At 39.5% G+C, this 119501-nt stretch overlaps 7 protein-coding genes across 7 annotated transcripts; 4 read left to right on the top strand and 3 right to left on the bottom strand.

Moving 5' to 3' along the window:
• Positions 1-3957: 3957 nt before the first annotated feature.
• On the bottom strand, positions 3958-22438 carry prss12 (serine protease 12). Its single transcript, XM_085355940.1, has 13 exons — positions 22105-22438; positions 20853-20991; positions 19592-19764; positions 19290-19440; positions 18450-18628; positions 17334-17475; positions 17003-17220; positions 13677-13818; positions 11562-11767; positions 10893-10971; positions 10200-10322; positions 6726-7021; positions 3958-4280 (listed from the first exon to the last, which is right to left on the bottom strand). Exons 1-13 carry the CDS (start codon positions 22436-22438, stop codon positions 3958-3960), a joined length of 2505 nt encoding a protein of 834 aa, XP_085212066.1.
• A 1269-nt stretch (positions 22439-23707) lies between these two features.
• mettl14 (methyltransferase 14, N6-adenosine-methyltransferase non-catalytic subunit) lies at positions 23708-38353 on the top strand. Its single transcript, XM_085355939.1, has 11 exons — positions 23708-23889; positions 24290-24378; positions 24717-24804; positions 26103-26180; positions 31249-31336; positions 31412-31502; positions 32516-32657; positions 33120-33212; positions 37437-37553; positions 37682-37892; positions 38046-38353. Exons 1-11 carry the CDS (start codon positions 23824-23826, stop codon positions 38351-38353), a joined length of 1371 nt encoding a protein of 456 aa, XP_085212065.1. The 5' UTR covers positions 23708-23823.
• A 16956-nt stretch (positions 38354-55309) lies between these two features.
• Positions 55310-63396, top strand: LOC146630557 (uncharacterized). Its single transcript, XM_085356578.1, has 15 exons — positions 55310-55343; positions 55569-55607; positions 56575-56898; positions 57147-57433; positions 57728-57792; positions 58212-58360; positions 58506-58574; positions 60771-61045; positions 61324-61388; positions 61480-61619; positions 61728-62062; positions 62341-62405; positions 62497-62636; positions 62745-63049; positions 63328-63396. The coding sequence occupies exons 1-15, from the start codon at positions 55310-55312 to the stop codon at positions 63394-63396; spliced, it is 2361 nt and encodes a 786-aa protein (XP_085212704.1).
• A 109-nt stretch (positions 63397-63505) lies between these two features.
• Positions 63506-70966, top strand: LOC146630556 (uncharacterized). Its single transcript, XM_085356577.1, has 9 exons — positions 63506-63623; positions 63732-64486; positions 69396-69460; positions 69552-69691; positions 69800-69877; positions 70025-70254; positions 70421-70482; positions 70578-70711; positions 70878-70966. The coding sequence occupies exons 1-9, from the start codon at positions 63506-63508 to the stop codon at positions 70964-70966; spliced, it is 1671 nt and encodes a 556-aa protein (XP_085212703.1).
• A 14360-nt stretch (positions 70967-85326) lies between these two features.
• LOC146630555 (5-hydroxytryptamine receptor 4) lies at positions 85327-86403 on the top strand. Its single transcript, XM_085355938.1, has one exon. It carries the CDS (start codon positions 85327-85329, stop codon positions 86401-86403), a length of 1077 nt encoding a protein of 358 aa, XP_085212064.1.
• Positions 86404-97470: 11067 nt separating this feature from the next.
• Positions 97471-105095, bottom strand: LOC146630554 (serine/threonine-protein kinase pim-2-like). Its single transcript, XM_085355937.1, has 10 exons — positions 105035-105095; positions 104158-104400; positions 102177-102419; positions 98916-99050; positions 98704-98798; positions 98515-98562; positions 98193-98411; positions 97909-98089; positions 97652-97822; positions 97471-97562 (listed from the first exon to the last, which is right to left on the bottom strand). Exons 1-10 carry the CDS (start codon positions 105093-105095, stop codon positions 97471-97473), a joined length of 1488 nt encoding a protein of 495 aa, XP_085212063.1.
• A 7038-nt stretch (positions 105096-112133) lies between these two features.
• adra1d (adrenoceptor alpha 1D) lies at positions 112134-119363 on the bottom strand. Its single transcript, XM_085355935.1, has 2 exons — positions 118409-119363; positions 112134-112684 (listed from the first exon to the last, which is right to left on the bottom strand). Exons 1-2 carry the CDS (start codon positions 119361-119363, stop codon positions 112134-112136), a joined length of 1506 nt encoding a protein of 501 aa, XP_085212061.1.
• Between the last annotated feature and the right edge of the window lie 138 nt (positions 119364-119501).

The raw sequence follows: 119501 nt of genomic DNA, 5'->3' as shown, positions 1-119501 counted from the left end.
ACTATGTTCTGCTCTATGTATCTCCAATACAAAAACACATGCTTTGAGGTCTCTTTTTACCTTTTTTTTTTTTTTTTTTTAAGTTTTCTGTTTTAATGAAAGAAAGAAAACAAGGAGGACACATGCATAGACTCAGGGTGAGAGAAAAACTGTTACTTTCCATGCTAGGTTCTCATTTTTTGTGATTTTTCTTTCTTTTTTTAAGTACAGCTAGTTTTTGGTAGATCTGGTAGCTTTGTTAACCCGTAGAGATGTCACTTGTGGCTTTAGTGGGAAAGTTTGGACTGTACATGAGTCACTGAAGCAAAAAGAATTGCCTGCTCATTATTTTACTGTGACAAGACATCCAGGGGAACATTGTGTCCATTAAGCAAAGAATGAGTGCTGATGATTTTAGCTCTGAGGAGATACAAGTTTGTGGGTGGAAGTCAGCCTAGTGGCTATGACAGTTAAAGTAGCTATGCTAACTGCAGGCAGTTTTTGTTTTGTCGGTGTCTCAGTTAAGTCTCAACTTGACTTTTTCTTCCCCTTTTTAAAAGCAGTGGCCTCTGTTCTTTAGCTTCAGTTTGAATGCAAAATCCCTAAATGTCAAACACAAAAACCAAAATTAAAGAAATGGATATGACTGACAGCTGATATTTTTTAACGAGTATTATATTATTGTATTACCTAAATGCGGGATCATACCTGAAGCCACATTTGTGAACTTACACTATGCTGTTTCTACTCTTCTAAGGTAAGTGAAAATGACATGATGAAAGTATGCAGTGCATCTGGTATTGTATCAGAGAACATTTAATCAATACAACAATACTTTGCATACTGGCTAACACTTTTTATTTTTTTATTGTTATGAGATCAGTATTTTACTTTTGATGTTACTGATTTTATTTTATTATTTTGTTTTTTGCAAATATTAATATACAACATATACAGGCTATAACAGATGAATGAAAATTAAAGGAGAGACCTGAATCCTTAATCTTTAGTCCACTTGGAAGGAAGTTTTGAGTCAGTGACTTTTAGTTGTGACATAGTATCTTGGTGGAATATAAATATAAATGAAATAGCAAAGGGGGGGTTAGGGCTTGAATATCATCCAAGCCCATAACATCCAAGCCACGAAACCATAAATGTTGTTGAATGACATTTTGAGAGCTGTTTAAACCTTTGATTCTTACAATGTGTGTGTGTTTACACTCATTATCCACTGTATAAGGGACCAGTGTTTAGCTGCTCCTTTAAACAAACATCAGAGCCGCCAATCACATGGCAATATGGCATGCATTCTTGCACGGAAACAAGTCAAGACAACCTGCTGAAGTTTCACTCAAGCATCACAATTGGGGAGGGGGGATTTAAGTGACTTTGAACATGGTATGGTTGATGGTGCCAGATCAGGCTCGTCAAAGTATTTCAGAAACTGCTGATTAGCATGGATTTTCCCAGTAAACATTTCTAAGGTTTACAGAGAATATTTCAGAAAATATGAAGTAATAGTTGATGCTCGAGGTCATTACTGAGTAGCAGCTCAAATAACAACATTTTTACAAGTAAGGCACGCAGAAGAGCATCAACATGTTGAACCTTGAAACGATGGCAGAAGACCACACCACTCTTGCTAGATAAAAACAGAAAAGTGAGGCTACAGTTCATATGGGTTCACTTGGATAACAGAAAATTGGAAAAAGGATCTAACGAGTCTTGGTATCTGCTGCAACATTCAACGTTAGGGTCAGAATTTGGAGCAGACAAGAAAGTATAAATTCATCCTACCTTCTATTGGTGGTGCAGCATGGTGATATGGGGGTATGACCACAGTGTATACATCTACTGATTGCTGCTTCCAGCAGGATAACCAACAATGCCACAAAGCTCAGATGATCTTAAACTGGTTTGTTGAACATGCCAATGAGTTCACTGTACTCAAATGGTCTTGATAGTCACATTTGGGATGTGGTGGAACATTAGATACTTATCATGAATGTGCAGCCAACAAATCTGCAGCAACTCTGTGATGCATGACCATGTCAATATGGACCAAAACATTGAGGAATGTTTTTCAGCATCTTGACATGAAGAATTAAAGCATTTCCAAATTCAACACAAGACTAGTTTTATAACTTTGCAATGTCAAATAATGACCACAAGAGGGGGCTGTCAGACTTAGAGCTCTGAAAACTGCACCTCTTTCCCTGCTGATCAACAGGTGACAGCAAATTTAAAATAATGTTAACGTTTAATCCCAATCTTTTGGGATAAATTAAGTATATTTTACCATTTCTTGCAATGTGCCTTTAGGCACAGAAGTGAGCATGAACTTACAGGAGTGTAGTATTCTTTGTTTGTAGATCTTAAAAATTTGCCAAAACTTTGCCAAATTTTTTTTTATTTTAAAATACGAGTGTTCTTGTTGTATGTTGAAAGTAGGAATCTGTCGAGATACTAATTCGTGAGGGAGGCGTATACTTCTGGATACATGAGAAAGTAGGATTAGATACAAAAACCAAAACCCCACCACTACAGTTTGATAGTGTATACTGTCTCATGTGAAAGCAAAGTTGCATTTACTCATGCTGAAAAAGTATGATGAGATACTTGAGTAACCTCAAGTAACCTTTTAATACATTTGGAGAACATAAAGAAACACGAAATGCTGGTTTTGCATTCACAGCAACTTGTACACCTTTTCTCATAAATCAGGAGTACAGTTCCCGCAAACACTTTGCGACATACCAGTGGCATTGTTTTCCATTGGGTGTGCATACACATCATCTGACAAGGGGATGCTTGCTTTGACACTTTGCAGTAAAAACAAAACAACCCTGAAAGAGCTCTGTTGTTCCAGCAGCTGTGACGTATGAGATGTGGTGGAAAGACAGGACATGTCGTATAAAATGTAAAAGTGAATGCGTTGGGGGTTTTTTTTACTTCAAAAATAAAATATGAACACTGCACATATGTTGGCATCTAAATTAAAAACACAAACTCAGATTTTTTTTTTAATATAAATTTTATCAAAATTTGTGCTTACCCAGAAATGTTGAGACAAAAAACATGGTCATTTATCATTTAACAATAAGGAGGCAGTGGGTGTTTTTTTCTTTTTTCAAGTGTAACAGATTGTCTCCTTTCACTGTTGTTAGAAGCATGACAACCCTCAATTATCTGACCAAGACCTTTGAGTCACTGTGATAGATCAACACTTCAAAAATGCTTGTGCTTTAAATCAGAAGGACTTACGCCCCTTCCTTTTTCTGCATACATCACATAGTGCTAAGTCAAGGACAAATACTGACTGGATAGCAATTGCAAAAGCCTGAGAATTACCAAGACCTGAAATCACACAAAAACGTTACATAAACAAGAATGAAATGAGGTTAAAAATCATATTTCACTTTGACAATATGACTAAAATACTTAACACAGAAGCACTAGATGTCATGCATTAAGTACCAAAAAGGATTTCGTAGTGCAAGTATGCAATATTGTGCTATTACATACTGTTTCAGCATGAGTACATGCACATTTACAGTATGCTTGTTCTAACACAGTGGTCCCTTTTCAACGTTTTAATAGCATATTTCATGACATAAGTTACAAGATATAACTTCATAACGAAAGTGAGCACAGAAAACAGTTTAAAAAACAATAATCAAGGGCTGCATGTGATGCTACATAAACAAAGAGATGCTTAGCTTACAGGATATACCATTTGAAATGAAAACCTCATAAAAATGTTAAATTAGTCAAATAAGTGCTAAAGAATAATTTCCCTTGACAAAAAACAAAATACAATAAAGTCCAACATTGTCTTTATGTCACTAAAGGTCAGATTGTGATATACCTCACAGGATTATTAAGAATGACATTAAGTATTCATAACTGAAATATCCTTTTATGCAAGTAGCTGGCTGAAAATGAATCCTCTTGATTTAGACCGTTGTTTTCAGTTTATTACTTCTTTTTTTCATCGCGTCCAATTACTTTGCGTATCCAGGAGCTAAATGCGGAGACTTTGGTGTAGACACCAGGGGACTGCTGTGTCCTGCAGGCCTGACCCCAGGATGTGACCCCGTAAACAACCCAACCCCCTCCTGGGCGCTCACACACCAATGGACCTCCACTGTCTCCACGGCAACTGTCCACACGCCTTTCTGAGTGGATGCTGCCGGCACAGAGCATGCGGCTTGTGAAGGCTGTGTGAAAATGCTCCTGGCAATGGCGGCGTGGAAACAGAGACAGAGGAGCCTGCTGCAAGGTCTTGGAGTATGAACGGCCTGGAAAAGGAGAGAGCAGAGAACAGCAGGTTTCAAAGGTGCGCCTGAATTTATGCTCCAAAGAAAGAGAACAAGGTTTCAATGGGCAGCAGGAGGAAAAACTGCACTTTCTTCTGCATCTTCGGCAACATCAGCATCTCATGGCTCTCAGACACAGATCCAGCATTTAACTCTGACTGACAGCAGCTGCTACATGCTGTATGATGTGTGGGTTGTGAGATTAAATTTGGGTAGATTGTGTGTGCGATCATGATTGGATTTCAAGGAAAGTGAGGCAAACATACAAAAACGATGTGTTTATGACAATTATTCACAGTGAATTCTCATTTAGTGCCATCATCAAGAATTTCTGTTTATCCCTCAACTTAGATACAAAACATGACCTAGAACACATGACTGCATGTGGTTAGTGCAAAACGTAAATATAAAGTTAGCATGGCTCAACATGATGTTGAGCTGTTAAATGTTTACTCCGTTGAGTAATATTATCACATGGTAGCATGCTGATTTTAAACATTTAGCTCACAGTGCCAGACAGCCTTTAATCCTTGTGGTTATGAAGCAGTGTTTCACACGAGTATCACTTTTGCCAGTCAAGTTTAAATTTCTGAAACTTGACTGGCCAGTATGAAGGGGAACTGGGAGACAAGTCAGTTTCGAGCTTTGTGGCTTTCTTTATTCCACATGGTTCCCACGCTGCGTCTCTTTTTAAAAAAAAAAACCCAGCCTTTTTACACCTATTACAGCATACATAGCCTCCTAAAGGCCAAACAACAAGCAGCAACCCATTTTTGCATTGAAGCAAAAAGAACTGCGACCACAGCAACCCGTGGATTTCTACAATTGTGTCGCTGGGACAAACAACCAAACTAATGGACTGGTTCTTATATACCGCTTTTCTATTCTTCTGAGCACTCAAAGCGCTTCACCCATCCACACCCATTCGCACAAGCACATTTTTCCTAGGTGCTTTCTAACTGACATTCACACACATTCATACTCCGATGAACCTGCTCTACCACCTGAGCTACAGCCACCCCGAGCTCTGCAGCTCAGAGCTCTGGAGTTGTGAGTGGTTTCTTTCTCTGATGCTCTCCAATGCCACATAGTACTGCCAACTATCCAAGGCAGCTTAGGATGGCAGACGTGTAAAATTTGCTTGCGTGTGTGATATCAGAGGGGCACTAACAGCTGTAATAGCCTGCATTGCCTCACTTAAATAAGCTAATAAAAACGCTCTTTTCCACAAACATCAATGTTCTATCACATGTACAGTCCACTACTTAGAATCCATGAGTGAAACACGCTCGGATCTTAGGGAGTGTGTGTTCTAGCTTGACCGTGTCCTGTGTTCTTTTGACTCACTGTGATTAATGACATCAGCGTGTAATTTAAAAATCACTAACAGATGTGCATGTGCGCATATGGTCAGGTGTATGGACAGAGACAGAAAATGAAGTCAAACAAGTACAATTTACAGCACTGATGACGGACTCGTCTTTACTTCATCTGGCTTTGCAGGTGACCTTTAAAAACACATTCAATTGAGAATAGAATTTTTCTGCTCTTTGGAGAATCACCCTTAGCTGAATACAGAAACAACCCTTTGGGTGCACTTGTTTCCCTTTATCGCCTTACTGCTGAGTTTTTTTTTTTTTTAACACTGAGGGGCATCTGGAGGTCTCTGTTAGTTTTTAAATACGTTTTTTTGACAGCAGAAGTAATTGTGACAAACTATTTTCAGTTAACAATTAACATGGAACTGAAAACGTGCAAATGTGAGATTCTTGTGAAATCTATGTTGGCCTTGAGAGGTGAAAAGCACTGCAATGTAAGAAAACACAAGCAAATAGAATAAATATTTGCTTGGTTTTTGTTGTGTTTTATAGAAATAAATAACAAAACCATAAAACAAAATGGAGAGGGAGACAATAACGTGATGGACCAGCTCAAAAAGTGGCAAGCTAACAGCAAACACATATCTACAATATGAAATGAAGCATGTGATTAAAACACACATTGCCTCCATCTTTTTCCTCCCTCATATCTCCCACAGATGAATCCTCCGCTTTTTTGAGTGTTTCAAACTTGGTCTGAAAATCTCATCATTTGGTTTTTGTCACTTCCGCAGCTGGTCCATCATGATATCGCCTCCCCAGAAAAACCCTGTTGTGGTTTAAGAGATTTTTTTTCTACTATTGTGATTTATTCAACTTCTGTTGTGTTTTGTGTGCTGTTGCAGCGTTTTTGTATTTGCTGGTGTTATTTTAAGTTGCAGTGCATTTGACCTCTTGGAATCACTACAATACTGTGGCCCTGTGGCGTTAAAGATTTATGAATGAAGATTAAAGGGTATTTTGCATAACGTTGCATAATGTTTTGTGACTTCAGGTTATGCACCCCAGGTTATCCACTCAACACTCAAATACACATACACACCCTCACCTGTGTCGCCCCAGCCGGTAATGTGACAGTTGCTGGCTTGTTTGAGCACTCGCTCTTTCCTCATGGGCAGGCAGGCGGGAAGGACATGACGGCTGAATGACACACACTCTCCCGGCATCTTGTCCACTGCCCCCTGTGACAGATGAACCAGGGCCAGGTCGTAATCATTGCTATGGGTGTGGTAGCTTGGATGGAGCACAATTTGATCGACACCATACTCCTCTTCATATTCCTCAGGGACGAGGGAGTGGTAATCTCCCACTCTAACTTTATACTGCTTGGTGCTGTTTCCATACCTGCAGAGAATTGTAGATATATATGTATATATACATATTATGTATGTATATGTATATCTACCTATCTATCTACACACACACACACACACACATATATATATATATATATATATATATATATATATATATATATATATATATATATATATATATATATATATATATATATATATATATATATATATCATCTATCTATATATATATATCATCTATCTATCTATCTATCTATATATATATATATATATATATATATATATATATATATATATATATATATATATATATATATATATATATATATATATATATCATATATATATATCTATATATAGACACAGTAGTTTTATGAGTTATGGTAGAAAGAGCGTAAAATGCATGCATGCACAAAGCTCACAAAGCTGTACAATCCTCTAAAGTGACTGGCTCTGACTTTCAGGTTTCAGTACAAATACACAATGCTATTCTCTCAGCAACATTCACAAAACATCTGAAAAGTATGTTTAAATGTTGGGAGGAACAATCCAGCACAAAATATTCACGCAAAAATCTCATCTATCTCATAATCACAGCTTTGCACAGATGGAGTGACAGATTTGCTGTCACTCTTGTCTTTAGTCATACTCTGTTTGTTTAGACCAGGGGCAGGCAACTCCAAGCCTCGAGTGCCGGTGTCCTGGAGGTTTTAGATGTGTCCATGATCCATCACAGCTGATTTAAAGGGCTAAATGACTCTCCAGCATTTCTTGAAGTTTTCCAGAGGCCTGGTAATGAACTAATCATTTGATTCAGGTGTGTTAACCCAGGGTGCGATCTAAAACCTGCAGGACACCAGCACTCGAGACCTGGAGTTGCCTACCCCTGGTCTAAACAAACAGAGTATGACTAAAGACAAGAGTGACAGCAAATCTGTCACTCCATCTGTGCAAAGCTGTGATTATCTGACTCATAGCATGACATACCAGCGTTTTTCACACGTTCAATTAATTCTTTGGTGTCTGGTGTCTTTGAAATGGAAAGGGAGGGACATAGAAAGGTGCACCAGAGTGCAAAGAAACGGGTAAATGAAGAAGAGTTAAAGAAGGAGCCAAGTCTCCGTGTCTCGTTACATATGGTGCAGTCTTTCCGGAAAGATCGCCTGACCTGGGAATGTTACCGGGTCCCTGGCAGAGCAGAGACACTGCTGACGAGCCTTTTGACTACGTAAATCTTCACAAGCACACAGTCACAAATACAGCTCACATTGACTATTTACATTAAAAAAGTAAATGAAGTGGCACGAGCAACCAGGCTTCCTGCGCTTAAGGCAAAATCTCCAGATTATGATGGATTTTTCACATATTGCTGCTGCTGCTGAAATCTGTGTGTAATATTATTGTTGGCACACCTGCAGCTGTACAGCTACAAGAAAATAATCGGTTTATGTGTTGGCTGCAATAAGATGAGACCATTTTTCATAAACATACTAAGAGAATCAAACAACATGGTCATGCTACTAAAGGTTGAACAGCTGCACTTATTTCATATTTAAGCCATCTGTACTTGTAGGCAAAATCGAGCGAACATAAGTGAATACACCAAGTTGCTCATCTAATTTCTCTGACCTAAAGGGCCGCATAGTATTACGTTGCTTGTTGCTGTGTGTAACTTTGTGCTTGTTTATGTATCACTCTATTTTGGAGTATACTGGATGAAAGGCGACACCGTGAAGTCGGAAGTCTTCACAGGTCTATGTCCTCTGGCTCGCATACAGCAAATTTCTTTTCATAGCTGTCATAACCGAGGCCAACAGCTTGAGGCATTGAAAACCGATATCAGGGAATTAAGCTGATTGACTATCACTATTGAAGTCCTAAATAGCAGAACTGGGTGGCAGTGGCACCGGTGAGACCTGCAGGGCATTTATGGCCTGTAGGTCACACCATAAATGCACAAAGACTCGCAAAGGTTAAACAGCGAGCGCAACACAAAACAGCACAAAAGACTTTCACACCTGTGATGACTTTCACAATGAAAAGTGCCTTCAGGTGACTGCAGTTTAGACTTCATGAAATACAGATAAGCCTTAAAATTGCAGTGAAAACACGTCAAGAAGCTGTACTGTTCAAGGAATAGGCTAATAATGAGATGCTAATATTAGATAAACTTGGCTCTCATTCATCAGTCTTCCATGTTAGCCCCACCTCACAAGTTAAAAGGTGAGTTCCTTTAGGCTGTTTCTTAAGTAGCTCTGGCCCTCTGAATCAATAAAACGGCAGCCACACGAAAACTATGAGAAACGTTCTCTTGCAGCGCAAGAACAATTAAAGCATTATGTTTGAGGATAACTGTCGAAGGTTCCACAAGGCTTACAATGCAGCTTTTGAGCAAGTATAACAGTCGTCAGTTTAATCTTACCCTGGTGATTAACTAATCACCAAGTAATCACTACTACCTAAATCTACCTCCTGTAAGAAAGTATAGTTAATTTGGAGCACTTCCTGTGTATCGTTTCGAAGTAGCTGAAAGTAGCACTTTCACAGAGGAGAGGAGTTCTTGCATATACAGCCTCTGACAGCTAAAGTGGTCTGGAAATGGCTCAGGAAACGGCACTGGGAAAGATTTAGTGAAAGACTTCTTCCTCTCTGAAATGTGGAAACACTTGGATTTATAGTCATGGACCTTCTGGGGTCTTTACGGGGCTGTGGTTCTCCCACCAAACCCCACCACTGGAACTAAAACCCAGTAACAACCAAAATATATTATCAGTAAAATAAAGCCTGACAATCCAACATGTACTGTGTAAACATTTAATGTGGACTATTTGTTTTTCCACTGCCTTCTCTACTGTATGCGTTAGGTGATAGATGTTCGGTTTGTGGCATCATGTGGAGGCCTCTAGTCCAGATGAAGTTGAGTTGAAGCAATTGCCTTTCTTCCTGCCACCTGCACCATAACCACAGCCAAACCAGCACTGAATAATGCTCAAATGTTCAGTTCTCAGCCCTTCATCAGTCTTGTGCATGCGCACACATTGTCGAGCTGCTTTGGGATGAATTCAAATATCCTACTTTATGCAAAACACTTTTAAGACTTAGCAAAATATGTGTAAGCACAATCCACATTTCCACTTCAAAAGTCTAATATGTGCGATATGAAAAAAGCCAGTGTATTTGTGTAATAGCGGATGTGTGTTTTTGACCTTTTGAAGCAGTGTGCCGAAGTGAGGACCCAACAGGTGTCAATGAGAGTTGCTCCACAAACCAACCTCCCATCTACTCGAGATCCTCGCAAACGGATAGCAGCCTGCCATGGCCAGCCACCCCTACAAAGAAAACAGCCAAAGAACTTTAAATTGTATCTTTAGGCACTTTCTTACTAGCAGCTTGTGACAGAAACATCAAATAAACACACACTTTGTATAACTTAAAGGTAAAATTGTATTTTTACAAAAAACAAAGAACTATTGGCTGAAAACGTGGCACATCTTGGCACGGTGTGTGCTCTTAAACAAATTAAGAATACTAGACAAGTGCAGGAAGTTCACCATTAATGAAGGGTGGGATCATCTTAATAGATTATAGAACCAAAAGGCAGCTGACATCCAAAAAAGAGAGGTAGATTTCCCATTTTCTTAGTTAAATAAAATGAAATAAGGGGTGGCTCAATACTGTTTCACAGTGTTGTGTATGGACCTGCTTTGTTTTAAAACATGCGTCCCCACACAATGTATCTTGATGTTTGTCTGCACACACAGTTTTCTTTGCCTATAGCCCTCAGATCAGCTGTTTTCTATCTAAGGTTTGCTTGAAAATGTGGCCATTATTCTTTATTCTAGATCTCTGACAGGATTTTTCCATGCTGGTATTAATCCCTGCTCTCCCTGCCAACTTACCTCAGAGAGTTTTCTCCTCCTATGATTCTCCTCTGGCGAGTGTGTATGAGCCGCAGACCGCAAATTGAGTCCACAGGATCTGACAGAGACAAAAGAGGGACCAGTGGTTGTGTATATTTGAGAGCCTGTGGGAGGGTGATGATTGCTAAACCATACATCTCAGCTCCAGTGTTGGTTTTATTAAATGTTTAGTCTGGTCAGAAGCATAATTCTTCTTTTCCTACTATAATATGAACCTGAATTCAATTAATAAATAAATAAAGTGATTCCTTTCACTGTTTGTCTATGTGATGTCCAAAACTACATGCAAAACGAGACAAAATACAGTCCTGCATTGGTTATGTGAGAAATGGTAGCATCAGAACATGTGCAGGTAATGGAGAGCATTTTGTGCGTCTGCCCTGACGTGTCACTGACAGGATGAAGCAATAATACTGTAAAACTCTCCATTTTACCATCTGGATACACACAGTCATCGAAGTCCCACACTTTCTGCTTAAACTCTTACGCTGGTCCTTTCTTCAGCCATTTATATCTTTTGAGTTTTCGGGTGTGTATAACATTTTGGACGTGTTTGCTAAACACAGTATAGTTTCCAGATGAATAATAGAAGCTCTATTTGTTTTCAGAGTTATAAAGTGAAAACCAGGTCCTGACTAACTGACTGACCTTTCACCACTTTGTAGCTGGGCTGCGGAGCTCCGTAGTCGCATATGACCCCAGCGTCCTCGCTGTGGCGGCAGTTGTGTGTTCCTGGAACCTCTTTGATACAATCAGCTAAAGAAAGCTCTTCACCAGTGCACTTCACATTGTCCACGTGGATGGGCCCCGTCCCTTCACCGAAGTATGCCATCACGCGGGCCTTTGCCACGCCACTTGAGAGGACAGACGTATACGCATTTCACTACATCGCTTTCTCAGTTATAGAAAACAAACACAAGAACAGGCAGAACTGTCCAAAAAGTAACACATTCTGAGAAACACACGTTCTTTATGATCAGAGGGGAAAAAAAGATCTGTGGCACAAATTAAGTAAAAAAGTAAGTCTTAGTAAAAATATTTAGATAACGTGGGAGATCTGATGGTAGTTCCGAAGAAGAGTTAGTGCCCACCATCAGTGGACCTGACAGATATAAAGTTCTATTATGGCCACAGCAATTTAAAATATATTGATGTAAAATAAAAGAATTATACTAAATATGGAACTGCACTGGAGCTCTGCACTTGTTTTTGCACAAGCAGCAACAATGGAAAACTCTGACAATGACCTTCTGTTGGTATTTCACATGGAGCAAAGTCTGTTGTGTAACATTCTAAGGAAAATTTGAATGTGCGGCGCATGCAGAACAGACGTCTTTTGTTTATCTTTCAGCTGTAACAAGTCAGACAAACTGACTGACGTGAGTGATGAGGCGTTTTTCAAAATTCCATTTACAAATGTCTTTAAATAAGAGTTGAACATTATTTGTTATTACATAGACCTGTTTAGGTGCGTAAGTGAAGGCGGTGACAACAAATTGGTTTAGATGTTAACATTTGACCTTCTCAGAATGTGACGCAAACTAGGTTGACAAAGGATAGCAAAACTTTGCACCATTATCTCACCCCTGACTTAAATTAGCAAAGAACTAACACACACTGGCCTGTAGGATGAACTTGTGTAGGTACAGACTGTAACTGTGAATTTAATTAAGACTGATAGATAACAGAAAGAGAAGGTCTTATGTTGCATCCCTGGAGTATGTTGGGTGACAGGTCTCGTTATCCACTGGGAACCTTGTGTCTCTTACTTACTCATCTAATGTTGTATCTGTGTGTTCAATAGCTCCCTAGACAATGTATGTAGAAAGTGACCCTCCGAGTTGCTTGGAGCAACGCCTAAAGACTGACATCATGCTGGCTTGGTGTATCTCCGAGGCAACCCGCGGTTAACGTACAACAACAGTTAAAAAAAAGAGCTGCTTTGGCTATAAACCACTCAAGTTGGAAAGGAGGGCCAAGTGTTTTCTCATGAATATCTTTGCTGAGGAGTGATGAGAAAGGAAATAAGACAGTTTGTTATAGTAAAGTTTTCCCTTGTCATCTCATTGTCATTGTTCTTGAAAACAAAAAGGCGTCTCAGAAGAAAATGAAAAGGAGGCCTCTGGACAAGTGCCAGGAAACATATCCGATACTTGAAATGTGACTTTTGCATCATTAGCCTGTGTTTTAAATCGAAAATTTATTTTTGTAAAGGTAACAGAAAGGTCACCATGAAAAGCTCATACCAAAACATCTTAACAACTACAATCAAAGAAAGAAAATTAATAAATAATGAAACGCAGTCATTTTTTATGATTTATAATCCACTGTAGCTTTTTTTTTTAAAAACTGTAAATAAACTTGAGCATTTCAGACGTGTGATGAAGGCAACATGGAAGCAGGTAAGGATTGTGAGATGAAGAAATGGGGTGATGGATTTTGCAAACCGAGTAGATTCAGTCTGGATTCACTTAAGTGAGTATAATGTACGAGGAGATCACATTGCATTTCTACAACTTTCAGCTAAGCTTTTCTCAAACACTTCACAGTACCTCTGTTTCAGTGATGCTGATCCTGTCCATAAGTGCTTGCACTTTTTTCTTTTTAACCAGTTTTATTATTTTCTGACATACTGTCAATCAAAGGATTGGTTGGGACATAATGAGCTAGTGAATCAATGCTGTGTGTGTGTGTGTGTGTGTGTGTGTGTGTGTGTGTGTGTGTGTGTGTGTGTGTGAAATTAGCCGATTCCAACTTAAATACCTATATCCCAACTGCCTGCAGACAACCTCAGCATCATGATCAGTCCATCCATCATCACAGACAGTCCCCCACTGACCGGACAGATAGAGCTCGACACGCCCTTCTCTAGGGCTCTCTCCTCCTACTAGTCTCACTGGCACACCTGAAGAACACATACACACACAACAGTTTAGGCTGACAGTGCATGAAGATCACATGCTGGCTCAGTTGATTGAAGATGTCTAACACCCAGAGTCTTGAAATGTTCAAAGAAGCAAACATTCCTCTAACAAACCTGATCTGTCTAGTGAATAGAAGCATGTGTGTACATGCCCTCTACAAATAAAGTAGCTGGAACACCTGTCTATGTTCTTGCACGAAAACACAGTCTGTGTGTGTGTAGTTGTGTGTGTGTGGTTGTTTATCTTTATCTTTATTGGCTCTCATCTCATTTTTTCACACGCACACACTTTCTCTTGTTCTTTCTTTCAAGTGTTCGCTCACACTGTTAATCAAATCAGTATAAGCTCTACATTGATCTAATAGTTGTGAGCATACAGATGCCCCAAAATGCACACACAAACGCACACACTCACACCAAACACATTTAAGTGTATACTAATGTCTTTCCCGTCTGTAGACATTTTCAGGATCAGTTTACATTCTTTCTAAGTTTCAGCTAAATCTGATTTTTTTTGTTTTGCCACTGAATCAACATACCTAGATCGAAAGAAGAAAGATTTTCTCATGGAATTTTCTTTCTTTGCGTCCTTCTTTGTTTCTTTAAGAGATCATTTCAGAGATATCATTTTTTTGTGCTTCGTAGTCTAAACATTCCTAAGCAGGGAACCTCAGTATAAAATGATTCTGGCTCTATTACAGTAAATGAAATACCAAAATTTTCTTAATGACTGTGCTTTTGGGACATAGGACATTTAGAAGGGTGAGATTTAGGGGAGGGAGAATTAATTGTGGGAATGTTTACATCTTAGTTGGTGTTGGCAATTAAGGAAATGTTTGTCCATCCTTAGAAACACAAACAGTTCTTCCTGTCTTAACACACACACACACACACAAACACACACAGAATTGTGTTTAATCAACTAGTGAACATTACCTATATAATTTTCTTCAGATTACCCCAGTTTTAATCATAACCTGTATCAAGTGCCAACATTAACATAAAAGGCTTTAGTGTAGATTTTAATGATTTACATCAGTGAGCTCTGTTCAGGAGGGAAGGTCTTTTCAATGTGACTATGTGGAGCCATATTTATATCCCCTCAGCATGAGTAATAAAAGTAAAGATATGCACACACGCTACATTACTGCTCTGACACGGCCTTAATGTGATGATCTATCACAACAGAGAGTTAAAGTGAAAGGCTGAGTGCCTGGTTTATCCTGCCTGGCTAGTTACTTTTTTCCCTTTTCCAAAAACAACACAGCCTGATCTGTCTTTGGCATGCCGAGGGATGAAGTGGGGTTTTGCTCACACATGTAAACACTCAAACGCAAACACGTAATCAGACGCGCATACAAATGCTCCACAGTAATAACAGAATTCTTGAGTTGCATTTTTGTGGGGTAAGAGCGTCCCTGAGGCTATTGCCAAACAATGTAAGCCATCTAAACCCACCAAATTAAGCAGCCATTTCATTTTGTATGCGCTCTCTCTACACAAACTTCAAACCTGCCCTCACTCAGGATGTAAAAAACACAGTGTTTTCTGTGTCATGGGCTAGACTTATTAGACTTGTGCACGCGACATTTGCAGAATGATCTGAAACCTGAGACATCTGAGCCATACAGAGATGTATGAAACTTTACCCGCCAGCATCTCTTACCCTTGCAGAACTTTATTGCTGTCTGGAAGCTATAGACATAGATCTTGTGTTATGCGATAGGTTGGCCATACTAGTGCACTGGTGCCTGGCAGATGTGATTGTACCATCAGGACTTATAGGTAAAGGGTCTGTAGTGGAGTCATTTGATCATGATGACTTTACCATGATGCCAAGTTATTAAGGCTGGAAAAACCAACTGACAGCTGTGCTTACTAGAGTTAGCATGGCTTATATCATCCTCTCCCTGTGTCTCTTGAAAAAGGCTGACTTTGTTTTTCTACACACGATGAGGTTTAATTGCCTGCAGGTTGCGGCAGACATGTCAGGAACAGATTTCAGATCAGCTTGCCCTTCCATTATCTGTTTTTATGAAAGGAAAGGCAAATTACAAAGACGTTTTAATCATTTGGCTAAACCCACCAAATTAAACAGCCATTTCTCCCTGATTATAAAGTTGGCCTACAAGTGGAAAGCCAGGATACAAGAGTCCTTCATAATTTGTATTTTTGTTACTAAGAGTAATAATTTTGTGTATTTATTAGTCTCCCTTGTTACATTTGCTTAGCCCACTAATCCTAAAAGGATCTATCAGAATATCTCATGCAGATTATATCTGCCAGGCCCACTGATGGTGGCATCAGTGGGCCTGGCAGATATAAAGTAATATTGTTGTAACAGCAATTTAAAATACATTTATGTAAAATGAAAGAATTATACTAAATATAGTTCCATATTTAGTATAATTCTTTATGTGTGTTTTCTGCACTTTGTTTTTCTGTAAACAGCAACAATGGAAAACTGGCAATGACCTTCTGTTCAGTATTTGAAACGAAGCAAAGCCTGTTGTGTAATTCTAAGGAAATTTTGAATGCGTGGTGCATGCCCAACAGACCAGATTTATTATCTTTGATGTTGATCTTTCAGCTGTAATAGGTCCGAACACCTGACTGACACACAAGTGACATTCTGCTGATGAATGGAAACTAAATTCATTTCTTGGAAAGTACAACAGTTTGATTGACTCCTGGGGAATCCCATTTATGCAATGAGGCGATCTCTACTGGGCCAAGGCCAACCAAACATGAGAGGGGGAAAAACAAAATCCACTGATCAGCAATACTGAAAGTCTTAATATAGACTAAAATCAGTAAAACTGGAGAGCATTAAAATATCATAAGGGGATGTAAAAATACACTTCTTTCTTATGATGAACTACGAGCCCTGAATTATATTTCTGAAAAAAAAGTATGAATGTAAATGTGTGCATAACAACCTCTTTTCCTAAAACATTATCCAGAAAGATTTAGAGATTATGCATGCCTGCACGCCCAATATATGTCCTATGTTGTTATAATAATCCAGCCTAAAGCTTCAACTAGCACTATGCTTCAAAAAAAAACTGTGCCATATATATATAGTCACATACAAGTTGCAGTATACATAACCACATACAAAACCATGCATCTCTCCCATATATAACCTTTTAATGTATTCTCTTACTGATTGGAAGACCCTCTCCATTGTGCTCAGGGTTGCATGCAATGTTAACATCTTCCTGGTGTGTACAGTCGTGGTGCAGCCACTCCCTCCTGTTGCACAGCAATAAACTAGGTTCTTTCCCCGTGCAGCTCACATCATCCAACAGAATAGGACCTAAGCCCACCCCAAAGCGTGGAACTGGAGTATCTGGCACTCCAGGAGAGAGAGTCTCTCCGAACCTGCACATGCAGACACACATCCGCAATCAAACAAACATGTTTAAGTTATTTATGAGCAATGATTTGGAATAAATACAAAGGTGTGTGAACGGGTGGGAAATACTTTACATTACCTGTAGCCAAGCTGTCGGCACACCACTTGCGTGTTTGAGTTTGTCCAGCCGTCGTCACACACCGTTCCCCACTGACCACGGTAGAAGATTTCTAGACGTCCCTCGTGGCTGCCGGCACCCCCAACCAACCTAATAGTACCATCTGGAGAGAAAGTGAGAGAGTGATTGGGGATAAACGGGTCGAGAGAAAGAGAAATCTCCTTTTGAATGTGAATAAATTTCTTCTAGATTTCTTCCAAAAGTCACATATTTTACTTTTATCGTTTTTTTAAGTTTTGCAGGAAATAACGGAGCACAGCAAAGCTATTAACTGCACTGTAAACGTTCAGAGTGTAATTACTGATGTTGTAATGAACAAAAAAGCTCTGGTCAATCCTGTCTGAACCAAATGCACCAAGATGTAATTTACCAAAGGTCAGCCTAAGGATTTATTGGTAAGAATTTAAAGTATCATGTCACATTTGACCTTTGACCACTCCTTCAAGGTCAAAAGACTGACTAGATATGAAGGTCAAAGAGTTAATAATGCTATATAGCACTTTTTAAAACTGTTTCTTACTGCCGCTGTAATGACAAAATATACACATATAGCGAATGATATAGTAAGATTACAAAAATCACAATATTTTATTATGACTTTCTCATGTAACTGACAGTAACAGGTTATAATTCTTTAAATACATAACAATTGGAATACATATACAATGGATCTGAAAAAGTTTCTTTTTATGGGGGGGGGGAACAAAAATCAAAATTATGTCAAGGATATTAAAATGAGTTTCCACAGGGCACTAAAACAGGCCAATTGTTTTTACTACAGACCTCTTCTACTCCCGTAAAGGTAAATACAATCCAGAGGCTGAGCTGCCTTGGTGAAGGTTTGCGCTCTCAGAGTGCTTCTTGTTGTTAATGTTATCAGTTACACCTGTGCTTGATACGTCAAAAATGTGGGAAGAGAGAGCAACAAAAGCAAAAAGCAAAATCTTTAAGGGTCATGGGAACTTCCTGATGTTTCCGGTATAAGGTGAGAAGCTTTGATTTCTATATATATAAACATGTCTGTGTGTATCCCACTTTGATGTCTTTGCTCCTAACAATGATTATTTGGTGATCTACCTGTAAGAGGATTGCAGGAGACCCCTGCATCTTCAGAGTGCAGACAGTTGTGTTCTCCCCATGCACTTTTTGGACATTGCTCCAGAGTGAGCTCATTGCCTGTGCAACGCACCTCGTCCAACCACAAGCGGCCTGAACCCTTGCCAAAATGTGCCTGGCCCCATGCCCTTGCAACGCCACTACAAAGAAAAGGAAAGATGCAGAATTCTAAGACATTTTGGCTCTAGTAATACTAATGCAAAACACATGTGCTCATTGGACATGACGTACAAAATGCAGCGCATACAATACCGTATCCTTTTCTCCTTTAATTTAGAGGATTTACAGAGTGAGCACATTATATGTCATTTTTAATATCGGGACACTGCTTGTCACGCACATCCCTGCAAATGTAAACATTGCGATGTATTTGCTCCCTGTATAGCGCTGCTAAATATGCATATCTCTGTGGTGCTAGAATTCTAGCAGGAACAATGAGCCTGATTCACTGTCTGACCCCCAGATGTTCTTTACTGCTTGCTCCTCTTCCTCTGTGTCTGAATAGAAAGAATACTTGTCATACTTTTGGAGACAGAGGGAGAGAAAGACGGAGGGATACCCGCACAAACTCATCTCCAGCTGCCTTCTGTATCTTTCTGCCACACATTTTTTTCTCACTTCTGTCACACCGGCAGTGTATTTCCTTTATGCTAATTTGAATATGAACATTTGTATCATTGTGTGTGTGTGTGTGTGTGTGTGTGTGTGTGTGTGTGTGTGTGTGTGTGTGTGTGTTTGTGTGTGTGTGTGTGTGTGTGTGTGTGTGTGTGTGTGTGTGTGTGTGTGTCAATACGACTTAACCTCAGCCCCAGCTGTCGACACACCACCTCTGCGTCACTGTCATCCCATTGGTCATCGCAGATGGAACCCCACTCCCCGGCATGGAGGACCTCAACCCTGCCCTCTGACTTTGACCGGCCTCCCACCAGCCTTATGGGAAGGGACACACCTGCTGAAGTGTGAGCAAGCAAAAAGCACACAGTATGCTGCTTTTTTATTTGTATATTTTTAAAGTATATATTTATTGAAATTTGTAGTTTGTAAGATCATTTGATTTCTTTCAACTTATTCTCACAAACCTCCCATGGCAGATCTATAATTACCTGGCTGCTGGTTGCAGGTAACAGCTGCAACCAGAGAACACTCCTCGCCATTCCAGGTTGCCTTGGGACACTGGAGCAGGTCTGGCTCTTTGCCTTGGCAATGGACTGCCGTCCAGTGGAGCTTGGCTGTGCCTGGACGGAACAGAGGAACTGCTCGAGCGCGACCTGAAAATCTGGAAGAACATCAAAAGGGAAACATGTTAGTTATAGTAATTTGAAAAGCTTTTTAATATTCCAGCTGACACTAACCCATCCACCCCTCCATCCGTTTTCATAATTATGGTCACGGGTTGACTGGAGACTATTCCGACTCACACTTGGCCAGAAACAGTCCATAACAGGGCTACTACACTCTCACATCCTCTCTGCGGCCAATTTAGAAGGAGTCATTAACCTAACATGTCTTTTGAATGTTAAAGGAAACCAGATAACCTGGAAGTAGGTACAGGGAAAACATGCAAGCTCCACACAGCACCATCATGCCACCTGACACTGATCCAAATCTCATTTAATAACAAGAGTTACAAATTACAAGCAGGCAGCTTTATTAACCTGCTAGCAGTAAGCTTGAGCTGTCTGCACATGCATAATCTGTTGCTCTGGGCCAATGCCGTTAGTAGTCCTTACACCCAACAGCTTTCAATAATTAAGCATGTGAAAGTCATCACCAAGCACTCCAAATGACATATGCCTGACATTTGCCCTTCTTCCTTTCTGCTGTGGACTTTCATTGACTCCTGTGTGAGTACAAACACACGCGGGCAAGTGTTCGTATCAGAACGTGTGCCAGCGCTGGTGTTAGTGACAGCATGTGCAATAAGTCAAAGAGTTTCTCTGTTCTCCAGGGAGAGCAGGACAGTTTCTCAACTGACTATGGACTGTGCTGTTATATACAATCTGACTACAGGCTCCCTTGAGAAGCATGACAACATCTCATAATCAAGTCCACGAGACACAGTAAGAGGCACATGTGAAAAACAGAAACAGAGAACGGACGAGTATGCGAGAAACAACGTCAACGGCACGACACTCGAGGTATTTAAGTGCCTCTGGGGAATAGAGGGCTGGAATGTAAGAGTCAAACAAGAAGCGTCGAGCAGAAAAGAGGAGCGTGCCTGAATGAAGCTCTGTTAGCAGTTATGAATTTAACGGCAGATGGTGACAGAACCTGCACCTCTGTCTAAAGACGTATGTGAGAGGGAGGGATAAAATAAATACCGCACATTTAAGCATATGTGTACGTGTTTGTGCTCTCTCTCACCCCTTGCCCAGCTGTCTGCAGACCACTGTAGCATCTTCGTCTCCCCAGTCGTTGCTACAAATGGACCCCCACGTTCCCCCAAGGTACACTTCCACCCTGCCATCTAGCTTGGAGCGGCCACCTTGCAGACGGACAGAGCCTGAGATGGAAAGACGGTTGGAGAAAAGTAGATGTAAAACTGTATGTAATGTGCAAAAGAATCTTTTTGGGGAACACCTGAGTTTAAAGTGGGGGGGGGGGGGGGCTAAAACTGGCACAAAGTCAGGAGAGAAAAAGAGACACTATGCGAGCTCTAAAACACACATAGATCACCGGCCATGTTTTCATGTTTTCATGTGTGTTTCACCACATCACACAAAAAAATAAGACAGTAATGTCAAAAAGTGAAATATTAAAGAATGCAAACGATATGTCTGATTGTTTATTTTAAATGTCACACCTTTTGATATTATCTATCTGCACAGCCAGTTCCTTCAAAAGTGGAGAGACGTGTTCTTCCTGTGCTGCCCCACAATGCAATTCATGACCTAAATATTTATAACCCATAAGATCAATATGATATAAGAAGAATAAGATAAATATAAGATGATTACAAAATGTGTTTTTCAGATTTGTTATTTGCAGGTATAGTCGTTCAGTGTGTGAGCATGCATCAGGGTAACCTGATTGCTTTACATTGTAAAGTAAGAAGCTTACAGCGAATGCCTGGGTGCACATCCATGCCAACGCACACTCACACAAATTCATGCCCCTAAATATTCATAGGTGCCTGAGCACCCTGTGGCTGTCTTCCATGTGCAATTGTAAACACACTGAATCTGAACACCTGACTTACCGGCATGTAATTGTTAAAACGTTCAATAACTGACACCAAAACTGTAATGTAATACAGCTGCATATGGATTTTTAAAAAAGGAAGAGCTGAAAACACAAATATTTTCATATGAACAATTACATTCACACCCTGGTAAACCAAAGGTATGGTAGGCTTTAATGATTCCATGGGTGGATGCTCTATGACTCAGCTGCACAGTACTGTAAAAACACATGTATCAACAGCTTCTCAGCCCCTATAAAAATGTTCATTCCATTCATGTTGGCCTTTTATCTGCTGTAGCATGTCTTGAATCCTGCTCATCTGGGGATTTCACCTTCTTCTAGGTGTAATATTTGTAGCCACGTTGTACAATTTCGAGGCTGTTAATGCCTATAAAACACAATAAAGCTGCTGCTACTAGGCCTGCGTGTTTACCTTGTTTACAGTCGCAGTACCCCCAGTCTACTCTGCCTCTGTGGTTCCTAAAAAAGCACCAGGGTCGGATTCGGCCGTCCGGGTTGCGACAGTGGTTGTGCTCGCCTATGCCTTTGCCCGGGTACCGTTCGTCGAAGCCGGAGACTTCGGTCCAGTTCATACACCGGGTGCCGGACTCAGTGACGTCTATCGCTCCCCGGTAGAAGCCGTCTTTCCCACGACTCCCGGCACAGTCGGTGAACGGCAGGATGAATGAAGGGACGCTGCTGGCATAACAGCGAGTGCTGATCGCAGCCAAAAGAGCGGCTTTTAAAACAAAAAATGGCACATTCATGTTAGGGCTATGACGGATCCTATCATCAGCTAAGGGTTTCCACGCGTCCAGTCAGCCTCTCGCCCAGCCGTGGGACGAGAGTGAGAACGCTGCGGATCGATGAAACCCCTTTTTCTTTTTTGTATAGGCAAGGCAGTCCTCCAACGAAAATTCAATAACATGGGCTACATGATGGAAGTAATTTTCCTCAGATGACTGATTTGACCAACTGTAGTGTACCTATATTTTCAAATAGGAATGTTTTTTTAGATCTTTTATTTTGGCATTGTGTTATATGTTTCAGTACCCTTTACTACTCATTACCCACTCGACCAAGTAGTTTAGAAATATTCTATAAAATACAATCTACAACTCCTCCTGACGCACAGCATTCAAATGCTCTCAAACATGAGGGCATTTGCTCCAATAACATAAAACATGAAAATGCATGGTATAGACCGTGGTGTTGTTATTTTTATTGCTCGAATTATAAGTATTCAGTCATTTGGAGCCGATTTGTAAGGACTTAATTTGAGGTGCGTTCTTGCAGTTGAGCTATCTGAAGCACTTGCTTTTATCATTTTGCACAATCTTCTCCTTTAAAAATGAATACGCTCCATTGTCTATCGCAACTTGAATCCTTTGTGACTGCAAGAGTTTAAAAACACGAGTTAAAAGATTGTGAAATATAACAAATGCTAAGAATTACTTATCAGTGAACCAGTGCATGAAAACGTATCACCAATAAAGTCAGCGACGAAATCATCGCAGTGAGGTGAGCTGGAATTGCTAAAACATTACATGTCAGTGGTTGGTACGTCTTGAGGTAACGTGAGCGCTCTCTGTTGTGATTGGTGTTTAAATTATTAGTCGGGAACACTCGTGGGATCTGTACGCTGCTGCTTGAAGAGCGAGAAGAACTAACCGTCTCTGATTGGAAGACGACTCATGAGACGTCAGCGATTGTGACATCATCACGCTGCGTCCGTTCAATCACAAAGGCATTCACTCTTTATTTAATACCGGCGTACACCGGCAATGGCCGAGACAGGTGGTAAATCGCTCTATTCTTAAGACCCAAATATTGTTCATACTTTGATGATTTAACCAATACAGTTAGGCATAACTGTATACGAGCTATAACAAAATTCAAATACACATGTGCCTTTGACTCTCATTTTGAACAAACTCCACCGGCGGAAGGGCAATAAATTGAGCCTGAGCGTGCGGGTGTAGAAATCAATTGCATCTATCGACTTTTCCTTTTTTTTTTTTAGCGGTTAACCTGCATTAGCCGGTTGCTAGCTGTTGTTACAGATAGCTATAAGTGTTATATGAAAATATTTTATTTACGCCAGCGGCCAAGGGGACTTAATAGTTTGTCAGAACACAGTATATGAGACGCAATGAACAGTCGTCTTCAAGAGATACGCGAGAGACAAAAACTTAGGCGGCAGCTGTTAGCTCAACAGGCAAGTACACAACGAGCCCCCAAGCTGCCTCTCAATGTATCTACAAACCTAACGGATTTGTATTAATAACGTGGAGCTAAGCGTGTTATATGCAAAGTGGGTTTTCATATAGTTTCCGTCCAACACATCGATGCATGGGTGCCGATAACTTGCCTATCCCTTTCAAACATTCACAGTGGTCGCCCTCGAGAGGAGCAGACTCAATGTACGTGTAAATAAAAGATTTGAGCGCATTGAGGACCCATTACAATTATCCATAACGATATGGAGTCATGTACCAGCAGTACAAAACACCAAGGGGTGTTTTATTAAGAAAATGTTTCCTCATAGTCGGCACTGTATGGTTGGCACAACACAAGCAGGAGGGCCTTTACATTTACTTGTTCTGTCGTTACCACAGCTGGGAGCTGAAAGCGCAGACAGCATCGGAGCAGTCCTACACAGTAAAGACGAACTAAAAGAGATCGAGGAGACTAGAGAAACATGCAGGTAAGCTGTAGTGTTGGTACTGTTGATGGTGGCTGTGGCTCAGGCGGTAGAGAGGAGCATCCACCCATCAGAAGGTCGGCGGATCATTCCTCAACGCCACATGTTGAAGCATCATTAAGCAACATACTGAACCCCCAAGTTGCCCTGAACCATTACGAGTCCCAGTCCGTTTACTAAACTGCAGAAATGCTCAGAAGCATTTTTCTCTTTGGGTTTACTGCATGCACATTCTTTTTTTTTTCCATCTTGTGCGCTCTGTGTTGTCATTTGTTCAGTACCAAATGCTTCCTTTGGGACTTAGGAAATGTTGAAATATTGAGGTGTATTTGTTGTTGCAGGGCTTCATATGACAGCACAGCCCCTTCTTCTAAAAGGAAAGCACAGACTGAAGGAGAGGACACAGAAGAGGATGTGGAAGAGCAAAAGGTGAGTGTAACCACATAAATGTTGAGTTTATGAGATTTGGTATTATATAAATAAAACATAATTAAAAAGCCTGAATGTGTTAGGAGGAGTTAAGTATTGTAACATTGTGCCATAGGCAGTAGTAAGTAATGTGTGATAAAGTGGTGTAGCCTACAGCAAAGCTATGTTCAAAAGTGTCTATCTTACAATATAGTTAAAGTTATCACTGACATCATTAGTGTTGACATAAAGGCTCTTATTCTACAAGCGTCTATACATGAGTGCCTTGAAATGTGGTGTGACTTGGACACAAAGGCTTGTAAAGGTCTGGATTGGAGGACAAAACTAATCTACTAAAATCTTGTCTGGTAAATGTTGTCTTTGAGCCAGAGTTTGACTTTGCTCTTTTGCGTGACTATAATGACGTAAATACAAATGACTTATGAAAAAGGTGGAAGTATTAGTTCATTTTTCCATTTAATACTTTCAAGTATTATTAAAACTACAACCCATTAAAGGTTTTAACAGATTATAACTGAAGTTAATGAATTGTAAGGTGAAGTATAGATTTACAATCACAATTTCAGAGAAGTTTGCATGTTGTGCGTGTTAATTAATCAAATCAATAGAACCGAATAGAATACAGAAAACATGTAAAATATTTAAATTGAGACATTTTGCTATTTTATTTAAACAAAATGGTCGGCCCAGCAATGAGCCGTCGAAATATGATAGCTGGGATAGGCTCCAGCCCCAAAGTCTGTAAACATGGCCTTGTTCCAGCGGTTTTGGGAAGTGTTATTGCCATCAAATTCATAATGAGCAATTTTTTTTTTTCTTAAAATGGTACATTTCATTTTCTCAGTTTCTGCAGTAAATAAAACATGGGTTATAAGATTTGCAAATCATTGCATTCTGCTTTTATTTACATTTCCCAAAGTGCCCCAACTTTTTTGGAATTAGGGTTGTATTTTATTATAGTGCGAAATGCATCGATTCAGATGTATTAGAACAAATATATGAAAATGTGGACAGATTTAGCAGGCTGACAATGTCCCATCTCACTCTTTGATTAACATCTAACTGATTTAATGTTTTTTGTACGTTTGTGTCTTAGTTTTTTTCTTCATATTAAACAGTGGTGGTATTTGTTATAGTTGACGATATAGTTAACCGTTCTCTTGCTTTATTTTGCAATTACATTCAGCTGCATTCGTCTGCTAAACATAGTCATAATCTATGTCTTAGTCATAGTCATAATTGTAAACCTGATTGGTCATTTGTACACACATGCATATGTGGGCCTGTTTGTGTTTTAGGATGAGCTGGAAGTGCAGCAACCAGATGAAACCAACCCATATGAAGAGGTGTACAAGGACTCAAGTACTTTTCTTAAGGTTGGGAAATTCTTTCTTCGCATTCACAGTCACTTTTGTATGGACTTGCAAAACCTGTTTCCACACAAAGTATCCAGCAACTTTAAGCAAAAGAAAATTTTTGAATGGACTATAATGTGACTTTCCTAGAGATACAGATTACTCAGCAGATGTGAAAACACAGCAGGATGTCTCAGTCACTGCTCTCTGTCTACATTTGTCTTTTTTGGGGCATTTTACACACACACACACACACACACACACACACACACACACACACACACACACACACACATATCCTGAGCAGAGCCATCACAGAGGTGATTAAATGTATCAGTGTGGCATCTTATTAATTTTGACAGCAAATTTTGGATTTGGTTTTGGTCTAGTTGTAGTTGACCAAATATCACAAAATTCTAGTAGACTGAATTGAAAGTTGATTCAGTTGACTAAAATATAAAGTGTTAAAGTTTGTTGTGTTTTTACCAGTGAGAGTTGTTCCACATGGTTTACAAAGTGTATTATTTTCCTTGACATCAAATGCCAAACTTGCCCGTATGTCTGTTTTTTTTTCTTCCTTCCAAGCAATGACATTTTGTCGCATTTTCACAAGAAAAAAGGGTGTACCTTTTTCCAGGGAGTGCATCTGACCTTATTGCACAATAGGGCTGCCACGATTAGTCGACAAGTCACGATTATGACGGCTAGCAAAATCGTCGACGACTAATTTAATAGTCGACACATCATTTGAAGCTTTGTAAGATCCCAAAAGACACAGGAATAAGTAATAGGATTTAAGAGTGTAATAACGGACTGAAACAGAAGATGGCAGCACTGCATGTACAAGGATGCCAGCTGCCGTTAAACCCCGAAGAAGAAGAAGAAGAAGAAGAAGCAGTGTCTGGTATCATAGCTGTGTCCAAATTCAGAGGCTGCATCCTTTGGAGGCCGCATTTGTAGGCCAGTTACGTTACAGCAATGCGACGAAGGCTGTCCAAATTCGATGACTTCTGCAACTGCGGCCGATAAATGTGTCCTTCATTTCCCCAGATTTGAAGGATGGGTTGGGTGTATCCTTCGTGGCCCAGCCTATCCCAGGATTCATAGCGCAGCCCAGCCAATTCCATCAATGGCAGCAGCTAATTAGTTTTAATATTACTATTATTACTCTTTCTGTGTCACAAAATAAACTTTTAACTTATTTTCAGGCAAGAATGTAGCTGTGCAAACTTCAAATATCTGCTTGGTTTATCAAGACATCACATATTTGCAAAAGCGCTCTGACGTTTTTGGAGACGTCTGTTATCCACCAGCTCGATAGCTAGCTGGGGTTCAAAGCTCACTAGAGCCGACGAGAACAGCAAACTCCCGGCAAATCGTTTTCAACCCCCCGCTGTCTTTTGCTACTCAGGTTAAACATCATATATAAGTCACTTAGATAACTTAAAAATTTTATTGTTCGTTTTTTTCAGTGTTTTATTTATTCCTGAGTAAATCGGTTTAGCTGAGATTAAAGTTATAGTTTTTACTAGGGCTGCACGATTTTGTATAAAATGAGAATCACAATTTTTTTTGCTTAGAATTGAGATCACGATTCTCTCACGATTTTCTTTTCCAATATAAATATTTATTGCACTTATTAACTGCACATCATCTTCGTAACAGTTGAGACTGAACATAAAAACAATAAATGTAATAATCTAGAAAACTAATTGAAATGACTGTCAAGCTGCCACTGCCATGCTTCTAACAGGAAACTTCACTGTGCTGTAACAGGGCTTGCAAAATTTCAAAATCCCTGGTAGCCCTTCAGTCAGGGACTCTTCAGTTTTTGGTACCCCAAAATAAATTTAAGCAGTCCGAATAAAAAAGAGAGCAATTTTTTTGATTGATGTTTTGTTTCCTGTTTTGTGTCCTTTACAATATTATACTTTAATGTATAATATTGTAAAGGAAACAAAACATTAATCAAAAAATTGTTGAAACACAAATTACAACATTGTATAAAAATTACAATCATCAACCCAAATACTTGGTTCTAATTGAACAGAAATTTCTATGAACTTGTAAGAACTGTGTAGGACATGAATCAGTCTGTGTCAGATCCTGAATTTGAAATTTCCACTGAAGTCACGAGTAAGAGACAAGTGGAACCAAGATCTAGGACATTTGCTTTTTGAAGTTTGCAAAGACTGCTAAATTGTGCCAGTGGTAGTTCACTCTTTGCAACATAGTACGCTGTTCTAAACTGATTTTTCAGGTTTATTTTTAGTATATTATTTGCAATTGGTGTTTGTTCTGGGAAAGATATTGCAGACTGAGCAATAATGCATTTCTTGCATTTCTCATGGGTTCTAATGGGGGCCTTTCTTAAAATGACTGGTCCCAGTAACAAAGGCGCTTGTCGACTCAGAAATCGAGAGAAAACCAACAACACACCCGGCACAACATTATGTTATTTACACGGGTGCACATAAGTGGTCCGCATGTGCGCATTCGCTGTCAAAATAAAAGACGCGCACCAGATAAGAAGTTGCAACGCGTGTTTGCGTCCATATAAAAAGCACTGTTTTTGTCCGCTAGAGTGGGATTTTCATGGCACATTCCGCACCACATCTCTGTGCGTTCATCATTTGTTTGAAGCCAGCTCACCTCCTGCAACCACTTTTCCGAGAATACGCGCTTCTTTTGTGGTTCGGACTCCTTCTGACATTTCTTTGGAGGTGGAGGAAAACCAAAGTAATTGCTTAAAGGAGCTTCTTCGACATCTTTAAGAGTTCTAAACAAATGTCTGTCCACCTCCAGAAAATCTTATGTATGCAAACGCGCGTTGCAACTTCTTATCTTGTGCGCGTTTTTTATTTTGACAGCGAATACGCACCTGCAGACCACTTATGTGCAGCCCCGGTTATATAGCTCGTCATATTGCAGCCACAGAAATTCTTTTGTCCATGAAACTATAAAGCTGCAATTTCTTTTTGCCTCGTAGTCTTGATTTGTCATAACTTTTCCGTTTTGTGGTAAGCTTTTCTTTGGCTGTCACTTCTTCACCCTGACCTGTCTTATTTGGCTCAGCAGAACTAAAATATACAGAACTATAAAATATATACCCAACTAAAATTTACTCAGCTACATTTCCGAAAGAATGCAAAAGCATTGACATATATTTTTCCTTCCTACGATAGCCCAACGGGCGGGGCAGAGATAGATTTTTGCTAGCCCGACTGGAAAAATCGCTAGTCCCGGGATGTCGGGCTAGCCATTTTGTGAGCCCTGTGTAACATGATATGTAAAAGATTTTTAAATTTAAAGGCACTGATTTTTTTTTCATTTCAAATTGCTTTGGTGATGCTAACCTAGATTTTACCCAGAAGATTTAGTGCAACCAATGTGACAACGGGTTAACTTGAAAGAGAAGGGAAAAAAACAAGTAGTGAAGGAAGAATTATAACGCTATCATTTTTAGTTGCTTCTTAAGTAATCAGCAGCCAAGCATATGTAAGATAAACAAGTTTTATTCTGGCAGGTGTTGCCAAACCAGAAGTGTCAGTTTTGTTTGCCAGCATGAGCATTTGACTTGGACTGAGGATAGTCTGTGGAATGTTTTCTAACTAATTAAATTATTCATTCAGTGCCAGTTTCTATTGTAACACTATACTACTTGCACTGTAAACATTTATGCTGTTTAAGTACTCTTATATTTAAATTAGGGCTGCCACAATTAGTCGACTAGTCATGATTACGTCGACTATCACAAAAGACGCAGGAATAAGTAGTAGGATTTAAGAGTGTAATAAAATCAGTGAGTAGTCTCACTGTTACAAACAAAAATCAGCTCTGGCAAGCAAGGGATATATGAACAGGATTATTCATGTTTTCACAGTTTGTTCCTAATATGTGTTGGAATTAAATAATTTGCAGTGCCTCAATACTGCTATGCTTTTTTTATTAATAAGTGTTATAAAGTTATATAGTGTAGTATTAAGTGGACACAGCCCTGAAAAATAAAGGCATTAGACCATGTGTCCTTGGGGAGTGGAAAGCTGCAGACTCCCGCTCATGCTTGCCTGGGAAAATGCAGATAAGAGAGCACCATCTCTAGTGGAAAGTTACTGAGACACTGTTGTTTAGACTAGAATGAGAGAGCTTCTGTAATAAAACTGTTAGGAGCACACCGCCATTTTGAGATCCGCGGCAGCGTGTCATGCAGGACGCATCTCCCTTCTAGAAGTAATAAAGTGTTAAATGGTCTACTGAGCAGTGTTTTGTCTTCCATTGGATGACTCTGAGGAATCAAAAGAACTCGGTGAAGTGTTGATATTTACATATGATTCCACATTTTATCACATTCCATAAATTTTATATTTTTGTAATACAGTGGTCCCTCGTTTATCACGGGAGTTACATTCTAAAAATAACCCACAATAAGTGAAATCCGCAAAGTAGTCAGCTTTATTATTTACAATTATTATTTACAATTATTATAGATGTTTTAAGGCTTTATACACTTTTCTCAGACAGGCGTGAACTTTTCACACTTTTCTCTCTTGTTTAAACACTCTCAAAGTTCAAACCTTCATAGAAAAATAAGTCCAGTATTATAGAATGAAACCAAAGATCAAACCCTGTTTTCAGGGGTTCATGTTCAGGGTCCAGAACATGGGAATAGAGCAGCTGCGAGAGAAGTCAGCATTAATGAATCAATGGTACGGAAGTAGAGGAAGCAAGAAGAATGAGTTGAGTAAAGTTTGACTTATCTGACTGTTTTGTTTTGCTTAATGTATCTTATAATCCGGTGTGCCTTGTGGTCCGAAAAATACGGTAATTTCTGCCTTCCTTCAGCATGTCCAGAAGTCCAACTTTTTGTGCAATGGTTAGCATCATCCTCTGCCTTTTGATTGCTACCTCAGGGGCCTTTGACAGTGCAAAACGCACAAGATTGTCAATGATCTACATCCAATCAGGATGAAGAAAAATATGTGCTATAAAAAAAATATTAAATATTTTAAAATGGCACATATTAAAGGTATGATAAAACACAGGTTCACATGTGGTTTGTCTTTATATGGCAATTTTCTTTCATTCTCAGGGTACCCAGTCATTGAATCCTCACAATGACTACTGCCAGCATTTTGTGGACACTGGGCATAGGCCACAGAACTTCATCAGAGATGTTGGTAAGTGTGTGCTTGCTATTTGATTGTTTCATATTCATGTATGTGAGTCTGACCTCTGTGTCGCCTGTTGTAAAGGCTTGGCCGACCGATTTGAAGAATACCCTAAACTTCGAGAGTTGATCAGACTGAAGGACGAACTCATCGCCACTACCAACACCCCTCCCATGTATGCTAAATGAATACTAATGTTTATCTGATTATGAGTGCAATTAATTTATGCTTGAATTACAGTCCATCTGGAATGTGTTCACAGCACTTTACTTATTCCGCCTTTTGTCATGTTACAGCCTTATTTTAAAAGGGATAAAATTAATTTTTCACCCCAAAATCCCTTAATTTGATTTGATTTTTTAAAAGTTTTTCTTATGTATATAGTAAAATAAAATACAACAAAAATATAACATCTACAGAAGTATTTACAGCCTTTGCTAACACATTCAAATTTGAGCTCCGGTGCATCTTCTTTTCACTGATTATCTTACAAATGTTTCTACAACAAGGTTGGAGTCCACTTTTTCTAAATTCAGTTGATGGAACATGCTTTGGAAAGGCACACCTGTCTATATAAGGTCCCATAGTTGATAGGTCATGTCAGAGCACAAACCAAGCCATGAAGTCCAAGAAATTGTCTGTAGACATCTGAGACAGGATCTGGTGAAGGGTACATAAACATTTCTGCAGGGTTGAAGATCACGATGAGCACAATGGCCTCCATCGAAGTTTGGAACCACTAGGACGTTTCATAGGTTGGTCGCACGTCAACCTGAGAGAAGTTCTATGAAAGCAAATGGGAGAAATTGCCCAAAAAGAGATGTACCAAGCTTGTAGCTTCATACATAAAATAAAACCTACTTGGAGGCTGTAAATGCTGCCAAGCGGGTTTTAACAAAGTATTAAGTGAAGGCTGTATATACTTATATGCATGTTATATTTTTGTTTGTTTGTTTTACATTTTTATTAACTTTGCAAGAGTTTCAAATAAATTTTTTTTTCTTTACTTTGACACTGGCTTATTGTTTGTTGAATTTGAGGTAAAAATAAATGTAATCAATTTTGGAAAAAGCTGTAAAAAGTGTGTAATAAGATATGGAACAAGCGAAGCACCGTGAATACGATCCAGATGCACTGTAAAGTAGTCACTGACCATTTCAAGTTCGGTACGTTTGTCTGTGTGTTTAGGTACCTCCAGGCAGACCCAGAGCACTTTGACCTGAAGGATTTGAAGTGCAAATTCGATGTGATTTTGCTTGAACCTCCTCTAGAGGAATACTACAGAGAATCAGGCATAAGCCACACTGAACGCTTCTGGACCTGGGATGATGTATGTATACTATTTCTGACTGGTTTGCATTTACTGGTTTAGACTAGCATGTAATTAAATACTGAAAACTCTTACTGTTTTTAAAAAACACTACAAAACTAAAATAAATGAGCTACAGAAGTTATTATCTTATGTGTGAAGGTGAGGTAGGGGTTGGTTTGAAACATGACTCCAAGGACAGCAAACAGTTTGGACCTGTAAAACAGCCAGCATCCCAAATGGCACTGTTTATCTGCTGATGTGAAAGTCTGTTAAAATGTGTCATAATTCTGATTGCAAAAGCTGCCAGACAGGACTGAAAAAAAGGAATGGCTTTATCTCCTGCAGGTTTTTTTTTAATGCAAAGGTAGCCTATGAGCTAGAAAAGAAGAGTTAAGTAAGTAGTAGTTACTTACTCAGCATGGAGTGTTCTTCTCATTTACGCTTATTCCTCTTTCCATTCCCTTCACTCTCCTATTATAGCTCATGAGACTGGAGATAGAAGAGATATCTGCTCTACGTTCCTTTGTCTTTCTCTGGTGTGGCTCTGGTGAAGGACTGGACCTGGGCAGGATGGTAACGCAATTTTTTATTCATTAAAAAAAGCATTCAGTCCTGGAGTGAGCCAAAATTTCTCATTGTAACAGGTTGATCAATTTTAGACACTTTACCTGTTAGTGGTTTTAATGTTATGGCTAAACAACAAAAAAAAAATACACACCCTACTACCAAAAAAATCCACAATTGTCCAGAATTTAGTAGATAATAATTTGATTTACTGGTTCCCAGTTTGCCATATTAAGGATTGACATATTTTCAGTTGCTCAGAACCTAATTCAGCATGCTTCTTATCCCCGAGTTAGACATCAGGAAAGTGAATTTTAATTAATTAGGTTATGTAATAATTTTATAGAGATACATTAATCTAAGTCTGACTTATGAGTTTTAGGGGAGAATATATCTACTTTTGCTTTGAACTTAAAAATGTTTATGTCGATGTTATTTTTCTTGGACAGTTGGAGAAATGAAAATTTATTGATATCATGACCCTGTTCTAGAAAGCAGGTTTAGGGAAAATCTGAGTTAATCAAGAGATGAGGGGAGGTCTGTTGGTTTTCCCATCTAGAAGGATAGGTACAGGAAGAAAGAGAGAAGGAATTTAATTTAATTCAATTCAATTCAATTGTATATGTACAGCACCAAATCATAACAACAGTTGCCTCAAGGTGCTTTATAATGGTATGTTGTATTTGGAAAAAAGAAAACAAGCTTATCCTGTGGTTTTATTAATCTGTATGACTCAGTTTCGTTTCCTCATTCATTGAGTTGATAACAGAACGCTTCCTAGAATTCTTTAATCTGTAGAAATGTCCATCTTGGCGAACAGTTAAATTGCAATCCAGCTGTTCTCTATCTAAGGAACAGTTCCCTGTCATCAGTGTAAAGACCGAGAAAGTTATCGCTGGACATCGTAGATTGCCAATAAACTCAGAATAAATTATATAACACATACCAACATAAATCTTGTGACATAAATGTGCTTTACAGTTTTTAAATACAGATTACTTACAGTCTGATCTGTCCTGACCTTAGAAAAATATGTTCACACGTTGACATAAGCATAAAATGATTTGGAATGAATGTTTGAACCTCAACATTTGCACTTTCTAAAAAAATAAAATTGCCACAGAATAGTATCAAAGTTAAGAGGAAATTCCTCTTAGGCTACGTTCACACTGCAGGCGAAAGCGCATCAAATCCGACTTTTTTGACCCTATGCGACCCATATCCGATCATGGTATGACAGTGTGAACGGCACAAATCCGATCTGGGTCACTTTCGTATGTGGTACTGAGTCCGATACATATCTGATGTTTTAGAAAGCGACTGCTGTTTGAATGGTCATGTCGCATTAAATCCGTCTTTTACGTCACTGACACAAGACAGACGCCAATTATCAGCTCCCAAGAAGACATCGCAAACGCTTGCTGGCCATCCAGTGAAACTGTTTGGAAGACAACGTTGGAGAAACATGAACATTTTATTTGTACTGTATAATCTGCAGATTCTGACAGAAATCTGCAACTATCCTCTGAAGCAGCGCTCCTCTAAAACAGCAATAAGGATAATTATTATGTGTAAATAACAAAATAACAAAATAACTTAAAGCAAAATTGGGAAACGTAAAGTCCGAAACAAGTCTTCATATTAACGGCCATCAGTCAAACAATACTGTTTGATCTGGGTCTAAACAGAGCTCGTTGTGTGTGACGTCTTCTTTTGTGCATGCGGGACACTTTGAGCGTTCACACTCAGGGCTCGCAAAATCACTAGCCCCGGGACGTCGGGCTAGTGATTTTTCCAGTCGGGCTAGCAAAATCTCTCTCTGCCCTGCCCGTCGGGCTATCGTAGGAAGGAAAAATATATGTCAATGCTTTTGCATTCTTTCGGAAATGTAGCTGGGTAATTATGTCATTGGCATCGGTGAGCCACTGTCAATATGTGACATATTGAAATCGCGTTTGAATTTGCGCTTGTTTTTTGCTTTCACTTTGCAATCGCGCGAACTGTGTATAGAGAGCGACAGCACTGATTGGTGAGTGACGATCATTTGCGCACCAATTTCTCTGACATCGTCTAATCAATCGTTAGCTTACTATGCAGACATGACAAGTGAAATCTCCGGCAGCTTAAACATGTGAGAGGTTGATCACGCAGAGAATCGCTGAGCTTATGTGAGTGCGTGTGTAAAAGCAGCAGGATATATATTTTAGTTCTGCTGAGCCAAATAAGACAGGTCAGGGTGAAGAAGTGACAGCCAAAGAAAAGCTTACCACAAAACGGAAAAGTTATGACAAATCAGACTATAAGGCAAAAAGAAAGTGCAGCTTTATGGTTTCATGGACAAAAGAATTTCTGTGGCTGCAATATGACGAGCTATATAACCGGGGCTGCACATAAGTGGTGTGCAGGTGCGCATTCGCTGTCAAAATAAAAAACACGCACAAGATAAGAAGTTGCAACGCGCGTTTGCGTACATAAGATTTTCTGGAGGTGGACAGACATTTGTTTAGAACTCTTAAAGATGTTGAAGAAGCTCCTTTAAGCAATTACTTTGGTTTTCCTCCACCTCCAAAGAAATGTCAGAAGGAGTCCGAACCACAAAAGAAGCGCGTATTCTCGGAAAAGTGGTTGCAGGAGGTGAGCTGGCTTCAAACAAATGATGAACGCACAGAGATGTGGTGCAGAATGTGCCGTGAAAATCCCACTCTAGCGGACAAAAACAGTGCTTTTTATATGGACGCAAACGCGCGTTGCAACTTCTTATCTGGTGCGCGTCTTTTATTTTGACAGCGAATGCGCACATGCGGACCACTTATGTGCACCCGTGTAAATAACATGATGTTCTGCCGGGTGTGTTGTTGGTTTTTTCTCGATTTCTGAGTCGACAAGCGCCTTTGTTACTGGGACCAGTCATTTTAAGAAAGGCCCCCATTAGAACCCATGAGAAATGCAAGAAATGCATTATTGCTCAGTCTGCAATATCTTTCCCAGAACAAACACCAATTGCAAATAATATACTAAAAATAAACCTGAAAAACCTGTTTAGAACAGCGTACTATGTTGCAAAGAGTGAACTACCACTGGCACAATTTAGCAGTCTTTGCAAACTTCAAAAAGCAAATGTCCTAGAGCTTGGTTCCACTTGTCTCTTACTCGTGACTTCAGTGGAAATTTCAAATTCAGGATCTGACACAGACTGATTCATGTCCTACACAGTTCTTACAAGTTCATAGAAATTTCTGTTCAATTAGAACCAAGTATTTGGGTTGATGATTGTAATTTTTATACAATGTTGTAATTTGTGTTTCAACAATTTTTTGATTAATGTTTTTTTTCCGTTACAATATTATACTTTAATGTATAATATTGTAAAGGAAACAAAACATCAATCAAAAAAATTGCTCTCTTTTTTATTCGGACTACTTAAATTTATTTTGGGCTACAAAAAACTGAAGAGTCCCTGACTGAAGGGCTACCAGGGATTTTGAAATTTTGCGAGCCCTGACACTAGAGCGCGTTCGCTGTCACATTTTATTTGTAGTGTGAACAAGCAGTCAAAAAAATCAGATTCGATCAAAAAATCGGAATTGAGCATTAAGACCTGCAGTGTGAACGTAGCCGAAGTTTCATCCTCACTGGTTAAATAGTGATCACATGCTCTCTTTTCTTTCAGTTTCCTTTTTTTGTCTTTTTCGTGTGACTGCTAGTTTGTGGTAACTTTGGTAGGGGCGATCATGGCTCAAGAGTTGGCAGTTTGTCTTGTAATCGCAAGGTTGGCGGTTCGAGCTCCGGCTTGGACAGTCTTGGTCGTTGTGTCCTTGGGCAAGACACTTCACCTACCGCCTACTGGTGTTGGCCAGAGGGGCCGATGGCGCGATATGGCAGCCTCGCTTCTGTCAGTCTGCCCCAGGGCAGCTGTGGCTACAACTGTGGTTTGCCTCCACCAGTCTGTGAATGAATAGTGGAATTGTAAAGTGCTTTGAGGGTCTTGAAAAGCGCTATATAAATGCAATCCATTATTATTAACTGAGCCTAACTTTAGGAAGTCCAGAAATATGCTTTCTTATATAGATAACGATTTGCAGTTGAAGTTACATTATATACGAGTTACCCATTGACCTAGCCTACAGTAAAGGTTATTTATTTTCAGTTAAACAGCTTTAAATGCAATGCTTGTTCAGTCTGTACAATACATTGGGATGTCATAATACCTACCGTTTATTTCTTCTTTTTCAGTGTTTGAGGAAGTGGGGCTTTAGGAGGTGTGAGGATATCTGCTGGATTAAGACCAACAAGAATAACCCAGGAAAAACCAAGGCACTGGATCCAAAAGCAGTATTCCAAAGGACCAAGGTATTTTGTACACACACACACGCACACGCACACACACACACACACACACATTTGGTATATTATTGATGTAAATTGTGGGATTAATTGTATAGTATGATGCATGATGACAAACAACACAATCCTTCCAGGAACATTGCCTAATGGGAATCAAAGGAACAGTGCGTAGGAGTTCTGATGGAGACTTCATCCATGCCAATGTAGACATTGACTTGATCATCACTGAAGAGCCTGAGATGGGAAATGTAGAGAAGCCTGTGGAGATCTTCCACATCATTGAGCACTTCTGTTTGGGCCGCAGAAGGTTGCACCTGTTTGGAAGAGACTCTACCATCAGACCAGGTACGATGGATATGTGCTTTTCTTTGGAAAATATGTTGACTTAAAATTAGTTGACAACAACATTTTATTTACTTATTTTCAATTCAATTTCTCTGTCTTTCGTTCTTGTTTGTCATTACACATATTGTTTCGTTTTTTCCACTCTCATTCTAGGCTGGCTGACAGTGGGTCCTACTTTGACAAACACCAACTTTAACCCAGAAACCTACGCTGCACATTTTGGTTTACCTAACTGCCATCTGTCTGGCTGCACTGAAGAAATAGAGAGGCTCCGGCCCAAGTCTCCCCCTGTTAAACTTAAGTCGGACCGTGGTGGCGGACCACCCAGAGGGGGGCGTGGTGGGCCAAATGCTGGAAGAGGGGGAGACAGAGGTCGAGAAAGAAACCGACCAAATTTCCGTGGAGACAGGGGAGGGTTCAGGGGTAGGGGAGGGCCACATAGAGGCTTTCCACCTCGGTAGAGTAAAGAACTAATGCCATCCACACTATAGTGGGAACTTCCATTTGTTTTGTCTGAAGATTTATCCGTAACTCATTTTTGTATGTAAATGATTTAGATGGAAAAAGTTGAGAAGTTTGCCAGTGTGGTTACTTTTTTAATCATTTTGATTTCTTTATATTTTTCATGGATATACGTTAGATTGAATAGGAGTTTCCTGAATAAAATAGATTTTCACCACTTCTGTTTGCATATTGATTTTTGTATTTGGAGATGAATGTATATGTACTCATACAGATGATCAGGGTTTCATATTTAGACAGGTTATTGAAAGTAAGTGGGAATTAAAACAAACAGTAGTTATTGTTGATGAAAGATAGGATAACAGTAAACTTCCTTATTATTATTATTATTATTATTATCATCATTATTATTATTATATGGGCCACGATAATCCAATTGTACACTTCTCAAAAAAATGTAAGACTCGGTCACAGTATATGAACTTCAAAGTCAAACTTCACAGATATCTATCTGTCACTTCCATTTTCATCAAAGCAGGTGAGAGTGAATAACAGCAGCTTATGCTTTGTAACTGGACTGATTCAGCTGATATCAGTTTAAATGACCCTGTTATATTGAGACGGTCGAGTTTTCCCTCAATTCTTTCAGCAGTATACTAAAAAAAAAAGCTGCTGCCTCACTGCAGCACTACAGTATACATTTTGTATGCTAATTTTAAATAATGGCTGCTACCAAACGGCTCTTTCATACAGTGAAAATTAGATCCGTGTCTCTATCAGGCTTCACAAGTACTTTATTTTTGGTTTAGCACAGCATGCATGTCCTGAGCACTTTAACTGATTTGCTTATCTGTTGCATTCACACTTCTACTGCTGTCGAGTATGTGGAAAGAATGTCAGCAAAGGAGTTCTAAGGAATTTGTTGCAACATGAGGAACATAATACACATTGTGAAACTTCACACTCAGTTGACCAATCCGGTTTGTGAGCACCGTTATAGGCAAGGCAAGGCAAGGCAAGTTTATTTGTATAGCACAATTCAACAACAAGGTGATTCAAAGTGCTTTACAGAGACATTAGAAACAACATTTATAGGGTAAATGTGTTTTGTAATTAGTTTTTAATCTGAGATATTTTAGTGCACTTTAACTACAGCTAGTTTCAACCATGAGTTTGTCCATTTCAGTTTAGTTTTCATTAGTTTCAGTGTCAGTTACAATCTTTTTAATTATTATTATATGTGGGTTATTTACCAGGGTCAAGATTTATGAAGCAAAGACTGCATTACAGAACAATCACAACACTGTATTTAGGCGGCGTACTCACAGTCATGTAGACAACTCACCAAGCAGGCTGTGTTCACAAATGTAACCAAACTGACAAAGACTAAAATTATAGACTTTTATTTTTTTGCATTTTTGTTTCCAGTTTTTCTTTACTTAACTTTAGCAACTTTACTCTGGAGTTGATCAACAAATAGTTTAAAGTGATGTAATACTTTACTAATGACCACATCAGACAGGTGTCCCCCTGCCCCAAGCCCTAAAATTGTCGTAGCTCAATCCACCATTTGTGAAATGACAATAAATTATGTTACATTCAAATCCTTTTCAGAATGAATGAATTAGCTAATGTACGCACATAAAGCTAAAGTAAGACGGAAAACGAAACAAAAACCATCACAGAGTATCTGCTAAACCAGGGGTGGGCAACTCCAGGCCTCGAGGTCCGGTGTCCTGCAGGTTTTAGATGTCACCCTGGGTCAACGCGCCTGAATCAAATGACTAGTTCATTACCAGACCTCTGGAGAACTACAAAACATGTTGAGGAGGTAATTTAGCAATTTGAATCAGCTTTGTTGGATCAAGGACACATCTAAAACCCGCAGGACACTGGCCCTCGAGGCCTGGAGTTGCCATGAGCCAAACACTGGTCTGTTTGTGTGCACATTAGCAGGATTTATTTAACATCAACTTTCAAGCATGACTGTGATTGGGTAATCAGACAGAGCCAGCTGCTGAAGTGTCCAATCTTTATGGCTGTGAAAGGGGCAAGATTTCTTGTGTTTTCATTATATTTTCCTGTAAGAAGTATTGTGTTCCAAGTTGTTAAGAATGAACCACATGATTTATTTATTTATTTATTTAGGACAGTGCATGTTAATGAACATAAATGTAAAAAAATTACATGAATGTAAACATACCAGATTATAGCCAAGGGCTAATTTCACTCCATTATGAGAGTGATCTACCAAACTCTGCAGTTTATTTTAGCCACCGATCTTGGTCTTTACCAGTTTTGCTTCCTTCTTGCAAACAGAGACATTAGCAATAGCCTCACACACCAATGTGAAATGCTTAAGTTACTTTGTGCAACTGGAAAAGCAAATAAATATTTATGAATAATTTGAAATACTTTTGAAAACCTCAAGGTCAGATGTCATGTTTTCTGGAAATTTTGTGAATGTGATAACTCAAGAAGGAAGTCATCGAGGATTTTCAAATTACTAGGAGGCTGAGGGATTGCAGTGGCGGTCACCAGTGTTTTTTTGTTTTTGTGTTCACATGCAGACTACGTAAGGGTTAAACCACTCACCAGAGACAGACTTTTTTCTTATCAGACAAGCAAGTGTGTTATATTCTTTCCTAAATGGTTATCTATTGGGTGTGTGTTGTGACCTTCACTTGAGCTTGCCAGTAGAACTGAGTCATGATCTTGTCCTTTGTGTCAGAGTCTAATTATTGCTTCATAGCCTTTTTTTATTTTAAATTCATTATATATAAAATTAAACATGCTAAGGCTCTTTTTGAAATTATTATTTTGATGGTTATGGCGTATAACTGATGAAAGCCAGAAATCCAGTTTGTCAGAGTATATCTTTAAATCAATCAAAAAAAGGTTTACTATATAGAAATAATTATGAAGGTGTGGTCAGTTATATTCTCAGTGATTGGTTGTCACAATTTACTGCATCAGTAGAAAGTAGCATGGATGTGATCAGCTTGTGGCACTGCTCAAATGTTACCAAAGCCTTGGTTGCTTTTATAGCAGCCTTGAATTTACCTGTATTGTTGGGTCCGACATTTCTCCTCTTCCTCTTGACAGCAGCTCAAAGATTTCCTGTGGGGCTCAGCCAAGGACTGGTTGGTTGGTCAATCAAGCTCATAAACATCATAGACAACAAACTATTTGATATTAATGTCGGTGTGTTGGGCTAGTTCTAATTCCTGCTGGAAAAGGGAATTGCCATCCCAATAAGTTTTATTATATCCTGACAGGCAAGTGTCTTCTTAAATGGTAATAGCAATTTATTACCAATTAATTACCAAAGTAAGAGCCAAGCAATCATCTTGTATCAACAGTGGTTATAACTGAGTTATATGGTAGTCAAATTCATAAACTGGGTAACAATGTGGGTGAGGATATTTAATACTATTATTGTCAACAAAGTGTTTTGTTTAAGCAAATTGTCAGAGACTCATAGTGAAGATCATTTTTAGCATGTTGACTCTTTCTGTTTGTGGTTGCAAATGCAAGTGCACTATTTGGCCCTAATACCAGCACTGTCACCTTGCTGTTTTGTTTTCAATACCACTATCTTAATATTTGGGGCCTGCTACATTTCATTTTATGTGGAATGCTGAAGCTACAAATAGATTAATGAAAAGAAAAAAAAAACACATTTTCAGGAAACAAGTTTTGCTTCAGCCAAGTCACAGATGAACTTGATGAGTGTATTTGATGGAAACATAGCTGTTGTCCTGTTGACTTGCTAGTATTTTTAACTTGCCCAAGGCCATTTGGCCAGAGGTTATGATAAACCCTGCAAAAGATGTCTAATGGGCATCTAATGAGTTTTGCTGATGTAAACAATATAAATGCAGAACATTAGCTTTCATGTGAAAATAACTCCCTAATATATAGGAACTTAGAAAAAACAATTTATAAGGAAGCTTATGTATAAGTTCAATAAGGGTGATCTGTACACACATCTGTCTGCTTCCCAGGTGTTCGGAAGTTTTACATTTTGTGTGTATAATTTTTTACAGTTTTTAGCAGTTAACAAACATCGAAACCTGCAGGTGTAATGTTGGAAAGTCCCTGAGGATTTAAACTTGTCTTGCTAGAATGTTGGAAAACCTGATTTAGTGGGATTACCCGTAAGTCGTAGTATACAGTATAATATTGTACGGTATGCATAGAAACAGGAAGTCTATATTGCATTTAAGATGTAATCAATCGTTAGCTGTGTTGTTTCCCTGAAATGATGCAGACAGAAATGTTACAAAAATCCTTGTTTAGTCTTTATTTGAATGAGTTTAATATTTACTTAACATTAACTCCTTCCTAAATCTCCCAAACATTTTCTTGCTTGATCTATCTCACTTTCAAAAAGGACATTCCTCTGCACAACATCTGATGTCTTGTTACCCCTTCGTCTTCACTCTTTTGCAGGAGAAAGCAAAGACTCAATCATAAAAGGTCAATATTATGAAAAGTAATGTCATTCAAAACAATAGCTTTGCTGTCTATTGACCGTACGTGGAGACTTTTTAAATGAGAATAAGAAAGAAAAGTATTTCTTTGTGCCCCCCTTTCCCTGTTAATGCCCTACCTGGTCCCCTGGCAAAGCTTTGCTAGAGCCGCCCCTGCATAGTTACCAGCTTTCAGCTAAATAGAAAAGGATCCTGGTGTTATTTGTCTCTCAGAAACAGTTCATAACTTCCCTTCAACTCATTCATGTCACCTCAAAGGTAAACCTGTTTTTCCATCACCTGTTCAGCTCTGATCATTCAGTAAGGACATCTCCTGGTTTCATCTTCATGTTTCCCTCTCATCACATATCCAAATCAATATCATGACCAGCAGCTTTTACAGCTGTGGCTCCAGAAAACATCAGCTGATACTAGAAAGTAATATTAAATAAGTTCTAACAACAGCTGACCAAGCTTAAACGTGCTGCTGTTGTTTAGCAAGGCATCTGCTGGTTTCCTGTTTCTTGCGCAAAGTGGGAGATAAACAAAACAAGAGAGACAGGACTTGTGACAGAAAAGCCGATCAGCTGATCATTGATCAGTTTCATGATTGAAGTAGCAACAGAAGAGGGAGGGGGAGAGAATGAGAGAAGAAGAGGCAGCTGTGCAGCGTAAAGACACAGAATAACTCCAGCTTTGTGTCTTTTTCCATTCTAGCTGAAGCACGGGACAAACTGTTCCTTTTCACCTCAATACAAAATGCGTAATAACTTCTCTGAATACGGGACGATTCCGTTTTTTACGGACAGTTGGCAACTCTACTAACTAACTTTATGAATAAAGTTCAACATCAGTAACATCATAGCACCCACCCAGCTGTAGAAACTCCATCATGCTAGCTAGTACGCAGTACGAGTTATTGTAACTGACTGTAAAAAGTCAGCATAACGAAAATAAACTACACCTAAACTTGGTTTATATCTGACCCAGATAGACTGCAGGTCATAACTTCTTACCTGAAGTTCAGTTCACCTGACACTTGGACAGGTGGCCGCCTCGGGTCTCTCCTCCTCCTGCCTCCCCTTTCTTTCATCCATTTGCTGGCCTCTGTGGAAGCTCCGCCACAACCACCACCAAACAACTGAGTTATTTTTACACATTGGCCAGCATCTGGCCAATCCACCACCTTTCATTGTTTATACCGTTACCAAAAAAATAAAACATCGGCCCATAAAAACGAAAAATCACCATCAGCCCATATACGGTCGGTACGAGGTAAATTTCTTTCCTCTGAAAGATGGACTTGCACTTTGGGATCTTTTAAACATCATTAGGCGCGTTGCTGCGCGCTGCCTGTCCTGTCTGTGAGTGCAGAACAAGCGCTCACAAAGCAGCAGTTTGGGGATGACGTCACACACATGGGTCCTCTGTCAGAATATAGGTCTTTGGAGCGTGATGTCACGGGGGTGGGCGTGGAAAGGATTTTGGCCTGATGCGCCATTTTCTGGGTCCAACCAAAGTGCAAGCGAAAAAGGAGCGAAGGCACACACAACAGCCATGGTTCGTTCTTGCTGTGCGGTCCGCTGCAATGTTCGATCGCACGACCGGCAAGAGAATAAGCTTAAAAAGGGTTTGTCTTTTCATTCTTTCCCCACCTGGAAGCAACATGAGGGAGCTCATGTATCGGATGTTACCAAACGAAGGCGTCTAGCCTGGATAGCAGCTGTGAGACGAGCTGATATCCAGTTCTCTTCCATCTCCAAATATCTTTTGGTGTGCTCCAGACATTTTTAGTACAGTAAATGCAAATTATTTACATGGCAGTGCACTTCAGGCATAAATCTAGATAAAACATTATGGGTCATTCCCACAACCCACAGCTTTACTGTGTTCCAGCAAAGTATCCAATAGTGGTGCCAACTCCTCCACAGTAGTAGGTGGGATTTTTCTTTTTTGAGGACGGCTCCTTTTACCTTTCAGTACGGATGGTCTGTTTATGTTTTGATTGAGAGCCTTTTTTGGGGGGCAGCTGAAGAGGAGAAGTCTATCTTATGGCCAACCTCTGGCTGTATCTTGGTCATATTGCCAGGCAAAACCCAGTATGCAGGTTCATCTGTAACAGTCCTTGTGCCACGATCAACACTGTTGCTTCTACATTAAACAGAAGAGCAGTGACATGGCTGCAGGTCTCTGCGACTCCGGCCTTACAGGTGCAGTGGGCGGCTTCAACCTTTCCTGTGATGCTCACAGTGACCCATGGCTGCAATGCTGGGCTGGTTCATTCAGTCTTTGAGAGTGCAGTACCTGAAACACACACAGACAAGCATAAAGGGACAATTATGAATCACTTAATATGATAAGGAGATTCTGCAATGTATAAAATTAAAATAAAATGTATTTTTAGTGACACAGGATACAAACGTGGAAGCAAGATGTATAATTAGAATTATTTATAATAAATATGAATAAATTTCTTTAACCATAGAGAATGACTAAATCCTTCAGGACAATGTCACATCAATGCACTGAACTCACTATGTTATCCCTCTTACAGAGCCTCCACATGTTCTCACTGTAATTTCCCCCTCATGAATGAATTTATGCTGCACTAATTTGAATGTTCGGAGGGAAATCAAACGCATTTTACTCGCAGTACTTGAGCTGACTTACCTTTGTTTGATTGACGACTTGTACGCGCTGACTCCACAGACAAGGTACGAAAATACAGGGTGGGCCATTTATATGGATACACTGTAATAACATGGGAATGGTTGGTGATATTAAAGTCCTGTTTGTGGCACATTAGTATATGTGAGGGGGCAAACTCCTCAAGATGGGTGGTGACCGTGGTGGCCATTTAGAAGTCGGCCATCTTGGATACAACTTTTGTTTTTTCAATAGGAAGAGGGCCATGTGACACATCAAACTTATTGGTAATGTCACAAGAAAAACAATGGTGTGCTTGGTTTCAACATAACTTTATTCTTACGGTGTATCCATATAAATGGCCCACCCTGTATATCAGGCTACGTCAATAGCGGTTGGTCTTCAGGGTTTCTACTCCACGGCCGTATTTCATACAGGTCCACATTTCCAATGCACGCAATTTTCTGCAAGTGCCGCCGCTTCGCCTCTGGACGCAATCGGTCTCTATACCGTCCGTTTTCTTTTCAGCTGCTTTTAAGCATGTTTCTTGTTGTCGTCGTTCCAACACAGTGTGTTTGTTTTGATTTGTGGACCCGGAAAATGGCGCCGCGCTCCCACAACACATTGCGGCGTGACGTCAACTCCAAAGCCCTATAGGAAAACCTGGACATTTTTATCAATCTCGAAAATCCCCCCAGACGCCCCAGACAGACCGTGAAAAGAGGACATGTCTGGGGAAAAGAAGACGGTTGGTCGCCCTAGTTATTATCCTTTTCTGCATTGCATTTTGTTTTCTCTGCCTAGTCTGTGCAGTTTTTATAATTACTCTGCCGGAACAGTCAGAAATGTTCTTTTGTTTTTCTTTTTGCCTTTGCCAGTAACTGGGATTACAGTGTAATGTAGTCAAACTTGCTCTTAGTGTTAACACACACACCCAAAGTACCGACAACACATTCTAGAAAAATACCAAGACTAAATATTCCAGTAGAAATACTGTCAACATCCTGCTTCTAAGGTGTAAACTTGGCAATCAAAACTAGGACTGCAGTAAAAATCTTATCCAGCAGTTCTTATGCCTTTAAAAACCACATACTGTATTGTACATCTCAAGGAAAGACACTCAATTAACTAAAGAATACAAAATAGGGTTAACTGAGTATACATAATACACATGAAAGAGACAAACACTAAGATATAGACAAAAGTTACCAGATAATTAATTGTTAGTGTATAGAGAACTAAAAGCAGTTCAGCCAGCTAAGTACAAATGTGCAGTGAAAGCCAGGCATCAGAACAACTGATATGACTCCGCACCAGACCAGCATAAAATGTATGCAAATAGGAAGGTTCCAAATGAGAACCTTATGAGAGACTTACTCAAATAAAAGGCAGTGATGAGTACTAAAATAATGGCCAATAATAAAGGGCAGAGGGCAGAATGGTAGACAAGATCCAAATGTTTACATATGGAGGCTTTACACTTTTATTTTAATTTATTTCACACACCTGAAATACACAGACCTAGGTGCGAGGCTTATGATGGATTCATAATTTATTTAGTTTTAAGATTTCAGATGAATCCGTGTGATCACACTTTCTGCATTTCAACTTTTTGTGTATGACTGATAAAACAAGGTCCAAGTGTGTATTAAGCTTCATTGTAAATGTAATCAAAATATCTCAAAATATAGACTTAAAATGTTCACTGTTACACATCTCTGAATTCAGACACCACAAAATATAACGGCAGTGCATTATTCCTAAGCTGTAACAAAAACAATAAACAGATGAAAAAAAGAAATTCACACTGTTAAGCAACCAGTTATATTTGCAAATACTTGTGTTTGTACCAATGATTGCAGAAAAGTTCTTTTCTACAATCATTGGTTTATACAGTGAATAATAATTTGGTTTATTGTAGATATCGGAAATTGCATATTGTTTGTAAGCTCAAAGAATGAAAGAAAGTAGTCTTTTTGACAGGTTTTTTTTTTATTTTAACACAAATTTTATAAGTAAGATAGAAAAATAAAAGATAAAAGCTACTAAGTGTCATTGCTCAGAGAGAATACTAAAAGCACTAGTTTCACTGATCAGACTTTTTCTGAAAGTGACTTTAGGTTTTGCTGATATTTTATGTAAATGACACAGATTGAACTTTTAAAAAAAAATTTGACAGGTTGTTTAACCATAGTTTGTTTAAAGACAACTCAAACCCAGAGCAGTGTTTATTGCAAGTACTAATGATACAATTTAATCAGTAGTCCTTGCAGCACTACTCATGACAAGATTTTGAAATGTATGAAAGTGTGAAACTGAAAGAATGGGCTCGGCATTGTGATTGCACCTTAAGACTTTCAACATTCTCTTTGCTTAGAAAATGATGAACAAAACAAGTCCAGCTAGTTACGTCACACTTTGAAAAAGCAAGAATTTCTTGCTTCACTTACAAATAACCAAAGGCACAAGTCTTCAGTTACTTATTTGGACTCCAGCTGGTAAGGAGTCTGTTGCCTAGTTAGCCTACCATTCAGGGTGCGGTTAATACTGACTAAAAGAATACTGCTGCACAGTTAGACTCCCAAGAGGTAAGAGAAATTTTTATTTTTTTTTATTTTTTAAATTCCGATATTAACACAAGTAAATATTTAAAATTATAATTAATAAGGAATTAATTTACACCACCAACATCTAATTTCTTGTCAAGGTGTCATCATTCTGCACTGACAGCTCTGTATAACAAATACGAGAAAATGTTTTTGTACTTTTGCGTGTGTTTAATCCTTGTTTAAACAAAAACATATTTAACAAACACACATTTATATTTATTAAAGACTTAAATGATCATAATATGATCAAACCAATAATATACAAAACATTTAGACATTGCATGATATTATTATTAATAAATCAGATTAAGTCATTTTTTATGTTCTAGAGTAGCAGACAGCGTCTTAATAATAAAGTACGTGGTCAAAGGAGCTTGCAAAGAAAAGCGTCTGGACTTCTTTAAGTTGCTTGAAGACGTTTCACCTCTCATCCGAGAAGCTTCTTCAGTTCTAAGGTCAAATGGTGGAGAGTCCCAGAAGGATGCCAATGTTCACATTTTGGACAGAGAGGACAGATGGTTTGAAAGAGGAGTGAAAGAAGCCATCTATGTCCACTGTGAGCGACCATCTTTGAACAGAGGCGGGGGTTTACGACACCAACTCTCTGCCATCTATAATCCAGTTTTGAGATCCCTTCCCAGACGCCTTAATGCCCACTCACATCCTGGGCCATCTGACCTCAGGAATTCGCATGATAAGGTGGGGCCAGGTTTCACAATGAGCTCACCCAAAACTCTGGCTGATTGGGACCCACACCCAGCTTCACACCTTGGCTCAGGCGATTAGAGGATCATCAGGGGGTCCTTTTGTCCCTCTGTGGGGGGTTACTCCCACTAGGTTTATATCTGGGACTCTCCACCATTTGACCTTAGAACTGAAGAAGCTTCTCGGATGAGAGGTGAAACGTCTTCAAGCAACTTAAAGAAGTCCAGACGCTTTTCTTTGCAAGCTCCTTTGACTACGATGACCTGGATGACTGAGAACCTTCACAGACAATAAAGTACAACAAGCGCTCACAAAGCAGCAGTTTGGGGATGACGTCACACACATGGGTCCTCTGTCAGAATATAGGTCTTTGGAGCGTGATGTCACGGGGGTGGGCGTGGAAAGGATTTTGGCCTGATGCGCCATTTTCTGGGTCCAACCAAAGTGCAAGCGAAAAAGGAGCGAAGGCACACACAACAGCCATGGTTCGTTCTTGCTGTGCGGTCCGCTGCAATGTTCGATCGCACGACCGGCAAGAGAATAAGCTTAAAAAGGGTTTGTCTTTTCATTCTTTCCCCACCTGGAAGCAACATGAGGGAGCTCATGTATCGGATGTTACCAAACGAAGGCGTCTAGCCTGGATAGCAGCTGTGAGACGAGCTGATATCCAGTTCTCTTCCATCTCCAAATATCTTTTGGTGTGCTCCAGACATTTTTAGTACAGTAAATGCAAATTATTTACATGGCAGTGCACTTCAGGCATAAATCTAGATAAAACATTATGGGTCATTCCCACAACCCACAGCTTTACTGTGTTCCAGCAAAGTATCCAATAGTGGTGCCAACTCCTCCACAGTAGTAGGTGGGATTTTTCTTTTTTGAGGACGGCTCCTTTTACCTTTCAGTACGGATGGTCTGTTTATGTTTTGATTGAGAGCCTTTTTTGGGGGGCAGCTGAAGAGGAGAAGTCTATCTTATGGCCAACCTCTGGCTGTATCTTGGTCATATTGCCAGGCAAAACCCAGTATGCAGGTTCATCTGTAACAGTCCTTGTGCCACGATCAACACTGTTGCTTCTACATTAAACAGAAGAGCAGTGACATGGCTGCAGGTCTCTGCGACTCCGGCCTTACAGGTGCAGTGGGCGGCTTCAACCTTTCCTGTGATGCTCACAGTGACCCATGGCTGCAATGCTGGGCTGGTTCATTCAGTCTTTGAGAGTGCAGTACCTGAAACACACACAGACAAGCATAAAGGGACAATTATGAATCACTTAATATGATAAGGAGATTCTGCAATGTATAAAATTAAAATAAAATGTATTTTTAGTGACACAGGATACAAACGTGGAAGCAAGATGTATAATTAGAATTATTTATAATAAATATGAATAAATTTCTTTAACCATAGAGAATGACTAAATCCTTCAGGACAATGTCACATCAATGCACTGAACTCACTATGTTATCCCTCTTACAGAGCCTCCACATGTTCTCACTGTAATTTCCCCCTCATGAATGAATTTATGCTGCACTAATTTGAATGTTCGGAGGGAAATCAAACGCATTTTACTCGCAGTACTTGAGCTGACTTACCTTTGTTTGATTGACGACTTGTACGCGCTGACTCCACAGACAAGGTACGAAAATACAGGGTGGGCCATTTATATGGATACACTGTAATAACATGGGAATGGTTGGTGATATTAAAGTCCTGTTTGTGGCACATTAGTATATGTGAGGGGGCAAACTCCTCAAGATGGGTGGTGACCGTGGTGGCCATTTAGAAGTCGGCCATCTTGGATACAACTTTTGTTTTTTCAATAGGAAGAGGGCCATGTGACACATCAAACTTATTGGTAATGTCACAAGAAAAACAATGGTGTGCTTGGTTTCAACATAACTTTATTCTTACGGTGTATCCATATAAATGGCCCACCCTGTATATCAGGCTACGTCAATAGCGGTTGGTCTTCAGGGTTTCTACTCCACGGCCGTATTTCATACAGGTCCACATTTCCAATGCACGCAATTTTCTGCAAGTGCCGCCGCTTCGCCTCTGGACGCAATCGGTCTCTATACCGTCCGTTTTCTTTTCAGCTGCTTTTAAGCATGTTTCTTGTTGTCGTCGTTCCAACACAGTGTGTTTGTTTTGATTTGTGGACCCGGAAAATGGCGCCGCGCTCCCACAACACATTGCGGCGTGACGTCAACTCCAAAGCCCTATAGGAAAACCTGGACATTTTTATCAATCTCGAAAATCCCCCCAGACGCCCCAGACAGACCGTGAAAAGAGGACATGTCTGGGGAAAAGAAGACGGTTGGTCGCCCTAGTTATTATCCTTTTCTGCATTGCATTTTGTTTTCTCTGCCTAGTCTGTGCAGTTTTTATAATTACTCTGCCGGAACAGTCAGAAATGTTCTTTTGTTTTTCTTTTTGCCTTTGCCAGTAACTGGGATTACAGTGTAATGTAGTCAAACTTGCTCTTAGTGTTAACACACACACCCAAAGTACCGACAACACATTCTAGAAAAATACCAAGACTAATTATTCCAGTAGAAATACTGTCAACATCCTGCTTCTAAGGTGTAAACTTGGCAATCAAAACTAGGACTGCAGTAAAAATCTTATCCAGCAGTTCTTATGCCTTTAAAAACCACATACTGTATTGTACATCTCAAGGAAAGACACTCAATTAACTAAAGAATACAAAATAGGGTTAACTGAGTATACATAATACACATGAAAGAGACAAACACTAAGATATAGACAAAAGTTACCAGATAATTAATTGTTAGTGTATAGAGAACTAAAAGCAGTTCAGCCAGCTAAGTACAAATGTGCAGTGAAAGCCAGGCATCAGAACAACTGATATGACTCCGCACCAGACCAGCATAAAATGTATGCAAATAGGAAGGTTCCAAATGAGAACCTTATGAGAGACTTACTCAAATAAAAGGCAGTGATGAGTACTAAAATAATGGCCAATAATAAAGGGCAGAGGGCAGAATGGTAGACAAGATCCAAATGTTTACACATGGAGGCTTTACACTTTTATTTTAATTTATTTCACACACCTGAAATACACAGACCTAGGTGCGAGGCTTATGATGGATTCATAATTTATTTAGTTTTAAGATTTCAGATGAATCCGTGTGATCACACTTTCTGCATTTCAACTTTTTGTGTATGACTGATAAAACAAGGTCCAAGTGTGTATTAAGCTTCATTGTAAATGTAATCAAAATATCTCAAAATATAGACTTAAAATGTTCACTGTTACACATCTCTGAATTCAGACACCACAAAATATAACGGCAGTGCATTATTCCTAAGCTGTAACAAAAACAATAAACAGATGAAAAAAAGAAATTCACACTGTTAAGCAACCAGTTATATTTGCAAATACTTGTGTTTGTACCAATGATTGCAGAAAAGTTCTTTTCTACAATCATTGGTTTATACAGTGAATAATAATTTGGTTTATTGTAGATATCGGAAATTGCATATTGTTTGTAAGCTCAAAGAATGAAAGAAAGTAGTCTTTTTGACAGTTTTTTTTTTATTTTAACACAAATTTTATAAGTAAGATAGAAAAATAAAAGATAAAAGCTACTAAGTGTCATTGCTCAGAGAGAATACTAAAAGCACTAGTTTCACTGATCAGACTTTTTCTGAAAGTGACTTTAGGTTTTGCTGATATTTTATGTAAATGACACAGATTGAACTTTAAAAAAAAAATTTGACAGGTTGTTTAACCATAGTTTGTTTAAAGACAACTCAAACCCAGAGCAGTGTTTATTGCAAGTACTAATGATACAATTTAATCAGTAGTCCTTGCAGCACTACTCATGACAAGATTTTGAAATGTATGAAAGTGTGAAACTGAAAGAATGGGCTCGGCATTGTGATTGCACCTTAAGACTTTCAACATTCTCTTTGCTTAGAAAATGATGAACAAAACAAGTCCAGCTAGTTACGTCACACTTTGAAAAAGCAAGAATTTCTTGCTTCACTTACAAATAACCAAAGGCACAAGTCTTCAGTTACTTATTTGGACTCCAGCTGGTAAGGAGTCTGTTGCCTAGTTAGCCTACCATTCAGGGTGCGGTTAATACTGACTAAAAGAATACTGCTGCACAGTTAGACTCCCAAGAGGTAAGAGAAATTTTTATTTTTTTTTATTTTTTAAATTCCGATATTAACACAAGTAAATATTTAAAATTATAATTAATAAGGAATTAATTTACACCACCAACATCTAATTTCTTGTCAAGGTGTCATCATTCTGCACTGACAGCTCTGTATAACAAATACGAGAAAATGTTTTTGTACTTTTGCGTGTGTTTAATCCTTGTTTAAACAAAAACATATTTAACAAACACACATTTATATTTATTAAAGACTTAAATGATCATAATATGATCAAACCAATAATATACAAAACATTTAGACATTGCATGATATTATTATTAATAAATCAGATTAAGTCATTTTTTATGTTCTAGAGTAGCAGACAGCGTCTTAATAATAAAGTACGTGGTCAAAGGAGCTTGCAAAGAAAAGCGTCTGGACTTCTTTAAGTTGCTTGAAGACGTTTCACCTCTCATCTGAGAAGTTTCTTCAGTTCTAAGGTCAAATGGTGGAGAGTCCCAGAAGGATGCCAATGTTCACATTTTGGACAGAGAGGACAGATGGTTTGAAAGAGGAGTGAAAGAAGCCATCTATGTCCACTGTGAGCGACCATCTTTGAACAGAGGCGGGGGTTTACGACACCAACTCTCTGCCATCTATAATCCAGTTTTGAGATCCCTTCCCAGACGCCTTAATGCCCACTCACATCCTGGGCCATCTGACCTCAGGAATTCGCATGATAAGGTGGGGCCAGGTTTCACAATGAGCTCACCCAAAACTCTGGCTGATTGGGACCCACACCCAGCTTCACACCTTGGCTCAGGCGATTAGAGGATCATCAGGGGGTCCTTTTGTCCCTCTGTGGGGGGTTACTCCCACTAGGTTTATATCTGGGACTCTCCACCATTTGACCTTAGAACTGAAGAAGCTTCTCGGATGAGAGGTGAAACGTCTTCAAGCAACTTAAAGAAGTCCAGACGCTTTTCTTTGCAAGCTCCTTTGACTACGATGACCTGGATGACTGAGAACCTTCACAGACAATAAAGTACGTGAGAGAAGGCTTTTATTATATATGTATGTTTATTATTCATGATGTCACTAACACTGTGTTGAGTGTAAAAGCTGTAACATAGGGCTGAGACCAGACTTCTTACTGGTTATAAATATATTTTTCATATGACAGTCATTTGAATTAGATTCAGAAAGAATAAATTTTTTTTTATCACTAACTAAAATGCTGCTGCACAGTCAATTCTGATACACAAATACATGTTAAAAATACAATGAATGCATAATTAGTTTACACCAAAAAGGTCAAAGTTTTGTATGTTCTAATTGATTTTATAAGCTTTGAGAAGTCTATTAATAAGCTGTAGATTCATACATTCTTAATTAAATTGGGAGTTTTCATCATCACATTTCTAAATTTGGATTACTGTTTTCTGAAAGTTTCTCACAATGTTAGTTTTTCCTGTTCACATTCAGGTATTTTTCTCAAATTAATCAAATGCATTTTTGAATGCCATTGTTCATTTCACATTAGACTGTTAAATAACAAGAAAATGCCGGCCAACAATGAATTGGTTCACTTTTAAAGCCAAAAAAGTTGTATGCTGAATGTGTAATTGAGTGGTTCTTTGTATTTTGAATAATAGATTGCCCTGCTTAGCTTGTCAAGGTGTGGCCACTCTGCACTGACAGCTGAATGTACAGTGAATATGAAAAAAAAGTTCTTGTACCTTTGCTCTTTGGAATTTCAAAGAATTCCAAGTAAAGAAAAAAGCTCAACTTAACAAATACATACTGATATTTATTAAATACTTAAATGGCTTCTAATTGCAAACAGTCTGATAGACTAGAAAGATGGAATTACATGATTATAAATTCATGATATATATAGTTTTAATGTCAGAAAATGACAAATAGTAAGAATTTTGATCACAGAACACACGAGAGAAGATTCATATTTTGTTATTATTTATTCAATTTCATTATACATGCTGTCACACCATATGCCTGAGACCACAGTTCTTAATTTGATTATTTCTTAGTAATATATAAGTATAAATATTTCAGATGAAAAGAAAAAGTATTTCTCAAACATGTCCTCTGTAATTTTAGTTTATTCATATTGTAGCAGTTTTGTAACTCTTTTCCACACCTGTTATGAGTGAATGAAAACTACTGCCAAACGGAGACATAGAATAGAAAACTGAACCAGAGTCAACAAGTAAAAAGTCATTTTGTTTTGTTCATACATTTTTGTAAGTGCAGATTTTACTTCTTTGGGAAAATTTAAACAACACAAAACAAACAAACAAACAAACAAAAAACTACAAATATATTTATGGAGGGTTGTGTTTTACAGGAACCAGGCAGAGGGAGGATGGAACCTCTTACATTCCTCCTCCTATTAGCAGGTATTTCTTGGGTTGTATCTTTCTGTCATTTCACTCTCTTGATATTTGTGGTTTCATGTGTTTGCACGTATGTGTGTGTGTGAGAGATTTTGAGACAGTGCAAATAGAGCGATGATGCTAATAGCAATTTATATATAAAATATATGAAAGTATAGACTGAATTTGTATAATTTTGCTTTTTGCCTAAATTCAGATAAGAATAATAATCCAATTAATATTCTACAGGACTAGTGGGAGCAGCATCTACTGACAATTCAACAACAGGTAACAAAAACAGAAGCTGAAGGAGCCTAGAGCTGAATGGGCTAAAAGATTTCCCCACCCCTCACTCCCATTCCTCTGTTCGACATCCCTCCACCCCCCACCACAATTTGACGTAACTAAAGAAACTTTAGTGTAATGAAACTAATGTACATGCTTTTAAGACAGTGTTCTTTTTAATGCACAACTATGTCAGCATTTTACTGTATTCAATGAGTAAAATACTGAACAGCTGAGGTGGAGGAACATGTGGGCATGGGGGACTCCCATTCTATTAACCCAAACCCACTAACACTTCTATTTTCAGTTAGCACAAGCCCATCAGACATCAACATAACATCAGTACCAAGCAATGCAACCTCAAACGAAATCCTACCACCACTAAACTCATCTTTATAATCATCAAACACCACAAGCTCATCTACAGTTAATCATGCTTTTACTGCCTTATAACTTCTTTTTCATTTAACCTCACCACCAATCAACCCAGTCTCAATGGGAAATGCAACCTCACCAATGCCTTTTCTTTTTACAATAATTACCTTTTATTTAACACAGTCGCATCTCTGGTAAACATTACATCAGTACCAAGCAGTGCAACCTCACCACCAGAAGGTACAACTCCACCAACAGTTTTTGGAACCTCAGCACCAATAAACTCAAACATAACCTCATTACAACCCACCACAAGATCATCTTCAGGTAATCTAATACAAATCGTGCGCATTCAATATATGAATGACAGTTAATTTATTATGTTCCATAATCCACTAAAAAGATTTTAAGTAGTGGACTTTAGAACAAAATCAAAATGAAAATGAACTGCAGTATATATTCCTTTGTCTAAAATGCTTTTATTCGTGTCTAAATTATGCCTCTGTATTCAGTGTCATTATTTTATTTTAAGCAAAGATCATGATGAGCAGATATTGTAAACACCGGAGTAATAAAAGTTGCTGTCCCTCAACAGAAAACATCACATCAGCACCACCCTCACCAACAGCAACAGTCAACACGAACATGGCCTCATTACCAGTTAACCCAACTTCATCGGGTAACGTGACGTCAGCAACACCCTCACAGACAACACCAGGCATCATGACCTCTCCGCCACTCAATGCAACTTCACCAAAAAACGTGACATCAGCACCACCCTTACCACCGTCTCTCAATGCAACCTCACCTCAAGTCAACATGACCACAATTCCACATACTTCACCGGGTATAGTGACATCAGCACCACCCACAAAACTAGTCAGCATGACCTCAGTGCATCTAAATGCAACCCTACCAGGTAACATCACCTCAGCACCACTCTCACCAACAACACCAGTCAGCATTACTTTATCACCACTCAACACAATTTAACAACAGATCAACTGTCCTCAATACCACTTAACCCAGTCTCGTCAAGATGACCTCTATGCGACTTAGCACTACCTCAATAACAATAAACACAACCTTGCCTGTGAACATGTTGTCAACAACATTAAACCATAGAACAAGTTGATATGACCTTAACATTACTTTACCCATCCACAGAACCAGTCAACATGACCGCAGCGTCACTCAGTACACCCAGCATGACCTCACCAACAGTCAAGCCATTATCTCCAGACCTAACTTCGCAAGGAACATCCATACTTTCAAATGTCACCTTTTTTAGCACTACAACTAAAGCTGCAGCTCCAACCACAACTACAACTGCCGCGCCAGCACAAGCACCTAAAATCAATTTAGGATTTAAGCTGCAGGAAACCTTTTCACCAGAACTTGCAAACAAAAACTCACCAGCCTTTAAACAGTTAGAATCAAAAGTGACTGAACAGGTGAGTTCTTGGAATTTTTTTTAACCTTCCCAAAAAGTCTACTTATCTAAACGTCTTTGTTCTTTTGATCTGAATGTACTTAAACAATAGATATATAAAAATATGAATAAATACAATTCTAGCTGGTTACTCCAAATAACTAAGAATTTTATGATGAGCAAGGGAACGGATACATGAAACATAAAATGTATGAAATCTTTGTGATATGACTTATATGAACTTGATTTTAAAATATTTGAAATTTCATTTTTTATGATATGTATTTATATATCTTTCAAAACAATTTATTCCTAGCTCAACGGCGTCTATAGTAAAAAATTTGGATCTAGCTTTAATCGAACTGTCATCAATAGTTTCAGGTAAGAAACACAGCTTAAGATTACTTTCTAAAACTAAACATTTATTAGCTACTAACCATTTAATGATCAAGGAACTGACCTCACAGACCATTGTGAGGTAAGTTGACTAGTTTCAGTTGTTGTGCAAAGGTACTGTTTATATGGCTGCAGAAACCTGCAATCAACTGAGACTGAAGAATTCACTTGGAACAGTGACAAAACATTTCTCCCAATGAAAACTTATGTCCAGATGAAAAGATTCAACTTTTTTACTATACTGGATGATTGAGCATGCATCCAGACAACTAACCATTTACTTTTTATTTTTAACAATAGATTTAATAAGTTCATTCTTGCCTTCTTGATGTAAGGCTAATCAGTGATAAAGAATTGACAAATAAAATGAAAGCATAGAAAATCACTACATTTTTCCTTTACAGTCAAGGATCCATTGTGGTTGATGCTGAGCTGATATTCAATAATGTCAGCACATTACCAAATATCAGCTCTGCAGTTGCAACTTTGACAGAAGCTGTTGCAAGCTCAACTTTTAACCTCTCAGTTAACACGTCATCTATTTCAGCAAAAGGTCAGTCCTCATGTAATTTGTTGTTTCATCCTTCCTGATCATTTATTGTCATAAATTGTGATTTTGGATGTCGATATCAAATATATGATAACTAGGAAATAGTCACAAGACTGTGCAATAACTTATTTAATATTGTGATTTCCAGCTGTGACAATAGCACCAACAGAACAAATCACAACATCATCTTCAACAATGAATCCAAGTACCACACCAGGTATTACCATGAAATAACTATGAATTTTTACATGTGATTATCACAAGCATGTAACACCATCATACAGCCTCACTCTTATAACCATTTTATCCAGCCTCACCACCACTCAACATCACCTCTGTGCTAACAACATTTAATGTGATATTGATTCCACTGAACTCAACTAGAGATGGCACGATACCACTTTTTTATGTCCAATACCGATACCGATATCATAAATTTGGATACCTGCTGATACCGATAGGAATCCAATATAGTTTATTTTTTAATCAATAAAACAGTTTTTTTAATATCTTGCTGCATTTTGTATAGGTTCATACTCATGTTTTAAAAACAAAACACTAAAGCTATTCTGTTATACCTGTATGTAAAAAACACACTGCACACAAAATATTTCATAGTTCAGCAATACTGAGCTAATAAACTTAAACCTACACCATCCTCCCTATTCTGGTATTTTAAAGAGTACTTAGCAGAAATATTAAACAACCTAACTAATAGGGTTGCAAACTCCCAGTAAAAAAAAAATAAAAATAGGAAACTACCCCCCATCCTCTGGCTCGTGATGCATAATCGACGTAATCAACCTTAATTTAATGCACATGTTAAAAAAAAATGCACAGAAATCAATTATTTTTCTACAATAATTAAATAGATTCAGCATCTTTTTTCAACAGAATTGCAGACTGCACAGATGGAAAAGGTACTATAGCTTACTAGGGTATGTATTAGACTTAATAGTTACTATATACAGTAATGGACTTCTATACATTTTACCTCTGATTAAAACTTTGGTTGTAAGATTCAGATAATTGTTTATTAAAAGCTAGACATTTTAAATGAGAATAAAAAAGAAACATATTCTTTGGGCCCCCCTTTTCCCTGTTAATGCCCTATCGGCCCCCTTGGCTAAACTTTGCTAGATCCGCCCCTGCACAGTTACCAGCCGTCAACTACGTAGAAAAGGATCCTGGTGTAGAAAGTAATCTTAAATAAATTCTAAGAACAGCTTATCAAGCTTAAATGTGCTGCTGTTGTTCAGCCGCTGGTTTCCTCTTTCTGGTGCAAAGTTGGCGATAAATAAACAAGAGAAACGGGACTCGCAACAGAAAAGCCGATCAGCTGATCATTGATCAGTTTCATGATTGAAGTAGTAACAGGAGAGGGAGGGAGAGAGAAGAGGCAGTCGCTCCATATATCGGTTGTTAAGCTTAACGTGGGAATGCTTTACAAACATCCAGAGATGAACTTACACACTTGCTTTACTTCTCTCTGGGATCACTTTCTCGGAGATGAAATGCCGGTTTGGTAGCGAGGATCCAAATGCTGACCGCCAGCAAGTCTTGCACGCCACAGCCGCTCTATCACGTGACGCATACTGCTCCGACACGCTAAGGTTATGAGCTGAGTTACGCCATGTTGCAAGTTTTGTGAAGTGCTTTTGTGATATTTAATGGATCGGATTACATTTTTTATTTCTCTCCGATATCCGATCCAGTAATTTAGGTCAGTATCGGACCGATACCGTAATATCGGATCGGTCCATCCCTAAACTCAACCTCAGCCACACCAGATAACATGCCCTCAGCACCATCCAAATCAATAGCACCAGTCAGCACAAGCCCATTGGCACTCAGTACAACCTCACTACAAGTCAACATGACTTGAACAGCAGTTAACCCAGTTACACCAATTAAGGTGACCATAGTACCATTAGCACCAATGGCACCATTCAGCATGACCTTACCAGTAGCCTCTACAACCTCACCACAAGTCAACACACCTTTAACACCACTTAACCTGACCACACCAAATCACCTCACTATAATGCTCACCAACAGCACCAGTCAGCATGCTCTCACCCCACTCAGCACAACTTCACTACAGGTAAACATGACTTCAACACCACTTATCCCAAACTCATTTGCAGTCAGCATAAACTCATCAACACTCAGTCTAACCACACAAGTGAAGAGGAGCCTCACCTTTAACCTCTATCACCAGGAAAATCAGTGTCTGTTAAATCAATCCATGACTATGAGGAAACGTGTTTTCTTTAATAAAATACAGTATGTACCAGTTTATACTAAAAGTGAATGTCCTATCTGTGGCATGTTCATGAAATTCTTTAATTCTCCATTTGTAAAAATAATATATTGTAACTGACATTTGTTCCAACTATATCTATTGCCTCAGCTACTGCCAATGGCACAAATGCTTCCTCAAATGCAGCGACAACTTTGGGCTCTAATACAACTGCAGCCACAACTGTGTCCCCAAATACAACAACCACTTCCACTACAGTGACAACATTACCCACAACAACTACCAGCACTGCATCAACAGATCCTCCTACTGCAAGTCAAGGAGCCCTTGGTCTGATATTCAGTCTCAGCCAAACTTTTACAGCAGACCTCGCAAACCCAAGTTCATCAGCTTTTCAGGCTTTAGCTCAAAAAGTGACCAATGAGGTAAGACGGCAACAGTGCTGATATTCTGTTGGCCTACATAAAACTCACTGAAAATTGGCAATGGTTAAAATACTGAAATGCCTCTTTCCCTGGTCTTCTTCTTCTTCTTCTTTACATTCATTTATTCATATTTAGTTTGGTTATTAAATCTTCTAAGTCCTGTTTAGTTTTGTAAATCCATTTGATTTGCAAGATGATATTTATGAAAGCCTCAGATTCATACAGGCAATGGCATGTGCATCTGCTGTAAAAGTATAAAACTACATTTTATCTTTCAGGTAAATGCTGCATGTAAACGTGTCTATGGATCATCCTTCCTTCGTTCCTTTGTTAAATCATTCCGGTAAGGCCAAAATTTGATAATGTAGTTTTTCCAGATATTTACTAGTCACTTCCTGCCATAAAAGTATTTCTTTCTCTCTTTACCAATAAAGGTCAGGATCAGTGGTTACCGATATGACTCTTGTATTCCAAGACAAAGCCTCAGTTCCTACAGTAAACAATTTAACCTCAGAACTCGCTGCAAATATTAACTCTTCTTCCCTGAACATTATACCAGGCAGTCTTAATGCAAGTAAGTATTTAACCAAACTTATTTAATTCTTTATCTAAAATAAATTAGTAATTCTTTATTGATAAATCACTGGTACAGTTACAGTTTCCACTTTCTTTGCTTCCGCAGCTGTGCTCAATATTACAACAACTCCAACCACTGCTTCTAACATTACTACAGCTGCAACAACTGCAGCTACAGCAGTGGTTTCCAATACAACTGCAGCTACAGCAGTGGTTTCCAATACAACTGCAGCTACAACTGTGTCTCCAAATACAACAACCACTTCCACTACAGTGACAACATTACCCACAACAACTACCAGCACTGCATCAACAGATCCTCCTACTGCAAGTCAAGGAGCCCTTGGTCTGATATTCAGTCTCAGCCAAACTTTTACAGCAGACCTCGCAAACCCAAGTTCATCAGCTTTTCAGGCTTTAGCTCAAAAAGTGACCAATGAGGTAAGACGGCAACAGTGCTGATATTCTGTTGGCCTACATAAAACTCACTGAAAATTGGCAATGGTTAAAATACTGAAATGCCTCTTTCCCTGGTCTTCTTCTTCTTCTTCTTTACATTCATTTATTCATATTTAGTTTGGTTATTAAATCTTCTAAGTCCTGTTTAGTTTTGTAAATCCATTTGATTTGCAAGATGATATTTATGAAAGCCTCAGATTCATACAGGCAATGGCATGTGCATCTGCTGTAAAAGTATAAAACTACATTTTATCTTTCAGGTAAATGCTGCATGTAAACGTGTCTATGGATCATCCTTCCTTCGTTCCTTTGTTAAATCATTCCGGTAAGGCCAAAATTTGATAATGTAGTTTTTCCAGATATTTACTAGTCACTTCCTGCCATAAAAGTATTTCTTTCTCTCTTTACCAATAAAGGTCAGGATCAGTGGTTACCGATATGACTCTTGTATTCCAAGACAAAGCCTCAGTTCCTACAGTAAACAATTTAACCTCAGAACTCGCTGCAAATATTAACTCTTCTTCCCTGAACATTATACCAGGCAGTCTTAATGCAAGTAAGTATTTAACCAAACGTATTTAATTCTTTATCTAAAATAAATTAGTAATTCTTTATTGATAAATCACTGGTACAGTTACAGTTTCCACTTTCTTTGCTTCCGCAGCTGTGCTCAATATTACAACAACTCCAACCACTGCTTCTAACATTACTACAGCTGCAACAACTGCAGCTACAGCAGTGGTTTCCAATACAACTGCAGCTACAACTGTGTCTCCAAATACAACAACCACTTCCACTACAGTGACAACATTACCCACAACAACTACCAGCACTGCATCAACAGATCCTCCTACTGCAAGTCAAGGAGCCCTTGGTCTGATATTCAGTCTCAGCCAAACTTTTACAGCAGACCTCGCAAACCCAAGTTCATCAGCTTTTCAGGCTTTAGCTCAAAAAGTGACCAATGAGGTAAGACGGCAACAGTGCTGATATTCTGTTGGCCTACATAAAACTCACTGAAAATTGGCAATGGTTAAAATACTGAAATGCCTCTTTCCCTGGTCTTCTTCTTCTTCTTCTTTACATTCATTTATTCATATTTAGTTTGGTTATTAAATCTTCTAAGTCCTGTTTAGTTTTGTAAATCCATTTGATTTGCAAGATGATATTTATGAAAGCCTCAGATTCATACAGGCAATGGCATGTGCATCTGCTGTAAAAGTATAAAACTACATTTTATCTTTCAGGTAAATGCTGCATGTAAACGTATCTATGGATCATCCTTCCTTCGTTCCTTTGTTAAATCATTCCGGTAAGGCCAAAATTTGATAATGTAATTTTTCCAGATATTTACTACTCACTTCCTGTCATAAACGTATTTCTTTCTCTCTTTACCAATAAAGGTCAGGATCAGTGGTTACCGATATGACTCTTGTATTCCAAGACAAAGCCTCAGTTCCTACAGTAAACAATTTAACCTCAGAACTCCCTGCAAATATTAACTCTTCTTCCCTGAACATTATACCAGGCAGTCTTAATGCAAGTAAGTATTTAACCAAACTTATTTAATTCTTTATCTAAAATAAATTAGTAATTCTTTATTGATAAATCACTGGTACAGTTACAGTTTCCACTTTCTTTGCTTCCGCAGCTGTGCTCAATATTACAACAACCCCAACCACTGCTTCTAACATTACTACAGCTGCAACAACTGCAGCTACAACTTTGGGCTCTAATACAACTGCAGCCACAACAGTTGGTTCCAATACAACTGCAGCCACAACTGTGGGTTCTAATACAACTGCAGCCACAACAGTTGGTTCCAATACAACTGCAGCCACAACTGTGGGTTCTAATACAACTGCAGCCACAACAGTTGGTTCCAATACAACTGCAGCCACAACTGTGGGTTCTAATACAACTGCAGCCACAACAGTTGGTTCCAATACAACTGCAGCCACAACTGTGGGTTCTAATACAACTGCAGCCACAACAGTTGGTTCCAATACAACTGCAGCCACAACTTTGGGCTCTAATACAACTGCAGCCACAACAGTTGGTTCCAATACAACTGCAGCCACAACTGTGGGTTCTAATACAACTGCAGCCACAACAGTTGGTTCCAATACAACTGCAGCCACAACTGTGGGTTCTAATACAACTGCAGCCACAACAGTTGGTTCCAATACAACTACAGCTACAACTGTGTCTCCAAATACAACTACAGCTTCCACTACAGTGACAACATTACCCACAACAACTACCAGCACTGCATCAACAGATCCTCCTTCTGCAAATGAAGGAACCCTTGGTCTACAATTCAGTCTCAACCAAACCTTTACAGCAGACCTCTCAGTCCCAAGCTCATCAGCTTTTCAGACTTTGGCTCAAACAGTGATTAAAGAGGTAAGACACCAATACTATGTGCTAACAAGCAAACCTAAATGTCGGCTAGCATAATAATGTAAAATGTATATATTCTTGGAACTATATATGATTTAAGAGACTTTCATTTCTTTCTTTAACCTTTATTAACCCTCAGGCCTTGTTCAAAAACACCACCCTTTCAGCACAAGTGGCCACCTACAGATTAGATTTATTATTTTTGTTTTTTTGCCATTTTTTTTGCATAAAGCTTTTAAGTAACTTCAGTTCTTTCCATAAATATAAAATAATTATTACTTTTTTATTTTTTAACCCTTTAAACACCAGTTTGTTTGTCCACTGCACCAGCTGGACGACAACCTCAAATCTCGCAATTTTATATAATTGCATTGCTACTGAAATTTCTTGTATTATTAATAGTAGAGTCTGGGGCATGTAATTGATTCACATCAACATTGAATATAATGCATTGTTATTTTAGTGCAGAGAGACCAAAAACATAAAAAACCCCTTTCAGCTTGTTCGTGGCCAAAAGTGGCTTAAAAACACTACAAAAGACCAAGGATAAAGGAGGACTAGAACTGCCTAACTTTCAGCACTACTTCTTAGCCAACAGGCTTCAGTTTATCTCAGGATGGCTAAAACACACCCTCTTAGATGAACCTTGGCTAGATGTAGAACAAGCACTCTGCAATAATCTAGAGATCTCAGACCTACCATTTATCAGCTCAAACATCCAACGACATGAATGCTTTAAAAGCATCAACATCAGCTCTTCTCTGACAGCATGGTGGGAGTTTCTAAAATTGACGGCGTCTTCATTAATCCCATGCAAACGTACACCTATCTGGAACAACCCTGACATATTACAAAACAATAATATGATAAACTTTTCAGATTGGAGTGATAAAGGAATCAAATATTTAGAACATATACTAGAAGGAACAGAATTTATTTCATTTGACGGACTAGTTACACAATATGGGATCAACAAGAAAAGATTTTTAGAATATCAACAAATTAAATCCATAGTAAAAAAGAAATTTAAACCGGGTCAAGTTGAACTACAAACACCACCAAGTGTGGTTCAATTTCTTACTCTTAAACCCCCCAAATTACTATCCAAAATATACAGAATGCTTTCTAAAACAGATGAATCAATATCACTTCCTATTGCAAAATGGGAAGCGGATTTATCAGTTAACTTAGACCTAAACTTCTGGTCTCAGATTTGCTTAAAAACCTTTCATCTAATTAGAAATCCCAGTCTTCAATTAATTCAATACAAAATATTACATAGAGTGCACTATACAGGTCATCAGATGTTCAAGATGGGCTTTTCGTCTACCAACAACTGCTCACACTGCCAAACCAATTCACCGGACAATTATATCCACGCTCTTTGGTTCTGTCCACCAGTTCAGAAGTTTTGGCGCGAGATATGTGAAGACTTATCGAAGTGTCTGAAATGTAACATTCCAACTTCCCCCTTAGTGTGTTTGTTGGGCAGCTTAGATAATGTCACTTCAGAAAAGAATATCGCCCATATGGTTTTCACTGCCCTATGCATAGCCAAGAAAACAGTCCTCATGAACTGGAAAAATAAAAATAATCTTAATTCTAACCAATATAGAAATTATCTATTAGATTACATTAGTCTTGATACAGCCTCTGCCACCACATCAGATCAATTGCTCTGGGCTCCTTTGATCAGCTCCATCACCTAGTGGGGGTGGGGGGTCATAGTTTGGTCCCGCCTTCACTGTTGTGATTGGTGTGGGGGTAGGGACAGGCTTAGGGCGTCGGGGGGTTCCCCGGAGGCATCTTCCTTGGGGGGCTCAACCCGGGGTAGCGGTCATGTCCGGTTAGGGGCTCTGTTGGCTCTCAGGTGACTGTTTCCTCGCGGCTGCGTGCAGCGGGGCTAGGGGAGGGTCTGTGCTGACGGACGTGGGTTACTGACCTGGTAGCCTGGCTGCCCCTGGGTGGGTCCGGGATGGGTGTGAGGTTCTGGGGGCGCTCCGTCTCTGGGCTGGGACCCGGACCGGGCCTCGGGGGCTTGGGTCCTGGTTGGTGTGTTGCCGGGGTTGTGGGCGGGTGGGTGCATGGGGGCCCAGCCCTGGAGCAGGGTGCTGCCGGTGCGTCGAGCCACCTGGGGGGCTCTTCAACTGGTGGGGGAGATTGTCACATCTTGCAGGAGCTTTCCTCTCCTCAGGAGCTCCCTCTGCAGGAGGGGGAGATACAGGAGAGGTGGAGGAAGATCTCAGCCTGGGTGTTTATTGTCTTATGTAGTCTGGAAGATGAGTGGATGGTGGGGTGGGTGCAGTTTTCTCTGTGGTGGGGTTGGGTGGACTGTCCCGGGCTCTGTGGGGCCGGGCGGCGCTGCTGCACTGGGCCCGGTCTGGATGGGCCTGGGCCCCCTTTCCCTGGCGGGTCGCGGAGTATGGGGGTGCCTACTGGGGTCAGCGGGGGAGCTGGCCCCAGGGAGGGGTCACTTTCCCCTCCCTTCCTTCCCTCCCCATCTCCAGCTGCCTCCCTCTTCCCGCTCCACCACAACCACCCACACATGCAGGGCCTTGGAGTAGGGGTATGTCACCAGGGTGCAGAGGAGGCTACCCCCCCCCCCCCCCCCCCCCCCCTCTGTCCCCTTCTGGCTGCCTCTGCCTCAATTTTATCCCACAACTTAGACATTCACATTACTCACACTCTCATTACACATACATATAGGATCTTGGGGGTGGGCACGATACACGGAGTCCAAAGTACCATCAGGGTGTACACCCCACCCCTGGCGTCGTTGCCCACCTCTCAATTTTAAATACACGTAGACATTGAGGGCTAGCAGGAGGGACCATGCGCTTACCTGCTGCTCTCTGGCAGGTAGCTCCATGCCCTCCTGGGTTTTAAATGCACCTTAGAACACACATGCATCAACATTACAATGAGCGGGTGGAGGGAGGTTTGGAGTCTTCTCTCACCCCCATAGCGGGTGGAGGGAGGTTTGGAGTCTTCTCTCACCCCCATTCTCTGCGACCTGCTGGAGCAGGGGGGCTAGGACTAGGAGGAGGAGTTGGCCGTCCGACTGCGGTCTGGAGTGTGGAGCCTTCCTGCTGCTGCGGAGTCGGGGCGGTCTGCCTCCCCCCACCGCAGGGAAAAGGGAAACACCACCTGGGTCTGGGTGCAGTTCCCCCCTCCAGGGGCAGGGGCACCTAGACCCGGTTTGTAGAGTACGCTTGGGGAGTGTGATCGTGTGTACAACGTCTCTTTATGTCTGTCTCCACGTTGGTTGAGTGTGGAGTAAGTGCATATGAGAGCATGAGGGTGGGAATGGATGTTTGTATCTGTGTGTGCCTGTATGTCTGTGTCTATATGTCAGGTTGGGTGTCAGGCGCCACCTCTCTGGGGACATCTCAGGCCCTCCAAGGTTTGGAGGCCTATCTCCCCCTACCACCACTTCCCCTGCCAGTGGCGGACCCCCTCAGACATCGGTGCGTTGGTGGTTCTTTGTGTCCGGGGATGGGCGTCCAGGTACACACCGGCTCACTCCTTGGCGGCCGCTTATCGGGGCCTGGAGCCTGGGGCTCGCTCGGGCCACTTCGGAGGTGGGGTGCCCCCGGCCTCTCGGCCTGGGGCTCGGTCACTCAGGCGCAGCTGGCTGCCGGCGGAGCTCACGGGCGCGTCACTGCAACCCCCCCTGGCTTCTGCTCCGCGGCTGCTGAGTGAGCCCTCATCTGGGACTCTCCTCAGCTCTTTCCGGGACAGTGGCGCAGCTGCCCCTCTGTTGGTCTTCCTTGGTCTCTTGTGTTCTGGGGGCCTCTGGATGTCTGGAGTTTTGATCTCATCCACACCTGCTTCATGCCCTGGAAGACGGGGCTGTGGCCCCCCCACACCCTCTAGCAGATTATTACATGAAGGAACCTTTTAAAAAACAAAAAACAAGCGCGTCCATGCTCACAGGTGTACACACGGGTGATCACACCCACAAACTACACCCTTTTTGGCTCCTACCTCAAAGCACACTGTGTTCTGTTGATGTTATGTGCTGCACAATAATGTTTAACATTTAGTATTTACTGTCATATTCCCATATATCATTGTGATGTTGTTTATTCTATTACTCTTGTTCTCTTCTGCTTGCTTTCTTTTTTCTTTCTCAGCAGGTGATCCAGGTGATTGATATATGCATTTTTTTTCCCTGCTCATTCTGTTGGTTTTTGTCTTTTGCCCTTCTCCCCCGTCCCTCTTCTCAGCTGTTTCTCTTTCCCTCTTTCTTTCTCCCCTTCTTTCCCCCAGTCAAGTCTGTCCCGTATTCAGTAAGTGAAAATAAAATAAACAATAAAAGGTGAATCAAATGGACCATTACGGCAAGGCTGGGATGGTCAGTTTGGTAAAGTAAATCCGTTGGGCATCTTTCTTTGCCTTTAGACAACAATTCTGATGGCAAAAGAGCCAAACGGGACAGGCCAAAAAAAAAAACAAAAACAAAAAAAAAAACAACAACTACAAGCACTGCATCAACAGATCCTCCTACTGCAAGTCAAGGAGCCCTTGGTCTTATATTCAGTCTCAGCGAAACTTTTACAGCAGACCTCACAGACTCACGTTCAACAGCTTTTCAGACTTTAGCTCAAAAAGTGACCAATGTGGTAAGACGGCAACACTATGTGCTGATATTCTGTTGGCCTACATAAAACTCACTGAAAATTGGCAATGGTTAAAATGCTGAAATGCCTCTTTTCCTGGTCTTCTTCTTCTTCTTCTTTTTTTTACATTCATTTATTCATATTTAGTTTGGTTATTAAATCTTCTAAGTCCTGTTTAGTTTTGTAAATCCATTTGATTTGCAAGATGATATTTATGAAAGCCTCAGATTCATACAGGCAATGGCATGTGCATCTGCTGTAAAAGTATAAAACTACATTTTATCTTTCAGGTAAATGCTGCATGTAAACGTGTCTATAGATCATCCTTCCTTCGTTCCTTTGTTAAATCATTCCGGTAAGGCCAAAATTTGATAATGTAATTTTTCCAGATATTTACTACTCACTTCCTGTCATAAACGTATTTCTTTCTCTCTTTACCAATAAAGGTCAGGATCAGTGGTTACCGATATGACTCTTGTATTCCAAGACAAAGCCTCAGTTCCTACAGTAAACAATTTAACCTCAGAACTCAGTACAAATATTAACACTTCTTCCCTGAACATTATACCAGGCAGTCTTAATGCAAGTAAGTATTTAACCAAACTTATTTAATTCTTTATCTAAAATAAATTAGTAATTCTTTATTGATAAATCACTGGTACAGTTACAGTTTCCACTTTCTTTGCTTCCGCAGCTGTGCTCAATATTACAACAACCCCAACCACTGCTTCTAACATTACTACAGCTGCAACAACTGCAGCTACAACTTTGGGCTCTAATACAACTGCAGCCACAACAGTTGGTTCCAATACAACTGCAGCCACAACTGTGGGTTCTAATACAACTGCAGCCACAACAGTTGGTTCCAATACAACTGCAGCCACAACTGTGGGTTCTAATACAACTGCAGCCACAACAGTTGGTTCCAATACAACTACAGCTACAACTGTGTCTCCAAATACAACTACAGCTTCCACTACAGTGACAACATTACCCACAACAACTACCAGCACTGCATCAACAGATCCTCCTTCTGCAAATGAAGGAACCCTTGGTCTACAATTCAGTCTCAACCAAACCTTTACAGCAGACCTCTCAGTCCCAAGCTCATCAGCTTTTCAGACTTTGGCTCAAACAGTGATTAAAGAGGTAAGACACCAATACTATGTGCTAACAAGCAAACCTAAATGTCGGCTAGCATAATAATGTAAAATGTATATATTCTTGGAACTATATATGATTTAAGAGACTTTCATTTCTTTCTTTAACCTTTATTAAACACTTGTAAACACTTCACAATAATGTTCTCTTTCAGATAAACAGACTGGTTAAAAATGTCTTTGGATCATTCCTACGCTCCAGGGTTAACAGCTTTAAGTAAGGCTAAATTTCTGTCCATGACTTATGTTTTTCTTAGATATCTGTCCTTCAACTGCTTTTAAGAAGTATTGCTTCTGTCTTTGTCATTCTAGGAATGGATCAGTAGTTGTCAACATGACTCTTGTGTTCCAAAATCAAAGCTCGGTTCCATCACTAACTAATGCAACTACAGCGCTGACACAAGCACTCCAAAATACCACACTGGGCATCATAGAAGGCAGTATAAGTAAGTTTCTGGCCACATATTCTGCAGTTTGAATTTATTAATGTAAACTACCCTATATAATGTTGTATTATTGTGCTGTCAGTGTTACACATAAAAGCAAGATGAGAACTCAAGTTTATAAGTCCAGAGAATTTTATGGAGGTACTTTTTTTTTTCAATATTCCAGGAGTGTCATCATCAACCAGTCTTCAGTCTACAATTGGCATATGGGCGCTAACACTGTTGACTGTGGCACAAATCATGATCAACATGTAGGCACCACTCAAGTTCACTCCAGTGACTTCACCAAAAGTTTTTACTGTGCTATAAAACCGGGTGTGCCGACCAAAGGAAAAACAAAAGATATAAGAAGCTAGCATTATGAAATTTACCAAGATGAAGTAATTTGGTGCTCAGATGTGTGCTGAGTGTAAAAGATTAATATATATATCTTATAGTATTTTCCAGACACAAATTTATGGTGCAAAATATCTAATACTTTTTGGCAACGTATTGGCAATTACTTGTGAGTAACACATTAGCTTGTTAGTGCACTTGTTTTCGTTGCTATTGTGGCATTAAAAAAAACTATAAAAAACATACATATTAATTTACAATATGCATTGCAAGATGCGAATTAATATCCAAACATATTATTGAGTTAAATGGTGAAAGAGAAGATGTGCATATTTAATGATGTGAGTTGAACTGAAATGATCTTGATGCAGCAGACAAGTGATTGATTCTGTCATAATCATACAGTATCAGGTGAATAGTTTGGAAGGTGGACTTTAAATGAGAAACAGCATACTAGTCTAGCAAAATATTTACATACTACTGTCTTAATAAAAATAAGTTGTTTTTCTTCTTTTCATTGATTAATTAGTGCATTGATTAAAAGATCTGTATGCCTCTATAATGAAATTAATAAAACCATTATTTATTCAACCAAGTACTAGAATCTTAGGCTTAATATGCTTCTTGTGATTTGTAAATGCCATCTCTTTTACTCTGCATTTTTTCCTTTTAATATCAGAAGAAGGAAAAACTACTGCAAATAATAATTATTAGTGGTGTGGTGAATGTGATTTGTAGATTTGTGAACTTTATATTTATCAAAATAAAGATTATGACAATTACCAGGTTTGTGTACTACAAAACAATTAATGCGTTAAGGAGCTATTTTGAGATTAAAGTCAGAGTGTTCTGTGTCAAGCAAGAGCCTAAATCACCATGTGAACTTTAAACACGTGAACATTGATATAGCACAAGGTTCAGTTGGCTCTGCATAAAAATAGGTGGTCGAAATTGTCTTCAAGAAGCTACTTTTATGTAGTAATGTTGTCACTGTAGTGGAAGTAGTGTGAAGTATATTTCACAACCTGTACTTTTTTACTTTTACTTGAGTAAAGGAGTTGAATCAGTACTTCAACTTTTATTGCAGCATTCTTTAACACTGGTATCTGTACTTCTACTAAAGTACAAACTGTCTCTACTTTTGACACCTCAATGAACAGGTATGAAATCTTTAACTGGGGCTTAGGTTTTGTCAAGCCAACTAACACAAACAAAGGGTTGCTGTATTGAACTTCTTTATCAAAGATGTGTCATCTTATTACTAGACCTATTATTTTCAGAGCCGATATCCAAGGATAGTAGATTATAGATCAAACTGGGATTGTTAAGACTGGCTGTTAGCCATAGTCATGAATGTATCCCTAGCTACTACCAGAATCCAGGAAAAAACAACAGGAGCTACCAAGAAACAAGTACAAATGTGTTTCCCTTGCAAACTACTGTTTACAAACTACTCTACTACAGGTAGAGGACCACAGGCTTTGATGTACTTTCAAATGAAGGAGCAAAGTAGCAGACAACAATCCATTTACACAATATTGTTTTTTAATTCTCTGTGTATCACACCTGCAGCTCAACCTCAATGGATATACCTGCTCTCACTCTACTGTAATGTAGCATTTATTTTATTGTTCTAAATGTCCAAATAAATTCAATAGTTGTAAATGGGCTCTTCTTGTGGAAGTGTAACTCTCAGACTCTGCTTGTGTTTAGGATGGAGACTTCATGTTGATCACACTAATGGTCACTCATTAGCTGTATCCATGATTTCCAAAGCAAACTTGAACTCTTATAGGTCTGATGGTGAGAGAGGTAGAAGTACATGAAAAGCTGTGAAATCTCTGGTTTATTAGGGAATATATCTCTTTTCTAGTGCTTATTTTCTGTGTATTTTGTTTTATGTATTTTATAATAAAGGCCTGTATAAAGGAAGGCCAGCTTTGACTCACAAACCAATTGCTCAGCCAGACTGGAACTGTGCAGAACAGGAAGTCTTGTGCAGAGCTGCAGAGGCAGTATATTAAGAACAGAAAACACATGTACAGACAGAAAAGCGGAACTAAGCAACACACACACACATCAAGTAAGGGCAGAGGTAAAGAAGTAAAGAATCATAAAATGATTATAAATACTTTGAGTCTGCGTCTTCTCTGTCCAGTAGAAGAATAAAAAGAACTGGGTTCAATAGGTTGTGTACAAAATTGTTTTTATTTACAAGTCACACTACACACCAAGCTCCACAACTTACAGTCTTATCTGTTCTGGAAAATGGGTCATATCCATACACTCCTTTTCTTAAACTCCAACAGTCAACACAAAACTAAAAAGATGTTGTAAAAAAGTATTTTTACAGGACATTATCCTGAGCTTTTACTTTATGTATGTCATATAAAATACTGGTGACTGCAAGTGCTTCCCCTTAGCCTTCTAGTAGATGCACTTGGTTAGAGATGGAGAATTGATAGGATTTTAGCAATTCTGACATTACAAAAGTCAAAAGACATTAAATTTGTGCAAATTAATTGCATGCTGTTTTGTGAAATGTTTGTGCATGTTGGAGATCGGTGTTCCTCAAAGAACAAAAGAAAATATTATTATTATTTTTGTACAAAACACTTCTCATAAAAGTAATGCAATACGTTACTTTTTAACTACTTCAAAGAGAAAGTTATTTATTATAGTACTTGTTACATTACTTTCGTATTGCTCTGTAAAACAGCTGAAACACACACACACACACACACACACACACACACAAAACATATTAAGGATTGTACATTAACATGAAACTGTTGTACACACACACACGTGAAGAGAGAGAGAGTATGCATAGTATGCAAACGGCTACCAAACAGCCATCATAATTCGTCATACAATGAGAACAGGACAAATCAACAGTCTGTTACTGTTGCTATTTTTACCATGTCTTCTTGGAGCAACTGTAATGCACATAATTTCCTTAGGGATTAATAAAGTATTCTGATTCTGATTGTTTCAGGATGACCTGCCATTATCCAATGACACATCTGCTTACCTGTATCTGTTGCTCGTTTCTCCTCCTCTTCTTTTTTCTTTTTTCTAAACTGAGCACCTGATGGCTTTGAACTTTTCTTGTCCATCTTCCATTGGTTTTAATTTTGCACTCCAGTATGAACACCCATCCATCAACTCAAGGATCACCACAACATGACCTAATAGACCTACACCTTAGTTCACAGATTCACTTTGTCTAGGGTTTATTTCTGGGATTTCACACAACCCAGGATTCAAATCATGAATACATAATGGGCTTGGATTTACAACATTATAAATGAAATGTGCTCTATTTGGAAGCAGCGGGTCTCCCTCCCCTTTCGACGGGTTGTGTGTGAGACTTTAAATCATCAAACTGAAAATTATAAATTTTAAATTGTTATTGATCCCTTTACCCCTGGTCCTAAAGTGTATATTTATTTTCTTACTCTTCTTATATATATTGTTTGTTTACTTGCACTGCTGTAACTGGAGCCTCGTTGTCTCGTCTCTCTATATGCTGGACTGTATGTAGTGGAGATGACAATAAAGTTTACTTTGACTTCAGCAGCAAGCAGGCGCACTGAGGGCTCTCGCGCTCATTTTTCGTGTACAGAATTACGAAAAAACATCGGTGCAAATTATAAGTCTGTATCATAATGTCTGGTGTTTTCGTGTTTGTTGGTTTGTTTTTATTTTGTTTTATTTTGCGAGTTGATTATTATTAGATGCTGCTCCAGCCAGCCAGAGAATTTTTTTTTTTTTTGCCGATGCCCGTGATGCTGCCCCCCACCACGATGCCGCCCCGGGCAACCGCCTGTGTATCTAAAACCGCTACTGCTAACGAGCAAAAATGCATTTTGAATGCTGAAAATTTGAAGATTTTGCCAAAAATGCTTAAAAATATTTCAAATGTCAAAAGCTTATTATCTTTCTTTTAGTATTTAGGTATGACCACAAAGCTGACAGCACCAAGCAAAGATGAAGACCAGCAGAAAGAGACTTCAAAGCAATCATCACATTGATCGTACTGTAGAAACATAAACAGAAATAGAAATGGTTGCTGATCATTAGCTTGTTACTTGTTGAAATTCAGGGTCTGGCTGCTGGGCAGGGGCTTAGCTTAGTGTTAGCATGCTGTCTGTGCCAAACTTGTGTTGGTAGCATAATGTAACTGTTTCTCTCCTGCATGCAGTTTGCCTTTCATCATTGTGCTCTCCTCCTTTTTTGCCAAAAAATAAAAGTAATATTCATATTCACGCTCTACACCACTACTTTCCTCCTCTGCCACAGCAACTGAAATCAGCAGATCAAAGCTCAAGTGCAAATGGAAAGCATAAGCAGTGATCAGACTAAATATTCCAAAGGATTGGTTCTCTATAAAAATCAGTTCTCGATTCCCATCCCTACCCATGGTGTAAATCTGAAAACCATAGGTGATTTTCAGAAAAGTACATTTCTGATCTTGAGTTTGGGATTTTTAGTAGATACACCTTTGGAATCAGTTTCAAAATCCTATATCATTTACTTCGTGAGATGTTGCATTCAAAAGATTATCAGAAAACTTGACCTTTGACCTTGTTGTTAAGGTCAACAAAATTCTTACTTATCCAAGATTTTTAGTAGATGCACCTATGGTATGAATTTAACAAATGAAATTGACAAGCTTGGCTGTCCATGTCACTGCCCACCCTTTTCAATAATAAGTTCAGTAAAGAACATCTGTATTCACTGATCAGCCCATTTTCCCAGGTTTTTGGCTGCTAGTCTTTTCTTTCACATCACTTTCCCCCACTGTAAAACAAATGCCAACATCATCACTGTAGTCCAATCATCTTGCTGCCTGCTTTCTTCAATTCAGTCAGCCTCCACTCTGCGTACTTTAATCGCCCTGCTCATCTTTCATTCGCTCTTGCAGTCTCCTTCATGCAAACCACTTCCTTCCCATCACTGTCTCACACAAGACACTCCACCCAAGCCTCCATCTTGTCTTTACCACCACCACCACCATCTAAACTCTGGGGGGTCACCCCTGGGATTTCATTCTTCTGTGATGGGCCATCAGAGTCTAATTGCCAAATAGCATAATTGAATTTTGTATATTTATAAATCATGTTCAGTTCCTTCTAATGAACTCTCTCCTTATTGAACGCTCACTTTTTAGTCATTGAGTATCAATATGAAAAAATGTTATAAAGCATCAAAACAAGCAGGCTTCTAACACTAGCAGTCTTTTCTTAGATTTAACAGGTAAGCTTCTGGGATACACATGTTTTTAGTAGTGCAATTAGCAAATTGTTACATGTGAATTTGTCTTGCCTTACCATTTGTGCAATATAAGAAATTAGGCTATTTCTCCACAGAAAATGGCCTTAATCTTAGAGGAGATTTGAGAGAACAGTTGATGAAACATTAAACTGTTTCTAAGGACATTTTAAAACAAGAAACTTTTATAATGTTGCCATTTAAAGTTTGATTAGGATTGAGAGAAACTAGTAATACTACTACTACTAATAATAATAACGATTAATAATTTAGGATTGTAAATCCTTTTATCACTAATGAAAATAAATATGCTTACATTTATCTGAAGGAACTGCTTTAAAAAAACCAGACAAATAAGCTACATGCATAAATGTGTTGTATGTTCCTCAGCAACTGTTGATTGCAGACCGTGGGAGGAATCCACTCACCAATTTACTGTTTGGGAAAAATATATAGTTTATTTAAACAGTAATGACTTTGTTGTTTGTGCATACATAATGCGTATAACAATAATAATGTATAATTTAATGATTGTTGCATTTGATTTATGTTCTCATTGTCTATATGTAATGAGAATGGCATGCCAGAAGAGGGCTGCATTAACCCAAGAATTAGTCCCTGAAATTCAAGAGTTTTGGGGCTCTGTAAGACAAGGTTAAACTGCCCTTATATCAACAGGCAGTGACCACAAGTTGAAAAGATTTTATAGAAAACAAAAATCAAATTATGTATACAGAGGAGTGCAGCATTTCTCACAATTCTGAAATGTAATTTAATTACTTAAGAGTACCACTTTTTCAAAAACAGCAGTGGTCTGTGTGACCCATAACTATTTGGTAAATAACTTTTCATTTGGGGAAGATGGTGGAGCATGTCATCTACCAATCTAATCGTTGGCTCTTCCTGCCCATGAGTCAAAGTATTTGTGAGCAAAATACTGACCCTCCAGTTGTCCCCAAACCATCCATCGTGTGTGTATGAATGTTACTCAAAGTTCCAAGGTATAGATAAAAGCACTGTATGAATGTGTGTGTGAATGCCTTAAGTTGAAAGCACCTTGGGAAGGTGCTATGTAAGTGCAAGTCCATTCCACATCCACATTTAAACGATATCAACCAACTCAAGTCAAATTCTGGCCAGTATTTCACCCACACTCTTTCGCTGTCATGTTTCTCACGATAAGAACACACAAAAGGACTAACAGTGATGCTGGAACCCATTGTCGGATGAGAACGTGTTGCATTGTCAGCTGTGGAGCACTGAGGCTGGTGAAATACAGGATGACAACAGGGGGTTTAAGGAAATGTTAACTTGACTTTCCCTGCCAAATGTAAATATGCTGACATCTTTTCTCTTCACATTCAAAAATACATTTTGAGATTGTTTTAGTTTTGAACCCAGCCACTGATGAAGAAGTTCTTGCCTCTGTGCAGTTCTCTTCATGGCATAGCCTGGGACGGTGAAATATGGTAAGGGTGAAGAAAAGCAAACATTTCTGTTAATCCTCCTCCACATTCTTTAGATGAAATGGAAGGATGGATTAGGACAATATGCAAGGTGAGCATATTCACCTTAAATGTACCAAGCAGTGGGGCGAAAACAGTGGATTCTCTCATAACACTTTGCCAACAGGAAAAAAGGAGAGGGAGAGACAGTCACACCAAGACACTCTCAAGAACTATTCCCTTAATAGACACACTACCTCGACCACCAATACCGCCGCACACATGGATGCAGCTGCAGCAAAACTTAGTCAGCTATTCTTTTAGATTTTAAAAGTTTTCCATTTACCACAAAATTGCTCAGAAAGAAAAATACCAAAACTATGAACACCAAACCTGCTTACTAATCTCCGTCATCTTTTGGGCAGTCCACTAGCAATAATCCTACAATGTATGCTCTTAAATCACCAGCTGTCATCATTGTCAGCATTGTCATGCTGAAAAGCAGATGAAAATGAAAATCAGAAAATTGCCAATCAGATGCTTTTCTGAAGGTTTTGCATGGTGAATCTTAATTCTAACAAGAACATCTCCAATGTAATGTAACCCTAATGCATGACAGAACCTCCACTATGTTTTACAGATGGCTATAGACACTGAGTGTCCCGCTTTCCTGATCCCCTGTGTTTCATACTGATGATGATTTGAATGAGAAATTTCAGATTTGACTTCATGTCTCCCTAGGATCTGTTGCATCTGATTATCAGTCCAGTTGTTGCATAATTTGGCATAGTTCGACCCCTTCTCCCTGTTTTCCTTCCTTAACAATGTTTCCTTGACAACCAATCTGATGAAGACCATTTGTGATAAAGGTTTCTGATAAAGTAGCTGTATCATTCACAAAAAAGAAAAGAGAGCTGACTCAAGAAAAAAAATCTCTTTAAATATATTCACTATGGAAGAAGATAAACACACTTTTCAATTACTTGAAGACGTTTCACCTCTCATCCGAGAAGCTTCTTCAGTTCTAAGGTCAAATGGTGGAGAGTCCCAGATATAAACCTAGTGGGAGTATCCCCCCACAGAGGGACAAAAGGACCCCCTGATGATCCTCTAATCGCCTGGGCCAAGGTGTGAAACTGGGTGTGGGTCCCAATCAGCCAGAGTTTTGGGTGAGCTCATTGTGAAACCTGGCCCCACCTTATCATGCGAATTCCTGAGATCAGATGGCCCAGGATGTGAGTGGGCGTTAAGGCGTCTGGGAAGGGAACTCAAAACTGGATTATAGATGGCAGAGAGTTGGTGTCATAAACCCCCGCCTCTGTTCAAAGATGGTCGCTCACAGTGGACATAGATGGCTTCTTTCACTCTTCTTTCAAACCATCTGTCCTCTCTGTCCAAAATGTGAACATTGGCATCCTTGAAGGAGTGTCCTTTATCCTTAAGATGCAGATGGACTGCTGAGTCTTGTCCTGTGGAGGTTGCTCTTCTATGTTGTGCCATGCGCTTGTGAAGTGGCTGTTTGGTCTCTCCAATGTAGAGATCTATGCATTCCTCGCTGCACTGTACAGCATACACCACATTGTTAAGTCTGTGTTTTGGAGTTTTGTCTTTCGGGTGAACCAGTTTTTGTCTGAGCGTGTTGCTGGGTCTGAAATGCACCGGGATGTCATGCTTAGAGACTCCTGAGTTTTTCTGATACACCGGCTACATAGGGGATGACAATGTTGTTGCGTCTGTCCTTCTTATCCTCCCTCGCTGGTGTCTGGTCTTCTTTTCTGTGCCTCTTTGCTGACTTTAAGAACGCCCATTTAGGATAGCCGCACGTTTTGAGTGCTTCCTTTACATGTGTGTGTTCCTTCTTTTTTCCTTCAGGCTTAGAGGGAACATGTTCTGCCCGGTGCTCTAGGGTCCTAATTACTCCAAGTTTGTGTTCCAGAGGGTGATGGGAGTCAAAGCGGAGGTACTGGTCCGTGTGTGTGGGCTTCCGGTAAACCTCGATGTTGAGGTTGCCGTTCTCCTCAATGTGCACAGCGCAGTCCAGGAAAGGCAAACAGTTGTCCTTTGTGTCTTCCCTGGTGAACTTGATGTTTTTATCCACAGCGTTAATGTGCGCAGTGAAGGATTCCACTTCTTGTGTCTTGATTTTGACCCAGGTGTCGTCTACATATCTGTACCAGTGGCTGGGTACTCTTCCTTTGAAAGAGCCAAGAGCCTTCCTTTCCACTTCCTCCATGTAAAGGTTGGCTACAATAGGTGACACGGGGGAGCCCATGGCACAGCCATGTTTTTGTCTGTAAAAGCCTTCGTTGTATTTGAAATATGTAGTGGTGAGGCAGAGGTCTAACAGTGTGCAAATCTGATCGGGTGTGAAGTTGGTCCTGTCCTCCAAGGAGCTGTCTTCTTGTAGTCGTTTTCTGACAGTCTCCACGGCCTCCGTGGTGGGTATGCAAGTGAAGAGAGAGACTACATCAAAGGACACCATGGTTTCATCTGGATCCACGGTAAGTTTCTGGACCTTGTCGGTGAAGTCAGTGGAGTTCTTGATGTGGTGTGGGGTGTTCCCCATGTGAGGAGCAAGGATGGTAGCAAGGTGTTTAGCAATGTTATAAGTGGCTGAGTTTATGCTACTGACTATGGGTCTGAGTGGGACAGCTTCCTTGTGGATTTTAGGAAGTCCGTAAATGCAGGGTATGGCATCCCCTGGGTAAAGGCGGTGATATGTAAGGCGGTCAATAATTTTGTCCTTTTCAAAGTCTTGAAGGCAAGCTATAACTTTCTTTTTGTAGCTGCTTGTGGGGTCTTGCTTTAAGGCTTCGTAGGTATTGTTGTCACTGAGGAGAGTAGTGATCTTTGTATGGTAATCTGTAGTGTTTAGGACCACGGTGCATCTTCCCTTATCAGCTGGTAAAACAGTGATGTTGTGGTCTTTGCTCAGGGAAGCGACGGCCTTCTTTTCCTGTATTGTGAGGTTGGATGGAGGGACTTTGGCACTGGAGAGCGTGGCTGAGACTTTCATCCTGATTTGCTCTGCTTCTGTCTGTGATAATTTATTAATCCGTATGGCAGATTCTGTGGCTGTGATGAGGTCCACTATGGGCAACTGTTGTGGAGAAATGGCAAATCTGAGTCCTTTGGCTAATACTCTCTTTTCAGGTTCAGTGAGAATTCTGTCTGAAAAGTTCTTAACCCATTTCTCCTGACTGTCTTCAGGTGTGTTTTCTTCTCTGGGTTGTGTAGGTTCAGGATGAGGAGTGTGTGTTTTTGAAAGCAATGTGTGAAATTTCCTGCATTGTCTTTCTTTTCCTTTATAGTGTTGGGCCCGCTGAGCCTTGTCCACAAACTTGTAAACCTCTTCTAAGATTGGAGAGGGTAGAAGGATTTCCAGTTCCTGCAGGGTCTGGCTGATCTTGATCTGGAGGGCATCTATGGTGAAATGGACCTGTCTTATCCTTTCACTTAAAAGGTGATTTTGTGCTCTCTGCAGAATCAAGAAGACCAGACACCAGCGAGGGAGGATAAGAAGGACAGACGCAACAACATTGTCATCCCCTATGTAGCCGGTGTATCAGAAAAACTCAGGAGGGTTTTCTCCAAGCATGACATCCCGGTGTATTTCAGACCCAGCAACACGCTCAGACAAAAACTGGTTCACCCGAAAGACAAAACTCCAAAACACAGACTTAACAATGTGGTGTATGCTGTACAGTGTAGTGAAGAATGCCCAGACCTCTACGTTGGAGAGACCAAACAGCCACTTCACAAGCGCATGGCACAACACAGAAGAGCAACCTCCACAGGACAAGACTCAGCAGTCCATCTGCATCTTAAGGATAAAGGACACTCCTTCGAGGATGCCAATGTTCACATTTTGGACAGAGAGGACAGATGGTTTGAAAGAGGAGTGAAAGAAGCCATCTATGTCCACTGTGAGCGACCATCTTTGAACAGAGGCGGGGGTTTACGACACCAACTCTCTGCCATCTATAATCCAGTTTTGAGATCCCTTCCCAGACGCCTTAACGCCCACTCACATCCTGGGCCATCTGATCTCAGGAATTCGCATGATAAGGTGGGGCCAGGTTTCACAATGAGCTCACCCGAATCTCTGGCTGATTGGGACCCACACCCAGTTTCACACCTTGGCCCAGGCGATTAGAGGATCATCAGGGGGTCCTTTTGTCCCTCTGTGGGGGGTTACTCCCACTAGGTTTATATCTGGGACTCTCCACCATTTGACCTTAGAACTGAAGAAGCTTCTCGGATGAGACGTGAAACGTCTTCAAGTAACTTAAAGAAGTCCAGACGCTTTTCTTTGCAAGCTCCTTTGACTACGATGACCTGGATGACTGAGAACCTTCACAGACACACTTTTCAATTCTTCGAATTTAAATTTGTACAATTTGAAATGGTGATTATATAAATTAGGACAAATTTAAATGATCAAATAATAAAAATATTGTCTCATTATTAAATATTACAGTATTGATAATGAAATGCGTAACCAAATAAGAAGGGTCATTTTATTTGCAGTCGAGTACAAGAAACAAAGCACTGGAATCACTGTCTCCTCACTTTACTCTCACAAACAAAAGAACAGATGTGTGGTAGTCTACCCCGCCTACAAAGAACACTTGCATTACACATATGAATGACTGGTAAAAAAAAACAAAACACTAATTATTGAGGCAATCTGCCTTTTATTGCACCCTTCATTAAAAATTCCCCCATGTTTAATTAGAACACGTCCGCCACACATGAAATACGCCTGTCACTGGCTGAGGCCCAAGGTATTCAAGCTCGGCAGGATTGGCTGTGGTCGACTGCGCGCTTAAACGCATGAAAGGGATGATGAGAGATGTTTGAAGGGTTTGTAGCAAATGGAGTTTCACAAATATGAAACTGATTTAAAGTATGAAATCAGATAATTGAATAAATCATTTGCTAATTATTTCATCAAATTGAATTTGTTTTGTTTTTTAATTATTATTTCACTGTTTCTAATAGCAAATTTGATTCTTAAAATTACTTTTATATTGTTTTGAATGATCCTAACTTGCTTTGAAAACTTGCTGACCTCGGTTTTTTCAGTTGCATACTAGTCACCCCTGATAAAGTTACAGCAGTCTTTCCTGAAGCGAAAATAAATAAGTCCATTTAATAGTTTGGGTATTTTACAAAAATATCATTCACATATTTACCTCCTGTACTAGGAGCCAATGACTTCTAGATCTTTAAAATATGCTTTGACCTATCCATATGGAATTGCTTACTTTAAAAAAAGAGGTTTTTTTATGTTTTACTGTATTACTTGGGTGTCAGATATGTTCTATTTTTTTTTTTAATTGTTCTAAACCACATAATGTCTTTTGTGCCGCTGTGCACACATCAGAAAATCTTTTAAAAAAAATCTAAAACAAAAAAAAATGGTTTCCTTTTTTACATTCATTTGAATTGTGTTAGCAGGGGAGTTGGCAAGGCAAGGCATTTAATTAGTGTGGTTATTGTTGCATGTATTCATTACAGCCCGCTTCCTCTACTATCTCTCTCGTCGGTGTAAATCTAAGGCTGACAGAGCTGCAGTATGACACACACAAGAGCAGACGATCATTTTTCTTCATCACAGGTGAGTGTCATTTTTTTAACCTGTTTTTCTATGAGCGCCAGTGAAGGGAAATTGTTATAATAAACAAAACGGTTTATTTAGTGAGCGCTAACCCTGACTGAAATGTTTACAGCTTTAAATAAGCTTAGTTAAACTGTAACCAAGTTGTTCTTTGTTCTGATAGAATCCCTGTGATGTTGTGAGTTGAAGCATTTATATTCGAGATGAAAAATGGGGCTTCACCCCTATATAATTTGTAATTAAGATTGTGCAAAATAATGCAAGTGCTTTGTTTGATCATTATGACAGAAAGATGTGAAGATAAAAAATAAAAATACATAATCCTTCACCAGGAATAATATAAATCAACTGACAGATCATTTTTTGCTAGATAGGACTATTATCAGACCCAGATGCAAATATATAGCTGTTGCACAAATGATTATAGGCTGGAAGTACAATAAATAGAAAAATGAGAGAATGAAAAGATCAAATGATGCGTGCAGGGCCGTGAACATGACTCTTCCTACACATTTTAGCTGAATGCTGAACTGCCTTCTATTTCTTTGATGAGGTAGGTGCTACAGTAAAACTGCTTTTCCAGAATAAATGGTCAACAGTGCAAATAAACAGACTTTCTGATACAGCAAAAACCAGTATGGACATAAAGGTATATAAAATTGTACTATAAAAAGTTGAGAAGTGTTTTTTTTAACCCACTAATTGCAGCAAGCAAAAGAAGACTTTAAAAAAAATCATTATCAAAATGGTCTAAGTAGTAGTAACTTACTACTGAAAGTTAAAGCAGCTGAGTTATGTGTGGTATCACTTGTTGTGTTAATCTGTACAGTAATGTGCATAAAGACCAGGAACTCCTCATTAAGATAAGCTCTGTGACCTCAGCACTTATTCAAGAACTGCGTCCCAACTGTCTGAAGAACAGCGCTTTCTAATTTTGTTTTGCACCTCTTAACTTTTTTGGTTCTGTCATAATTTAATAATAATTTAAATAATATATTTTCTAGTTGTGATTATATTCTTTTTTTAGTTATCATATTCTTTATCACAAATGCTAAAATACACAGTAAGTAACTTTTTCAGCAACTCAGGTTCAGATTTTCTCAATTTGTGACTAATTAGAGACTAATGTTCAAAGTTATCATCATTTCAACTGAAACGGGACACTAACTTTTTTTTTTCCTTAAGTGCTGATGATTTGTAATTTTATAATGCACAGTGGCCTTGTTCTATATAACAAGTAATTCAAGTTGCAGTATTTACAGTGTTGATGGGTGTAAAATGGTTTCAAAAAAGGTGTTTTGTTTAATTTTTAAAATGGGTTGGTCAAGAACCAGATAGAGGGGAGCATTGGAAATAAATATCAGTCCAAACAATGTCTTAATACCTCCTACCTCGACATGGATTACAAGACATGGTTGCACTGTAATACTGTAATTTTGCTTTTTTGTTTTCATAAAAGTGACTCTAAATCCACCTACTTTTGGAGAATTTGGAGAATTCACTTCCCTCTGAAGGTATTCAAACTATTGTCTGATGCATTAAGCCTTTTTTTTTTAATGTCCAGTCGTGATTTTGTAAATAAAATGTAATATAACCTTTCAATCATTATAACAACATCTGTGTTGATTAGAAGACCACCCGGTATTGTTAGCCACAGCAAGCAAAGAGATTGTGTGTTAGATACGCCCCCTGCTCTGAGAACAAGCTTTTCAGGCCCATGGTCTCTTGTGATTTATATGGCAAACCAAAGTTCACTGTTCAAAGATTTACTGATAAAAAGTAGCCCCGGAGCTGCATTTCAGCCTGAAACAAACAGGATTCTGGGTGGTTTGTCCACTTTTTCATTGTTAATGTGCCATAGAGTGGTGCTATGAAATGCCTCGAAGTAATTATTTCCAATTCTCTCTGTATGTTTTGACAGGTTTGATTAGGCCATGGATAACAGCACCTTGGGATGGCTCGGAGATGATAACACATCTCTTCAACTTGAACTTCAATCGTGTACTTTATTGAGGCATCGGGTCTCTCGCATTTTCCTGTATGCTTTCCTGTCGGTTGGCATCATCTGCACAGTTGTGGGCAACTTCCTGGTGGTCTTGTCCATTGCTTACTTCAAGCAGCTGCAGTCCCCCACAAACTGCTTCGTCATGTCCCTGGCAGTGGCTGACTGCCTAGTTGGCCTTGTAGTGATGCCTTATAGTATGATTCGAACTGTGGAGGGGTGCTGGTACTTTGGTTCTCTTTTTTGTCGGATACACTCTAGCCTAGATGTTATGCTCTGCACTGCCTCCATATTTCATCTCAGCTGCATCGCCTTCGACCGTTACTATGCTGTCTGTAACCCTCTAGTTTACTCGTTAAAGATGAGCCACAGGCGGGTAGCTCTCCTCATTGCTGTATGTTGGCTTGTCCCCATACTCATTTCCTTTGGCCCCATTATGCTAGACCTTCATGTTGCTGGTGTAGACATGGTGATTCCTAAAGATTTATGTGTGTTCTTGGTCAGTCGCATTTATGCTGTCATGGCTTCTTTAGTAGCCTTTTACCTGCCCATGGCAATCATGCTAGTAGCCTACTGGAAGATCTTCAAAGCTGCCAAGCGGCAGGCCAGGCAGATCAGTGCCATGGAAAGCCAGATGGCTGCTGGAGTGGGTAAAGACTCAAGCAAGAAAAAAAGACACAGGAATGCCATGAAGAGGGAGAGAAAGGCAGCAAAAACTTTAGGTATCATCATGGGAGTTTTTCTCATCTTCTGGATGCCCTTCTTTACTGTCAACATCGTGGACCCGTTCATTGAATACAGCACAGAGGTGGTCCTCTGGGATCTCTTTCTGTGGTTAGGGTATATCAACTCATCCCTAAACCCTTTCCTGTATGGTTTGTTCAATCGCTCCTTTCGGAGGGCGTTCCTCATGTTTATGGGCTGCAGGGTATGCCTGCCCGGATCATCCCCAGGGATGGAATTATCACATACTCGAAAAGAGGCAAATGAATGTGCAGAGCAATCCTAAAATAGTATCTATAAATGTAGGTGTAGATATTTCAACAAACAGTGAGGGCTACTTTTTTTTAAATCAACAACATTACTCTCGGACTACTTCAGCCACAGTTTCTGTTAACAGCAAGGCAAAATATGCTTAAAACTGAAAGAATATCATTAACTGTGACCTGTCCACTAATGAGGGTGGGTTTAAAACTATGCCTTCAACCATTATGTAAGAATTTGTTCCCAGCCTATGGGTTCATTTTCATAAAAAATTACATTATTCATTTTTCTTGTTATTATTATTACATTTGTTTCAAAAGGATTTACAAGAGGAAAAATGAGCAGATCATAAAGTTAAGTAAGAGTGGGAACTGTGGGAAATAAGCAGTTAGACGTTTTGGCTAACTTATGTGAATTGCTCTGTCCTTAGAAGATCCTCTGTTGAGTGTAAGGAATGTGTAAATGCAGTAATGATGATGGTACAATTCCCAATGAGTAGGCAATGTGAAAGGTTAAAGTGTCAAAAGCTGCCTCTCCAGGGTTTGTGTTGAACTAAAACAAACTACATCCTAGGTGCTGACCATTCCCATATTTATTCTTAAAGTAATTTTTAAAGGTCTAAACAATAGGCCAAAGCTTTTAAATTTGTGGTAGTACTGTTTTTCATCTAATAAGAAAGAGAACCAAAAGATACCTAAATTAGAGGTTTTATGTAAGAGTAAACAATTCCCAAGATCTAAATGGGGGAAAGTTTGGAAGATTTGTGAAGCAAGACTTGGAGAAGCAAGTTGAAAGGAACAGATGAAACTTCACTTCAGCAACATGCAGATTTAAATCTCAGGTAAAGGTAAAGCTTTTTGATGTTTATAAATTTGCTCTTCTTTGCTCAAGAATTTGAAACTATAGTGATAAAATTCACTGACATTATAATAAACTCAAGATAAGACTGGGTAGCAAGAACTGACTGAACTGACTGGCAGAGAAGCAGGAATTCACACCAGTTTGAATGTAAGCGGAAGCAAAAATAATATGAAAAACAAAGAGCACAGCACAAATTTGGATGTGTCTTTTGTTCCACTTTTGCTGGTATTTGCAGTTTGTATAATTCTGCAGCACAATATTTACAATAGCTACTTACACTTACACCCTGAGAGTTTTGATATAAATACACATTACATGATTTTATAAATTTGATGTTTATTAGATGTTGTGCTTGACTTTTTCTCACTGTGTGGTCCCTGTAGGACAGCTACAATATTAAACCTTACCTGCTGATACAGCTTCAAGTGACACTTCAAGACATTTAGTCAGAAATATTGCTTCATAAAAAATGACTTTTTTATGATTAAAATAAATACTTTTACTTGCCTTGTTTACTTACCTCCATCACTGATACAGATGCAGTGAAATCTCAGTTTAAGATGGGACAGGAAGAGAAACAGATTTAAGGTAATTAAATACACTATGTGAAAAAAAACCCTACTGGGCCACACCTCCTAATTATTATCATTAATGACATGTTTTCCTATGTGATACAAATGCTTTTAAGGAACTAAGTCTGCGTGCCCTGTCCCAAATACTTTGATCTTCTGTTATTTACTGGATGTGTTCAGTAACCTCTGGTTAGCACATTTTGTGAGAGCTAGAAAATGACAATATGACTTATGACAAAGGAACATTTGTAGTAAACCTTTAGTGTCAATATGTTAATTTCTAATCCTGTCAGTGTTTTTATTTGTGTTGCTCAGAAAGTGAATTGAAAGCACTCTATCATATGGTTTCATCACTGTATAATATTGGATGTGATGATGTGCTATGGCTTATCATTACAGCTGTTAATATGTTGATGCAAATATTGGGGTGGCCTTTACAGTGTAACCCAGACCGATACATCAACCATGCAGTAAATCCTGCACATAAAAAGTGACTACAGTGTACAGAGTTCATTCTGTGTGTGCTGTGTTAGGTCAGCCTGTGGAAATATATTGGTCGGGTAAACTTGAGACTTCATGTTGCTCGAAGGTCAGTGTGATTGATTATCTGTGCCTTACGAGGGTATTATGAAGTGTATGCTCCCTCTCACCCACTGTATTTGGATAGGTTTTGGGACACTCTGTCCACAAAGACCTAAGCGGGGAGAGAAGATGAAAATGTAATAGTAACGACAGTGACAGTGAAAAATATGTAGAATGTAAAATAAGATTTGAACTGTAATGCACATTTTTCCCCAAGTTGTACACTTTTGCTTTTTCCAAAGTGAAGAAACAACTTCTCTTCTAAGCCATATTAAGATTAAGATTTATTATATTGAGAAACACTGGATTGTATAAATCAAACCAAGTTATCACATAATATACACATTTGTGAACACTTACATGAAATTTATTTAGATGCATCATAAATTACAAGATTTTTTTTTACTTTCTAACGTTAACATTATGTGAACAAATGGCAGATAAATACATAAGTAAACCCATCCTTTAAAGTAATGATACACAACCTGTAGTAGCCTGTGAACTACAATATACACAGCAGACTTTTCACAGTGTGTATAATAACCTCTTCTTCTTCACCCACCTCCACAGGCTGATGCAGACACAGATGGTCTTGAAACACACAGAAGAGACCTCATTGGACCACGGACTCGATGCTCCACAATGCATCAGCAGTGCAAAGCAAAAAAGCTGTGTCCACTTGATCTCAGCTAAGGCAGCCGTTTTAAATGCTGGTTGTTTCTTTAGTTGTTATTCATTAGGAAACACAGTTTACTGCACCCATGTTTGATATTTGAAAATCCAAAGTTTAGCACATGAATTCCTATCTGATCGTAACATTATATTGTAGATAACAGGTGTTTAAACAGAGTCACCAAGTTTCCTGCAGTAAGTAAATGTACAAATTTCCATTAATAAAGAGTTAGCAGATTGTACCACATTCAGTATGTGTTTTGTGGTGGTAGATTTCTGAGGATTTGAATGGTGGTTTGTAATGAGCTCACAATGGAAACTAGAATTTTAATCTTAAGTGTGTATGCAATATTTTAATATACCCTAACTTTCCATTTATTATTACTTCCATGGATACAAGTGTAATGGAACCTAAACACGTTGTTTCCATTACCAAAAACTGCTTGCTGGGGTCTGGAGTCAATGTACATCTTAATTACTGTGTATGTTCTTGCAGACAGTTTACTCATTAAATATGTTAAACCTGTCATGTAAAAGCCTTCTTCATTTCTTTGCTACAACCAAGTTCCTATCATGTTTAATCTAACTTGCATCTGCACTGTTCGAATACATCCTCACAGCAAGCTGTTCTACAACTTACCAGCACCAGAAAGGTTTTGATAGATGACAGCAAATTCAAAAAACTTAATGAAGCACTTTTTTTTGGCCAATAATGTTATTTAATTCACTGCTAATGTTACAGTAGCACAATCATAGTGGGAACTCCTTTAAAACTCCTTTTATAATTTCGGATACCTCAGCCTTTTCTCCTTGTTTCCCTTATGGAAGAATGGTTTATTGAGAGCCACGCTTACACTGACGTTGACATGGACCAAATGAAGGTCCAGATGTATCTCTCAGGTCCTGTGTCAGCAGTGGCGTGTCCAGCGGGGTGGCCACCAGACTGGCCACCCCAGGTGCCACCCCAAAGGCAAAACAATAAAATTCAATCAAATATCAAATGTCCGATTATGTTTTCACGGTGAAGCTCAGATATCCGAGTGTAAGTGAATGCAGCATCGGCTTCAGCGCTATGCGCATCACGTTAGCAAAGGTAGGAGAGCCAAGCACGAAAGACGGCACTGCAGGAAACAATTTTTCGGTGAAAGAAAATGAGGACAGAATAAATGTCCCGGTAAGTAATATTAAGTTTGCTGAGTTTAGTAAACTTCGGTGAAATTAGAATACCAAGGAAAAAAATAACACTTAAAGAATTATTGCAGCCGTTGAATATTTCAGACAGTAGGCTACTGAGGGGAGCTAACATAAGAGTTATGCGTTATAAGATATAATCTAAGTCGTAACATTACTGTATTGAGCTGCAGATTTGGTTGCAGGTTAACATAGCTGGACTGGCCATCGGGCATACCGGGCATATGCCCGGTGACTTATTTTTTATTTTTTTTTGTAAGGGCATGAACAATGAGAGGTGGTGGATTGGCCAGATGCAGGTCGATGTGTAAAAATAACTCAGTTGTTTGGTGGTGGCTATGGCGGGGCTTCCACAGAGGCAACAGGTGGATGAGGGAAGGGGAGGCAGGAGGAGAGACCCGAGGCAGCCGCCAGTCTGAGTGTCAGGTGAACTGAACTTCAGGTAAGAAGTTATGACCGGGGCCCTATTTCAGGAAGCCGGTTTAGAGCAAAATCTGAGTAAGTATACCCTGAGTTAACGAAAACTCTGGGTTTTCGGTTTCACAAAGCGAGTTTAGATTAATTCTGAGCGAGTTACTATGACAACACACTCCGTGAAGCTAACCTGCCCCCTAGCAGGTTTACTTCAACTAACCCTGACTGTCCCCGCCTCTTTGTCGGAAACCTGACTGTAGGAAGTGTCAGACATGGCGTGCCCCTTCCTTGAAGAGCCAGTAGATGTTGAAGCCCAAATTCTCCGCAGAGCTCTCCGCCGGGAGAGAGTGATTAGAGCGCGTTCGGACATTTTATCATTTCCTGATGATTTCCTGTGTGAACGTTACCGTTTTTCAGCACAATCTATAATTTATTTGAATAACATCCTCAGGCCTAATATTGCTCATGTGACACATCACGGACATTCTCTCAGTTCTGTACATATTATTTGTATCGCACTTCGGTTTTTTGCAAACGGGAGCTTTCTGTATAATAGGCCTATTGGTGATGCTGAGCACGTTCCCAAGGCTACCGTCTGTCGGGCAGTCAGGAATGTTACAGTTGCACTGAAACGTCTCCTGTACTCGTTTGTGGTGTTCCCCGGTCATAGACCCACAAGATTTATCAAAGAGGGATTCCACAAAATTGCAGGTAGCAGGATGAACAAAACTTAATTCATGATGTGGTGATACTTGAACTACTACTTAAATTTTACATTTATTCTCACGGTTCCCAGGCGTGATTGGCTGTATAGATGGCACTCACATTCCAATCATTGCTCCTTCAGTAAATGAAGGAGACTATGTGAACAGGAAGTCTTTCCACAGCATTAATGTACAGGTACATAGTTCCCTGTAGCATTTCAAACTAACAAATTATTTCATTATAGTAATGGATGCTAATTTGTGTTCTCTGCACTGTGAAGATCATATGTGATGCTGCCAACATTATCACAAATGTGGAAGCCAAGTGGCCAGGCTCTGTGAGTGGTGGTGGTGGAGGACCCCCACCTGTTTTTCAGGCCTCCGCTTTTTTTTCTGTTGGCTATAACGGGTCACATTTGAGCATACAGAGTAAGCAAATATGTACTTGTAATGTGCTCAGATAATTTCAATAAGTGCTTACAGAGGGGAAATTAATGTAGCCTCTAACTGCAATTGATTTACATCGGACAAACAGACCAAGCACTATGGCTCATAATACAATTACACCTTACCTGTTTGGACTATATTTTTATATTTCATTTTTACTTGCTGCCAGGAACGTTGGGGGCCTGTTGGGTTGCACCTGCGCTCAAATCACATCACAAAATAAACTGTATAAAACACAAAATAAAATATAATAAAATAACGTGTTAAATGGGTGGAAATCCCTAGATCAGTGTTTAAATTAACACTCACGCATTGACTCTATGTTTTGCCATGCATGCTCCCTTTCTTTTGCAGCTGAGGCTGTGTTACTTTTTTTCTGCAAAATTTGCATGTTATCAGCATATGCTGCCATCAGAATTTCGGCCTCAAGCGCTGTAAAATACATTGACCGCGCCTTCTTTCCCTCCGTCTCCATGGTGACTCGCTTAATCTGTGCTCCACTGATCAGGGCTTTATGTATCCTCGTGCGCGCATTTAACTTGGGGTTAAAGCAACTCCGCGTTGATTGAACTAATTGTTATCAGCCTTTCTGAAACCGAATATTCCGAGTTGGACAGTTCGGGGTTACTCAACCCTGAGTATCGTTTTTCACTCTGAGTTTTCTAAACCGGCTTCCTGAAATAGGGCCCTGCAGTCTATCTGGGTCAGATATAAACCAAGTTTAGGTGGAGTTTATTTTCGTTGTGCTGACTTTTTACCCTCAGTTGCAAAAACTCGTACTGCGTTCTAGCCAGCTTGACGGAGTTTATATACAGCTGGGTGGGTGCTATGATGTTACTGATAGTGAACTTTATTTTATTCATAAGGTTAGTAGAGTTGCCAACGGCTCCTTAAAAAAATGGAATGGTCCCTCATTCAGAGAAAATATTACACGTTTCGTATTGAGCTGAGAAGAGACGCAGTTTGTCCCGGACTTTCGCTATAATGAAAAAAAGACACAAAGCTGGAGTTATTCTGTCGTTACGCTGCACAGCTGCCTCTTCTTCTCTCATTCTCTCACCCTGCCTCTCCTGTTGCTACTTCAATCATGAAACTGATCAATGATCAGCTGATCAGCTTTTCTCTCTTGTTTGTTTATCGCCCACTTTGTGCCAGAAACAGGAAACCAGCGGATGTCGCACTAAACAACAGCAGCACGTTTAAGCTTGATCAGCTGTTGTTAGAATTTATTTAATATTAATTTCTAGTATCAGCTGATGTTTGCTGGAGCCACAGCTGTAAAGCTGCTGGTCATGATGTCGGTTTGGATATGTGGTGAGAGGGAAACATGAGGATGAAACCAGGAGATGTCCTTACTGGATCATCAGAGCTGTGATGGAGAAACAGGTTTACCTTTTGGGTGACGTGAATGAGTTGAAGTTATGAGCTGTTTCTGAGAGACAAATAACACCAGGATCCTTTTCTAAGTAGCTGACAACTGGTAACTGTGCAGGGGCGGGTCTAGCAAAGTGTTTCCAGGGGGCCAGGTAGGGCATTAACAGGGAAAGGGGGGCACAAGGAAATACTTTTCTTTTTTATTCTCATTTAAAATATCTAGCTTTTATTAAATAATTATCTAAATCTTGCGAACAAAGTTTTTATCTGACGTAAAATGTATAGAAATCATACATATACCAAAAAGACTGTGTACATCACTGTCACAACAGCATTTGTTTTCATTCAAAGGCTTTATGGCTTTAATACCTGGTGGGCCGGTCTGTAGTCAAAATGCCTAATTTTTTGTCCCAGTCCAGCCCTGCAGGTTAATACTGGCAGTGTCACCATGCCAGCTGACTGTATTTCATCATCAGCCAGTGTTGTTCTTTATACATCAATATTACCAAAGTTTATCATAAGGCAGCATATAAAGTATTTACTTGCTTTCAGGTTTTATTCAAATGTTAGTCTTTTCATTTGTTTCCCCACTTTTTTCCTGTTTCAAAATCAAACACCAGTTTGTGAGAAGATTATCTTCTTTTTTTTTAACAGGCATTGGCTAATTTGCCAATTGTATGTTAAAAATGTTCGTATTTTAATATTCAAAAATGTTTTTGCCCAAAACATATGTGCACTACATGTCAGTAAAAATACTATGCAAATATTGATGTCCTTGAATGCTGAGTAAGCACTGACAAAGCACTGATTGTATCTCTTGTACTTTATCAACGCAGTATCTAAAAACTTTGCACCGTAGTGGTTAAAATCTCATTCTAATAAGAGTTAAAAGTGCATTCGGTTATTAGGTTTATAGGATTATTGAATTATGGTTAACGGTTGGTAGAATTGTTTTTAACATTATCTGCCAATTACATCTGCCACCCTTCTCCAAATCTGTGCCCCTACCTGGCCCCCCCAACAAAAATTTTCTCGACACGCCACTGGATGTGCTCCGCTGGCACGGCCATTAATTTTTTAATACACCTTCTCAGATTAATTCACTGGGTGTCGTGCCATCAGTTAACCCTTCGCGTGCCAGCTGTGTGGCAGGAGTGCCCAGGATTGCCGACTCCTGGTCTAACCCATGCGAAATACAGGGCTGCAAATTCCCCTCTTGTCATCTAAAACGATTGCCTATTATTGTCACAAGGGGGCGCTTTGATGCAGTCTTGCTGCGTTACGACCTTGCGTCTTGTGCGCAGGAAGCATTGGCTGTCTCTTCCTATGAGAGCTTCGCAATAAGATAAGATAAGATAAGATAAGATAACCTTTATTAGTCCCACACGTGGGAAATTTGTTTTGTCACAGCAGGAAGTGGACAGTGCAAAAGTTATGAGGCAAAAATTAGAATACAATAAGAATAAATACAGTACACAACTGTACAGAATAGAATAAAATAAAATACTATATACAGTAGAATAAAATAAAAATAAATATACAATAAGATAAAAATAGAATACAAATACAAATACTATATACAACTGAGTAAAAATACAACGATGACAGAAAGGATTATTGCACTTAGTATTATTGCATATGTATGGATGTGTGTGCTTGATCAGTTAAAGTCTTTATTATGGAGTCTGACAGCAGTGGGGAGGAAAGACCTGCGAAATCTCTCCGTCCCACACCGTGGGTGCCGCAGTCTCCCACTGAAGGAGCTGCTCAGTGCTGTCACAGTCTGCTGCATGGGGTGGGAGATGTTGTCCATCAGGGATGACAGCTTAGCCGCCGTTCTCCTGTCACTCACCACCTCCACTGGGTCCAGAGGGCATCCTAGAACAGAGCTGGCCCTTCGGATCACCCTGTTCAGTCTCTTCCTGTCCCCAGCAGAGATGCTGCCGCCCCAGCAGACCACGCCATAAAAGATAGCAGAAGCCACAACAGAGTCATAGAATTTCTTCAGGAGTGGGCCCTCCACTCCAAACGACCTGAGTCTCCGCAGCAGGTACAGCCTGCTCTGCCCTTTCCTGTAGAGGGCGTCTGAGTTATGAGTCCAGTCCAGTCTATTGTTCAGATGAACACCAAGGTACCTGTAGCTGTCCACAGCCTCAATGTCCATACCTTGGATGTTCAGTGGTTGCAGTGGAGAATGCTTGTGCCTGCGGAAGTCTACCACCAGTTCCTTGGTTTTACTGGCGTTGATCTGGAGGTAGTTCAGCTGGCACCAGTCCACAAAGTCTTGGGTCAGACCTCTGTACTCCTTGTCGTCCCCATCAGTGATGAGGCCGACTATTGCAGAGTCATCAGAGAACTTCTGCAGGAAGCACTGGGTGGAATTGTGGGAGAAGTCTGCAGTGTAGATGGTGAAGAGGAACGGAGCCAGAACCGTTCCCTGTGGGGCCCCCGTACTGCAGACGACCCTGTCCGACACACAGCCCTGAGTCCTCACATACTGTGGTCGGTTGGTGAGGTAGTCCAGGATCCAGGTAGTGAGGTGATGGTCCACTCCAGAGTTCACCAGCTTGTCCTTTAGAACCGAGGGAAGAATAGTGTTGAAGGCACTGGAGAAATCAAAGAACATGAATAATGGCGGTCAAGTGTTTTTTCAACAAAGTATGCAGTGCTGCAAACTAGATAATGAGACCAAATTGTTTTTTTGTTTTTTTACATATCAATGCTAATAAGCTACTCTTTTATTAGGCCCCGAACTCTGACCACAAAGGGAATAACGTGTGTCGAATTACTTGTGTTGGAGTTATTTGTCCCGGTGAGTCACTCGCTTTCGTTAGCTACCTGTTAAGTTTAGACAATGTATTTTTCCCGCCGATTAAGCTCAGAAACATTTGAAAAAAACTAAACAAAACACCAATACAGTCGGGAACTGTGAGAATGTATTGTGTTGTTTTACTTATCTTGTTGTTCCTTACAGTAAGTACAATAAGTGTTTAATGTTCTAAGCTACAGATGGTACTTATCAGTACATATCTATATTTTTATATCTATAAAAAGAAAGCTGACGCTTGCGAGACTTGGTCTGGGTTTTTATAGCAGATGACATTAAAAATATTGTGCAGTCAAAAACGAAGTGAAGCAGAGCAAAGTTACAGAGGTTTGATTAGAGACACAGCTAAGCGTACGTGCCGGCGGGTGAGAAAGCCACATCTCAGTGATTCTGATCCGTCGGGTCCGCGTTTTGTGTTCACGTCTTTGTGCAGAATCCGTGTATCTGCTCTCATTTTCTGTTTTAGCGGTTTGGTGGTTGTAGAAATTTTGTGAGGTTTAACCTGAGATTCTGGCGTTTCGGGCAAAATAAATTTCTATTTAAAAATCGATTCAGGTTTTAATGAATCGATATCACGTTATCCAAGCCAGAATCGATTTTAATCGATAAATCGATCATCAAAACCCACCCCTATTAAGAAATATAAAATTTTCACTACTGAATGGACATTAATGATTCAATTCAACCTTAACTATAGCAACAAGTCACATCTGTTGTCTAGAGGCACTTTACATTGGAAGGCAGAGACCCTATACTATTAGAAAATGAATCCCACCAATCAGAGAGCCCACTATGAGCAAACAATCAGCAACAGTGGGAAGGAAAAACTGTTGCAACCTCTGTTAGATCCAGGAAATCTGTTGAGACGCATTAGAGGTTAGGGCAACAGATGCAAGTCTTCAGAGCAGTGACAGTGTGACTTTCGTTGTGCATACTTTAACCTGATTGAGTTTTCAGTTTTCTTACTTGTCAAAATGCATCATGAGTAAAAAACAATCCTTGACATGGTAATGAAAGAGTATTCTCAGCAAAGTTGAGTTAAACAAGTTTTAATGGAAGTTTAAGTTAAATCTTTTGATTTTTACTAATTTTGATTACATCAACGTAATTTTATTACATTAACCTAATCAAATAAGGCCAATTTTGATGAAGCTCCTGACCCAGCCCAAGCTCTCTATGAAGACGAGGAAAAACTCCCCGGGGGGCCAGAATGATGGGAAGAAACCTCGGGAAAGCCAATTCAAAGAGAGATCCCCTTTCCTGGGATGGCTGGGGGGGTTACAGGAATTTCAGGATAGCAAAATTTAGAATTGGCCAAAAAAACCCAAAAAACAACCTTTTCCTGTTAAAAAAAACCAAAAAAATGAAAGAAAGACAAAAATAGAAAGTTAGGTCACGTATCACACTTATATGATAATATATGAAATGTGTGTGTGTGAGAGATGGGTTTATCTGAGCCAGGGGTGACGCTGGAGGTCCCCCAGCGTTGGGCGCTTCTCCGGGACATCGGTTAAACACGCATCCAGGAAATTCCGGCAGTCTGGAAAGAAAGAAAGGAGAGAAAAGATGAAGATGATAGTTCCAGTGATCCAAGCCATCAGTGAATCTTGAAGTGTGATGTTTTCTTACGTGGGGACAGATGCTCGTTGAATTTCAGTTCGTTTTCAATGAACGTCATGATATTAAAGTCCCCCACATGAAGCGCTTCGTACAGCACCACTCCCATTTGCCACACCGTGGTGGGTCCAGGCCTGTATTTTTTGCCCCAGTAACATTCGGGAGGGCTGTGGATAGGTGTACCTAATAAACAGACACAATTACAATTTCTTCTAAAACAAAAGGCACAAATTGCTACATCTGTGAAGAGCAGGAGCTGAATATGTTACCATAGAAGAAGCCGAACTGCGATTGCTCCGTAGCAAAGCAGCTCAGGCCAAAGTCAATGATACGAACTCGAGGCACATCTGAGCCGGTCTCAATCAGAATGTTGTCACTCTTGATGTCCCGGTGAAAGATGTGTTTCTCTTCCAGGTCCTTTGCTGCATCAACCAGTTGCTTCAGAATGACCTGGAAAAGATGAAAAAGACAGTAATGAGTCAACAGGTTGATGCTTCTCTGATACTCTGTGCTTTCAGTGCTGTACAGTCTAAGGCTCTTCCAGTCAACTTACCTTGGCCTTTCCTTCTGGTAAACATCCTCCATTTTCTCTTATGTAGTCAAACAGGTCCACCGCGGGGACAGGTCTCTCCTGCACCAGGATCAGCTCTGTGCCAAAGTCAAACCAGTCCAACAGAGACACAGGAGCCGACGTTCCCACTGATCCATCTGCTTCAGCTGCAAGCTTCAGCAAAATGGCCACTTCCACTGAGACTTCCTTCCCGTTTTCATCCTGATATATTACAACAAAGTGGATGATGAGGAACAGATGTTTCACAGGTGAACGCTGCACTCAGTCCAGGAATGTAAAAACAGTTCAAGTGTTGCACACTTACCGTCACTTTGATGGGGATTCTGTTCTTGGGAACGTGTTTGATGGCTACCTAAAAGACACAGAGCATTGGTGAGCATTTCCTCAGTATGACATCATTAAAGGTGTAAAACGGCACCTTTAATGCTCAGCTGACGATATTATCCGTTATCTGCATTACTGCCTGTCTTACTCCCACCATCTGAACACTTACTGGGAAATGATCTGTTATCCTGTAGCCAGCAAACACTGCTCCACAGCCGCCATTTCCTAGATGGTGCTCCTGCACATATCTGGCTTGGTATTCCCCTGAAAAGACCCAAATGTTGTTTTACTACAGCTGTGACACAAATTACTCTCTGCTGTACCCTAAATGTTCATTTTGCTCTTCACCTGAGTATAAAAGCCAAGCTGCTTGCTACTTACGTTGCTGGTCGGCTGCTGGATTTTGGACGACGTTTTTGGTTTTGTCCTTTTTCTTTTTCTTGGGTGACTCTTTGCTGTCTCCCGCAGACTTGTTTCTGCCATTTTTTGTGCACCCCTTTGTGTTTTGACTGCAGTCTGCAGATGTGGAAAACAGCAAAAGCACATCAGCGTATTAGATCATACACACAAATATCTCCCAAACACTAATATCTTAAACCGAGCAACCAGCTGTGCACTTAATCTACCCCTCACTCAACTAATTAGCCTACCTTTACCAGTGTCCACGGAGGAAGACGCTTGCTCCCTGTCTTCACTCGTAGGCTCAGCAAGTTTAATCTTCTTCGGTGCACTGGTTGTGCCCGCTCCATCTTGCTGGGCCTTACGCTTCACTGCTTTGACCTGGTGTGTATCTGAGCTGGTGGAAGGAGCAGCCTGCTCAGTGACCCTCCCTCTTTTTACGGGGGTCTTCTTTTCAGGACTGGCCTTTCTTTTAGCCATCCTGCTCTTAGAGTCTATAAACAACAACAACAACACAGTAGTGAAAAAGAGTGCTCGACATCAGGACTGGAAGGATTTTGATGCCATTTTAGGAAGTATTGGTTAAATTATAATAACAAGTTTATCCTTTTGATAAAAAACAGAGCAACACGAGTCCATACTAGGTCTACTAAGACTTAGATCTTCATGACACTTGTTGATCTGTTTTTACTGCTGAGTCCAAGAATAAACTTGTCACATTATTTTACCAAAAGACAAAGTGCCCCATTAACCTTTCTTTGATTAGACGTGTTGTAATTATGCTATTTTCAGTCAAACATACCCATATGGAAAAGAAATGGTACAAATTTATAAAAGACTTGCATAAGATGTGGCCTACTTCATGCAGTGAATCATATCAGGCTTATATGATTTACTCATGAAAGTGGCCACTTTCTCATTACTTTCATATATTGTTTTAGTAAGTATCCAAAACATACAAGTTTCACACAAGACAGATACAAACTTTATAAGATTTATATATATCTTTTCCATATGGGTAGGATTCAAATGTTTCATTTTATACACAGACTGTCAACATTTTTAGAAAAGTAGATTCTGTTATTTGAGGGATTTTACCCAGATTTGATGTATTTGTTTACTTACTTTGATCTCCTGGATCTTTCTTATCTCCTGAATTTGTATTTTTTCTCGTTTCCTTTTTCATGTTAATTTTTGAGACCTTGTAAAAGTGAAAATGTCACCGTGATGAGGGAATACTTCTTCAAATGTGTGCGCTTGTCTTTCCTAAGCTGTTTAAGCGAGTTCCGTAAGTGAGCTTTCAAAATAAACTCAGGAGTAGGGATGGGTATCGTTTCGGTTTTATCCGATACCGGTGCCAAACCGGTACTTTTGAAACGGTGCCGGTGCTCAAACGGTGCTCAAACCGGTGCTTAAAGAATGGAGAGCACAAAATTGGTCCAAAAACCTCTCATGTTCAGCTGTTTTTTGTAAAAAGATAACAATGTTAGCCTTTTCTGCAGCTATGGGGCATATATGGCATCACTCTTGGCTGGAAGCAGTGCTTAAACAATGGAAAAAACACAAACTTTGTCCTAAACCTCTCATGTTTAACTGTTTTCCACTTTTTCTTGGGTCTTTTTAGCCTTTTTGTCCAGGGTGAAGGGAGTATCTGCCATCAAACAAGAAGACAGCCGCATGTAGCTATGATGATGTTTGCTAGTTCACCTTACATGCATTAATGTAATAACGTGGTTAGCCTACTCAACGTAAATTAGCTACTCACGCGGAGAAGAACGGCTGCTGCTGCATCATCATCCGTCATCATTTCTGCTACACTGGCAGGGCTAGGGGCCAGGACTCTACTCTTCGTGTTTTTGGGGGATGTTTCATAACAGGCAACCCACCCGCAGTAGATGTGCTCGGTGTGAGGTCTCGCAGCAAGCTATCAAATATGGCGCATTTCTCGGCTTTAAAAAACCACTATGCCTCGCCAGGTGTTTTGTCGGATTCGAGGTGTTACCTCCTTTGACAGTATCAGCTTAAAGCACTTGTTGCTGCTGAGTTTGCATCTTTTGCTGTGAAGTACAGCCAGACTTTTGACCGCTTCGCCTTGGACATTTTTAATCTGTAGCTCTGCTCTAAAAGAACGCACGTACCTGGACCCGCCTACTATCCTCGGAAACGTAAAATGATTGGCTAGAAGTTTATCACAGCTCAGGAAAAAAAAGCACCGAAATAAAGCACCGAAATGTGCGCTGCTTTTCGGTCTGGTTACTACCGTTTATGTCAGAACCGGTGCCATCATGGCACCGGACACCGGTACCCATCCCTACTCAGGAGACTATGGCATCAGAACCTTGCCTTTCAGTGACATCACCGACTGCCAGTAAAAGTGCTCCTAAGTAGTTTAAAGAAAAACACTATGGCAGACAAAGCCATAATAATTCATATAATTTAATGAGAAGTCGATATACCTACCTATAAATTTTGTTTTTTAAATTGTGCATTAATTTTTTTATATAGTGTAACTACTGGACCTTATTTCTCTTTTTAAATCTAGAGGCAACCACGTTTTTGAGGTTGTATCACCTTTCCCATAGCTATTCATTTGTGTGAATAGCTATGGGTTAACTAGCTATTGGTGTTAATTTACTGATTAACTTATAAAACACATGCTCAACTTACTGAAAAAGTCCCACAGTGGCTTCCATCCTTATGTTGGTTTGTCCAGTTTACGGCAGAACACATCAAACCTGGGGCCCATGTCAGCCCTACTTGCGGCCGTATATTTAAGTGAAGAAATATAAAGCAATTTGGCACTTGAAGAGCCTTTTTTGTTAGCGGGGGATTTATTTATTTTTGAGTCCAATGTTAAAATGCGTTCTTAAAAAAGTTTTAAAAAAAAATTAATATGAAGGTCTAACCCAGGAGTCAGCAACCTTTCTGATGATAAGTGCCATCTAAAATTTCCTTAGAAGTCAACGTGCCATATGATTGCAGTAGCAATAAATTTAATAACGCTCTATATCAACAGTTACACACTATATAGACCAACTTTATAGAATTATATTTGTTCGCAGATGTTGGCATAGAGCAGATCAGCTATTTTGAAACAAAAAATACACTTTTTTTTATCAGTAACAAAGACTCCATAACAGTAAATGAACTGTACAACAGAAAAATATCTCCCAAACACTAATATCTTAAACCGAGCAACCAGCTGTGCACTTAATCTACCCCTCACTCAACTAATTAGCCTACCTTTACCAGTGTCCACAGAGGAAGACGCTTGCTCCCTGTCTCCACTCGTAGGCTCAGCAAGTTTAATCTTCTTCGGTGCACTGGTTGTGCCCGCTCCATCTTGCTGGGCCTTACTCTTCACTGCTTTGACCTGGTGTGTATCTGAGCTGGTGGAAGGAGCAGCCTGCTCAGTGACCCTCCCTCTTTTTACGGGGGTCTTCTTTTCAGGACTGGCCTTTCTTTTAGCCATCCTGCTCTTAGAGTCTATAAACAACAACACAGTAGTGAAAAAGAGTGCTCGACATCAGGACTGTAAGGATTTTGATGCCATTTTAGGAAGTATTGGTTAAATTATAATAACAAGTTTATCCTTTTGATAAAAAACAGAGCAACACGAGTCCATACTAGGTCTACTAAGACTTAGATCTTCATGACACTTGTTGATCTGTTTTTACTGCTGAGTCCAAGAATAAACTTGTCACATTATTTTACCAAAAGACAAAGTGCCCCATTAACCTTTCTTTGATTAGACGTGTTGTAATTATGCTATTTTCAGTCAAACATACCCATATGGAAAAGAAATGGTACAAATTTATAAAAGACTTGCGTAAGATGTGGCCTACTTCATACAGTGAATCATATCAGGCTTATATGATTTACTCGTGAAAGTGGCCACTTTCTCATTACTTTCATATATTGTTTTAGTAAGTATCCAAAACATACAAGTTTCACACAAGACAGATACAAACTTTATAAGATTTATATATATCTTTTCCATATGGGTAGGATTCAAATGTTTCAGTTTATACACAGACTGTCAACATTTTTAGAAAAGTAGATTCTGTTATTTGAGGGATTTTACCCAGATTTGATGTATTTGTTTACTTACTTTGATCTCCTGGATCTTTCTTTTCTCCTGAATTTGTATTTTTTCTCGTTTCCTTTTTCATGTTAATTTTTGAGACCGTTTAAAAGTGAAAATGTCACCGTGATGAGGGAATACTTCTTCAAATGTGTGCGCTTGTCTTTCCTAAGCTGTTTAAGCGAGTTCCGTAAGTGAGCTTTCAAAATAAACTCAGGAGACTATGGCAACAGAACCTTGCCTTTCAGTGACATCACCGACTGCCAGTAAAAGTGTTCCTAAGTAGTTTAAAGAAAAACACTGTGGCAGACAAAGCCATAATAATTCATATAATTTAATGAGAAGTCGATATACCTACCTATAAATTTTGTTTTTTAAATTGTGCATTTATTTTTTTATATAGTGTAACTACTGGACCTTATTTCTCTTTTTAAATCTAGAGGCAACCACGTTTTTGAGGTTGTATCACCTTTCCCATAGCTATTCATTTGTGTGAATAGCTATGGGTTAACTAGCTATTGGTGTTAATTTACTGATTAACTTATAAAACACATGCTCAACTTACTGAAAAAGTCCCACAGTGGCTTCCATCCTTATGTTGGTTTGTCCAGTTTACGGCAGAACACATCAAACCTGGGGCCCATGTCAGCCCTACTTGCGGCCGTATATTTAGTGAAGAAATATAAAGCAATTTGGCACTTGAAGAGCCTTTTTTGTTAGCGGGGGATTTATTTATTTTTGAGTCCAATGTTAAAATGCGTTCTTAAAAAAGTTTTAAAAAAAAATTAATATGAAGGTCTAACCCAGGAGTCAGCAACCTTTCTGATGATAAGTGCCATCTAAAATTTCCTTAGAAGTCAACGTGCCATATGATTGCAGTAGCAATAAATTTAATAACGCTCTATATCAACAGTTACACACTATATAGACCAACTTTATAGAATTATATTTGTTCGCAGATGTTGGCATAGAGCAGATCAGCTATTTTGAAACAAAAAATACACTTTTTTTTATCAGTAACAAGAACTCCATAACAGCAAATGAACTGTACAACAGAAAAATATCTCCCAAACACTAATATCTTAAACCGAGCAACCAGCTGTGCACTTAATCTACCCCTCACTCAACTAATTAGCCTACCTTTACCAGTGTCCACGGAGGAAGACGCTTGCTCCCTGTCTTCACTCGTAGGCTCAGCAAGTTTAATCTTCTTCGGTGCACTGGTTGTGCCCGCTCCATCTTGCTGGGCCTTACGCTTCACTGCTTTGACCTGGTGTGTATCTGAGCTGGTGGAAGGAGCAGCCTGCTCAGTGACCCTCCTTCTTTTTACGGGGGTCTTCTTTTCAGGACTGGCCTTTCTTTTAGCCATCCTGCTCTTAGAGTCTATAAACAACAACAACAACAACACAGTAGTGAAAAAGAGTGCTCGACATCAGGACTGGAAGGATTTTGATGCCATTTTAGGAAGTATTGGTTAAATTATAATAACAAGTTTATCCTTTTGATAAAAAACAGAGCAACACGAGTCCATACTAGGTCTACTAAGACTTAGATCTTCATGACACTTGTTGATCTGTTTTTACTGCTGAGTCCAAGAATAAACTTGTCACATTATTTTACCAAAAGACAAAGTGCCCCATTAACCTTTCTTTGATTAGACGTGTTGTAATTATGCTATTTTCAGTCAAACATACCCATATGGAAAAGAAATGGTACAAATTTATAAAAGACTTGCGTAAGATGTGGCCTACTTCATACAGTGAATCATATCAGGCTTATATGATTTACTCATGAAAGTGGCCACTTTCTCATTACTTTCATATATTGTTTTAGTAAGTATCCAAAACATACAAGTTTCACACAAGACAGATACAAACTTTATAAGATTTATATATATCTTTTCCATATGGGTAGGATTCAAATGTTTCATTTTATACACAGACTGTCAACATTTTTAGAAAAGTAGATTCTGTTATTTGAGGGATTTTACCCAGATTTGATGTATTTGTTTACTTACTTTGATCTCCTGGATCTTTCTTTTCTCCTGAATTTGTATTTTTTCTCGTTTCCTTTTTCATGTTAATTTTTGAGACCTTGTAAAATGGAAAATGTCACCGTGATGAGGGAATACTTCTTCAAATGTGTGCGCTTGTCTTTCCTAAGCTGTTTAAGCGAGTTCCGTAAGTGAGCTTTCAAAATAAACTCAGGAGACTATGGCAACAGAACCTTGCCTTTCAGTGACATCACCGACTGCCAGTAAAAGTGTTCCTAAGTAGTTTAAAGAAAAACACTGTGGCAGACAAAGCCATAATAATTCATATAATTTAATGAGAAGTCGATATACCTACCTATAAATGTTGTTTTTTAAATTGTGCATTTATTTTTTTATATAGTGTAACTACTGGACCTTATTTCTCTTTTTAAATCTAGAGGCAACCACGTTTTTGAGGTTGTATCACCTTTCCATTTTCTATTAAAGTACATTAATTCATGTGTACTTTGTTTTCTAAAATAAAAACATCATAGTTACCCAATACCCCGTTGTTGTGTGAATAGCTATGGGTTAACTAGCTATTGGTGTTAACTAGCTGTAAAGCTGCTGGTCATGATATCGGTTTGGATGTGTGATGAGAGGGAAACATGAAGATGAAACCAGGAGATGTCCTTACAGAATCATCAGAGCTGAACAGGTGATGGAGAAACAGGTTTACCTTTTAGGTGACATGAATGAGTTGAAGGGAAGTTATGAACTGTTTCTGAGTAATAAATAACACCAGGATCCTTTTTTATGTAGCTGACAGCTGGTAACTGTGCAGGGGCGGGTCTAGCAAAGTGTTGCCAGGGGGCCAGGTAGGGCATTAACAGGGAGAGGTGGGGCACAAAGAAATACTTTTCTTTCTTATTCTCATTTAAAATATCTCGCTTTTATTAAATAATTATCTAAATCTTACAACCAAAGTTTTTATCTGACGTAAAATGTATAGAAATCATACATATACCAACAAGACTGACTACAGGCCTGTATCCAACTTACCATTTTTAAGTAAAGTCTTAGAAAAACTTGTTTTTACTCAGATTACTGATTTTCTCAATGATAGACAGATCCTGGAAATATTCCAGTCTGGATTTAGGGTGAACCACAGCACAGAGACGGCTCTCCTAAAGGTTTTAAATGATCTTAGATGTAACTGGGACTCCCAAAAGCTCTCAGTCCTGGTGCTACTGGATCTAAGCGCAGCCTTTGATACAGTAGACCACGCTATTCTTTTAAACAGACTGAAACACATGGTGGGCCTCTCTGGTGCTGTACACAGCTGGTTCACTTCCTATCTCTCTGACAGAACTTTTATGGTGAGTATGGATACATGCTCCTCTAAGATCCATAAAATGACATGTGGTGTGCCTCAAGGGTCGGTTCTAGGCCCTGTACTTTTTAATTTGTATATGCTCCCTCTCGGCGGTGTCATCAGGAGGCATGGAGTGAACTTCCACAGTTACGCTGATGACACGCAGCTGTACATCTCCGTGTCTCCTGATGACACCAGACAAATGGATGCCCTCTTTAACTGTATCTTGGATATAAGATCTTGGATGGCAGAAAACTTTTTACAGCTTAACCAGGACAAAACTGAAGTTTTGATTGTCGGTCCTGAGGCTCAGAGAGAGAAACTCTTGTCTAAATTAGAGGCATTTTCACTATGTCCTTCGCTACAAGTGAAAAACCTGGGTGTTATTTTTGACTCTGAGCTTGGTTTTATCCCACATATTAAACATGTAACCAAAATTGGATTTTATCATCTAAAAAATATAGCCAGAGTCCGCCCTATTCTCTCTCGGGCCAACACGGAGATGCTGATGCATGCTTTCATTACCAGTCGCATTGATTACTGTAATGCCCTGCTCTCTGGTCTTCCTAAGAAGAATATTTCAACTTTACAACTCTTGCAAAACTCGGCAGCTCGTGTGCTGACGAAGACCAGAGGGCGGGCCCACATTACACCGGTTTTAGAATCGCTGCACTGGCTCCCCGTGTGTTTCAGGATCGATTTTAAAGTTCTTTTACTGGTTTTTAAATGTCTTAATGGTCTTGGGCCTTCTTATCTCTCAGATCTGCTTTTACCATACGAACCCTCGCGGACCCTGAGGTCCTCTGGTACTGGCCTTTTGATTGTCCCTAAAGTCAGGACACATACTCACGGAGAGGCAGCTTTTCAGTGGTATGGTCCTCGTCTGTGGAACAGCCTGCCGGAGGAGCTCAGGGCCACAGAGAACGTACATGTTTTTAAGAACAGGCTCAAGACCCACCTTTTTAATTTAGCTTTTACTTAGCGTTTATTTATTTTATGCTTATTTATTCTATCCTGTTATTCTATTATTAATTTAGGATTTACCTAATATTTGTTTGATTTTATTCTTATTCATTTTTTAATCTTCTTATTCTATTTATATTTATATTGTATCCTGTTCTTATTTATTTTATCATTTTACCCTATATATATTGTATTGCGTCATATCTCCAGTGTTTCCTCGGAGGGCGCTCTCTGCACCGGGGCTGTTATTGACCGTGGCTGCTGGGTCTCTCGGGTCCTCTCAGCCTGGCTGGGGGGCTCCTTTGCCTCCCTCCTGCTGTGTGCCCAGCCTGGAGGCTGCGGTCTGTGACCGGCTCCCGGTGCAGACGGCTCCCTGTTATAGTGTTTCCTCACTTGGCTCATGCGAGCCCAGCCCAATTTTTACTCTTTAAGTGTGCGCGTGTGTGTATGTGTGTGTGGGTGGGGGGATATATGTGTATTGAGAGTGTGGGGAGTGAGTTGGAGGGTGGGGTGGGCTGCTTTTAACTATGTAAAGCACTTTGTGCTACATTTTCTCTGTATGAAAAGTGCTTTATAAATAAAGATTGATTGATTGATTGATTGAAGACTGTACATCACTGTCACAACAGCATTTGTTTTCATTCAAAGGCTTTATGGCTTTAATACCTGGTGGGCCGGTCTGTAGTCAAAATGCCCGATTTTCTGTCCCAATCCAGCCCTGCATGTTAATACTGGCAGTGTCACCATGCCAGCTGACTGGATTTCATCATCAGCCAGTGTTGTTCTTTATCAATATTACCAAAGTTTACCATAAGGCAGCAGAGAAAGTATTTACTTGCTTTCAGGTTTTATTCAAATGTTAGTCTTTTCAGTTGTTTCCCCACTTTTTTCCTGTTTCAAAATCAAACACCAGTTTGTGAGAAGATTATCTTCTTTTTTTAACAGGCAGATAAAGTTTTGCATTGGAACTGGCTAATTTGTCAATTGTTTGTTACAAATGTTCATATTTTAATATTCAAAAATGTTTTTGCCCAAAACATATGTGCACTACATGTCAGTAAAAATACTATGCAAATATTGCTGTCCTTGAATGCTGAGTAAACATTGACAAAGCACTGATTGTATCTCTTGTACTTTATCAACGCAGTATCTAAAAACTTTGCACCGTAGTGGTTAAAATCTCATTCTAATAAGAGTTAAAAGTGCATTCAGTTATTAGGTTTATAGGGTTATTGAATTATGGTTAATGGTTGGTAGAATTTTTTTTTAAACATTATCTGCCAATTACATCTGCCACCCTTCTCCAAATCTGTGCCCCTACCTGGCCCCCCCCAACAAAAATTTTCTCGACACGCCACTGTGTGTCAGGTCTTTGTTGGGTGGCTTTTTTTTTTTATTAAGGTCTTTTTTTATTGAACAAAAATTATATTTAACAAATATTGCAGCAGTATTAATAAACAGTTTTTCTTCTTTTCCCCCCATACCTATCCAAAACAATGCAACCAAGGCGCAGCCAGTTATGCTGGATGGGTTTTTTTTATGTCTGCTTCTTAAGGACATGACTTTCAGATAAATTTCTTTTTTTATACACCATTTGTCCAGTTTCCTCACATTTCTTTTAAAAACACACTACACACCATGCTGACATGTGCGACGTTTTAGGCAAATAGCCCCACTGACTCACTTCATTGATGTAAAATATTATTTTATATCTGCCAAACTCTGTCATCGTTACTATTTTTTGTAAACTCACCTACAAAATTGGAAACAAAAGATATGTGTACCGCTGGTAATAAAGCACCTAAAGATATAATAAAATTATCTCTGGTTCTTTGCTAAATTGTCTTTTATGTGTAAACCCAACACTGGTTCATCCTGTGAATTAGGTGCCTTTTTGTACTTGAATGATTCATAGGTCATTGCAGAGTGATTTATAGCTGTCAGCCTGTGTTTGTTATCTTTGGCATTTTTTGTAGATTCAGCTAAAATGGGAATGGGAATACATGTTGTGTTGTTTTTGATAGGCTCCTATTAACAAAGTCAAGTCCAGTTTAAGAAATTGCAAGAAACGTTTATATGACCACATAAAACAGGGGTGTCCAAACTGCGGCCCGCGGTCCATTTTTAATTGGCCCGCAAGTAATTTTATGAATAGAATAGAATATGGCCCGCACTTTGGCCCGAACTTTTGGTTGAGTGTATTGCACTTCTTAGTTTTAACACCAGGGGGAGCTGCTGTTAATCAAGGCAGTTGCTCCACCAAAAAGGTCAATCACAGAAGAAATTTACCCCCAAGTTACTAAACATGGCAGAACCAAAGAAGCGAAAGGTAGAAAGTGAGTGCAGAAAATTTCAGACACGGTGGGAGAGTGAATATTTCTTCAAAGAATTCAAGGGGAAGTGTGTCTGTTTGATCTGCACTGAAACTGCGGCAATTATGAAAGAGTATAATGTACCACGTCATTATGAAACCAAACATCAGGCCTATGCATCCTACATTGGTGCTGAGCGAGAGCAGAAATTAAAGCAAAGGGTAGCTCTCCTGCAAGGTCAGCAACAGTATTTTTTTCGTGCTCAAATTATCCAGGAAAAGGCTCCAATAGCCGGCTATGAGGTCGCCCAACTCATCGCAAGACATGTCAAGGCTTTTTCAGATGGAGACCTCATAAAACACGGCCTCGTTAAAGTCACCGAAATAATGTGCAGGACTTCACCAACGTCAGCGTGTCCAGAAATCCAGTTGTGCGACGCACTGAAGACTCGTCAGCCAACATTAAACTGCAACTGTCTGATAAAGCTGTGCTTTTGATTTTTACTCCATGGCATGAGATGAGAGCACCGATGCCACAGACACCGCACAGCTGCTAATTTTTTGCGGGGAATGGACGAGAGCACGAGCGCTTTAGGTGAGTAAAAAATATATTCCACAGTACCCGTGGGTTAATAAGCATGCATGTGCAGGTACACATGCTTCAAATATCTATAATGCGCATCAATTCTGTCACTACCCTGCTTTTGCGCACCACTTTCTTTATATGCACAGCGCACGCACACGTAGTCAGCTGATCTCATCTGATGCAGATCTACTCCTTGATCAAGTGACATTTGTCCGGATTTTTAGCACGAGTGGCGTCGGATCAGCACAGCAGCTGATTTACGGCCCGATTTACATACCCAGCGCAGCTGATACCAGAATAATTTACTAAAATTATATGGACTCCTGTTATTAAGTCCAGTTCAGTCTGTTAATGTTGATAATCGTTTCAAACGGACGTAGATGTTTTGCTAAGCCTAATAACTTAAATAACAAACTTGAAATGTACCCGTCCCATTTTCCCCTTTATTGTTTTTTTCTCTGTACTGCAAATCTTCTGTCTAAGAAGAAATCTGAGGCTGCTGTTCTGAGAATGAGCTACCAAAGCTTTTTCTGATTAAATCAATAAAGATTAATTTAGGGAAAGCTGTGATGAAGGCAGTTTTGTCTTTAATTATATTCAACAATATAACACATTTGACCACTTTTAAGTGATTTTTCTAACTTTAATACAGTAAAGTTAAGGTTATATACCTAATTTCTAGTAAGGCTTCTAACAGGAATCAACTGTGGTTTATTGGTCTTCATGGAGTTGTTCCCTTTCTCTCTATCAATGTGCACTGCCTCCAATTCCAGATTTATGAAAGTGTGTTTGTGCTTTCCTGAAATCTTTTTGTATTTCTTTTTCTTTTTGTAATTTGTACTTCTCAGTCAGTAGACATATTCTTACTGCTGTTCTGACCGCTTTCATTAAATGCAGGTGTTAATTTATTTCCAACAGATTCACTTCTACTAAAAACAAGTCATCCCAAAAGCATTTAGCTTTACTTAAAGATGAATAGGTGCACAAGGTAAAACAACCAAAGCAACAGTGACATCTTCTGGATGAAGGAGATATTTTTCTTTAATCATGAATCAAATAACGTAACGTAACTGGAAGGCATAAAACAATAAAGAAATTATTGTCTCCACATTTTTTCCTCTCCTACATTTTTTGCCTTTCATCTGATAAACATAAACCCCCCACCAAAAAAACACAACTTGACATTACTGTTCACTTGGCAACGTTGGCCACTCGTCTTTACAATGCCTTGTCAAAAAAAGAAACAGAGGCGCAGATTAATGATCATAATTCAATATGAAATTTTACATTTGATTAAACTGTGGCACCAACACAAAAATGCACTTGTGATTTTACTTTCGCGGAGATTGAAAACTTAGTTTCAGTACAGGTATTTGTTCTTTTGCTTCTTTGTCTTTTGTTAAATCACAAAACATGCCAACCAAACCATTTACTCTCAGTCTTTATCACACAGTGTGAGCTGGCTAACATTTAAAGACATCAAAACTGCCTGATACAAAACTGTAAGAAAAACATACAACAATACTAATTATCCAGCCTTATGTTAACTGTCTTTCCCAAAATATTACATTCTTAAAACTTGCCAGCTGTCAGCTGTAGGCTATGAAATCTTCACATCCAGTGCCTTCAAGCGAAAAAGTATTAAGTCCCAACTTACTGCTTATTTCGCACCCATGTCCCAAATGTGTCATTGAGCAGTTCGCTAGAAGTTTCATCCAAATAAACATGGTGGGACCCATGTGATTGGGATAAGGGTTTCTTTTTTTTGCCTGTTTGTGCAAGGATCAACCCATTATTCTCAGCTTTAATCGTGCCTTGATTCTTTGATATTATGCATTATCACAGTCTTTCTTACATGTCGGTCCAATATGGCCCTTTGAAAATAAATAAAAGCCTCTTTGGTGACCGTCTAAATGTCAGTCTCTTTCAGGCCATAGCATTCTGCCAGATCATAAAACTGATAGCTACTCTGCTCACAAGAGTTGTAAATCCCCATAGACACCGTGTCCACCGTTTCAATTCGACCAACAGCAGGTGTGTTGCATTTTCCCGTCCCTCCCTTAATTTTATTTGACAGATTATTTACTTTCTCTTTGAGCTGGAAGGAGGACTTTCGCAGTGGTGGAAACAGACTCCATCTCTTGAAACCTAGTGCATGTCCTTTTCTTGTGTGTAGCAAAGAGCTGCCGCAGGATTCGTGCACAGCGTAGCCAGGCTTATAATCGCCTCTCTGATCCCTTGTCATTCCCTTGACAGCAGTCCGCCATCTCTGGTCATAGAAGCGGCGAAGGACCCTACGTTTCTGGTAACACTGGCACTTGAGGAGCCTGGTGAAAGCCCGCTGGAACTCTTTACTGGAGCAGGGGTAGATAATGGGGTTGATGCAGCTGTTGAAGTATCCCAACCAAAAGATCACCTTGAACACAGTTTCAGACGGTTTTAGTGCCGGGAAGAAGGAACCTGAAAGGAGATGAAGCCATCAGGAAGATGTGTGAGTTACCATAAAGTAAATGAACAATATAGAACAAATATTTTCGCAAATATCCTACAAAGAGCCGCTGAAGATAAACGTTAGTACTGTCAGAGAATTTGTACACATGCAAAATATATAAATTTAATAAATATGAATGATTTTTACAGTTTGATGCTGTATGTCATTTTGTCAGTCAGGTTGGATACTAAATAATAATAGGTAAGTAATAATAAAGCAAAATAATTATATGGAATAATCTTAATTTAACAAAGATATATATATATACTGCAAGAAATGCACACGTCTATGCACAGCTGTGATGTACTATTATGTTATGTGTATATGTATTTGCACTCTGACGGCAGGATCTTTTTAATGATATCTGATATCCCAGAAATCCATTTTTTTTTTCTGCTTAGTACTGCACAGAGGCTTGTGTGTAATGCTCAGAGTTCATGCTCTGACATTACTGACCACTAAACAGAAAGAATGCACTTATATTAAAAGAAGTGGATGATGAAACAAAGTTGAGACTTTCTTCATAGTCTCATTTTTCTTTCATCACTACCCACCCAAATTCACTCAGGATTAAAGACTAAGATTAATAAATTAATAAGAGGAAGGGATGTTCTTTTTTTGAATTATGTCCCTAAAATGACATCACCTTTAGAGGCAGGCAGCAAGTGATTCACTGCTCTGACGCACAGCCAAAACACCATGACAACAGGTATATTTTTTATGTATTTGTTTTATTGCTTCTGGGATGGCAATCTTTTTTAATTTGTGTATTTTGTATATTAGTGTGTTTTGTTTTACGCTTTTCTAAAGCTTAAACTCAACATAAGGCCACCAACAGCTAAGATATACAGACACTGAAAAACTTGAAACCTTAAAAGTGAGGGGATGGAGGCGCCCTGCTATGCTGTGTGGATGTTGGGCAAAGGCATTTTGTTGGCATAGTTGATTTTTGTCCACTTGTGCCCTCAGATTCATTGCAAAAAAACACAGCTGCTCATAATGATCACCTTTATTTGTTCCAGTATGACCATTCCTCCATCAATAAAGTTTGTCTGAATGTTTTGACAAGAAAACAATGTGAATTGTATCTGTGCAAGCTCTCGGCCAGCCAGATCAAGATAGTCTTGGGAGCTTGAAAACGAAGGTAGCTGGATTTAATTAGGTTTGTGAAGATCTTGTCCAGTTCTAAAAACAAATGTTGGCAAGCCCCAGATATTTAACCTCCAGTGGGGGTTGTGGCCTTTGGAGATGGTGCTGAGGGTCATGAGGTCATTACTTGAGCTGAGGTGTGAAAAAAGGCGTGGGTCATTGCCATACTGGGGGTCAAGCGTGAAACTAATATGAGACCTTGCCCCACCCTGTGAGGTGATCTTCTGAGGTCAGCTGAAGCAAGGTGTGAATGGGGGTTGAAATGCCTGGGAGGGGATCTCAAGAATGCATTGGAGTTGGCTGACAGTGGGAGAGTATAGCCAAAGAAACTGAACACTTATGAGAGATTTTAAACAATTTATCACCACGGTCAAATGAAGGAATACCTGTTGTCAAAATTGTTTTTGTACTCAGGTATACTGCCAGTGGTCTGCAAAGTCTATTTCAAAGAGTGATATAGTTTTATTCTGGAAAAACATGGCCGCCCAACAACTTATTAAGACACTCAATAAGTTATATGGTTCAAGTATAACCACTGAAAAACTATTTGGCTACTTTACGCTCTGGTCAAATAAGATCTTCAGCTTCACTGACAGAAAAAACCAAAACCAAATAAAGACGACTGCATATGGACTCTAAGCCCCTGTCCACACATACTTGGATATTCTGGAAGACATAAATTTTCTTTGCATTTGTGACCTTTCCTCTACTTTTAAACAGCATTTTAGGCCACTGAAAATGGGCCTTTTGAAAACCTCTTCCAGCCTGAAGATTTTCAACAACGACGTTTCTGTATTAATATGTCAACAAGGAAAGCAAGGATGTTATCTTGGAACATCAAAGATGTGCGCCTGTATTTCAGTTTTTGATGTCAGACTGCTTGGTTTTGCTGTTTTTTCATGTGTTTTCACATTGATGGAGATTTTGAAAACAAAAGTGGAAAATCCCTGTATTAAAACGTACCTGTGTACAAATAGAGGATGCCCTCTGCACTTACTCACTTAGTTTCATCATAATATCTAAAACATTTTTCTGGACTTTGTTCTTTGGACTTCTGTCAGAATAATTGAGTGCTTCCCCTTTTTGTACACATTTCTAACTACTATGATTCATTTATGGTATGATATTAATGACCAAATGACATATTATCATAATACAAAACTGCAAATATTACAGACTGTAGCAATAGTAAATGTTTACTAGTAGTTAACATTAGTTGTAAAATTTTAGATTTTCTGATTGCTTGTCTCCCGTTACTTTCCTGCTTAATCAAATCTGCTTGTGAATCACGCCCGGAGTCCACAACTAATTTAAATATTTTAAAATGGGTCACCACAATAACGACTATCACAAGAGGGGCTAATAATAAGGTGTAGCTGAGTATTTACAGCAGCATGACTGTGTGTATGTGGTTAATACAATACTTTCATGATGATGAAGGGGCCAGTCACACAGCATAACAATGGGTTTTGTTAATGTGTTACTGAGGTGTTTTAACAGACTTTGGACAGTAGAGGTTTCTAGCTCAGATAATTTATTGGTCAGAATCGCAGACAGTAAAAGTAGCTAATGTTGTGTCACGTTTTGAAGACCTGAGATGAGCATTTACCCCATCGCTATCTTGGTTGCAAAAAAAAATGTATGTGACTAAGATTGGTGGGTCTGACTGGTAAACCACATGCCTAATGACATGCAGTTTTTGTTGTTAGCCAATAAATATGTAGTCTCATACCACAAATTAGCTACAATTTTTAAAAATGGCATGACCAAGAATTATGAAACAATTACAAAATATTTTTTAATCCAAAATGAGTGACTGAGTCCATAAACTCAACAAGAAACTCTTTACAGACGTCAAATCAGAACAATGTCCTCACATGGTTTTCAGTAGGACCAGAAGTCCTTTTGCAACCACAACTATCGCCACCTGTTGGCCTTCAGAGAGACTGCAGATTTTTTGTGCACTTCCTCATTTACAACAACCAATTTCAGTCTATTAAACAATAGTGGGTGAACATATTTAAAATCAGTTGTGCATTTTTGAAAAACAAAAAAAAAGCATTTTCTGCTAAGCCTGAAAGAAGAACTAGTTAATTATACCACCTCAGTGGTCGTGGTTGGCTTTTACAGAGGGAAAGAAACGGCCTTAAACAGAAATCTGACAGGCCATTCCTCTTTATTTCCTCAGTTTCTGGCAATATAAAATGGGTCTGGTGTGCTAATATAGGTTGAAACGAGTCAGAGGATTCCATCTAGATTTGGATCATCACACAGAAAAGTCCTGATTGGTATAAGATGAGCTGAACGTACAGCTCTGCCTTTCGGCAAAAAGTTACCTATTAATGTCTGTCTCTGCGATGGACCAACATCACCCGTGTCTGACTGACCGAGTGTAGGTTAGCAAGCGGTGCTAAGGCAACACACTCATCTGTGAGTGGTTTGGGAAATAAAAGGCAGCCACCCATGGGGATAATTTGACAGTGTAGAACTTTATTGATCCCTGGTGGAACTTAATGTTTAAAAATACTTCCTTTGAGGAGGCCTGAGGTCATCTCTCAAAGGGTTTTTGCAAACCAGATGGCTTACAGCACGATGACTAGATTCTTAGAGTTCAGAGTTTTACTATGCTTTAAAAACCAAATTGCAGGTCATCCATTAATCTACAGCAGACGTTAGTTTAGATATTAGTGTTTTGATAGTCTGACTTCCTTTATCATGCAAATTAGAGACCTTTCTGACATTCACCAGGTATCATAAATAAAAAATAAAACAACTCAAGATAACACCAGACAAAATTAATGATCCCTTTTGGCTGAACTGCCTTTGAATGCAGATTTTTAGTGTCACCATTTTAGATTTAAGAGTCTGTATGACCTTTCCTAAAAGCAATAACGTGATCACAAAGTCAAATTATTACAATCATTACAGTAATGTTAATTAAAACTATTATTAGAGACTGCCTTGAGGTGCACAAATTGATTAATAATGTGTGTAATGAAATGTGTACTGACTTTTAACATTTTAAACCTTTAAATCTCATTCCTGTCATTTTTAATCACATGCTGAGGATGGAGTTTGTCTGATTTAGGCATACAAATAAACGTGCCCCTTTCTTTCCCATTAAGTGAATAAAATGATAAGTAGCACCAATTTCATTTCATGCACCCCGTGTGTCCCTAATAATTCCAGTCTGTAAAAGGAGAGGTGCAGCAAGAATCAGAGTGCTGTGTTAGTGCTTTGCCCAGTAAGATACTGGCCATTTGTTCTCAATGGCTCTCGCAATCAATTATGTGAAATATATGCAAAATGAAAATCTGTGGTGCCACCATTAACATGTGGCACCAGAGCTCTATTAGTCTAAGCGAATCTAGCCTGAATCCTGCTACGTAGGCACTCTTTATTTATTCAGTTTTGCATTTCAGTCATTCTTTTTGTTGCTAATACCCATATTGCCTCTGTTTGTGTTTTAAGGTGTGCCTTTATGTCCAGTTTTGTCTTTAAATTTAAAGCTATTTCCATTTGATTCCACTGTAAAATGTGCTCGTTCGGTTTGATTTATGTGTTGTCATAAAGACTGAATTGGTCACCCTCAGTGGAGGGCCTTTTCAACCATCTGCAGGGGAATAGAAGATCTCTTTGCCTGATTTGAATCTTACATCCCACTCTCTTAGTACCGTAGTCAACTTAATGAATATGCTCAACAATAAAACATAAATGTTTATTCTTGAAAATCATGCCTGTCTGAGTTTTTACCAAGGTAAGTAGCCGCTGGAACTGGTCATCAGTGAAGAATGTCAGTCTGTTATGACTGCTCTTTGAAAAATGTGATATTAGCCATGTGAAGGAATAATTACAGTCATGAAAAAATTACAGGCATGAAAACAAACCACTTTAATGGTCATGTTGCAGAGCTGACCTTTCCTGACAAAAGAATTGGTTTTTGTAGCATTATAGCATCTTAATTTTGATCACTTCCTGGCATAGCTCCCAAAATAAGCTGCGCATGCAATCCAGACCACGCAATTTTCTTATTTTGTTAGGCCAAACGCCAATTTTACAGAGTTTATTAACAGTGTGAAAGGGTTTTCTTAAATTAAAATTCACGGAATTTCATACGTTTAGGTTTCCTTTGCGACCAGAATTTCGAGTCTTTTATAAAAGTCTGCGCAGCTGTCAAGAGGAGCCTCTTAGACGCAAACGTTTTCAATCACAGCGTCAATTTCTTATACTGAACACGACCCATTTATTCAGAACGCTTTATTTTGGACCGATGTGCATCTCACACATGATCAGTTCAGGAGTAAAATCATAAATCATAGCAGGCCCGAAACAGGCGTGTTTGTTGCTCTTAAAGATAGAAACTTTTTTAAAGCGCATTTAGGAGAGGAACATTTATAAGAAGTCATATTCTCCGTCTTTGGCAGGAGTCTGGTGGAAATGCAACAGACTGAATCCTATTTTACGCAGGACCCAGCTCATGACCCAGCATGAAATGCTGAGAAACGGTTATATAAAAATAAAAGAGATCGATAAATAAAACATACCCATTGGCAGAAAGAAGAAAAAGGGCAGCCAGCAGAGGATGAACATCCCCACCACTATGGCCAGGGTTTTCGCAGCCTTTTTCTCCCTGGAGAACTTCATCAGCCGCACGGAGAGCGAACTTCGAAACGGGTGGTTTTTGCTGCTTTTTGAGCTCGCCGGACGCGCGTCCTCCAGCACGCTGCGACAGTGTATCCGCAGGACCACTTCCATCGACTTATTTCTCTCGCGTTTGACTCCCGCTTCCAGGCTCCGAGTAGTCCTGCGGGCCACCACGTACACCCTAAAATACATGATGAGAATGACCATAAGCGGGAGGTAGAAAGAGAAAAGCGAGGAGAAGAGCGCGTATCCCGGCTCCTCTGTGATCCTGCAGATGCTTTCGTCCACAGGCGGCGGTTCCTTCCATCCCAGGAGCGGACCGACCGAGATCACAACAGATGATACCCACACTAGGACTAAAATAGCGACTGCCTTTCTCTCAGTCATAATACTTGGGTATTTAAGGCAGTATTTCACGCCGATATAACGGTCGATGGAGATCATACAGAGGCTGAGGATTGATGCCGTGCAGCAGAGCACATCCACCGCTGCCCAGATGTTACAGAAAACCCGGCCAAACACCCAGCATCCCAGCACCTCTAGAGATGCAGAGAAGGGCAGCACAATAATGCCCAACAGGAGGTCTGCTATGGCTAAGTTGACAATGAAGAAGTTGGTGACGGTCTGTAACTGTTTGTTGCACACCACAGACAGGATAACCAAAATATTCCCAACAATTGCCACCAAAATAAAAACGGAGAGAAAGATCCCAACTCCGACAACCTGTGAGTCCATTGTGAAGTTCCTGCATGTGGTAATGCTGTCATTTGGTAACATCTGGTCCGAAACAGATCCATTAAAAGAAGTGAAAAACAGCCCATGGTTGCTTTCGTTCCTCAAGTTAGAGTCTGTCATTTTGAAACGCCATAAAGAGAAGTAAGGGAGTAAGTTTTCTGAAGAAAGCAGTGTGACACGCGTCGTTCTCAGTCTCCTTTCATTCTGTCTTTCCAGTAAGGTTGCCAAGCAGCCGTTCACACTGTCAGTATTTATCAC

This window comes from Diplotaxodon limnothrissa, linkage group LG6, assembly GCF_057381915.1.
Source record: "Diplotaxodon limnothrissa isolate DT_005_m linkage group LG6, D_limnothrissa_male_GT1.1, whole genome shotgun sequence".
NCBI classification, from domain to species: domain Eukaryota; kingdom Metazoa; phylum Chordata; class Actinopteri; order Cichliformes; family Cichlidae; genus Diplotaxodon; species Diplotaxodon limnothrissa.
The sequence above is the reverse complement of the archived record's forward strand: the minus strand, read 5'-3'. Positions and strand labels throughout refer to the sequence as shown.

Bases quoted from the DNA above. Each gene is read 5' to 3' on its own strand.
- prss12 (XM_085355940.1), bottom strand. From the start codon at position 22,438: ATGAATGTGCCATTTTTTGTTTTAAAAGCCGCTCTTTTGGCTGCGATC. The intron at 19,765-20,852 runs GTGAGAGAGAGC...ATGTTCTTCCAG, and splicing joins TGCAGACAGCTGGGCAAGGG to ATTTTCAGGTCGCGCTCGAG. The intron at 17,476-18,449 runs GTAGATCACCAA...CTTTCTCTCCAG, and splicing joins CTCCTGCAATCCTCTTACAG to ATGGTACTATTAGGTTGGTT.
- mettl14 (XM_085355939.1), top strand. From the start codon at position 23,824: ATGAACAGTCGTCTTCAAGAGATACGCGAGAGACAAAAACTTAGGCGG. The intron at 24,805-26,102 runs GTGAGTGTAACC...TTTGTGTTTTAG, and splicing joins AGGATGTGGAAGAGCAAAAG to GATGAGCTGGAAGTGCAGCA. The intron at 32,658-33,119 runs GTATGTATACTA...CTCCTATTATAG, and splicing joins GCTTCTGGACCTGGGATGAT to CTCATGAGACTGGAGATAGA.
- LOC146630557 (XM_085356578.1), top strand. From the start codon at position 55,310: ATGGAACCTCTTACATTCCTCCTCCTATTAGCAG. The intron at 58,575-60,770 runs GTATTACCATGA...CTATTGCCTCAG, and splicing joins GAATCCAAGTACCACACCAG to CTACTGCCAATGGCACAAAT. The intron at 61,046-61,323 runs GTAAGACGGCAA...TTTATCTTTCAG, and splicing joins CTCAAAAAGTGACCAATGAG to GTAAATGCTGCATGTAAACG.
- LOC146630556 (XM_085356577.1), top strand. From the start codon at position 63,506: ATGACTCTTGTATTCCAAGACAAAGCCTCAGTTCCTACAGTAAACAAT. The intron at 69,692-69,799 runs GTAAGTATTTAA...TTGCTTCCGCAG, and splicing joins ACCAGGCAGTCTTAATGCAA to CTGTGCTCAATATTACAACA. The intron at 70,483-70,577 runs GTAAGGCTAAAT...TTGTCATTCTAG, and splicing joins TCCAGGGTTAACAGCTTTAA to GAATGGATCAGTAGTTGTCA.
- LOC146630555 (XM_085355938.1), top strand. From the start codon at position 85,327: ATGGATAACAGCACCTTGGGATGGCTCGGAGATGATAACACATCTCTT.
- LOC146630554 (XM_085355937.1), bottom strand. From the start codon at position 105,095: ATGAAAAAGGAAACGAGAAAAAATACAAATTCAGGAGAAAAGAAAGAT. The intron at 104,401-105,034 runs GTAAGTAAACAA...TGTTGTTTATAG, and splicing joins GAAAGATCCAGGAGATCAAA to ACTCTAAGAGCAGGATGGCT. The intron at 98,412-98,514 runs GTAAGTGTGCAA...GTAATATATCAG, and splicing joins GAATCCCCATCAAAGTGACG to GATGAAAACGGGAAGGAAGT.
- adra1d (XM_085355935.1), bottom strand. From the start codon at position 119,363: ATGACAGACTCTAACTTGAGGAACGAAAGCAACCATGGGCTGTTTTTC. The intron at 112,685-118,408 runs GTATGTTTTATT...ATCTCCTTTCAG, and splicing joins TTTCTTCTTTCTGCCAATGG to GTTCCTTCTTCCCGGCACTA.